Here is a 144,179-nt window from a genome sequence, read left to right on the forward strand (position 1 = left end):
GGGGGGCGATTAGCAGCGTTGTACCCCCTTCCCCTGCCCCTCGGATAGCTCGCCCTCTGTCTATATGGGCACTGTGATTTCCAATGTCCCTGTTCCCCACAATTGAAACATCCTTGGTCAGGTGGGTAGGGCTGCATGGTCATGAGGTGCGGTGGTGAGGATGAGGTTTCAGGTGTGACTAGGGTTTGTGTTTGTGTCAAGGAGGGGAAAATTCCCCCTTTTTGTTCAAAGACTCCTGAAGTCTCTCTGGACCTAGCGTCCTTCATGAATTCATCTGGTACTTGCTCCGCCCATTTGGGGTTTGTGAATTTGAGCAATTGCGTCACTTTGGGATCGCCTCCCGACATGATGGTAGTAGTAAATAATTGTGGTGTGGCCCCATCTACAGCTTTCCATAGGGAGTATACTCTGGTACAGTAATCATAGAATTTCTCTTTAGGTCCCTGCTTGGCTAGGATCAGTTCTTGGAGTGCAGATGATCCTTTGTATAATTTGGACCAATGACCTCCCATGCCTTTCCAAAAGGATATCCAATCCTTATTGGTCTGGATATGGGTTGCCCATAGGTCGTCTACAGGGGCTTCTTCTGGGCTGTCTGGGTCTACAATGCTAAGAATACCTTTTATGTCATCTTTGTCAAGCCCTGTGCCTGCACTATATTTTGCCAGAAAGGTACCTGCATCTCGTGGATACTTCTTGGGATTGGGACATAGTTCTTTTATTTTGGAGAGTGTACCCAAAGGTAATGGTATATGCACCTCGGTGTTCCCTATGGTCATCAAAGGTGCTTTGAATGAAGCCCCTACTACTTCTTCCTCAGTTTCCTCTTCTATGGATAATGTCCCTTTTTTACTAATTGGACCTGACTCCTCAGTTTTGGGAATAGGTGTCTCTTTTGTATGGCTTCTTGTAGTGGTGGGGGGCAGCGATATAATCCTATCCTGCGCTTCTTTTAACATTTCCTCCTTCTTCCCTAATTGCCTTCTTAACTTTTCTAGTTCCTTTTTTAAGTCCTCCATCCTATGTTCCTCTCTCTCTCTTCCCTCCTGGAATTCCTTCTTCCTTTCTTCCAAGTCTTTCTGATACATTTCTAACACTATTTTCCTATCCACTTCTACCTTTTCTGCCTCATTGAGGGCTATTTCTTTTTGTTTTAGGTCTTCCATAAGTGTTTCTAACTCAGTTCTCCTTTTCCCTATTCTCTCTTCTTCCTCCTTTTTCCTCTCTTCAAACTCTTTTATCTTTGCCTCTAATTCCTGCTTTTCGGGACTACCCACTTCTTCTTGTCCTGTAACTTCCTCCTGTCTCCCCTCTTCCTCTCTGCCCCTACTTACTTGTTCCCATTGGGCCACTTGTTGTGGTGTTGCTGTGGTGTGTGCTATGGCGGCTAGGACTACAGGATCCAGTGAAGGATATAGTTGAAGGTATGGACCTGGCGTCCCATCCTCGTTTTTTACCATAACATAAGGTGGGGGTGGACATTGAGGCGGGGGAGGGGGAGGTGAAGGGGGTGCAGGGGCTTCAGCCATAGTACTGGGTCCTATATTTGGAGTAAGCTTCGTAGTTTTATTAATATGCTTCTTTTTATATTTGTGTATACATTTATCCCATGCATGGTAACAATCTTTCATATATTGAATATTTTCCCACTTCCCTGGAGGGTACGAATTTTTGTGGATTTGGCATATTTTACTTACTTCCTGCCAGTCTTCCTCAGTACAAGGACCATATGGCCCTGGGTCATGTATCCCCAATTGCTGACACCTTTCTCGGACTTGTGTCCAAAATGGTTCTACCTGGGGGCCAGGGATCATATTACTGACAAATTCATAGGGTGATGGGGTGGCCATGGCTTGGGTTGCTGCAGAATTCCCCATCTAGTAGTCTGGGCAGTGTGTGTCTAGTGGCAGGACACAGGTGATAACACCCGGTTTGTTCAATAATCCGGTCTCTGGTCTGGGAGTAGGATCCCTGATCTTTTGGGGCAGATGGACTTATATAAAACTGTGAAGATTTACCCTTAATATACGATGAAGGGTACCTTTCCTGGTGGCGGGATATACCCCTCTTACACCAAGTCTGCAAGAGAAGCCTGTAGGTCTAGTGGTCAAAAGAATCTACCTTTCATCAATGCTAAGAAAAAGTAAACCTAGCGTGCAGCGTGAACAGGCGGGTGCTACCTCACTACAATCTGGTTCTTCATACTCTGTATTCATTTAACAACAGTTGGGTTTATTCAAACAGATATCCACTCTATATAATTATATCTTATACAACGTTAATACTCTATATACTTACGCTTGCACCTAAAGAGAAACAGACATATTTTTATGGTTTAAGATTTCAGCTTTAAAACTTTACATGTACATTATCAAGTAATCACATCATGATGCATTTCATTATTTATAGTGCACTTTAAAAGTTCTCAAGTGGGCGTCCATTTAGCCAATCCTTATGTCACGGGCGTATATGATACCTCCCGTGTTAGAATATAATCATGAATATCTCTCTTAGTTTATAGTCGGACCAACCTAGTCAGACTCCTCAGTACCTGCGAACCCTTTTCACCCCCCAAGGGACCAGCCTAGTCCGTTGCGAAGGCACAGTTTATATATATATATACAATTAAATTTCTTATAATGGTTGTTTGGACAGGTCAAGCATAAACGCCAATTACCATAAAAAGAGGTAAAGGTGTAAATGACTTACCTGTGCAAACCCCACTCCTGGTACCAAAACTGTAAGGTGTTCGTCTTCTAGATTCCCCTGGATAGCCTAGGCTGGAGTGGCTCAATGGAGGTCCCAATCGCCAGCGGTTAATCAATACACATACACTCGAGAGTACGTGGTGAATGATTACAGAGTTTAATGGGAGAGTGGACCGTCTTTTATGTGGTACTCCACAAAGCCCTGCCCCGTGAGGGGCCAATCGGGTGATTTACACATACATCGACAATTTCTTAACTCATGATATTAGTTCATTCCTGAAATGTAAGTCAAAGGTTAGTACAATCTCCTGACAGTTATTTTGCCCTTTCAGCATCTACTGACTGACCATATTCTTGCGTAACCAGTCCTTATCTAGCTTTGTGCCTCTCAGCAATGTATAGAGACGAAACCACAGGCAGATGTTTCCTGAGATATCAATATCTTGCATAGACCCTCTGGAGAGACATACAGATATCTGTCATCTAGTCACGCTATCTTGTACATAGTTTGTCACGTACGCCAGTATGCTTGTATGTCTTAATTCTGAAGCTATTGAAATGCAAACCTAAGCATATTAGTCTTAGATTTTGACTAGTATATCTTTGGTAATTTCAATAGCTATCCCCTTATAGTACACTTCTTTGGATTGGCCGTAAACCCAGCTTCCCGGATAGAGTCTAGGACTGCTTGTACTTTTGGCAAATGTGAGATCCAGTCTGTGCTATGGATAATCACATCATCCAGGTAAGCTGCAGCATATTTCTGATGGGGCCTCAGAATCTTATCCATTTTCCGCTGGAATGTTGCCGGTGCATTCTGTAACCCAAACTGCATTCTCTTATATTGGAATGCCCCATCTGGGGTTACAAACGCAGTTTTCTCCTTGGCCGACTTGGCCAGGGGAATTTGCCAATACCCTTTGGTGAGATCAAGAGTTGTCATATATCGGGCTGTTCCCAGCCGGTCAATCAACTCATCTATGCGCGGCATGGGGTAGGTGTAAAATTTTGTAACTTTATTCAATTGTCGAAAATCGTTACAAAACCGCCAGCTCCCATCAGGTTTGGGCACTAGTACGATAGGACTGGACCAGTCACTCTGGGACTCCTCTATCACACCCAATTCCAGCATCCTTTGAACCTCCCCACATATTGCCTCCCGTCGGGCCTCTGGTATTCTATAAGGTTTTAGTTTTACCCTTTCTCCTGGCGGGGTGATAATGTCATGCTCTACGCCAGATGTTTGACCCGGCAGCTCAGAGAAAATCTCTTTGTTACGAAGTACAAACTCTTTAACCTCCTGTTGTTGGGCTTTCGATAAGGTGTCTGCTATTCCAACCTCAGGAACTAAGCAATCAGGCTGTGCTTGTGACAAAGTCTCTGCGACTAGGGATTCCCTATCCCTCCAGGCTTTCAGCAGATTGACGTGATAGATCTGCTCCGGCTTTCGCCTTCCTGGCTGTCTAACCCTGTAGTTCACCTCACTAATTTTTTCAATTACTTCGTATGGACCTTGCCATTTGGCCAGAAATTTGCTTTCAACCGTAGGGACTAGCACCAAGACCCTATCCCCCGGGGAAAAAGTACGGGTCTTGGCCCCACGGTTGTACACTCTGCTGTGCTAACTGCGCTTGGGTTAAATGTTCCTTTACGATTGGCATTACCTGTGCAATTCTGTCTTGCATCAGGGCGACATGCTCAATCACACTCCTGTGAGGAGAACTCTCATTTTCCCAAGTTTCCTTGGCGATATCCAGCAGCCCTCTTGGGTGTCTCCCATAGAGCAACTCGAAGGGTGAGAAACCCTTAGAGGATTGGGGTACCTCCCTAATGGCAAACATCAGATAGGGTATTAGACAGTCCCAATTCTTTCCATCTCTATCCACCACCTTCTTTAACATTTGTTTTAGGGTTTTGTTGAATCTTCCAACCAACCCATCTGTTTGGGGGTGATACACAGATGTACGCAATTGTGTCACTTTGTACAACTTGCATAATTCTTTCATAACCCTGGACATAAAGGATGTACCTTGGTCCGTAAGCAGTTCCTTACAAATACCCACGCGGCTAAAAACAAGAGATAGCTCTTTGGCTATGGTTTTGGCCGAGGTATTTCGAAGAGGAATTGCTTCCGGATAACGGGTGGCATAGTCCAATATAACCAAAATGTACTGATGCCCCCTAGCAGACTTCATTATCGGACCTACCAAATCCATTGCGATCCTCTCAAAGGGGACCTCAATGATAGGAAGAGGTACCAGCGGGTTACGGAAATGTGGCATAGGTGCCGACTTCTGACACACAGGGCAGGAGGAACAATAATTTTCTGTTTCCTTCATGACCCCAGGCCAATAGAATCTCTGCAATATCCTCTCTCTGGTTTTCTCGGCCCCCAGATGACCTCCCAGAATGTGCCCATCGGCCAATTCTAACACCAACTTCCTGTAAGGTTTGGGCACTACAAGTTGCTCAATGGTTTCTTCTGCCCTTTGAGCCACTCGATACAGCAGGTCCCTTTCCATAGTGAAGTAAGGATAAGTGCAAGTCTTATCTGGGTTCACTAACTCGCCATCTATTTTCACCACATTTTCCCGTGCCTTTATTAGGGTGGGGTCTTTTAACTGTTCTATGGCAAAATTTTCCCTGTGAACCTCAAGATCCGAAAACTCCACAGACTGCATGTTTTCATCTGAGGATGTTGGCTCCTCCCCAGTTTCTCGAGTTTCCCCCGCCAATACCGACAAGGGAATTTCAGGAGAGTCTTCACCACTTCCAGAGGAATTCTGGTCATCTTCCTGGTTTATAGGGGCACCAGTGGGGGGCCTCAGGACAATCCCAGAGTTCCCAGAATTTTGGAAAATCCCTTCCCACAATAGCACTGAAGTTACAGGATACTCTCGGGTGTCCCCATGCACACAAATAACAGCCACCCTGTTCTTCCCAGAGACCCCTGTAGTAACTAATTCAGCTTTTATCAATGTTACCAGGCTACCTGAATCCAGCAACACATCAACATTTCTACCATTAATACACATTTTACATAAAAGTTTCTCAGGTCCCCGAATGGCAGTGCATGCAACTGTCGCAAACAGCGACTGACGTCTCTCCCTTACAAAGTCACATTGCATAGGCTCATCCACAACTGGGCAATTGGCTGCAATATGTCCCTCTTGGCGGCAGCAAATAATCTTTTTCGCTGCCTCTTGCAGCATGGGCTTCCTGGGCTGCTCCCGCCAGACCTTAGGTAGAACTCCCACCCTCTCTCCACCCTCACCCCTTGGAGTCATCTTACCCGCCACTGGGGATGATCTGGTCTTAGGGTGGAAAGTCCGTGAGTCCCTGGAAGAGGTGGTCAGGTTCTCTGTAGCCAAGTACCTCTCAACCAGATCCACAAGTTTATCTGCATTTTCTGGGTCTCCATGGCTTACCCATTTTTGGATGGCTGTAGGAAGAGCTCTCAGGAAACGATCCATAACCACACGTTCCACAATGTTTGGTGCGGTCAAAGTCTCTGGCTGCAGCCACTTCCTGCTCAGGTGAATGAGATCATACATTTGAGACCTGGGAGGTTTTTCAACCTGAAAAGTCCAATTATGCACACGCTGAGCCCGGGCGGCCAGGGTGACACCCAGCCGTGCCAATATTTCTGTTTTTAGCACCACATAGTCTTTTGCTTGGTCAGGCTCTAGGTCATAATAAGCCTTCTGCAATTCCCCAGTTAACAGAGGGGCCACCAGTCCAGCCCATTGCTCCTTAGGCCACTTTTCCCTTTCAGCAGTCCTTTCAAATGTGGTCAAAAATACCTCCGGATCATCCTCTCCAGTCATTTTTGTCAATAATTGGCTCACACCAAAGGATGCGGTATTATTGTAACCACTTGCTTCATTGGTCTGCGGACGTTGCTGTATTAATGTCTCTATTTTCTGTTGAAAATTCTGCTCTTGCTTCTGCAACAGGTCTATGAAGCGGGCTTCAGATTGCTGCTGGGCTTGTTGCTGAGCTTCCAAACTCTGCAGGTGAGCTTTCTGCTGGGCTGCAAGGCTCTGTTGTTGAGCTGCAAGGCTCTTTTGTAAAGCCACATTTGTTTGCTGCTGATTTGCATTTGCTAGAGCCAGCTGTCTCAGTATCTCCTCCATGCTGGCCTTTAAAAAAATTGAAAAAAAACTGCCCGCATTCTCCACCAACTGTGAGGGGGTTAGCTCGGCAGCGGGTGTGTGTGACCCCCCTGGATGGGTTCACAACACAAAGTCAGGCCACCAGTCCAGCCCATTGCTCCTTAGGCCACTTTTCCCTTTCAGCAGTCCTTTCAAATGTGGTCAAAAATACCTCCGGATCATCCTCTCCAGTCATTTTTGTCAATAATTGGCTCACACCAAAGGATGCGGTATTATTGTAACCACTTGCTTCATTGGTCTGCGGACGTTGCTGTATTAATGTCTCTATTTTCTGTTGAAAATTCTGCTCTTGCTTCTGCAACAGGTCTATGAAGCGGGCTTCAGATTGCTGCTGGGCTTGTTGCTGAGCTTCCAAACTCTGCAGGTGAGCTTTCTGCTGGGCTGCAAGGCTCTGTTGTTGAGCTGCAAGGCTCTTTTGTAAAGCCACATTTGTTTGCTGCTGATTTGCATTTGCTAGAGCCAGCTGTCTCAGTATCTCCTCCATGCTGGCCTTTAAAAAAATTGAAAAAAAACTGCCCGCATTCTCCACCAACTGTGAGGGGGTTAGCTCGGCAGCGGGTGTGTGTGACCCCCCTGGATGGGTTCACAACACAAAGTCAGGCACAGCAGGCAGCATTGTAGGTGCAAAAAACAAAAGATGCGGTTTATTTATGCTACATGCAGTGAAACATATAACAGCCAAACAAAATAAAACATGAAAATAAATCCTGGTCAGCTTGACCTCTAATTACACACTTAGATTCCCTGTCTAACAACTGAGTGCAACCTTGTGCTGCACCAGTCCCTGTCTCTGTTGTAGAGGTTTGCCACACAGGCGTTAACTCACCGCACAGAACAGGTGTCACACTCCCCAGTCTATACAAACACAGAACTGGTTCCAGGATGGAGCATCTCCCTAAGCATGCTGGGGTTTTTTGTAGAGGTCTTAATGAGCCCACTTACTTCAGCTGGGCTCATTAACTCTTCCCCTCTAATTGTACAAGTCTGCATAAAGCCTGAATCTAGGGCACACATATTTCCCATCCTGGATACAACCAGGTGATTTTACCTGCGTGTTGCCACAATACACAAAATCTCTTGGTTTGTTGTAAAAACCTTTAATAAACGCACATACGAATGTGCTTGTATTAAAAAGTTGAATTCTCAACAATGTGTGGCTTCCTTTTTCATTGGGCATAAAATGTATTTGTAGTCAAATTTGAATTTGTGCTGAGAAGGAGTGCGATTTACTAAAGGCAACTCCACTTTGCACTCCAAGTGCAGTTTCAGGTGTACTTTTGCAGTGCACTTGTAGTGCATAGTGGATGTGCCTTTAGTAAAAAGCACCCACCGTGAGGTGTAAATTTGGACAATCATGCCATTTTCCTGCCAGGGTGCTGAAAATGAGCATGATTTTGATCAGTAATGCACTACATACATTAGTTAACAAAAAGAAGGTGTGTGTGTAGCAGACCCACAACATAATAAGATTATCTGAAGAAGAGACTGTACCCTCATCTCACTCTGAACTTGGGTTTGCACTGTTGGTGAAAAAGGCTAGTGATGGACGAACTTCCGACGGGACGTTTCGCGAACGCGGACCGCGAACGCGGCCGATAGTTCGCGAAACGTAAAGTTCGCGGCAGGCCCCATTGACTTCAATGGGAGGCGAACTTCGAAAACCTTTAGGTCAAATTTGCAGCCACAAAATAATTATTAGCTGGGCAAACATAGTCCCATCACATGGCCAATGACATAATACATGTATGAGGTGAATTTGGGATCGATAACTACAAGCATTCTTTTTTTATATGGGAAATTGTTCTGAAAATTCAGGACTGTGGAGCGCATGAAGGCAATGGAGGAGACGGAAGGTCAGGGACCAGAGTAGGCAAAGAAGAGGGTGCAGGAGATGATCACCAGCAGCGTGACATACAGCAATGACACCTGCACCGTGATAGAGTCATCTGACAGCAGCACCGTGATACAGAGCACTGACATCAGCAGCATGACATACAGCAATGACACCTGCACCGTGATAGAGTCATCTGACAACAGCACCGTGATAGAGAGCACTGACATCAGCAGCGTGACATAAAGCACTGACATCAGCACTGTGATATACAGCACTGACAGCAGCACCGTGATAGAGAGCACTGACATCAGAAGCGTGACATTAAGCACTGACATCAGCACCGTGATATACAGCACTGACAGCAGCACCGTGATAGAGAGCACTGACATCAGAAGCGTGACATTAAGCACTGACATCAGCACCGTGATATACAGCGCTGACAGCAGCACCGTGATAGAGAGCACTGACATCAGAAGCGTGACATTAAGCACTGACATCAGCACCGTGATATACAGCGCTGACAGCAGCAGCGTGATAGAGAGCACTGACATCAGAAGCGTGACATTAAGCACTGACATCAGCACCGTGATATACAGCACTGACAGCAGCACCGTGATAGAGAGCACTGACATCAGAAGCGTGACATTAAGCACTGACATCAGCACCGTGATATACAGCACTGACATCAGAAGCGTGACATTAAGCACTGACATCAGCACCGTGATATACAGCACTGACAGCAGCAGCGTGACATTAAGCACTCACACCAGCACTGTGATATACAGCACTGACATCAGCCCCGTAAGCCGCCCCAGGAGTAAGTCAGCACAGCACAGGGATGGTGTGATCCCCTCATAGTAAGCCGGCCCAGGAGAAACTCAGCACAGCACAGGGATGGTGTGGTCCCCTCATAATAAGAACCCCCAGGAGGAAGTCAGCACAGCACAGGGATGGTGTGATCCCCTCATAATAAGAACCCCCAGGAGGAAGTCAGCACAGCACAGGGATGGTGTGATCCCCTCAGAAGCAGCCCCAGTAGAAATATGACACCGCTCAACCTCTTCAAAGAGGAGGGTAGGGGCATATAGTACGGTGTGCTTTTTTGGGACAAGGAAGTGAGCCAAATGAAGAAAGAAGGTCTGTGTGCTTGATTAAAAAAATAGTTTATAGACATATACATGGTCTACTGGTCACATGTGTTGAATTCCTCCGAGATCCATGCCTCATTCATTTTTAGAAATGTGAGGTAGTTAACACTGTCGTGAGCTAGGCGAGTGCGCTTATCGGTCACGATCCCCCCTGCTGCGCTGAACATCCTTTCGGACAGGACACTGGACGAGGGGCAAGCCAACAGTTCGATTGCAAATTGGGCAAGCTCTGGCCAGAGGTCAAGCCTGCCCACCCAGTAGTCCAGGGGTTCATCACTCCTCAGAGCGTCCACATCGGCCGTTAACCCAATGTAGTCGGACACCTGATGGTCTAGGCATTCCCTGATGCTGGATCCGGGTGACACCTGTCGATGGGTCAGCTGAAAGAATGACCTCATATCCGAAGTCACCAACACATCTTCAAACCGGCCTCTTCTTGCAGGCGCTGTTGGATTGGTACCCGCAACTCCTTCTCTGGGAGTGGGAATTGCTCCTCTGCCAGCGCACGCAAAAGCAGAATGCAGCATTTCTCGAAGCAAGGCCTGCATTCTGACAGCCCTCTGCGACGGCGGTAACATTTCCGCCATTTTGTGTTTGTACCGGGGGTCTAAGTACGTTGCCAGCCAGTACTGGTCCTTGACCCTTATGCTTTTTATACGGGGTCCCTATTAAAACACTGGGGAGAGGGGGGTTACTAATGAGTTTGGCACAACTCCAAAAATCAAAAAAAGGCCACTTTGCATGAATTGAAGCACACACATCACATTTGTAGACATTTTAGGGGGTGTTTAAGGGAAAGCAATACTATGGAGCTGCCAAAAGACATTGTTATGTGACTAGACTATAGTTTTATGGGCCAAGAAGAGCATGGTGGGGAAGTTAGTGAGGCAAATATGCATGAGGACAAAGGGGCAGAGCATATGAATTAGAGCATATTGCAATGATGGTAATTAGGGAATGAGGAAAGAAATGCAAGACATTATCAATCATGAAATACATAGAATGTGATGTTTAAGGATAAAAATTAGCATAATATAGTCCTTCTGCAGGAGCTGAATGATGGCAGAACAGGTCTCTGGAATAATGATCCCCAGAGCCCGGGGGGAGATGCCTGTAGAGAACTTGAGGTCCAGAAGACTTCTCCCTGTCGCCAAGTAGCGCAACGTGGCGATGAGCCTCTGCTCCGGAGTGATGGCTTGCCACATGCAGGTATCCTGCCTGGTGATATAAGGGGTCAGCAAAGCCAGCAGACAGTGAAAAACGGGGTCCGTCATCCTGAGAAAAATCCAGAAATGATCAGGATTATTCTCGCGGATCTCACGGAGCAAAGGCATGTGGGAGAACTGGTGATGCTGGCGCAACCAATTCTTGGTCCACAAACGCCTCCCCTCCCTGTTTATGGATCGGGCTTGTGTCAAAGTCAAATTAAGAACCCCAACACGAAGCCCCTGCACAGCACAAACTGTACGATGAGTATGTAGACAAAACATGCAAGGCCTGAAAGGACGACCTGAATAGCAGAAGCAAGCAGACAATAAAAAATGCCTTTCAAAGCGTACTGTACCAAGATATAGTCCACAATGAGAAGCAAATACTTAATGACTGCATGCACTGATTATCAGATACGCAAAGACAAGCACAAACTGAAGAGCGGTAGCGATCTGAATCACTAATCTGAAAAGCGCGAATCGTCTCTCACCAAACTTCTACTAAAACACGAGATCAGCAGAAGGAGCCCAAAGGGTGCCGGACATGGTGCTGAACTTCCTTTTTCTAGTCCCGCCGTACACGGCTTACATCACCGCGTTCTTGGCAACCGCTAAATCAGACAACTTGGCCCGACCGTGTGTATGCAACAGTTTCGGACACAATCCATCGGACTAAATCCGACGGACAAAATCCGACGGATTTGGTTGGCAAAATCTCCGACCGTGTGTACAGGGGCTTAGGGTGGTGGGGTCCCCTGGGCTTGAGTCACTTTTGGGCCCTACCTTCTATACATTACCATATTTACAGGCGTATAACACACGCTGGCATATAACACGCACCCCAAGTTTAGGAGGGAAGTTTAAGGAAAAAAACTTACATTTAAATGCCCATCAATGCAGCCTTATCAGTGTGCATCTGCAGCCTTGCCCATCCATCTGCAGCCTTGTCAGTGTCATTTTCAACCTTGTCAGTGTAGCCTTGTCATTTGCAGCCTTTTTATTGCAGTCTTGAAGTTTAAAAATGGCACCGCCGAGATACAGAGTACTCTGTATCTTGACGGCTCTTGGGTCCTCTCTGCAGCTCTTGGGTCCTCTCGGGTCCTCTTGGCGGCTCTCGGGTCCTTTTGCAGTCCCGAGTGGAGCCGAGAGTAGCCGGGTGTACTTGGCTTGGCTCACAGTCACGCCCAGTCCCTGTGTTATGTCCATCATAGGGCAGGACTGGGCGTGACTGTGAGTGGAGCCGAGCTGAGTACACTCGGCTATGTATCTCGGCGGGGCCCCCTATTGGGGGGGGCCCATGGGCTTGAGCCCAGTCAAGCCCAATGGTAAGTCCTGCCCTGCCTGTATCTACCTTTATTACTGTTCTATAATTGAGCCATCTGCAGGAGTTAGTGGGTGTTGTGTGCTTCCAGCGCAGTATACACCTGTATCTACCTTTATTGCTGTTCTATAATTGAGTCATCTGCAGGAGTTAGTGGGTGTTGTGTGCTTCCAGTGCAGTATACACCTGTATCTACCTTTATTGCTGTTCTCTAATAGAGCCATCTGCAGGAGTTAGTGGGTGATGTGTGCTTCCAGTGCAGTATAAACCTGTATCTACCCTTTATTGCTGGTGTTCTCTAATACAGCCATCTGCAAAAGTTAGTTGGTGTTGTGTGCCTCCAGCACAATATACACCTGTATCTACCCTTTATTGCTGGTGTTCTCTAATACAGCCATCTGCAGGAGTTAGTGGGTGTTGTGTGCCTCCAGCGCAGTATACACCTGTATTTACCCTTTATTGCTGTTCTCAAATAGAGCCATCTGCAGGAGTCAGTGGGTGTTGTGTGCCTCCAGCACAGCACAATATATACCTGTATCTACCCTTTATTGCTGGTGTTCTCTAATACAGCCATCTGCAGGAGTTAGTGGGTGTTGTGTGCCTCCAGCGCAGTATACACCTGTATCTACCCTTTATTGCTGTTCTCAAATAGAGCCATCTGCAGGAGTTAGTGGGTGTTGTGTGCCTCCAGCGCAGCACAGTATACACCTGTATCTACCCTTTAATTGCTGGTGTTCTATAATAAAGGCATCTGCTGGAGTTAGTGAGTGTTGTGTGCCTCCAGCACAGCACAATATACACCTGTATCTACCCTTTATTGCTGGTGTTCTCTAATACAGCCATCTGCAGGAGTTACTGTAGTTGGTGTTGTGTGCCTCCAGTGCAGTATACACCTGTATCTACCCTTTATTGATGTTCTCTAATAGAGCCATCTGCAGGAGTTAGTGGGTGTTGTGTGCCTCCAGCACAGCACAATATACACCTGTATCTACCCTTTATTGCTGGTGTTCTATAATAAGGCATCTGCAGGAGTTAGTGGGTGTTGTATGCCTCCAGCACAGCACAATATACACCTGTATCTACCCTTTATTGCTGGTGTTCTCTAATACAGCCATCTGCAGAAGTTAGTTGGTGTTGTGTGTCTCCAGCGCAGTATACACCTGTATCTACCCTTTATTGCTCTTCTCTAATAGAGCCATCTGCAGGAGTTAGTGGGTGTTGTGTGCCTCCAGCACAGCACAGTATACACCTGTATCTGCCCTTTATTGCTGGTGTTCTCTCATACAGGCATCTGCAGTAGTTAGTGGGTGTTGTGTGCCTCCAGCCCAGTATACACCTGTATCTACCCTTTATTGCTGGTGTTCTATCATACAGGCATCTGTAGGAGTTAGTGGGTGTTGTGTGCCTCCAGCACAATATACACTACCCAATTGCTGGTTTTCCAATCTCCCTGCAGGCCATTACCATGTCTGAAAGGCCAACAAGGAGAGGCAGACAGGCACGAGCCAATAAAAGAGGGCAAGCAGGCTCTGTGTCTAGAGACAACAGTGCTGGTCATGGACGCGGTGCATCGTCATCAGCGCGTGGCCATGGGACACGCTTGTCATTATTTTCGGCAGCTGGACATGTTGAGCCGCATCATGCCGAAGACTTGGTAGAGTGGATGACCAAGCCCTCTTCATCCTCCTCATCCTCTCTCACCCAGGCTCAGAGAACTAGTGAAGCAGCTGCCAACGCATCCTCTTCCCTCGCCTCAATGTCATCATCAGTCACTCCTTCCCTAGACCCACCATGTCCTCCTGAGGAGTCCCCCGAACTGTTTGAGCACAGTGTTGGGTACATGCTCCAGGAGGATGCCCAGTGTTTTGTAGGCTCTGATGATGATACTCAAGGAAGGAAGAGGAAGGCAGTAGCGTGAGCGCAGAGAGAGGGGATGCTCAAGAAGGACAGCAATCTGGCAGTCATGTTCCACAAGCTGCAGTATACTGCCAGGTTTGCTCCAGTGATGAAGAGGGAGGGGATGATGAGGTCACTGACTCCACGTGGGTGCCTGGTAGGAGAGAGGAGGAGGAGGAGGAGGAGGCACATCTCCAACGAGGCAGGATGCCCTCCAGGGGCCAGCTTAGGGTCAGTACACTGGCTGAATCACACCGCAGAGCTCCGCCTGATCAGGGCGCCGCCTCTGCACGTTATTCTAAAAGTTCTTTGGTTTGGGTCTTTTTTGAGACGAGTGCATCAGATCGCACCACTGCTATTTGCAACATATGTCGCAAGCGTATCTCGCATGGTCAAAACATCAGCCGCTTGGGCACCACATGCTTGACCAGACATATGTTGACCTGCCATGCCACTCATTGACAAGCGTACCTCAAAGACCCACACCAAAGAACAAAGCGGACCTCTCCTTGCTCCTCATCAGCTGGGATCTCCAACCCCACTAGACCTTCAGTCCTCTCTGAAACCTGCACTGAGAGGAATGAAGGTGAATTAGGTGTGTCACAGCCAAGTGCTTGCGGGCACTCTGCTAGCAGTACACCCATATCCGATTGTAGCAGGAAAATTTCCCTGCCCCAGCTGCTGAAAGATGTTCACTCCCAGCCATCCACATGCCCAGCGGTAGAATGCTAGCTTGGCTAAATTTCTAGCACTTCAACTTCTGCCTTTTCAGTTGGTAGACTCGGCCCCCTTCCGTGAGTTTGTGCAATGTGCGGTTCCTCAGTGGCAGGTCCCCAAAGTCCTTGCCTCGCTGGACACTACGGTCAGCGGTCAGGTGCATATTACCGCTGACTCATGGTCCAGCAGGCATGGAAAGGGACATTAGTGCTCTGTCCTCGGAACCAGTGGTGCTCCGTAGGCGTTCAAGGGACTACGCAAGTACGCAGGCAAAAAGATGCCATGCCATACTTGCGCTGGTTTGTTTGGGGGACAGGAGCCACACTGGGGCAGATATTTTGGCAGCTCTGCAGGGGCAGGCCGAGAGGTGGTTGACACCATGCCACCCTGTGTGGCTCACGTCCTTAACCTGGTGGGGCAGCGGTTCTTGGGCAGGTACCCGGGCTTACAGGATGTCCTGAAGCAGTCCAGGAAAGTCTGCGTGCATTTCCGCCGATCATTTAATGCCAGTGCTCAGCTGGCTGAGCTCCAAAAAGAGTTGAACCTGCCCAAGAACCGCCTTATATGTGACCTGCCCACCGGCAGCTGCACACGCAGCAGAGGGCCATCAATGAGTACCTGTGCGACTACGGCACCAGGACAGGGTCAGGGGAGCTCGGTTTTTTCTCACCACGCCAGTGGGGCATGATCAAGGATGCATGCACTGTCCTGTCACCATTTGAGGAGGCCACAAGGATGGTGAGCAGTGACAGTGCATGCATCAGTGACACTGTACCTCTTGTCCACCTGTTGGAGCATACGCTGCATGGAATAATGGACAGGGCACTTGAGGCAGAACAGAGGCAGGAAGAGGAGGACTTCCTCGCCTCTCAAGGCCCCCTTTATCCAGACAGTGTTCCTGCTGTTCCACCCATCACACAGGAAGAGGATGAGGAGGAGGAGGATTGTGTCAACATGGAGGTGGAGCCTGGCACTCAGCAGCAGCAGTCTTGTAGGGATGATTTACAGCCCCAAGAAACCCATAGACTTCTACGTGGCTGGGAGGAGGTGGCTGCGGATCATGTTGTCCTTAGTGACCCAGTAGACTCCAGACCGAATGCCTCAGCTAACCTATGCTGCATGGCCTCCCTGATCCTGCAAAGCCTGCTGAAGGATCCTCATATTCTTCGGATCAAGGAGAGGGACCATTACTGGCTGGCCACTCTCCTTGATCCATGGTACAAGGGTAAAGTTGCAGACCTTATCTTGTCATCGCAGAAGGAGCAGAGGATGAGACATCTCCAGGAGGCCTTGCAGAAAGGTCTGTGCAACACGTTCCCAGAGACTGGGAGGTTACAAACTCCTGGTCCTGGACAACGTGTTGCTGAGGCTTTGGTCAGAAGGAGCGGTGGAGAAGGTGGCCGTCTGACCGATGCATTCAGACACTTTTTTAGCCTGCAGCCCCAAGGTATGATCGGTTCCAGCAACCATCGCCAGCGTCTGATTTACATGGTGCAGGAATACCTAGGGGCAAGGTCAGACTTGGACACCTTTCCCACCGAAAATCCTCTGGCTTACTGGGTCTTGAGGATGGATCACCGGCTAGAGCTTGCACAGTATACAATTGACCTACTGGCCTGTCCTGCATCCAGCGTTCTTTCGAAACGCACCTTCAGTGCTGCTGGTGGCTTTGTAACCGATCACAGGGTGCGCCTGTCCACCGACTCAGTTGATCGACTGACCTTCATAAAGACGAATTAGTCTTGGATCACCACCAGCTACCAAGCACCTGAAGCTGATGTAACCGAAAAAATTTTTTTTAAATATCACATCCCTTCAAGACTGCCTATGCTGATGCTGAGTGACTGTCCTGTTATTTTGACTGTCTATCCTCTTCCTCCTCCGCTGATATCTTGGAAGAACATTTTTGGTTCTGGGTGATGCCACCAGCCCAATTTTTCAGCCCCTGTTTAACAGGGGCGTGTAATTACAATTTTTGATGCAATGCTTTGCAGCAGGGCTAATTCCTGCACTACAAATAGAGTATATGGGAGAGGTTGCAGTGTCGTGGCACCAGCACCAGTGCCCGAGGCTCAATTTTTCAGCCCCTGTTTAACAGGGGCGTGTAATTACAATTTTTGATGCAATGCTTTGCAGCAGGGCTCATTCTTGCACTCCAACTAGAGTATATGTTAGAGGTTGCAGTGTATAGGCCCAATTTTTCAGTCCCTGTTTAACAGGGGCATGTCATACAATTTTTGATGCAATGCTTTGCAGCAGGGCTCATTCCTGCACTCCAACTAGAGTATCTGGGAGAGGTTGCAGTGTTGTGGCACCAGCAAGCAGTGCCTAAGGCCCGATTTTTCAGCCCCTGTTTAACAAGGGCATGTAATTACAATTCTTGATATAATATTTCACAGCAGGGCCCGTTCCTGTGCCCACCGAGAGTAACTGTGAGGACTTATAGTGTTGTGGCACCAGCACCACCATCACAACCACCAAAGTTCCAATTTTTCTACCACTGTTCAACAATGGCATGTAATTACAATTCTTGATATAATCGTTCAGAGCAGGGCGCTCCAGCGCCCACCAAGAGTCACTTGAGGGCTTACAATGTTGTGGCAACACCAACACCTTGTTCTGCCATTTCTGCAGAGCATATAGGGCAGGCCCCTACTTTCAAACATCCAACTTACAAATGTCTCCTACTTGCAAACGGAAGGAGATAACAGGAAGCAGGGCCGGTGCTACCACTAGGCGGACTAGGCAAACGCCTAGGGCGCAATGCCGCCTAGGGCGCCCAGCCGCTGGTTATTTTACTCCTGCACAGTGCACTGTCCTTGTAATTATCCTGCCATGTCAAGCAGCGCCGCCACCAACCCCCCACCCCACCCCCCTCTGTTCCGCTGATGTAAACACACATTACATTCCACACAGACATCCCCCCTCTCTGCTCTGCAGCGAGCCAGCCAGTAAACCCCTTAGTGCTCTCTGTGTGTGTCAGTGTCACTGTGTCAGGCAGCAGTAGCGCCCTCCACCCCCCCTCCCCCTCCACTCTCCGCTCTCTGCTCTCTGACTGTCTGTCAGTCTCAGTCTGTCACGTGACGTCATGACTCATATCTCGCCGAGGCCACTCTCCAGACTCCAGCAGCACAGTTCCCCCGCCCCCCCCCCCATGCGCTCCTGGAATGGAGTATGGATCATGGATGGATGGAGGATGCATGCATCATGGGATGCATGGCTGCGTGGCGCCTGGCGGCAGCTCTCCGGGCTTTGGGACAGGTGCAGTCTGGGCTGGCTGTAACAGGAAGAGGCACCACAGAAAACAGAACAGAAGCAGCAGGTACACCGTACACAGACAACACAGCAGAGTTTGTGCCAGTGAGAAACAGGTGTCACTAGTGGAATAAGTAAAAACTGTTGCTTTCTCTCTTAATGAGATTGTATATGAAATGTCATTTTAAAATGTGTGTTAGTGTATATATATTATATATTGACTGATGTAAAATGTCCCCCCCCCCCCCCCCCCCGAGTCTGTATTTTATGGGCACTGCTGAATCTCTATTGGATCATGGGCGCTGGTGACATGGTATTTGACTGGCGCTGGTGAAGCGGCATTGATGGGCGCTGATCCGTCTGTATTTGGTGGGCGCTGGTGAGTCTGTATTTGATGGGCGCTGGTGACATGGTATTTGATGGGTGCTGGTGAAGTGGCATTGATGGGCGCTGGTGAGTCTGTATTTGATGTGTGCTGGTGAAGTGGCATTGATGGGCGCTGGTGAGTCTGTATTTGGTGGGCGCTGGTGAAGCGGCATTGGTGGGCGCTGGTGAGTCTGTATTTCATTGGCGCTGGTGATATGGTATTTGACGGGCGCTGGTGAAGCGGCATTGATGGGCGCTGGTGAGTCTGTATTTGATGGACGCTGGTAAAGTGGCATTAATGGGTGCTGGTGAGTCTGTATTTGATGGGCGCAAAAATTTGTTTTGAATTATTTGATCCAAAACCTGGTTTGGGGGCAAAACTGTAAAATTTAGCTGGTCTAGCAAAGTGTTGCATGCAAAATAGTAGCGGTCATTAAAAAGGTGGGGATTACATGGGCAGGGCAAAGGGGGTGGAGTCCGGGGTGGAGCCAAGGGGGGCGGCAAAATGAGGTTTCGCCTAGGGTGTCAAAAATCCTTGCACCAGCTCTGTGTAGGACTTCTTCCGATATGAAGCAACTGCCATTTATTTAGCTGATTGAAAATGCAACATTTAATTGGGCTTTCACACACTCTTAATTAATGAATGTACAACGTTGTGTTATAAATATAGTTGATGATCTCTTGGGATGAGACGGTTTCTCTCTAAGGCATCTACGAGGAAATAAAGCCACGTACTGGAAGCTGTTGTTTTGAAGTAGAGCAGACCCCATAGCTGACAGTACTGACAACTGCCACTGTCGTCTCAAAGTACAAAATATATTCGTCTTTAGGTCAACATTGCAGACACGTTATATATGATAACAAGGACTCTACATTTGTTCTATAAGGTAAGTCTTGTGGTACCTTGTTTTATTTCCCTAATATATCTGTTACTTTGCAATCAGTATTAATCTCTGGATCTCACCTCAAATTAGTTTAGCCATTTGCTGTCTGGTCAATTTTTAAATTTTTTCACACATATGTTAAAATCAGCATTTTTTTTGCTAGAAATGACTGTAAACCTTTAAAAAAAAGATATATACATTAGCAGAAATCAGAGACCCTGGAGAATAAAATGGCAGTAGTTTCAATTTTTTATGTCGCACGATATTTGCCTAACTGTTTCTCAGGGGTATTTCAGGATAAAATACACTAAAATTTATTTAGTGCAAACACAATATTATATCCTGCTTTTGGTAAAATGTAAAAAAACGGGGTTGCATTCAAGTAAATAAATAGCAAAAATGTCTTGTCGTAAAATTGCACTTGCCCATAGAGTGGCAAAAAAAAGCGATGGTACCCAAAATTGTCCATAGGCTTATTAGTTTAGCGTTAATTATGAAATACAACCCTAGAATTTGTGCTTTCACCCCAACATTCGCCACGATACCTCACATGTGCGACACAATTGATGTTTACATTACACATGCTTGCCCTGCTCTGTGCTTTTTATATGGGCAGTGTACAGGGGTGCTTTAAAATATTTTAAATTATTGTTATTTATTTTAAGTAATTCCTCTTTTTGTTTTTACACATAGTTACATACCCTGCTTCCCCTAAAATAAGACCTAGCATGAGTGTCGGTGATGGCTGCAATATAAGCCCTACCCCCCAAATAAACCCCATCCTCTTTCCCCAAAAATAAGCCCTACCCTGAGAATAAGACATAGAAGGACTTTAACTAGGACTTATTTGGGGGGTAGGGCTTATATTGCAGCCATCGTCGACAATCACGCTAGGTCTTATTTTAGGGGAAACAGGGTAGTAGGTGAGGTTGAAAAAAGACACAAGTCCATCAAGTCCAACCTATGTGTGTGATTATATGTCAGTATTAAGGCCCGTACACACGATCAGACTTTTTGACAACAAACATGCAAATTAGCTGTTTTAAGGCAACATCCGATCGTGTGTACGCTCCATCGGACAAACGTTTTTCGGTTTTCATCGAACAAAATGTTGGCTGCGCGAACAGGAAAACTTTTCGACAACATAAGTCCTATGGAGCAAAGTCAGATCGTGTGTACAGAAAACCATCAGACCAATGCAAAAGATCAGACAACAAAACAGAAGTTGACCAAAGGTGGCGGTAAAGAGCAGAAAAAAAAACATGTGATTTGGTGAAAGTTGGCTGAAAAAGTCAGATCGTGTGGATGCAATACAAGTTCACAGGCGACGCCCTTCGTATAAACTTTCCCGTGAATTTCTGTACAAAGTCCGATCGTGTGTTTGAGGCTTTGCATTGTATATCCCTGTATGTTGTGGTCGTTCAGGTGCTTATCTAATAGTTATAGTAATACACTTTTTTTTTTAACTTTAATGCTATTGCAAGGGGGCCAATAAGCCCCCATGTGATAGCATGGTCAGGTGACAGGTACACTTTATGCAGACATTGGAGGTCTATAAGACCAGGGGTCTCCAAAATTTCTAAAGAAAGGGCCAAGTTTACTGTCCTGCAGACTTTAGGAAGGCCGGAGTGTGGCCAGAGGAAGTAGAAAATGTCTTGACATCTTGCCCCCCCCATCAGAAGTCAAGAGTCCCCTACCCTCTCTTATATCACAAAGCACCCCTCTCACCTTATACCAGTGATGGCGAACCTTGGCACTCCAGATGTTTTGGAACTACATTTCCCATGATGCTAATGCACTCTGCAGTATAGTTGAGCATCATGGGAAATGTAGTTCCAAAACATCTGGGGTGCCAAGGTTCGCCATCACTGCCCTATACTGCTGCTGGGAAGAAGCTGGAGGCAGAGCTGGGTCCTCCTCCCTACTGCTGAGGCAAGGTAGGGGGTAGATATGGGGGTGGGGGTGAAAGCATCAGTTGCAGTAGAGGTGTGAGGGCCATATGAAATGACCTGGGCGTGCCGGATTCGGTTCATCGGCCTCATGTGGGTTAAAAGATCAATGAGCATGAAATGATATGGCATTTTCTCTAACAAAAAAGAAACTAGCCCTGTTCACAGATTTGTATGGAAATTTTTCATTATTAAATTAAACATGACATATTTAATTACTTATGTTTGTGTTTATGTCTCTGTAGTGTAAAGTGGATATTTAACATATGATGGTCATTGACTGACATCCAGGACTGAGTATGGAGAACAGTAGTAGAGTTACAGAGTTTGTCCTCCTTGGGTTTCCAGACCTTCTCTCTGTACAGATCGCTCTCTTTTATATATTTCTTGTGTTGTATGTAGTAACCCTAACAGGGAATGTACTCATTATTTCGGCCACGTCATTCAGTACCGAGCTCCACACTCCCATGTACTTTCTTCTCAGTAACCTATCTGTCCTTGAGATATTTTACACTTCGGTCACCATTCCGAAAATGCTTCTTAATTTTCTTTTGAAGACCAATTCCATTTCCTTCATGGGCTGTGCTGTTCAGGTGTATTTATTTATCGCTCTGGGCAGCATTGAATGCTCCTTGCTTGCCGTCATGGCCTATGACCGGTATGTAGCCGTCTGTGACCCCCTGCATTATGTGACCGTCATGGATCCTCCTACTTGTGTCGCTTTAGCCTTCAGCTCCTGGATCAGTGGGTTCATCAACTCAACAATCCACACAACTTGTACCTTTCAACAATCCTTCTGTTCCTCCAATGTCATAAGCCAATTTTTTTGTGATATCCGACCCTTGTTGAACTTGGCTTGTGATAACACTCTACCAACAGAGCTAATCCTCTATGTTGTTGGTGGAGCCTATGGATTTGGGTCTTTTGTTCTGACTTTGGTATCTTATATTAACATTATTTCCACCATACTAAAAATTAGGTCGAAGGGAGGACAGCACAAAGCCTTTTCCACATGTGCCTCCCACCTAATTGTTGTATCCTTGTTTTACAGCACTTCCTTCTTTGCGTATTATAGAAGTAGCTCTGAAGTAACCGAGCAAGAGAAGCTGACCCCTGTAGTCTATGCCATAATCACTCCAATGTTGAACCCGCTAATATATTCAATGAGGAACAAGGAATTCAAGATTGCACTAAGCAAGATGATTGGGAGAAGGAAACCGGAAATTAAGTTTCAAAATAAAAATTGTCAAAAATGTATCATGGCCCAAACAGACTGAAATACACTCACTCTACTAATATACGAGGGTTGTACCAAAAAGCAAACAGAGTAGCTTACACCGCTCTTTGAAATTTCACATGTTGGAAGACTAATGCCTCGTACACAAAATCGGACTTTCCGACAGGAAATGTTCGATGACAGGCTGTTGTCGGTAAATCCGACCGTGTGTACGCTCCATCGGACAATTGTTGTCGGGCTTTCCGCCAACAAATGTTGGATGGCAGGTTCTTAAATTTTCCGCGAACAAATGTCTGTTGTCGGATTGTCCGGGCGTGTGTACACAAGTCCGTCGGACAAAAGCCCAAAGTACAAACACGCATGCTCAGAAGCGGTCGGTGTTGTAAACTAGCGATCGTAATGGAAGATTAATATTCATGACGCGGCAAATTATGAAATCTCTAAATGCAGCGCACAATTCTCTTCTTCTTTAATGGGATAATAATGAAGCTGTTTTGCTGGTGATACTGATGGAGTTATTGCAAACTAAAATTTTCAAAAGATTTTTTTTTCGAGTGATATCAAAAGTAATATGATTATGTGTTTTTTTTTTTTTTTTGGTGCAAGTTACCACAACACCATTATCCCGTAGTTTTTAAGATCAAAGATACAACTATGTTGGTGTCCCTTGTCAATTTTACATTGTATTTTTATTTTTTTTATTTCAATTCGTTTTTATTGAGTTTTCAAGATCAAACAGAAAGTTACAAGGCTTCATTATAGGTATGTGCTTGTTATCAACTAGCGTAACTATACAGACAATCAAATTTACATTGTTCAGGTACAATCTCATACAAATAGGTTTGTTTCCCAGCTGGACGCCGTCACCATTCTGGAGCGGGGACGCCCTCCCCACACCCAGCACCCCAAAGGGATCTAGCTGTGCCCTGGTGCGGAGCATGACACCCCCCCTCCACTCAACCTCAAGGGGATTCTTCCCCGAGGGAAACCTCCCCTCTCCATGGACCTATAGGTGCCTTGAGCCGGTCAGTTACAGACCGTTGCCAGAACTGCAGATGTACCATAGAAAGGTTTTTTTTTCCATTCCATTATGGTGGTCCTGTATACTTCCTGGTAGGTAATATCATTGAAATATTTAGCAATAAGGGATAAATCATAAAGGGTAACATAAAAAGAACAAGTAAGAGAAACGGTAACTATTGCCGACTACCTTCTCCCCCCTCACTTTACTCCTTCCTGAAGACTCGTACCATTAAGCAAATAAGCTTGATTTACATTTCTAGTAGTGGATATTCATTTAACCAATATTTCCAGTTATCATTACATTTTTGGACAGAGTCCTGGTTAAGGGCCAGGGTTTTTTCGCATTGCACAACACTCTGTATTCTTTTAATAGTATCTGATACGTTAGGGGCTTTATTAGACTTCCACAAGTATGCAATAGTCATACGGGCTGCAGTGAGAATCTGGATTACCACAGTACGAAATTGTTTAGGTATGGTTCCTATACTCAAGTGAAGAAGGGCTAAATCCGCTCTTATAGAGGTGAAGAAGCCTGTAATTTTGGATATGAGGGAGAATATGCCGTTCCAGAAGCTACGTAGGCTTTTGCAGGACCATAATATATGGTACATGGACCCATATTCCCCACACTCTCTCCAACACTTAGAGTCCGCAGCCGGGAAAATCTTGGATAGTCTAGAGGGAACTAAATAGCTTCTTATTGGTCATTTTCAGAAAGTTGTCCCAATGGTTGACACATTTGGAGGCTCTAAATGTTGCTTGTCTGGCCTTTTCCCAATCCCCAACATCAAAGAGAGAGTTGAGATCTTTTTCCCACGTTAGCGTGTAAGATGATTTAACACTGATCACACTAGTCTGTAGATACACATAGTATCTAGAGATGCCTCCCCTTTTATACGGTCTATTGTTAAGGCCCCGCCACAACTCTTCATTCACCTTTATGCTATCCATGGGAGTGTATTTAAGCAAGTGTCTGACCTGGAGTGTTTCATAGTGGTTGTAAGTCGGAAGGGTAGTGGACAGGTCCGAGACAAATCTAAGTCCTTTCTGTATCCATGGGAGAACTTTAAGTGATGGAATTACATACTCTAAAACTGAAATTGGGGTTGTAACCTCAAGGTCATCTTGTTTTGTAGCCTGGGTCTGATGGGCTGATTCCCAAGCATGTACGGAGGCCTTAATGGCCGGTAGATTTGGCATGTGCGTTTAGAGGCCCGTCCTACTAGCTAATAATAGGGAAGGGAGATCCCTCGAAGACGTGAGAGCTTCCTCCAGACCCACCCACAGTTTAGCGGATGGCTTATCAAACCATGAGTGGAGCTGCTCCAAGAGTACTGCAGTATGGTACAGTTGTAGAACCGGTAGACCTATCCCCCCATCTTTTCACCATAACGGGTCCCATATTTACCCACAATGCCGACCTTCTTGGTGCGTTTGGCCATCTTCCTCTAGGACCCGTGTGGAAAGCTACATTGTATTTTTTTTAAATGTAACTGCCCACTTCCAAACTGTCATTTGAAGTAAAACACACAGCCAAATATTATTCTCCACAATTTTTATTGTGCATTAAAAAAAGAAAACAAATAAAATTAGATACACTATCCGCCAATAAGTGCATCCTATGCATTCAAAAATATAACAAATTAAATCATTATTCAACCAAAAAATAATGTCAAAGCAATAACTCCAAGGTCAATAATAAATAACACATTATCTTCTCCAATTCCACAACATGGCTGGTTAACGAACGGCCGTTCAGACACGAACTGAAAAGCGCTAAATGAAAAACGCGAATCAACTCTCAAACTTCTAACACAAAATTAGCAGAGGGAGCCCAAAGGGTGGCACCAGGGGCGGACTGACAACTTATGGGGCCCCCAGGCAATCAGACATTATGGGGCCACACAGTATACACAAACACGCACACACAGTATACAATCACACAGTATACACAGACATGTTTCTATTGACTGAGAAGGTACTGGAGAGACAGATGTAAAAAATAAAACCACAGATTTTTACATACTTTCCCTGGTTTTACTGAGGCTGGCAACCCCGATGGGGCCCCCTAGTGGCAGGGGGCCCTCGGGCGTTGCCTGAGTGTCTCAATGGTCAGTCCGCCCCTGGGTGGCACTAAAGAGCTGAAAAAACACGTAGTACGTCTAGAAAGTCACTACGTTGGTAATTGTTGGCCAACATTTGTGTGACCGTGTGTATGCAAGACAAGTTTGACCCAAAGCCCTTGGGACAAAACTCCACAGATTGGTTGGCCAACAATCCGATCGCGTGTACGAGGCAGTACTCTTCTTCTTTTTCATAGGCGGTACTAAATAATCAAGTCCAAGCAATGTGCCGTCATTGAGTTGTTGAAGGAGGGGTACAGGCTGTCTGACATTGATGGTCTTCCACTGCATGGTTTGTCTTCTATGCTGGCTCTCCTTCCTTAACCAGTTGACCTCCAGAAGATTAAAAAATAAATAACATCTGCTGCTGTAATTCATGCGTCCGGTGGCCTGAAAGGGGCTGTGCAATAATCTATCCATTACATATAAGGGGTGGCCTGGGGAGAGGGGGCCGCACCCAGATGTCCCTAATGGACGGGCCGTCGCTGGAATGTCCTGAAGCTTATGTTCCTTAAAACTTGTTATAAGGGTAAAGTGATGTCTATGGAAGAAATTGGTGGCAACCAAATTTACCCAAACCAATTCTTCTTCTGTGAATACTTAGACCTCCTTGTTTATAAAGCGTGGATCAGGGTATTCTGGGTAATCTCTGAGCCCAAATAAAGAATAAGCGCCATCTCTGGAGCACATGTAAGCAACTGTATGGGGCATGAACAGGGAGGATTTTAATACAGTATAAGGTTTTGGGCAGAAGAGTGATTATTATTTCATTAAATGTGCCCCCCCCCCCCCCCCCAGGACATAGCAGGAAGTTCCCATTCACGGACAAGCCATGAAGTAACGGGTAATACTTGGTGGCAAAAATGTAAGAATAGTGTGACGTGAGTCGCAATCCCAGAAAATCCAGTTGCAATCCAGGCCCAAGGAATGTTTGTGTGAATGTGAGACACCCCAATGAGAGCGGAAGGTTAATATCAAGGGCTGGAATGGTATTCGGTATAGTTAACCGAGAGCCTAGACAATTGGGCAAACTGCAAACTAACAAAAAGTAGGGATATACCAATGCTAGCGAGGGTCATGAGGGCATCCTCGGCAAAGAGGATAATTTATGACCTGCTCAAGAGACCCCCTGAGATGTCTGAATTAACAGTAACTTGCAATCCACCAAGCAGACAGAAAGCTAGACACATCACTGCAAAAACAGGTATAAAAGACGGTCAAAACATGCATGTACTGCAGAATAATGAAAAACAGATTCAGGGTGACAAAAAAACATGCACAATCATAGACAACGCCATGTCGATCGAAATATAGGAGTGACATTTTTATTATTAAATCAGCTGATGCACGCTCATTGTAGTAATGCACAAGGGGCGGGGTCTACGTCCTTTTCATAGTTTCATAGTTTGTTAGGTTGAATAAAGACACCAGTCCATCCAGTTCAACCTGAGTGAGTGTCTACAATGGTCCCTTTCCCTGTACATTGCTACACCCACATCGGTCCCTATCCTCAAGGAGCCCACAATCCAAGGTCCCCATTCATATACTAGGGCCAATTTTGGACAGAAGCCAATTAACCTACCTGCATGTCTTTGGATTGTGGGAGGAAACTGGAGTACCCGGAGGAAACCCACGCAGGCACAGGGAGAACATGCAAACTCCAGGCAGGTAGTGTCATGGTTGGGATTTGAACCAGTGACCTTCTTACTGCTAGGTGAGAGCGCTAACCACTACACCACTGTGCCGCCATTAGATGTGATTAGCCCTTTGGGAGTATTTCCATGACATTATAGTTGCAGAGGATGCCCAAAATGTGACTTGTCTCTTAAGGTAAACTTCTGGGAAGATCAGCGAGTCAATTATACAAGCAGGAAATTACATTCCTGAGGAAGATCTGTACACCAATGGAATTCAAAAGGCCTGCAGTTTGCCCTATTGCATTGGATTTTACAGAAAATTACAGGAAAGGGAAAGGCAATTTTTAATAACCTTTATTCACAATATGGCTTTTGTAGCAATTGTATACTGAACGCTATATTATCTTTTTCCCCACAAAAGTGGAGTTACCCTTTAGGTTTTTTTTGTTTTTTTTTTGCAGGCATTATCATTGAGCCTATAAAGAGAGTATTGTCCCGATGCATTGAAGCATCACTTCACCCAATAGTTTAAATTTAATTTTAGGTGGAGCCTTGCACAGTCAAATGGGGGTGTTCTTGCCCCTGAAATACATTGAATAAAAACAGCAAATGAATCTGCTAACAATTAAAGTTATCTTGGATTCATCTGGCGCGGTGGGTTATTTGATTTCCAATGGCAGGATTTCTCAACTAGGGTTCCTCCAGAGGTTGCTAGGGGTTCCTTGAGCAATAAACAAACTCTGCCTATCGGATAAGTTCCCACAGATAACACTGATCGTTTAGCTGTCTGTAAGAGGGTAATTCTTCTCAATGACCACAAAAGGGTTATGCCCCGTACACGCTGTCGGAAATTCTGTCAAGTCCGATGAGAGCTTTTGGTTGGCTGGCTTGTGATCGGCTGTATGCTCCATCGGACTTTTACTGGCCGAATTCCTACCAGCAAAAGATTGAGCATGGTCTCAATTTTTCAGTCGGAAAAAGTTCTGATCGTCTGTACCAATTCCGACGTGCAAAATTCCTACGCATCCTCAAACAATTTGACGTAAGCTCGGAAGCATTGACCTTAATTTTCTCGGCTCATCGTAGTGTTGTGGGTCACCCCGTTCTTGACGGTCGAAAGTTCAGTGAACTTTTGTGTGACCGTGTGTATGCAAGCCATGCTTGAGCGGAATTCCGTCGGAAAAACCATCCAAGATTTTCCACTCGTGGGTACGGGGCATAAGGAACATTCTTCCCACTGATCACAATAATGTATCATGAGCTGTACACAGCAATTTTTAGCAGGGGTTCCCTATGTTAAAAATTATTTCAAGGGTTCCTCCGTTTAAAAAAAAAAAAAAAAAGGGAAGGAGAAAGGCTGGGCTAAGTCACTGCCCAGCTTCCAGAGGACTCCAGTAAGAAGATCTCCCCATAATTCCCAGCTCTGTTCCTGCCATCCTCCACTTTTAGTCTAGCAGTTTCTAGACTATGAAACAAATGACAAATCCAGCAGAGATGGGGCGCTCCTTGTAATGGGGGTTGACCAGGTGTACAGACCTGGGAACTCAGCACAGAGATCTCACCAATCGAGTCCTCAAGGGATAGAAGGACTCTCCAGGATCCATCAACAACTTAAAATATCAGTCTTAAAGGAAACCATGTGGTGGCTGCCATTGCTGATCATGTTAGAATACAAATTTGCCTGGCTGTCATGTGGACCCCCTGCCTTCCAGTGCCTACTTAACCACTTGCTTACTGGGCACTTAAACCCCCCTCAGTCCCAGACCAATTTTCAGCTTTCAGCGCTGATGCACTTTGAATGACAATTACGCGGCCATACAACACTGTATCCAAATGAAATTTTTATCATTTTTTTCCCACAAATAGAGCTTTCTTTTGGTGGTATTTAGTTACAGCTCAGAGTTTTATTTTTTGCTAAACAAACAAAAAAAGATGCAAAAAAAAAAAATCATGTTTAATAGTTTGCTATAAAATTTTGCAAACGGGTCATTTTTCTCCTTCATTGAAGTGCGCTGATTAGGCGGCACTCATAGGCTGCACTGGTGGGCACTGATAGGCTGCACTGGTGGGCACTGATAGGCATAGTTAAGGCGGCACTAATAGGCACAGATAAGGCGGCACCGATGGGCAAAGATGGGCAAAGATAAGATGGCACAGATGGGTGGCACGGATGGGCACTGATAGATGGGACTGATGGGCACTGATAGGTGGCTCTTCTGGGCACTGCTGGGCACTGGTAGATGACACTGATGGGCACGGATAAGTGGCACTGGGGTGCAGCACCTTTGAGGCAGATTGTGGGCACTGCTGGTTGGCACTGCTGGGTGGCACTATGGGCACTGCTGGGTGGCACTGACGGGGGGCACTTACATTTTATCATTGTGGCACTTGGAGGGGGCAGGTGGGCACAAGCAGGCCTGGCCGTGATCGGGACTGATGTCCCGATCACGGCCGCCGGTGATCTGCTTTTTTTTTTTCTCCTTGCGCTGTCATTGGCTGACAGCTGATCACGTGATACGGGGTCGGGATCGACCCCTTGCAGGGATCGGTGATCAGGCCAGTCTCATGGACTCGCTGATCACAGAGCGCGCCGCGCGCGCCCCTCAGGGGGCGCGCAGGCCGCTCGTGCACGGGACGACGTCAATAGACGTAGTCCCAGCAAAGGAGATCCGCGCTGTAGCCGTCATTTGGCTATAGCGCGGATCTCAAGTGGTTAATCTTGTTCCGCCAGAGACATCTCTAATGCTTTGGATAGTTGCAGCCATTCCCTTTTAATTTGTTAATGATCAATGGATATCCCTTACAGTGAAGTGACCAGGTAGAACATGGTTTCTCAACCAGGATTCCACGCAACCCTAGGGTTTCTCCAGAGGTTGCAAGGGGTTCCTTCAGCAATGATCAATTTCTGTCTCTCGGATACGTTCCCACCAACACCATTGATATTTTTAGCTACCTGTAAGAGGCCGATTCTTCCCAATGACCACAAGTGCACAAAGCATTCTTCCCATCAACTATCACACTAATGTATCATGAGTTGTAGATCTAGTTATTTTTAGTAGGGTGCCCCTGAGACTGGAAAGTTATTTCAAGGGTTCCGCTGTGTTGAAAAGGTTAAGAAAGGCCAGGGTAGAGTGCCCCCTTTTCCCACTTCACCTCTACAAGCAATGTGGACACCAAGGTCTCTGGGCCTCCGAAAGTTCCCTAGCCTCATTGTCAGAGTTTTGATTGGGGTGAGTAAACCAGAAGAATTAAAGATGCTTCTTAGGGCTTGGAACCCCTGCCAAGTGTTCATAACTGTCTGTGCTCCTGTTAGCCCTTGTACACACGGTCGGAGAATCCGTCAGAATGTGTCCTATCGGACCGTGTTGTCGGATAATCCGACTGTGTGTGGTATGCATCGAACTGATTCCGTCTGACCCAATTTTCCAACATGTTGGAAATATTTCCCGACCAACTGGGCCAGTTGGACATACTGCGATCATGTGTAGAGAATTTTGATCGGACCAAGTGCCACGCATGCTCAGATCAAATTCCTACATCAAAGCTATTGGCTACTAGCCTGATTGTAGTCCCATCGTAACGAAATTACGTCATCACGTTCTGAAAGATCGGATTTTTCGACAACTTTGTCCGACCGTGTGTACGCAACAGTTTCGGACAAGATCCGACGGACAAAATCCGGCGGATTTGGTTGTCGAAATCTCCGACCGTGTGTACAGGGGCTTAGGGAGCTCCAGCCTTTTTAGTCCTGTTTACCATTATCACCGATCGTGAAAATAAATCCCAAATTTTTGGTTGTCACCAGAACAGTAATAGAGGGGAAATCCTCCAATGGGGGCACCATTTCTTGTGAGAACCAGGGATTCCCTCACTTTGAAGGGATGGCCTCTGATTTCCTATTTTACTTTACATTGTAGCGAAGTGTCATTTCTTCAGTGTTGTCACAAGAAGAGATGTGAGGGGTGTACCCACTTTTGTGAGATACTGTATACCAGATTAATGAGAACCTTCACACTCCTACAGGTAGGGGAATCATCCTAGTTAAAAAAAAAAAAAAAAAGGGGGGGGCCAGATTGACTGAGTGCAATGTCCAAAAAAAGATCAGTCACAATCTTCAACCTTATATATGCGCATAAGAATACGGTGACAATCTTCAACTTCATATGTGTGCATAAGGTAAGATAATCTGTTTGATAGTAGATCCACCACCAGAAACACCAAAAATGCTTACCGGAGGGATTAAACTCAAATTACGTGTACACCTAGTGAGTCAATCAAGGGGGTGCCATGTTCACAATCCAGGTGTGACCTCCAGATGGATATAGGATGTGAGCAGGATCAGTTGATTTGGGCAATCAGCCCCACAATTAAGAGAAGGCATATAGCGCAAATCCATATGAAAAAAGCAAAAAGGCGACAGCGGTCGTAGCATAGTTTTGACACGTTTCGACTTAGAAGTCATCATCATCCCCCACTACCACCCACCATTTCCACCATGCGTGCAGATACACCCACCACATGGCAAGATACTTAAAGTAGCTTAAGAGTTTTCAGTTCCCAGAGTTCCTCTTTACATCAGAGGGCAGGGACCACCGCTGGAGAAGCAGAGGACAGGGACCACCGCCGGAGAAGCAGAGGACAGGGACCACCGCCGGAGAACCAGAGGACAGGGACCACCGCCGGAGAACCAGAGGACAGGGACCACCGCCGGAGAACCAGAGGACAGGGACCACCGCCGGAGAACCAGAGGACAGGGACCACCGCCGGAGAACCAGAGGACAGGGACCCCTGGCAGGTCACTTGGCAGAGCTCCTTTCCCATCCCAACACTGTATACAGCTCCCCCACACTTCACAGGGCTGATATCACATTCCTTTATACAGTGTTAGATTTTACTGGGTGTATCTGACTTATGTTGCTGTTCTGATCGGTGACTTAGATCGTGGGGGGGGGGGGGGGGGGGGCAAAGCCATGTGACAAAATCTGAAGCCTGCAGCCCCTCAGAAGGTGTTAAGGGATTTCTTTTAGCAATTTCTGAAAGTTTCTCTGTCAGTGTTGGGGGAAGGCGACCTCGCGGGGGTGCGTGTCTTTTCTCCAGTTGTCAGGGAAGTGGGGTAAGCAGACATCCCCGTGTGGCGGGGGGGGGTATAAAGAATCCCAGCTGGTGACTAGGAGACAGTGAGCAGTGTCATACCTCACCAGTGACATCGGTCCCATCGTGGCTACAGACCGGCACTCTCCTCCTCTTGCCTCGCTGAGCTCGGTTACCATTCCTTGTTGCCAGCACACAGCACAGACACTTCCCAATCCTGGGCGGTTCTCACCTCCTGCTCCCCTCCATTCAGGAAATGGCTCAAAGCTTATCCCCAGCCAATGGGAACAGAGGGGTGTGGATGGCAAAGTGGAAGCCCAGTATTGGAACATGGCTGTGGGGCCCTGGAGCAGATCGGAGCTCGGCTTTGTGGAGGATATGATAGGGAGGTTGCAGGGGCCCCCTGGAGCTAGTTTGCGATTGTGACCCCTACAACCCCTTATGCTACACCCATGGCCTGCAGTCAAGTAGGAGGACTAGTGCCCTACCCTTGGCGTCAGTGGGGAGAAAAATGTTGCAGTTTGGGGACCACCTTCCTAGCTGATCAGACAATATTTCTATCCGGGTACAAGTCAGACTGGCCATCACATGACTCCCCTCCACTGCAGACATATCGGCAGATGCCCCCTTCTTAGGTTTTGTTTTTACTTCTTCTGGACCAACAGGGTACAGCCAGTTGTTAGAAGTAAATTAGGCTGAAGGTCAAATACTTGGATCCTTTATCAGACTTGCTTAAGTGGTTGTAAGCCCTTCCATATACCCAGTGAAGTGACTATCCTCAGGTAATACAAATCAGCCTACATAAGTTGCACCAGTTTATCTGCAGTCTTTTTATTCAAAGTCCAGAATTTATATAACTTGTCTGAAATTTAAGGAAAAAAAAAAAGAAAAAAGAAAGGGGGCAGAGAGCTGAAGTTACACCTTGTAGGAGGGCTCATAGTTTCATAGTAGTTTGTAAGGTTGAATAAAGACCAGTCCATCCAGTTCAACCTGAGTGAGTGTCTACAATTGTCCCTATCCCTGTACATTAAACACTCACTTTGGTCCCTACCCTCAAGGAGCCCACAATCCAAGGTCCACATTCATATACTAGGGCCAATTTGGGACAGAAGCCAATTAACCTACCTGCATGTCTTTGGAGTGTGGGAGGAAACTGGAGTAACCGGAGGAAACCCACGCAGGCACAGGGAGAACATGCAAACTCCAGGCAGGTAGAGTTGTGGTTGGGATTCGAACCACTGACCCTTCTTACTGCTAGGTGAGAGTGCTAACCACTACACCACTGTGCCGCTCAGCTGATTGGAGAGAGGAGGCACCACGCCCACACAAACCTGAGGTTGTCAAGCAGCTGGACATCCCTCCCCTGTCACCATTTATCTCTTGGTGTCAGGAAACATGTCAGAAGTGATTCCTACTGATAACAGAGGAAGGAGGCAGCAGAAAGAAAAAAAAAAAAAAAAAGGCACTTACTGCTCTTAATTGAGACAAGTACACACTGTAGAGGGATACGTTTGATTCATATTTCAGGTCTGAGGCTTACAACCACTTTAAAAAGTTTTTCATGTTGACGCCGGTTCATGAAATAAAGAAAAAAAAATTTAACAAAAAAAGAAAAAAAAAAAAAAAAAAAGCACAGACAGATGTTGCATATAAAATGCAATGTATGAACTTTTATTAGAAATTAGTAAACTGCATTAAATTAGGAACATAAGAGGACAGTACAAGGGGACGTCGAGCGAGGGGATGTCAGTGCTTGTACTTGAAAGTAACGGCCATGAGTGAAAAAAAAAAAAAAAAAAAAAAAAAAAAAAAATTCCAAAAATTACTATAATATTAAATAAAAATAACAAAAAAAAAAATGAACAATTCGGTGAGTCAATTCAGCTAAATCACCTGTACTGAAAACCACCAATCAGTGCAAAGTCCCAAACTGGGGGGGGGGGGGGGGTTGGGCGCGGACGGAACATCCTTCGACTCGCCTTGAGGATTTCTTCATCTGGTACAGACTTCATCATTACACTGAAAGAAAAGAAAAGATGTGTTAAAAGGTTTTCTGCCAAAAATGTATAGGAATGGGGCAGGAACAAGAATTATTGGGGTGGATTTGCTAAAAGGCAAACAGACTGGATGATTTGCAAGTGCAGTTTCTCCAGAGCTTTGTGGTCTTATGAGACCAAAATCAAGCTTTTTGGCCCCCCAACTCAACTCGCTGTGTTTGGAGAAGGAAGAATGCCACCTATGTCCCCAAGAACACCATCCCCCACCATCAAGCATGGAGGTGGAAACATTAGGTTTTGGGGGTGTTTTTCTGCTAAGAGGGCAGGAAAACTTCACCGCATTAAAAGGGATGATGGACGGGGCCCATGTACCATCAAATCTTGGGTGAGAACCTCCTTCCCTCAGCCAAGGCATTGAAAATAGGTCTTGGATGGTTATTCCATCATGACAATGACCCAAAACACATGGCCAAGGCAACAATGGAGTGGCTCAAGAAGCAGCACATTAAGGTCTTGGCATGGCCTAGCCAGTCTCCAGACCTTAATCCCATAAAAAACAAATGTGTGGAGGGAGCTAAAGGTTCGCGTTACCAAACGTCAGCCTCAAAACTAGACATGTGCAATTCGTTACCTTCCGAACTGGTGTAATACATTTTGACAAGTTCGTTAAACGGGTCTTCGTTTAATTCGGATATTGCCGAATTAACAAATTTTTCCCAAATATTCGGAAATCTGAAAGAACGAATAACTTAACTATTAAATTATAGGTATTGGATTTTTTTTTTTCTTTCAAATTTGGCTGCTAGTGAACGTAACGAATTTTTCGAAATAACGAATGCCGCATCTAAACAAATGGAACGGAATTAATAACAACATTTTTATTATTTTTAGTTACGTTCCATTCATTGAGAGACGGCATTCGTTATTTCATAACTTCGGATAAATTCGGATTCGTTACGTTCACTAAGGGCCAAGTTTGAAAGAAAATTCCCATACCTAGAATTTAAATAGTCATTAGTCAGCCTTTCAAATTTTCCTTTCTTATTTACAAATTGCTTTCCTAACCAATGACCAAAAAAAAAATAAAAAAAATAAAAAATATATTAAAAAACTAACAAAAACAACAAAAAAACAAAAAAAAAAAAAAAACACACAATAAAAAAAAAATATATGAAAAAGAAAACGAAAGCCAACTAATTTTTCAGCAGTGCAAATGTCTACTCAAAAACCTTAATTACTTACAGAAGATCTCTGCTGACTTCAATCATCCAATCAAGTGCAATTAAAAATGCTGTTTTTTTCCTTGCATGCGATTGGGTATTCTTTGCAAAGTGAAGCTTCATCTAAATTTTACTAAGCTCTGGAGCAACTGCGTAGTCCATTTGCCTTTAGTATATCCATCCCACTGGGGGGGGGGGAGATTTACTAAAACTGGAGCACTCAGAAGCTGATTAATTGCCCTGCAGCTCTGCATGGCAACCAATTCTAGTCTCATCAGACCCAGGGCTGGTGGAAGAATTATCAACACCCTAGGCAAAACCTCATTTTGCTGACCCCCCCCCCCCCCCTCCGGCTCCACTCCCTTTTCCCTGCCATATAAACCCCACCTTTTTAATGAAGTGCCCATATGAGGCCTCTCCGGTGCCCATCAAATGCAGCCTCACCAGCGCCCATCAATGAATGTTTGCTTGTTTCCATTCAGGAGTCAGGACACAAACACAGTCCTCCACCGCCGCTGTGCCTCTGACAGGCAGCTGCCTGCTGATGCTGCGACTTAAATGCTTGCTGTAGAGAGAAAAAGAGTAGGGACACCAGTGGCAGGGTGCCCTAGGCGGCTGCCTAGTTTGCCTAGTGGTAGCACCGACCCTGATCGGACCAGAATGGTGGCACACACAGAGCTTCCCCCTTTGAGAGAACGTGTCCAGCATAGGAACAAAAGCCCTAGCCTACCTGTAATGAGTGGGCACCACTCGTTGAGTAGATAGTGGTGCCCACATACCCACAATAATTCAGATTAGATGCTGTAGGTACACAGACTCATATTCCACTCTAAATCACCCGAAGCTCAAACAAATCACCTAAACCATGAGACAGTGTGACACCACTGTAGCAAAGTTATATATATCTATTTATGTGTTAATGAAAGGCGTATGTTTATTGTATAATGTTTCTATCTCAATAAAAATAAGATTGAATTAAAAAAGGGGTTGTAAAGCTTTGTTTTTTCACCTTAATGCATCCCCCCCCCCCCCCCGTTTTACTTACCCGAGCCCTGAATTTCCATCAGCGCATCCCCGCCGTCCCGCTCTCCATTGGCTCCCGACTCTCGATTTGATAGACTGATAGCAGTGCAGCCATTGGCTCCCGTTGCTGTCAATCAAATCCAATGACACGGGCGCCGGGGCCAAGTTCTGCATTTGGCTTCTATGGACACCAAATGCGCCTGAAAGGTTCTCCTCCCCCCCCCCCCCCCCCCCCCCCCGCCCAGGAGAGCGCTTCTCCTAGGGGCAGGGCTTTTTTCCCCCCTCAGAGAATAGGTGCAGACACTCCGACCTTTTGGAGTTAGCCCTAGTCTCTGCCCCTACTCACCTCCAAGCACTGTTACTTGGTTCCATCCTCCCAATACTGCCCCTTTTAGAGAAACCAGAACCAAGTAACATTTGTGATGCTAAACAATTTGTATGGAATTTGTTAAGAAAAGCAGTAAAAGATCCCCAGCAGCTACCAATAGACCCCATTCACCCCCCCCCCCCCCCCAACAATGGACTACCTGCACAAATAAATAAAAAATACCCCCCCTCCAGCAACAATAGATCACCCCCCCCTGCCGCAGGCAGCATCAATAGACTCTCCAGCAGCCCGCTACAATCAACTGCTCCCTCAACAGTGACCCCCCCCCACCAACAATAGATCCACTCCAGCAACAGACCCCCCCCCCTGCAAAAATAGATTGCTTCCAAAGACAATAGGTCCCCAGAAGCAACAATAGACCTTCACCCCGCAAAAATAGATAGCTTTCAGAGACAATAGGTCCCCCAGCAGCAATAGACCTCCCCAGCAACCATGAACCCCTGCAAAAAATAGCACCTCCAGTAACAATAGATCCCCCAGCAGCCAGCATCAATAGACACCGTAACACAATCCAGCACCCCTTGCCATTACATACATTCAGTGCTGAAGGTGCCGGAACTGCGTTCCCCCTGAAAAAAAAGCCCTGCCTAGGGGGTTATCTGATGTGGGGGGGGGGGGGGGGGGAAGAACCGCCGAGGGACCCCAGAAGATGAGGATCAGGTCCACTCTGTAAAACGAGCTACACAATTAAAAAACAAAAACAAAAAAAAAACAAACACACACACACACACACCATCTTTAAGTATCACTTTAAGCTTTGACAATAAAACCTGGAAGCCGATTTCTGAATTTTGTTTCTATGCAGAGCTGCACACCAGATTTTGCGCTCTCCGGTTTTAGTAAATCCCCCCCCTCATTGTGTCATTGTAATCATAATATAAGCACTACCCATATGTTGAAGCGACACCAAAAAATATCCTTATTCTCCAAATATAATCTATACACATCCATTACTTAAAGGGCAAGTTCACCTTTTCACCAGCAGCACAGCCACTCCGTGGGATCCGGAGGGGCGGCCAGGATATTGAGTCAGTTCACCTTCTCTTTTTGAAAAGGTGAACGTTCCCTTAATTTGTTTTATGGATGTTCTCTGTGAGCCTCCAAACCTCTTTCTCTCTCCCCTCTGCAGTGTACGTTAGATGCGGTCATGTACACTGCTCTATGAACACTACACATTCCAGAGCTCATAATCCATCCAGCATAACAGGGTGGCCACGTTCCTGAATACAGTGGGACCATAAAGAACAAATGTAGCCGACAGGAAGTCCATCAATAGCACAAAAAAAAAAAAAAAAAAAAACAACAAAACCAACAAGGCATTCGGGGGTGGGGGGTGGGGGGGCTGAGAGCAATAGAAGGGCCTTAATTTTGGAACACATGCTTGTATGGACTACAGTAGGATGATCGGCATGTATACGCAATTTAGCAGGTACATACATACATATATATACATATATATATATATATATATATATATATATATAGCAAGTAACACTCATATCTAACAAACAGTACATTTTATACAGTAGGTGGCGCCATCACATGGCGGCTCCTCACCTGAGGGCGCTGACCGGAGGTCACATTGGCCGTAATCCCCAGCGCTGTGACCAGGGTGTCAGAGGAACAAAGTCACCGGGAGAGTCCTGAACAAAGTGAAGGAGCGCTTTCCTCTCCACCTAGAATAATTAAGAGAGAAAAAAAAAAAAAGTCAAATATATAGTACAGACCCGGCACTGCAAGGGTTAACTCAGCAGCCTATCAAAGAATTGATCCTCAAGCCGGATTCACACCGACAACCGACAACCCAAAACTCAGATTCACACGTCATTGGAAAATATACTTTGTTTTCTATGAAGGCCGTTCACATTGATTTTGATCCGGTTAAAAACAATAAAAAAATAAATTAAAAAAATAAAAAAAGCGCAAGAGGTCCTGTGTGAGTTTAGTGCACATTTAATCTCCAGCTATACCCAGTTCTCTCAAAACTGCATTATATTCACACCGGTCACAACAGAAATCGCATCAGATTCGCACAGCATCAGTGTGAGCCTGGACTACGTTAAAAAAAAAAGCAGCAAAGCAAGGTTAAAGAGGAACTGCAGTCTGCTCACATAATTTGTAATAAAAACTTTGCCATTTAGAAGCTTCCCTCCAACCACTTTGCATATTATTTTATATATACTGCGATTCTGCACTTGGCAAATATGCTGCATAAATCTCCCTCCCACTGAGTCTGGCTGCAGCCATAGCTAAGAGGAGGAGAAGAAGGAGAAGGAGAAGGAGAAGGAGAAGGAGAAGGAGAAGGAGAAGGAGAAGGAGAAGGAGAAGGAGAAGGAGAAGGAGAAGGAGAAGGAGAAGGAGAAGGAGAAGGAGAAGGAGAAGGAGAAGGAGAAGGAGAAGGAGAAGGAGAAGGAGAAGGAGAAGGAGAAGGAGAAGGAGAAGGAGAAGGAGGAGAAGGAGGAGAAGGAGAAGGAGAAGGAGAAGGAGAAGGAGAAGGAGAAGGAGAAGGAGGAGAAGGAGAAGGAGAAGGAGAAGAAGGAGAAGGAGGAGAAGGAGAAGAAGGAGACAGACAGAGAGAGAAGGAGACAGACAGAGAGAGAAGGAGACAGACAGAGAGAGAAGGAGACAGACAGAGAGAGAAGGAGACAGACAGAGAGAGAAGGAGACAGACAGAGAGAGAAGGAGACAGACAGAGAGAGAAGGAGACAGACAGAGAGAGAAGGAGACAGACAGACAAGCCTAGATGTCATAAGCCTAGGCCAGGGGTCTCCAAACTTTCAAAGGACCAGTTTATTGTCCTTCAGACTTTAGGGGGGCTGGACTAGGACCATTGGAAGTAGAAAATGCCCAGGTGTCAGTGGGAGGAATAGCGCCCCATCACTGATGTCAGTGGGAGGAATAGCGCCCCATCACTGGTGTCAGTGGGAGGACTAGCGCCCCATCACTGGTGTCAGTGGGAGGACTAGCGCCCCATCATTGGTGTCAGTGGGAGGACTAGCGCCCCATCATTGGTGTCAGTGGGAGGACTAGCGCCCCAAGGGCTGGATAAAGGCCAGAAAAGGGCTGCAGTTTGGAGACCCCTGGCCTAGGCAAATGACCAGACAAAGAAACAGGAAGTGGGCTGTATAAAGTATTTACTGGCAGAAAAAAAAATATATATGTTTTACTATACAAAGTTAAAACAAGGACAGAAGATTTAATAGATGGAAAGTTGAAAAAAAAAAAAAAAAAAAGTCTGGAAGTCCATTTAAAAAAGCCGGATGATGCTACTTTGTCGGCACCTTGTGCCTGCTTTGGAGTAATGCAGTGTATTGCACTATAGTTTATCCACCCCTTTAAGGATCTGAAAGCAGCCCGTTGCTTTAATGTGCCCCCCCCCCCCTTTAAAAAGGCCCATAAATACCAGTAAACTAGCACTACATAAAGGGCTTATAATAAAAATAAATAATCTGCGTTGGTCAGTATTTTCTGCACGATTGCACCAAAATGTTCTGCTAGGAAGATCCGGTGTTAACACATCAGTTGTTTCCTAATGACACCTAACACCATTCATATCAGTCATGCCCCTGCTTCAGAAGAGCTTATAATATAATCTCCATACATACGCGCTACAGGAGCAGTGATTCTCCCCCCCCCCCCCCCCATTATTGTGGAAGGAAGCCAAAACAGACCAAGCAAACATGGGACAACATTCAAACTCCCAATCTACACAGAGTTCTATTGGAACTTGAAACCAGAACCCCCAGCACTGAAGGGAAAAAAAAAAAAAAACACACCACGTTCTAACCACATTGTATGAGATAGGCATATTGGAATGCACATTAGAACCCCCATCAGGATTTTTGCAGTATGTGTCTCATTTGGAAAAACTCTGTCCTGGTAACAATGTCACTGGGACAGGAAGGGTGGAAAAATCTCTAAATTATGGCAGAGAGAGCGAAAAAGAGAGCGAAAAAGAAAGAGAAAGAAAGAGACAAAGAAAGAATGAATAAGTGTTTAGGCGAGGTTTAGCGCTTTCCAAATAGGCATGCAAAAGTCGCATACATACTCCATGTAGAGAAATGCGCTTCCCCTTTAGCAGATGTGTGATGGTGTCCTAAATCATTGCCACAGATCCATCTGCTTGTGTTTTGGTGGGGCGCTTTTTTTTTTTTGGAAAAGAGCCCGGGTTTCTCATGTGTAGTGAATCACATGAAACGAATGGTCTGCCCTTTCCATGACGCATGGGAACTCGCTTGCGCTCAGTCGAACCCGGAGGTGTGATCCAAACCTTAATCCACCCTACTTTATCCAAAGCCAACAAAACGTATTAACGTGAAAATAAAAAGTGACAAGTAATGGCGCCAGAAAATGAGTGAAATAGCAATGAGTGAAGCTGCCCCTTTAAGAGTGGATAATACACTCCAAATATATGTGAAGAGAAAAAAAAAAAAATTAAGTATTGCGCTACTTCATATATGAAATAAGAAAACTTTACATTAAACATTAAAGCACCCTGTCCCGCCGTGCCCGCACGCTGAAGCCTGTGCAAGTCACACTCGTATATGTAAACGGTGTTCAAACCACATGTGGAGATAGCGCCGCGATCGTTTGGAGCGAGAGTCATAATTCTAGCAAATTACCGCCTCTAACTCAAAACCGGCAACTTGTAGAAGTTTTTAAACTTCGCCTATGGATTTTTTATTTTATTTTTTTTAAGTGTCAGCGTTTGTCGCCATTCCACAAGCGGGCACAACTTTGAACAATGACATGTTGGTTATCCATTTACTCGGCGTAACATTAATATTTCAGTGTGTCAAATGCTTTTGCAAAATCCAGATACACCACGTCCATGGGCCTTCCTTTATCTAGATAGCAACTCACCTCCTCATAGGTGGTTAGTAGATTGGTTTGGTAAGAACGATTCTTCATGAATCCATGCCGATTACCGCTAATGATACCGTTCTCATTACTAAAATCTTGTATATAGTCCCTTATCTTCCCCTCCAAGAGCTTACATACTATTGATGTTAGGCTAACTGGTCTAATTCCCAGGGATGTATTTTGGGCCCTTTTTAAATATTGCTGCTACATTGGCTTTTCTCCAATCAGCTGGTGCCATTCCAGTCAGTAAAAATAGGAACAATGGTCTGGCAATTACTTGACCAAGTTCCCTAAGTACTCTCGGGTGCAAGCCGTCTGGTCCCGGTGATTTATTCATTTTAAGTTTCCCAAGTCTAATGTTAATTCAGTCCTCTGTTAACCATGGAGGTGCTTCCTGTGATGTTAACCATGGAGATGCTTCATGAAGACCAAGAAGAATAAATTCAATACCGTCACCATCTCCCCATCCTTTGTAGCCAGATGTCCTTCATTGTTTATATACTTAAAGAATTTCTTGGGATTTGTTTTGCTCTCCTCCGCTATGTGTCTTTCATGTTGCATCTTAGCTGCCCTAATTGCACCCTTACATTTCTTGTTGCATTCTTTATGAAGTCTGAATGATGATGATGATCCCTCAGCCTCGTATTTTTGAAGGTTCTTCTCATTTGCTTTAATAATGCATTTTTACATTGGAGTTAAGCCATCCAGGACTTTTGTTCGCTCTTTTAAATTACTCAATGAGACGCATTGGTTAATGCCCTTATTTAGTATGCTCTTAAAGCAAACCCATCTCTCCTCCGTGTTCTTCGTTCCTAAGATTTTGTGATGCATTGAAAAAATAAATAAACCAAAGATTTTAACTTGGCACCAAGTGTAAAAAATAGGCACGGTCCTTAAGTGGTTAAATGTAGTCATGAGACATCTGTCTTTTCCTTACCTTTGCTGACAACGAGCATCCCACCGCTCTGTAGGAGATCACCGCTGAAATTGCCTTGGACCCCATCTGCGTTAGCCTGGAGGAAAAAAAAAAAAAAAAAAAAAAGTTGTGAGATTATTCAGACAAAACCTTTACCATAGAGTCACTGAAACCTTTGTTCTGATGAACAGGCCGTTATGGATGTGGGAGGGGGGCTTATTTTATGTGGTACAGTGCTGCAACTAGGGGTTCCAATGCTGGCTGACAGTGTGCAGGAGATTCAGAACACTGCTCAACACAGAGCACAGAGGCACAACTCCCCCCCCCCCCCCCCCCACAGTGGTCCAATCAGTAATGCCGCTCAAGAAGCAGGAGCACTGTATGGGGGGGGGGAGACCACTACAGCATACAGAAAATTGCTGGGGCTATGCGATTCCCAAAAGTCGTTTCTGTAGAAACCCGCACAACTATCTCTGAAATTGCCCTCAAAGTCAGGACTGAAATGCGGGAATTAAATTGCACGAGTTCAGCTGAATTAGCACGATTTCATTCCCGCAGTCAGTGTGAACCAGAGCTTAGTGTCCGATTTATCCGCCGCAATATCGCAGTCCCGCTGTAAACTGCTGATTGCCACCACTACAAAAAAAAAACACAACCCACACACAACCCTTTCATAAATATATCCCATAGTTGTAGAAACTAACTTTTGCGCAAACCAATATGTGCTTATTGGGATTTTTTTTTCCCCCCCAAAAATATGTAGCAGAATATATATTGGCCTAAAATTGATGAAGAAATTTGATTTACATTTTTTAATTGGATAGGTTTTATTGTGGAAAGTAAAAAATAATGTTTTTTTCAAAATTGATGATCTTTTGTTTATAGCGCAAAAAAAAAAAAAAAAAAAAAAAAGTGTTAAAATACCACCAAAAGAAATCTCCATTTGTGAGGAAAAAAATAAAAAATAAATAAATAAAAAAAAAGGACAGAAATTGTATTTCTCTGTACAGCGTTGCACGACCGCACAATTGTCAGTTAAAGTAACGCAGTGCCGTATCGCAAAAAATGCCCCGGTCATAGGGGGGGTAAATATTCCAGAGCTGAAGCGGTTTAACAAAGACAGAGCAGCTGAGAACACATTCATTAGCACATTTTATACCTGTGAAAAGCATTATAATAATGAACGTTGTGACATTTTCGCATTTCTCACCTTTGTGACGATATCTCGCACCTTCTTCCCCAGAGCGGCTGGGACTAGGGAAAGTGCATTGTATCTGAAAGAGCAGAATGCAGAGATCAACGTCAGAGAGGCTTTACATTGTATACATTTATTATGTACAGTATATATTTGCAATTATACATTGCACATCAGTGCTATATTCTATAAAAAGCATATTACGTATCCTTAGGAGTTATTACACAGCACAGGTACTGGTAGTTACAAAGACTAAATAATTTGTTCGATATTTTGGTACTTCTTCCTGCACTGTGCTCATGTACACTTGGGTTTGGAAGACAAACCTGGAAGGAAGGGGGGGGGTCATTCCCACCCAATCAACTGTGGCCATTGCATTCCCCAGCTCCACAGAGACCTATACACAAAGGGGTAGGGCTGCCATGACATCATTGACCTAATACGATTACATTGGGTCATGGATGAACATGGTTTGGTCTGAACTTAGGTTCTGACTGGGCTCAGAAAGAAGCGGTCACTCCTACCCAGTCAACTGCAGCCAGGGCCTTCTGTTGAGGTGTATACACAAGGGGGGCGCTGATGCTCCTGACATCAATTACTTAAAATGGCTGGATGGCCTCTATAGGGCAATGACATTGCAGATCATCAAGGATGAGCATTGGGTTTGGTATGAACTTGGGTTTAGACTGGACCTGGAAAGAAGCCGTCACTTCCACCCAATCAACTGGTCAGGGCATTCCCCTCCCCCACGGATGATATGTATATACAAAGGGGTGGGGATGGTTATGAAATCATTGACCCAATACATGACCACAATAGGTCAATGGCATAGCAAATTACTAAAGATGAACGTGGGTTTGGCATCAACTTGGTTCGGACCAGACTTGGAAGGAAGCTATCACTCAGTTTCGATCTACTGGGTTCTGGTCAGACCCAGAAGGAAGCTGCCACTCCCACCCAAGCAACTGTAGAGAGGGCATTCCTAACCTTGGCAGTTCAATATGCACAAAAAGGGGCAGATATGGGCATGACATAATTGACCCAATATGGCTATATGACCACATTAGGTCAATAACACTGCAGATCACCAAGGTTGAGCATTGGCTTTGTCAAACATGCCGCCCAACGGACCCGAAAAATAACTACCGAGTGACACCGCCCCCTTCTGACATCATAGGGGCGGGGTCATCCGGTTATGTCAGCGGGGTGCCCCACCCTTGGCTATACAAGAGCTGTCAAACTGAAAAAACAGCAGTCGCTAGAAGGCCTCCCATGGAGTCCTATTTTGTGGGTCTGTTGGGCAGAGTGATTGATGGTGGATGTACATCACAAGACACCTTTTTATTAAAGGAATTGTCAAAAACCTGTCTTGTGGTTTTTACTTTGACACTTTTGGTGAACGGGTAGGGGTACAATGTACCCGACACCCATTCACATGGGAGGCCAGGATCTGGTGCCCCCCCCCCTTGTTAAAGGAGGATTCCAGATTCCGATAAGCTCCCCTCCTGCCCCCAACAACTACCGACCAGGGTTACCGAGAAGAGGCCCTTGCTCCAGTCAACATGGGGACAATGTGCTTTGGGGTACACCCCAAAGCACCCTCCCCATCTTGAGGGCATGTGGCCAGGTATGGTTGAGGGGGGGGGGGGGGTCGCTCATCTTCCCTCCATCCTGACCTCCAGGCTGCATGTTGGGATAAGGGTCTGGTATGGATTGTGGGGGGACCCCATGCCTTTTTTTTTATCATGGAGTTCCCCTTAAAATCCATACCATACAAAAGGGCCTGGTATGGACTGAGGGGGACCCCACACCATTTTTTATTTTTTTCAACTATATTGCAAGGAGCCAGCAATACATTATAGCCACGAGCAAGTTAAAAGGACACACTTTCCTTTAGAAATGTCATTATTTCTGCGGCGTGTTCTACACATTGCACATATGCACCCATTTACAGGCAGACTAAGGGGGCCCCCCCAGGCCCAATATTTAAAGGAATACTTAACTTTTATTGTTTCACCTTAAGACCCCTAAAAATAGGGCCTGCAAAGCACCCTGAGAGCCGCTCCCATCTCTCCAATGTGAAAGCTCTGAGGGCTTTCACACTGGAGCAGTGTACTGGCAGGACTGCTAGCAGCATCTTTGGAGCGCTCCTTCACTGCTAATGCCCATTGAAATCCATGGGGCAGCGCAGCTATACCGCCGGCAGAACGCTGCTGTAGCAGTGATTCGCGGTGGTTTTAAACCCTTTCTCGGCCGCTAGCAGGGGTTAAAACCACGCCAGTGGCCAAATAGCGTCGCTAAAACGATGGTAAAGCGGCGCTAAAAGTAGTGCCGCTTTACCGCTGACATCGGCAGTGTGAAAGGGGGTCTAAGCATCAAAATCATTGTCCTGAAAAATAAAAAAATAAAAATTTTTTAGAAGCTTTTTTTGCATTTATACATCTCCCCTGGGCAGTACCTCAGATCCCCACTTTATGGCAACATGCATATAAGCCTTTAAAATGAGCACTTTATTTTTATTTTTCACGTTCGTGCCTGTGCGAGGTGTTTGGCCCATCCCTATTTAGGGGTGTACTCACTTTTGTTGCCAGCGGTTTTGACATTAATGGCTGTGCGGTGAGTTATTTTGAGGGGACAGCAAATTTACACTGTTATACAAGCTGTACACTCACTACTTTACATTGTAGACAAGTGTCATTTCTTCAGTGTTGTCACATGAAAAGATAGAAGAAAAGATTTACACACATGTGAGGGGTGTACTCACTTTTGCGAGATAAAAAAAAAAAAAAAAAAAAAAAAAAAAAAAAAATATACATGCATACATACATACACACACACACACACACACACACTTCCTCAGTTTAGGCAGATATGTATTCTATATATTTTTTGGTACAAAAAAAAAAAAAATAAAAATAAAACACACACACACACACACACACACACACACACACAATAAGAGTATTGATTTGCGCACATGGACTCACCTCTTAAACCCCAACTCCTTGTAGCTCTGCTTTGATTCATCGAGATATAACTCTAGAAATGAACAGAAAGTTCCAGTTGCATTTTAAAAAAAAATGGTACATTCATCTTCGTAAAATCAAAAAAAAAAAAAAAATTCTACTCCTGCCATTCACGGAGACACCACATATGTGCATATTTTCTGTCTGTACTCATAGTATTTTTTTTAACCTACCTAAAAAAAAGATTTTGATGCGACTTGAAGTCTATGGACCTCAAGTCGCATCAAAGCGGAACCAAAAAAGCGCAGGGACTACTTTGAAGTCGCGACTTGTCATGCGACTTTGCAGTCTCAAATCGCATGACAAGTCACACTAGTGGAAACTGAGCCATATATACTATGCCCGATTACCCTGACATTATCCTAGATCAAATTTATTAGGACGCTTTTAAACAACTGTTGAAAATGGGGGGGGGGTTTGGTGACTTTACCAGTGCCATCAAAATAAGGGGTGGATGGAGGTGTACACACCGCAGAGTTAGCATTGCCTCCCGTGGCAACGACCGCCGCTCACTTCTATTGAAATGCGGCACAAGCCCGTCGTAAATACGCGTATGGCATTAACAGTACATTAAAGTGGTTGTATAGTAAATATTGGTACTTTTACCTACAGGAAAGCCTATAATACAGTTTACCTGTAGGTAAAAAAAACAAAAAAAAACAAAAAATAAAATAAAATAAAAAAACCCTCCTAAACCTGTACGGGAGATATTCCCCTCGCAATGCGCCGCTAACTGCAGCGGTGCATGCACACAGGATTCTCGGCTGAAAGTCCAGCAGACGCCAGACCCTGCCCGGAAGAAATCTCCCACGCGCATGCGCAGGAGTGACGATATCGCAGCTCCGGCCACTCACAGCGCCAGAGCCACGATACCCGGAAGAACATGTCAGCTCCCTCGGCGTGGATCGGGCCAGATGTCGGGGCCTCGTTCTAAGGCAAGTATTTCATAATGAGCTAGATAGTATCCCCCAAGGTGTAGATAGGATCCACGGTCCCAGGCTGGTGGCTCCAAGGAAGGTGGACAACCAAAGTCGGCCTCACAGAAGTTGAACCAAGGGAGTTCCCTCAGATACCAAGCATGAGGGAATGCAGATCCACGCCCATCAAGGTTAAGGTCCACGGTCCCAGGCAATAGAGACGCTCCACATAGTGAAAAAAAAATAAAAAAATCAACCAATGAAGGTTTATTAAAGTTTTTTTATGGTTTTAAAAAAAAAAAAAAAACACAAACATAAAAAAAATAAAATCACGTGATAAAAAGGCAATATGGGAAGCAGAAAATGCCATATTGCCCTTTTATATGGCATTTTCTGCTTCCCATATTGCCTTTTTATCACGTGATTTTCTCATGTTGTACCATTATTTTTTTTTTTTTTTAAAACCATAAAAAAACTTTAATAAACCTTCATTGATTGATTTTCACTATGTGGAGCATCTTCATATCCTTTCCCCCCCCCCCCCCCTCATGCTTGGTATCTGAGGAACTCCCTTGGTTCAACTTCCGTAAGACCGACTTTGGTTGTCCACCTTTCTTGGAGCCACCAGCCTGGGACCGTCTACCTTGACGGACGTGGATCCTATCAAGTTTGGCATCCATAATTCTAGGCTATTATAGTCTCACAGGCTCATAAGACGCATTACTGTACGGTATTTGTGTCCACCACTCATGGTAAGAGTACCCTTGCTTCGGTTTAATTTATTTATAAATGATAAGGATGGGATAAATCGCTCGATCTGTTTGCTGATGACACAAAAATATGTAGGGGAACACCACAGCAGGATATAGAAACAATACAAGAGGACCTGAATAAGTGAATGGAGTGGGCTACTGCATGGTAAATAAAGTTTAATACTGGTCAGTGGCGGCCCATCCATTAAGGGCACCAGAGCGCCGCCCCCTCTATCCATGGCCACCACCCCCATGCTCTATTCATGGCCGCTATTTTGCATCCAGGACGTCGGGTGCTTGAATTACAGCAGTGGGGGTGCTTTTTTTTTTAAGCACCTGATTAGAGCCAGAGGCTCTAATGAGCTTCAAAATAAGGTTGTTACGTGGCGCAGAGCATTGCCGTTTACCACCGGCCGCCACTGATACTGGTAAAGTTAAGGGTCAGGGTAAAAATATAAATGCAAGTTACTCTTTAGGGGGGAGAATCTCTAGGGTCTTCCAGGATGGAGAAGGAACTGGGGGTCCTAGTAGAAGACAGACTGAGCAGAAGCATGCAGTGTCAAGCTGCGGCTTCCAAAGCCAGCAGAATATTAGCGTGCATTAAAAAGGGAATTTACTCCAGAGATGAAACGTCTATTCTACCAACTCTATAAAACTCGGACGCATCTGGAGTATTCCATCCAGTTCTGGTCACCAGCCTTCAAAAAAAGGGATGTGCTGGAGAGAGTCCAGAGAAGGGCAACTAAATTAATATGGGGGACTGGAGGACCTCAATTATGAAGAACGACTACAAGCACTAAATGTATTACGACAGGCGACACGACAGGCGACACGCAAATCTCAATGGTGATTCCAAGAAACTTCAGTCCCAGGGAGTGTTAGCCCCTGTACACACGGGCGGAGATTTCGACAACCAAATCCGTCGGATCTTGCCCGAAACTGTTGCATACACACGGTCGGACTAAGTTGTCGAAAATCCGATCATTCAGAACGTGATGACGTAATTTCGTTACGACGAGACTACATTCAGGCTAGTAGCCAATAGCTTTGATGTAGGAATTTGATCTGAGCATGCGTGGCACTTGGTCCGATCAAAATTCTCTACACATGATCCGAGTATGTCCGATCGAACCAGTTGGTTGGAAAATATTTCCAACAAGTTGGAAAATTGGGTCCGACGGAATCAGTCCGATGCATACCACACACAGTCGGATTATCCAACAACACGATCCGATAGGACACATTCCGACGGATTCTCCGACCGTGTGTACAAGGGCTAAGAGGACACGGGGGGCCACACGATGAGAATGGAAGAGAAGCAATTTAACCTTAAGCGGACTAGGGGGTTTTTCATTGTCAGGGGGGTAAGGATGTGGAACTCTTCCATAATCAGTGGTGTCGGCAGGAAGTATGGATAGTTTTAAAAGACTCTTGGACGGGGATCTTAACCAAGACAATTTAAGAGGATATAGGAAATGATACACTTAACTGGATAGACTGTTGTCTTTATCCAACCTTACCAACTATGTTAATTGGCTGTGGATCACTGTGGGACGGGGGTGACTTGAATGGGCAAAGTGGCCGGGTCTCTTTAGTCTCACCATGTAGCAAGCAGCTCCAGCATTTCCCAGTTACTGACTACCATACTGCACTACATACCTCCTGTGAAATATTTGCCATCCAGGAACTCCTGTAGACCCACGGTTTCTGGTCCGATCCCTATGAGCCGGATCTGATTGGCATCCAAGGATTCCTTTAACTGCGACAAGTCTTTTGCAATCCAGCGGCAGATCTGGCAGCCGAACCTCCGCAGGAAAAGAATGACGCTTGTGTTGTCTTTCCACAGAGTTTGTAATTCCACAGTCTTTGAAAAAAAAAAAAAAAAAAAAAGATATAGAAAATACATTTTTATATATATATATATATATATATATATATAATAAACTATTTTATTATACACATTTATTTTTATAGTAGTTTATATTCTTTCATATATAATATACTATGTATATGAACATATAGCGGAAATTGCTGGATGTGTAGCCTTTATGCAATGTTATAGCGCAGATGCAGCCTAAAAGATGGAGGTTGGAGCGAGTCAATAGATATGCAACACGTCAAGCCATAAAATCTCACATGCCTATGAAACAGCAGGGCTGGTGACCAGCTGAGGAAGGGGAGGGGTGGCGGTAGCTGGGTTGTTTGCTGCCCTCCCCCCCCCCCCCCAAAAAAAAGAAGCAAATATGAACAACAACCATCAACACAAACGGATGGATGAAATACGGACATACTGTCCGCATGTGTGAAAGGGGCCTAATAGGAATAAAAGTGACAATTTTTTATTTTTTTAAAAAAAAACAGTGTAAAAATAAAAAAAGGTAAAAAATAAGGAATTTTTTTGTTTTTTTACGCGCCCCATCCCACAGAAGCGAACGCACACTTGAGTAGCGCCAGCATATGAAAACGGTGTCCAAACCACACATGTGAGGTATCGCCGTGATCGGTAGAGTGAGAGCAATAATTCTAGCCCTAGACCTCCTCTGTACCATAAAACATCCAACCGGTAGAATTTTTTAAAATGTCGCCTATGGAGATTATTAAGGGTAAATGTTTGCCGTCATTCCACGAGTGGGCGCAATTTTGAAGTGTGACATGTTGGGTATCCATTTACTCGGCGTAACATTGTCTTTCACAAAAAAAAAAAAAAAAAAATTTAAGAAAAGTGTATTTTTTCCAAAAAATAAAAAAAGTGCGCTTGTAAGACAGCTGCGCAAATACGGTGTGACATTAAGTATTGCAACAACCGCCATTTTATTCTCCAAGATGTTAAAAAATAAAAATTATAATGTTTGGGGGGGGTTCCAAGTTATTTTCTAGCAAACACCAAAACAAAAACAAACACCAAAACAAACACCCCAAAACACCCCAAAACACCAAATCTAAAAAAGAGGCCCAGTCTTAAAGTGGTTAAGCGTGACACATTAGGTATCTATTTACTCAGTGTAACATCTTTCACATTACACTAAAAAATTGTGGTAATTATTCATCTTCGACATGACAAGTGTTCTGAAAAAAAAATAGATGTGTTTTGTGATCTGCCGAAACCCGGGATCGAACCAGGGACCTTTAGATCTTCAGTCTAACGCTCTCCCAACTGAGCTATTTCGGCTCACTGGGAGTTCAGAATTTTTTGGGAAAGGAGATGTTTTTCAAAGCTGAATTCCAGGGTAAGTAGTATATCTAATATCTAAGATCCACGGTGGTGATCTAAGGAAGGGGTGTGGGGGGAAATCTAAGGAAGGGGGGGGGGGGGAGAGCCCACAGGGGGGGAATCTAAGGAAGGGGTGGGGGGAGAGCCCACCGGGGGGGAATCCTCACAGGGGGGGGGGGAATCTAAGGAAGGGTGGGGGGGGGAGAGCCCACAGGGGGAATCTAAGGAAGGGGTGGGGGGGGGGAATCTAAGGAAGGGGTGGGGGGGAGAGCCCACAGGGGGGGAATCTAAGGAAGGGGTGGGTGGGGGAGAGCCCACAGGGGGGGGAAATCTAAGGAAGGGGTGGGGGGGGAGAGCCCACAGGGGGGGGGAATCTAAGGAAGAGTGGGGGGGGAGAGCTCACAGGGGGGGGTGGGGGGAATCTAAGGAAGGGGTGGGGGGGAGCACACAGGGGGGGGGAATCTAAGGAAGGGGTGGGGGGGGAATCTAAGGAAGGGGTGGGGGGATCTAAGGAAGGGTCTAAGGAAGGGGTGGGGGGGGGGAAGCCCACGGTGGAGATCTAAGGAAGGGGTGGGGGGGGGAAGCCCACGGTGGAGATCTAAGGAAGGGGTGGGGGGGGGAAGCCCACGGTGGAGATCTAAGGAAGGGGTGGGGGGGAAGCCCACGGTGGAGATCTAAGGAAGGGGTGGGGGGGGAAGCCCACGGTGGAGATCTAAGGAAGGGGTGGGGTGGGGAGAGCCCACAGGGGGATCTAAGGCAGTGATGGGGGGTTTATGTGAGTTGTGGGTGGAGTGCCCCTTGAAGGTTTGCAGTAGAGATCTCACCTCTCCGGTGATGGCATTCTTCACCAGGATGGCACCGAGCTTGGCCAGATCCACGTTCCCCATCTCACCTCTTCCTCTGATAATGTCTGCAGACAACTCCCTGACTTCCTAATATCACTTCATGACAGTTCCGGGGCCAGCCAATCACGGGACAAGTAAGGCAGTGGGCGTGGAGAGAGGGGAGGGCTTACCCTCCTTATATGGTCATACGGGCGGGGCTCAGTTGCATAAGCTGCTCCCTTTCATAACACTGCAGTTATCTGGGGCTGAAGTCACAATTGTGTAATAAATGCTGAATGTATCACTTTGTATCACTTTGTATCACTCCCCAATGTTGCCATTTTTGTGTTTCTGTTATTTTGTGTCTTTTTGGGCTAAATGGAGATCTGCGTCTAAATAGCTGTTCACCTGAAAAGCGATCCACATATAGATTGCTTGTAAGGGCTCATTTACATCACAATCTTCGCACTCACCATGGGTTTCTGCATGCGCGCTTGCGTCCGTTTAATGCATTTTTTAAAAATACTGTTTTCTTTTTTATTCCAATGTAATATATGCCAAGATGCCTTGATCGCAAAGTTCACCCGTATGCGTTCGCTGCGTTCGCTGTTTGTGCAGCCAAAGCAGATCAATGACTTAAATGGGCAGCTGTACCTGCGTGAAACGCGGGAAGAAAGTCCCTCAAATCACATGGTGCCCGTGCCCAGGGCCGGGACAAGGGGTGGGCAGGAGGGACGGCTGCCCCTGGCGCAATGGTTTATTGCAGGGGTAGGGGGCACCCTGACCCTAACCCTAAGGGAAAGGGGGCGCAGTTTGGCATCTTTGCCCTGGGCGCTGGATGACCTTGTCCCGGCACTGCCCGTGCCCATAATCCTCCTCTGGGTGACGGGTACACATAATTCTGCACTCCTGTGACTCATTTTCAGCCAACAACGGGCTAAAGTCCGCTGTTAGCTGATGCCACACAACCAGTCCAGGCTCTGGAGTGATCCCGACTTTAATGTCGGGATGAGGGGCTGCCCGTCCATTAAGGTGCCGCCTCCCTATCCATCACCACCTCCCCCTATCCATGTGTCTGGCCCCCTCCAGGATGCTGGATGTATAAATTGCAATGGCGGGGGGGTATGGGTTGAAGCAGTGATTAGACCAGAGGCTCTAATAGGCTTCAAAATAGGGTGGGCACAGGGCGCAGAGAATGCGAATGGAGCCCACCCAGGTGTGTTACAACAGCAAATGAATATTCTCTATTGTAACACTGATCCTCTTCCTGGTTTTGAGAACCCGAATGAAAGGGCAGGCGATCCTATTGGACGCCTAGGAGGAGGGGAAGAGCAGCACGCTGGAAGCCGCCGATGGAGGAGAGGACATGATGTCGCTGCCCACCACCTGCCCAGATGTGGTAAGTACCGCGCCAATTGGCGGTGGTGCCCCTGGCCACTCGGGGGAAGGGTGGTTGTTTTCTGCCCCCGCCCCCCCCCCAAAAAAAACAGCCGCCACAGGTTGAGATCCACCCAGATGCCTGGACCAGCAGCTGGCTCAGCCTCTCAGGCACTGCTGGGATCTTAAACCAACTGCTCTCTCCACAGCCCTGGTGCTCAGTGGGTGGAAGGGAGGAGGGGGAGGGGGGCAGAGCAGAGAGTCGGTGACTGATAGTCTCCGGCTCTCTGCAGGCTGAAGTGTTATATATATAATAATTCCTGTATTATAATAATAATAATATACATATTTGCACAAATAAAAAAAAACAAGGAGGTACCAGGCTCTAAGGGCTTTGAATTTTACTCTGATACGCCTAACTAAACTCTAATGGAACCAATTGCCTTTAGAAGTCACCTAATTAGTAAATAGAGTCCACCTGTGTGTAATTTTATCTCAGTATATAAATACAGCTGTTCTGTGAAGCTCTCAGAGGTTTGTTAGAGAACCTTAGTGAACAAACATCATCATGAAGGCCAAGGAACACACCAGACAGGTCAGGGATAAAGTTGTGGAGAAGTATAAAGCAGGGTTATGTTATAAAAAAATCTCCCAAGCTTTGAAAAGGCGCTCAGTTCAATCCATCATACATAATATACAATTACTCCCTAACTTAAACCTCTAACCCTTAAAAAAATAAAAATAAAATAAAATAATAATAATAAATAGCTAAACACGCAAAAGAAAATAAATAAATTATTATTATTATTATTATTATAGTACCTTTATTTTTTGGGGGGTTGGGTGTTTATGTATTATTATTTTTTTATTATTATTATTATTAATAATAATAATAATAATAATAATAATAATAATTAATAGGGCTGTGGAAATTAAAGATGAATTCCTCGATTAATTGATAATTTTTTTTGATCGATCAAAATTCTTTTGAACGGTACTCACCTCTCTGCCGGCTTCCAGGTCTTCAGGGAGTTCCGTTGGAGATCCGGTGACATCATGGACATCAATGTCACCGGACTCCTCCCCCCTTCCCCAAGTGCCTCCGTCTGCTAATGAAGGGAAGGGGGAGGAGTTCGGCGACGTCAAAGTTCTGATTGGACGTACCGCGTACGGGGAGGAGCTACGCATGACGTCACCCGCTGCTGCCCTACGGAACTAACACGATTGTCGGCTTTACATGCTGTGTTTTTATCATCTTTATGTGAGTAGTTTGTGTTTGAACACAAAAATGAAATCTTATACTTAAAGCGGAGGTCCACCCTAAAGTGGACCTTCCGCTCATCGGAACCCTCCCCCCCATCCGGCGCCACAATTGGCACCTTTCAGGGGGGAGGGGGCACCCACTTCCGGGATAGCTCTCTGCGGAAAGGGGCGTAGATTATGCCCCTTTCCGCAAGTGCCCGCCCCTTTCCGCAAGTGCCCCGCTGCCTGCTGGGAAACACACAGATCCCAGAGGCAGCGGGGACCGTCCTTACTGCGCAGCGCGACTCGCGCATGCGCAGTAGGGAACCGGGAAATGAAGCCGAAAGGCTCCATTTCCTGATTCCCATACCCAAGATGGCGGCGGCAGCACCCGAGAGACGATCCAGAGATCGGCTTCGGGTGCCGACATCGCGGGCGCGCTGGACAGGTAAGTGTCACTATTTTAAAAGTCAGCAGCTGCAGTATTTGTAGCTGCTGGCTTTAAAAAAAAAAACACGGAGTCCCGGCGGACTCCCGCTTTAAGCAGTGAGCACTTAGATCTTTTCTTTCTACCCATGACTTGGCATCCTTGCTGAGATCTAAGGCGTGAGATACCCGCTTGAATGACCACCTGTTTGCACAGGGGTCCATGCCATAAGGTGAGAGTGATTAGTTAGACCGGAGGTGGAGGGATTGTCACGCTACTGTGGGAAAAAATATATACTTACGCCAGTGCTACAGTTTGAATTTAAAACGTATTTGTGTGAACTGTGAAGTTAAGTCATGGATTGTGGAAACTAACTAGTGTCGGGTGATTGTATATAGTGTATACCACATTTACCACTGACTAATGCAGAGTTGCAATGCAAGGAGATCAGCTAAAAGTAGTTGGATCTGTATGTGCGTTATAAATAATCGAAATTAGTCGATTAATCCATTTAAAAAAAAAAAACGATTAATTGAACACAAAAATTTAATCAGTAACAGCCCTAATAATTAATTGTTATGTATGCATTATTACATATTATTTATTTATTTTATTTATTTATTATTTATGATGATTTTTTTATTATTTCTGTATTTTACATAGTAGGTGAGGTTGAAAAAAGACACAAGTCCATCACGTCCAACCCATATGTGTGATTATAGAATTATTATTTATTTTACATTTATTTATTCATATATTATTACTATTTTATTTTTTAAATTTGCGGTTAGGGTTATATATATATTTTTTGTTAGGGTATTAATAATACTACAACTAATAATAATAATAATAAATTAATAAATAAATGGAAAATAAATACACAAATGAATAAAAATAAAAAAGTCCATCAAGTCCAACCCATGTGTGTGATTATAGAATTATTATTTATTTTACATTTATTTATTCATATATTATTACTATTTTATTTTTTAAATTTGCGGTTAGGGTTATATATATATTTTTTGTTAGGGTATTAATAATACTACAACTAATAATAATAATAATAATAATAATAATAAATGAATAAATAAATGGAAAATAAATACACAAATGAATAAAAATAAAAAGTCCATCAAGTCCAACCCATGTGTGTGATTATAGAATTATTATTTATTTTACATTTATTTATTCATATATTATTACTATTTTATTTTTTAAATTTGCGGTTAGGGTTATATATATATTTTTTGTTAGGGTATTAATAATACTACAACTAATAATAATAATAATAATAATAATAATAATAATAAATGAATAAATAAATGGAAAATAAATACACAAATGAATAAAAATAAAAAGTCCATCAAGTCCAACCCATGTGTGTGATTATAGAATTATTATTTATTTTACATTTATTTATTCATATATTATTACTATTTTATTTTTTAAATTGGCGGTTAGGATTATATATATATATATATTTTTTGTTAGGGTATTAATAATACTACAACTAATAATAATAATAATAATAATAATAATAATAATAATAATAAATGAATAAATAAATGGAAAATAAATACACAAGTGAATAAAAATAAAAAGTCCATCAAGTCCAACCCATGTGTGTGATTATAAAATTATTATTTATTTTACATTTATTTATTCATATATTATTACTATTTTATTTTTTAAATTTGCGGTTAGGGTTATATATATATTTTTTGTTAGGGTATTAATAATACTACAACTAATAATAATAATAATAATAATAATAATAATAAATGAATAAATAAATGGAAAATAAATACACAAGTGAATAAAAATAAAAAGTCCATCAACCCATGTGTGTGATTATAAAATTATTATTTATTTTACATTTATTTATACATGTATTATTACTAATTTATTTTTTGCATTTTTTTTTTTCATTTGGGTAGAAAATTGCACAAATACACGCGACAAAATGCGCAAATGTGCACAAAAATCGTTTTCTATCCAAAAACGTGTCAAAAATGGGCAAAACTGCCTGTTTCGTGCTACAAAAAAAGCTCCAGAACTTTTTAATGCTTCAGGCGACTTGGAGTGGAGATGTGAACCGTCTCTATAGAGAACAATTGATTTTTTTTTTCCTCCTCCCAGCGTTTTGGAGCTTCAAGCTTCCAGCTACAAAATGCTGAGGTGTGAATGCGGGGGGGGGCTAAACACCCCTTTACACCAGCAGGCTGTGCTGAAGACGTGGCCACTAGAGAGCGCTGTGTCACACAATGCAGATGTGCAGATCCCAAGGGCATTGAATTTTTTTTATTTTATTTTTTTTACTGAAAAGCTCACATTTCAATACAATTCTTTGCACTGCTGCGATATGGCGGTTTGCATCAAAATTCACTGCGCGAAAAAAAATAAAAATAAAAAATGATTGCATGCAGTATAGCTGTAGATATAAAACGAATAACATTTCAGCTGAGTTTGTATTTTTTACTTCATCTAAAAAGATCTGCCGAAACCCGGGATCGAACCAGGGACCTTTAGATCTTCAGTCTAACGCTCTCCCAACTGAGCTATTTCGGCTTTGCATGTTTCCTCTTTTTTTTCAATAAGTGAGGAGGAGACTATATTTAACTCTTTCACTGTTGGACCGATTTTTCCATTTAAAAGTTAATTGTTTCCATACCGGGCCAATTCCGGCATTCCACTCTTACGTGGAAAAACCTTCTTTTTTTTTTTCTAGAAAATTACTCAAGACCCCCAATATTAGCAAAGACCCTAGAGAATAAAATGGCGGTCATTGAAATTTTTTTTATGTCACACGGTATTTGCGCAGCAATTTTTCAAACATAATTTTTTGGGGAAAAAAAACACTTTAATTAATTAAAAAAAAACAGTAAAGTTAAAGTTGTGAAAGATGATGTGACACCGATTAAAGACGGATTAGACGAAGAGGAAGTAAATACATCAGGGTTTACTTCTTCTTTAATAATGGAAGGATGGCTGTGGAGTGGTTTAACCACTTACATACCGGACCATTTTGCTGGTCAAAGGCCAGACCACTTTTTGCGATTCGGGCACTGCGTTCGCTTTAACTGACAATTGCGCGGTCGTGCGACGTGGCTCCCAAACAAAATTGACGTCCTTTTTTTCCCACAAATAGAGCTTTCTTTTGGTGGTATTTGATCACCCCTACGTTTTTTTTTTTTTTGCGCTATAAACAAAAATAGAGCGATAATTTTGAAAAAAGAAACGCATTATTTTTTACTTTGTGTTATAATAAATATCCCCCTCAGTTTAGGCCGATACGTATTCTTCTACATATTTTTGGTAAAAAAAATCGCAATAAGCGATTATTGATTGGTTTGCGCAAAAGTTATAGCATTTACAAAATAGGGGATAGTTTTATGGTATTTTTATTAATATTTTTTTTTTTACTAGTAATGGCAGCGATCAGCGATTTTTATTTTGACTGCGACATTATGGCGGACACATCGGACATTTTTGACACATTTTTGGGACCATTGTCATTTATACAGCAATCACTGCTATATAAATGCACTGATTCCTGTGTAAATGACACTGGCAGTGAAAGGGTTAACCAGTGGGTGGCAGTGTAAGGGGTTAAGTGTTCCTAGGGGCGTGTTACTAACTGTTAGGGGCTGGGCTTTCATTTAGTGAACACTGATCTCTGCTCCAATCACATGGAGCAGAGATCAGCATCACTAGTTGCTAGGCAGAATGGGGAAATGCTGTTTACAACGGCATTTCTCCATTCAGCCGCCCTGTGAGACGATCGCGGGTATGCCCTCGGCGATCGAGTCCGCGGGACCCGCGATCGGACTCACGGGGGTCCCGACCGGCGGGCGCTCACGATGGCAGGGCGGCAAATTTAAAGGGACGTTACATTTGCCTGCCCGTGCCATTCTGCCGATGTACATCGGCGTGCGCTGGTCGGGAACCGGTTAAGGTGCTGGGTTTGGGTCAGAGCTATGGGTTCAAATCCCACTTTTGACAGCAAGCTTTTTTAACACTTTACAACAGTAATACACAATTAGCGGAACCTCCAGCTATTGCAAAACTACAAGTCCCATCATGCCTCTGGGTGTCATGCTTGTTGCTGTCAGAGTCTTGCTATGCCTCATGGGACTTGTAGTTCTGCAACAGCTGGAGGTCTGCTAATTGCATATGCCTGCTTTACAAAGACATTGCATCATGATATTCCAAATATGTGTGTGCTCTTAAGCTTTCCACTTGTGCGACTTGTCATGTGATTTAGAAATCGCATGAGACCTCGTATCCAATGAGTACTGTTCATATCTGTGTGACTTCATACAGCGATGGTTACAGCGACTTTTTCAGCGACTGCGCTGAGAAAAATGATGCAATATAGCTGTAGATATGAAACAAACATCATTTCTGTTGACCTTATAATTCTCACTTCATCAAAGAGAAGCTTCTGCCGAAACCCGGGATCGAACCAGGGACCTTTAGATCTTCAGTCTAACGCTCTCCCAACTGAGCTATTTCGGCGCTGTGAGTTTTTCAATTTTTCTTTAAAAAAAAATTCAAAAAGTGAGGAGGAGACTATATTTAACTCTTTCACCGCCAGACTGATTTCACCACTTAACATTTACCTGCAATTGCCGTCAACGGCACCGTCCTAAATCGGTGCGACGTAGTTTCCGTACTACTCTTTGCGATTCTGGGCTGCGATTTACGTTTGACATCTGTGCAGAAACCTGGAGACGCAGGCAGCAGCTCTTCACATATTTTACATTTAATTTCCATTTGTACCATAAGCGTGGGAGTCAAATCTTTCAGAAACCTGGAGCTGCTACGCATCGTACGGGGCACAGGCAGAACAGAGCGGTTGCAGAACTACAAGTCCCATGAGGCATAGCAAGACTCTGACAGCCACAAGCATGACACCCAGAGGCAGAGGCATGATGGGACTTGTAGTTTTGCAACAGCTGGAGGTCCACTAATTGCATATCCCTGCCATAGAGAATCTGTGGGGTATTGTCAGGAGGACGATGAGAGAAATATCCGAATGAACGAAAAAACCCGTTTAACAAATTTTTTCAGACTATGCGTCAATTTGAATATTCCAAAATTCATAAATTAGAAATTCGAAAATCCGAAAATTCTAAATGATAACTAACTAATAATAACGTAACTATTATTAACTATTAAATTATAGGTATTGGAATTTCCTTTCAAATTTGTCTGTTAGTGAACGTAACGAATACAAATTTATCCGAAGTTATGAATCATCCGAAATAACGAATGCTGCATCTAAACAAATGGAACGCAACAAATTAATAATAATAAATAACAATTATAATAATAAAGATGTTTTACATGGCCTAGCAACAGCCATTTCTGGTAAGTAAAATTTATTTTTTTTTTTTTTATTTTTTTTTAGATTTTTACAAACATTTTTATGTAGTTTTTTTTTAGGGTGGACCTCTGCTTTAACTTCGGATAAATTCACTAACAGCCATATTTGAAAGGGAATTCCAATACCTATAATTTAATAGTTAGTTATTATTAGTTATTCTTTCAAATTTTCGGATTTCCTTTCTTATTTTAGGGTTTTTGAATTTTCGAATTTACGCATTTATGAATTTTTCTAATTTACGAATTGCGATCATAATGGAATGGCCTTAAAAAAGAAAAAAAAAAACGTAAGAAACGAAAACTAATTTTTTTTTTCGGTTGTGCACATTGGTGCGCTTTTCAAAAATGCACATATAACGCATCTCCCATTTATTTATTTTCAAAAGAAATAAATGCCTAGCAACAGCCATTTCTGGTAAGTAAAAAAATATATATATTTTTTTTTAAAGATTTTTACGAGCATTTTTTTTAGGATGGACCTCCACTTTAACTTCGGATAAATTCACTAACAGCCATATTTGAAAGGAAATTCCAATAGCTATAATTTAATAGTTAGTTATTATTAGTTAGTTATTCTTTCAAATTTTTCGGATTTCCTTTCTTATTTTTGGATTTTTGAATTTTCGAATTTACGCATTTACGAATTTTTTGAATTTACGAATTGCGATCATAATGGAATGGCCTTAAAAAAGAAAAAGAAAACGTAAGATATGAAAACAATTTTTTTTTTTTAGCGGTGCACATTGGTGCGCTTTTCAAAAACGCACATATAACGCATCTCCCATTTATTTATTTTCAAAAGAAATAAATGCCTAGCAACAGCCATTTCTGGTAAGTTAAAAAAAAAATTTTTTTTAAGATTTTTACGAGCATTTTCTTTAGGGTGGACCTCCGCTTTAACTTCAGATAAATTCACTAACAGCCATATTTGAAAGGAAATTCCAATACCTATAATGTAATAGTTAGTTATTCTTTCTAATTTTCTTTCTTATTTTTGGATTTTTGAATTTTCGAATTTATGAATTTTTCGAATTTACGAATTGCGATCATAACGAATGGCCTTGAAAAAGAAAAAAAAAACTAAAGAAACTAAAACAATTTTTTTTTTTCGCCGGTGCACATAACACCTCAGCAGGCACTTTTTGGTGCGCTTTTCAAAAACGCACATATAACGCAACTCCCATTTGTTCCTTTTCAAAAGAAATAAATGCCTAGCAACAGCCATTTCTGGTAAGTAAAAAAAATGTTTTTTAACCACTTGCTTACTGGGCACTTAAACCCCCCTCCTGCCCAGACCAATTTTCAGCTTTCAGCGCTGATGCACTTTGAATGACAATTGCGCGGGCATACAAAAAATTTCATTTGGGTACAGTACCCAAATGAAATTTTTTATCATTTTTTTCCCACAAATAGAGCTTTCTTTTGGTGGTATTTAATTACAGCTGGGAGTTTTATTTTTTGCTAAACAAACAAAAAAAGATGCAAAATAAAAAAAAATAAAAATAAAAATCATGTTTCATAGTTTGTTATAAAATTTTGCAAACAGGTAATTTTTCTCCTTCATTGAAATGCGCTGATGAGGCGGCACTGGTGGGCACTGATAGGCTGCACTGGTGGGCACTGATAGGCACAGTTAAGGTGCCACTAATAGGCACAGATAAGGTGGCACCGATAGGCACAGATAAGGCAGTACTGATGGGCACAGATAAGGCGGCACTGATGGGCAAAGATGGGCACAGATAAGATGGCACTGATGAGTGGCACGGATGGGTGGCACGGATGGGTGGCACGGATGGGTGGCACTAAGGGGCACTGATAGGTACCACTGATAGATGGGACTGATGGGCACTGATGGGCAAAGATGGGCACAGATAAGATGGCACTGATGAGTGGAACGGATGGGTGGCACGGATGGGTGGCACTAAGGGGCACTGATAGGTACCACTGATAGATGGGACTGATGGGCACTGATAGGTGGCACTGATAGGTGGCTCTGATAGGTGGCACTGCTGGGCACTGATGGGCGGCACTGATGGGCACTGGTAGATGACACTGATGGGCACGGATATGTGCCACTGGGGTGCAGCACTGTTGTTGAGGCAGATTGTGGGCACTGATAGGTGGCACTGTGGATACTGATGGGTGGCACTGTGGGCACTGATGGGTGGCACTGTGGGCACTGATGGGTGGCACTATGGGCACTGATGGGTGGCACTGATGGGGGCACTTTTTTATTATTTAGGTGGCACTGGCAGGGGACAGGTGGGCACTGATAAGCTGGCCGTGATCGGGACTGATGTCCAGCTCTGTTGTGTCACATGATCAGCTGTCATTGGCTGACAGCTGATCACGTGATAAGGGGTCGGGATCAACTCCTTGCTCCGATCCGTGATCAGGCGAGTCTCATAGACTCGCTGATCACAAAGCGCGCGGCGCGTGCCCCTCAGGGGGCGTGCAGGCCGCTTGTGCACGGGACGACGTCAATAGACGTAGTCCCGGCAAAGCAGGTCCGCACTGTAGCCGTCATTCGGCTATAGCGCGGATCTCTAGTGGTTAAAGATTTTTACGAGCATTTTTATGTAATTTTTTTTTTTTTTAGGGTGGACCTCCACTTTAACTTCGAAAAAAATTCACTAACAGCCATATTTAAAAGAAAATTCCAATACCTATAATTTAATAGTTAGTTATTATTAGTTAGTTATTCTTTTGAATTTTTCGAATGTAACATTTGTTTGAATTTACACATTTTTTAAACATAACGAATGGCCTTAAAAAAAATAAAAACCTGAAAGAAACAAAAACTATTTTTGTTTTCGGCGGTGCACATAACACTTCAGCACTTTTTGGTGCACTTTTCAAAAACGCACATATAACGCATCTTCCATTTATTTCTTTTCAAAACAGAGTATAGTGTCACTTTATGCTTTGAAAGCCAAAGATAGAAGCTGATTTGTTAGCACGAGCAGCCAATTAGGACTCTGGGTGATCCTTAAGATTTTGTAGCAATGTCAGGATGGCCGAGCGGTCTAAGGCGCTGCGTTCAGGTCGCAGTCTCCTCTGGAGGCGTGGGTTCGAATCCCACTTCTGACAGCTGATTTTTGACTCTTTACATAGACATCGCAGCGTGAAATTCCAATTCCGAGTATCATGCTGAGATACGAAGATGACAACTGAGTACTGATAATGAAAGAGGATACAAGAAGTAATAATAATTGTAACTACTGACGCATTTTAAAGAGGAAGTAAACCCTGATGGGTTTACTTCCTCTTTTTTTCCCTGCAAAGGTAAAGCATAATGGACTACTATGCATCGCATAGTAGTCCATTATGTGTCACTTACCTGACACAGGAGCCAGCGAAGTCGCCGCTGTCCCCTGTAGTCCGCCGCATCCATCTTGCTGGTGGCGTCTCGCAGCTCTGACGAATCACAGCGGCGAAGCCGCGATGACGTCACTCCCGCGCATGCGCACGGGAGTCGCGTCTCGCAGCTCCGCCGCTGCCATTCGGCGAAGCCGCGATGACGTCACTCCCGCGCATGCGCACGGGAGTCGACAAATTAGGCAAATCCATTCTTGGACTTGCCGCATTTAGTGCGCCTGCGCGCCGCTGTCTACGGCGCATGCGCCGTAGACAGCGGTGCCCATTTTCGGGCAAATATCTCCTAAACCATATAGGTTTAGGAGATATTGCTTGGACCTACAGGTAAGCCTTAATCTAGGCTTACCTGTAGGTCAAAGTGGTTTGAAAGGGTTTACTTCCTCTTTAACCAACAGGTCACATGACAGCACATGAAACTGTATTCATAGATGTGCCAGGTGTGCCTGGGCACACCCTAATCACTATGTGCGGTGCTCATTCCCCCTACTTCCCTCACTCCACCCTCCTTTGTTGGCCCCCATGCATTTCCATGCTGCTGGCTCCCCTCCCCCCAGTTGCTGCGGGGTATGTTTTAAGAAGGAGAAGAGATCTCACGGCTCAAGGAGCACACATGCAGGCTGTAAACTGTCTCTTCGGCTGGGAAGCCACAGGTGCTGGCTATTACCACTAGCAACAGACAAAAAACAAGCTCTGGACTGCCGTACTCTTCAGAAGATCACTTTCTTTTATTGGAAAATCACATCACAGCTCAACAAACACAGCGAACAAGGAAAAATTGCTGACGTTTCACACTAGCTGTGAATAAGCACTACAGCTAGTGGGAAACGTCAGCAATTTTTCCTTGTTCGCTGTGTTTGTTGAGCTGTGATGTGATTTTCTAATAAAAGAAAGTGGTCTTCTGAAGAGTGCGGCAGTCCACAGTTTTTTTTTTTCGTCTGGGGTATGCTTTAAGATGGAAAGCGGGGGGTGAAGGGGCCAGGAAATATGTAATTTGCTGACACTTTTCTAAATGAACACACTCGCTCACTGTGTCCGTTCATAACGGAAGCATAGTGTTTACTATGCTTCGGTTTGTGAATGAATAGGAAGCCACTTTGCACAGAGCACTTCCTATTCATTCACTGTCCAGTGCAGCTGAGTCTGCAAAGAAAGTGTGTTTGAGCTTTGGGGTGCACATGTAATGTAATAGGCTGCGCACACCTGTGCTAACCGGTGTGTATTAGGTGATTCTTTTCACATTAAAATGATAATCTCTCACTTCCTGTGGAGTCTCCTGGACAGGAAGTGATGAGAAATTTCCTTAAAGCGGGAGTCCGCCGGGACTCCGCGTTTTTTTTTTTTTATTAAAAGCCAGCAGCTACAAATACTGCAGCTGCTGACTTTTAAAATAGTGACACTTACCTGTCCAGCACGCCCGCGATGTCGGCACCCGAAGCCGATCTCTAGTTCGCCTGTCGGGTCCTGCCGCCGCCATCTTGGGTATGGGAATCAGGAAATGGAGCCTTTCGGCTTCATTTCCCGGTTCCCTACTGCGCATGCGCGAATCGCGCTGCGCAATAAGGACGCTCCCCGCCGCCTCTGGGATCTGTGTGTTTCCCAGCAGGCAGCGGGGCACTTGCGGGAAGAGGCGGGCACTTGCGGAAAGGGGCGTAAGTTACGCCCCTTTCCGCAGAGAGCTATCCCGGAAGTGGGTGCAGTTACCTGGATTATCCAGGTAACTGCACCTCCCTCCCCCCTGAAAGGTGCCGATCGTGGCACCGGAGGGGGGGAGGGTTCCGATGAGCGGAAGGTCCACTTTAGGGTAGACCTCCGCTTTAAGAAGAACACAGATGGCCAAAAAAAAACAGAAACCTGACCGTTATTTTAATCCTCTAGCACACTATCTAGAAAGGAAGGAAAGTTTGGCTTTAGATGCACTTTTAATTATCCTTTTACTATCTCAGTGTTCGTCTAATATGAACTGTAAATGAAACTGATAGAAAACCGAGGAGCACGGAGGGGGACCGAGGAGCATGCGGGGCCCCAGAGCATGAAGGAGGACCGAGGAGCACGGAGGGGGACCGAGGAGGAGGACCAAGGAGCACAAAGGGGGACCGGAGCATGGAGGAGGACCGAGGAGCATGGAGGGGGACTGAGGAGGACCAAGGAGCACAGAAGGGGACTGAGGAGGAGGACCAAGGAGCACAAAGGGGGACTGGAGCATGGAGGAGGACCGAGGAGCATGGAGGGGGACTGAGGAGGACCAAGGAGCACAGAAGGGGACTGAGGAGGAGGACCAAGGAGCACAAAGGGGGACTGGAGCATGGAAGAGGACCGAGGAGCGCAAAGGGGGATCAGAGCATGGAGGAGGACCGAGGAGCACGGAGGGGGACCGAGGAGCATGACCAAGGAGCACGAAGGTGGACCGGAGCATGGAGGATGACCGAGGAACACGGAAGGGGACCAAGGAGGAGGACCAAGGAGCCCGAAGGGGGACCGAAGCATGGAGGAGGACCGAGGAGCACGGAGGGGGATCAGAGCATGGAGGAGGACCGAGGAGCACGGAGGGGGATCAGAGCATGTAGAGGGACCGAGGAACACGGAAGGGGACTGGAGCACGGAGGGGGACCAAGGAGCCCTGAGGGGGTCTGGAGTATGGAGGGGGAACTGGAGCACGAACGGAGAAAGAGGGGGACCGAGGAGCACGGAGGAGGACCAAGAGGCAGGGAGGGGGACCGAGGAGCACGGAGGAGGACCAAGAGGCAGGGAGGGGGACTGAGGAGCCTGTAGGAGGCCCGGAGCACGGAGAAGGACTGGAGCATGGAGGGGGAACAGAGAGAGAGGGGGACCGAGGAGCACGGAGGACCAAGAGGCGGGGGGACCGAGGAGGCTGTCGGAGGACTGGAGCACGGAGGGGGAACAGAGAGAGAGGGGGACCGAGGAGCACAGAGGAGGCCCAGGAAGCAGGGAGGGGGACCGAAGAGCCTGGCGGAGGACCAGAGCTCGGAGGGAGACCGGAGCACAGAGGGGGACCGAGGAGCACGGAGGGGGACTGGAGGTGAACAGTTGGGGTGATCGGTGCGGTGCTGGTGAGGAGTTGCAATCATCAATCTCCCTGTATAGATTTCAATAAAGCAGCTGAAGGCCGTGGGGGGAGGGGGGGGGAGGAGAAGCTGTTGTCAGCTGCTACTAGTTTTGGTATCAGTCCAAACCTAGTATATATATTATTTTTTTAATACATTATGTTTTGAGGGGTAACATGCGATTTAAACTGATTTTTCCTAGTATAAAATAAAATTCAGGCTTCATTTACAAATGACTTCTTTTTTTTGGTATATAGACGGTATTATGACATGATTTTCTAATGACATTTCAAGCTGAGCTCTATTTTGCTCCATCAAAAAGCTTCTGCCGAAACCCGGGATCGAACCAGGGACCTTTAGATCTTCAGTCTAACGCTCTCCCAACTGAGCTATTTCGGCACTGAAAGCAAGGGAATTTTTTGAAAAAGTCGGCAGGAGACGCGTTTAACTCTTTCACGGCTGGACTGACTTTTTCATTGTATTTTAAATAAATGAATTTTTTAAGCTCAGGGTTTAGATGCAAGAAATAAATCTCTTCTCTTTTGCGTTTTGAAGAGCATTTTTCTAGCAGAAAATAACGCTAAACGTTAGTGCAAAAAAAAAAAAAAAAACACTCAAAATGTTGTGGGTTTTTTTTCCTGCCCAGAGTACTGGTGTCTTTCAAGCTAGTGTGCATGGAGCCTCAAAACGCACCGGGTGTGCGATCTGCTGTGGGTGTCATTATTTTCCTAACCGCACCCCCCCAACTCAGAGTACTTACCGGCATTGGATCGCATTGGTACTGCAATACCATGCGATTTGATGCTGTGCGTTTTTGAAAAGACGTGCACTGCTTTTTTGGGCGTTTTCTGTTTTATTTAAATTTTTTCCCTTTTTTTTGTTTTTCACTCATACAAAATGTATATAATTGTCTTTTTTTTTTTGTTTTTTGTTTTTTACCAAAAATATGTAGCAGAATACTTTGGCCTAAATTGATGAAAAAAAAAAAAGATTTTTAATTTTTTTTTTAATTGGATGTGTTTTATATCAGGAAGCAAAAAATATCGTATTTTTTTATTTTTATTTTCAATATTTTTTTTGTTTCTAGCTCAAAAAATAAAAACTGCAGAGGGGATCAAATACCACCAAAAGAAATCTTTATCTGTGGGGGGAAAAAAAAGTACATCAATTATATTTGGGTACAGGGTCGCACGATCGTGCAATTGTCAAAGTAACGCAGTGCCGTATCACAAAATATGGCCTGATCAGGACGGGGGGGGGGGGGGGGTAAAGCCTTCCGGGGCTGAAGTGGTCAATACAATTATTTATTTTTGGAGTAGTGTCACTTTAAGCTTTGAAAGCCAAACATAGAAGCTGATTGGTTGGTATAAGCAGCTGATCAGGATTCTAGCCACTATGGGAGGTCTCTATCCAATTAGGACTCTGGGTGATCCTATGCATTTTGTAGCAATGTCAGGATGGCCGAGCGGTCTAAGGCGCTGCGTTCAGGTCGCAGTCTCCTCTGGAGGCGTGGGTTCGAATCCCACTTCTGACAGCTGATTTTTGACTCTTTACATAGACATTGCAGCGTGAAATTCCAAGTATCTTGCTGAGATACTAAGATGACAGCTGAGTACTGATAATGAAAGAGGATGCAGGGAGTAATAATAATTGTACCTACTGACGCATTTTAACCAACAGGTCACATAACAGCACACGGAACAGTATTCATAGGTGTGCCAGGTGTGCCTGGGATTAGGTGTCCCTAATCACTATGTGCAATCCTCACTCCACCCTCCCCTCTTTGTTGGCCCCCACGCATTTCAATGCTGCTGGCTCCCCTCCCCCCAGTTGCTGCGGGGTATGTTTTAAGAAGGAGAAGAGATCTCACCGCTCCAGGAGCACACATGCAGGCTGTAAACTGTCTCTTCGGCTGGGAAGCCACAGGTGCTGGCTATTACCACTAGCAACAGACGAAAAACAAGCTCTGGACTGCCATACTCTTCAGAAGATCACTTTCTTTTATTGGAAAATCACATCACAGCTCAACAAACACAGCGAACAAGGAAAAATTGCTGACGTTACACACTAGCTGTGAATAAGCACTACAGCTAGTGTGAAACGTCAGCAATTTTTCCTTGTTCGCTGTGTTTGTTGAGCTGTGATGTGATTTTCCAATAAAAGAAAGTGATCTTCTGAAGAGTGCGGCAGTCCAGAGTTTGTTTTTTTCGTCTGGGGTATGCTTTAAGATGGAAAGCGGGGGTGAAGGGGCCAGGAAATATGTAATTTGCTGACACTTTTCTAAATGAACACACTCGCTCACTGTGTCCATTCATAACGGAAGCATAGTAAACCGTGTTTACTATGCTTCGGTTTGTGAATGAATAGGAAGCCACTTTGCACAGAGCACTTCCTATTCATTCACTGTCCAGTGCAGCTGAGTCTGCAAAGAAAGTGTGTTTGAGCTTTGGGGTGCACATGTAATGTAATAGGCTGCGCACACCTGTGCTAACCGGTGTGTATTAGGTGATTCTTTTCACATTAAAATGATAATCTCTCACTTCCTGTGGAGTCTCCTGGACAGGAAGTGATGAGAAATCTCCTTAAGAAGAACACAGATGGCAAAAAAAAAAACCCAGAGACCTGACCGTTATTTTAATCCTCTAGCACACTATCTAGAAAGGAAGGAAAGTTTGGCTTTAGATGCACTTTTAATTATCCTTTTACTATCTCAGTGTTCGTCTAATATGAACTGTAAATGAAACTGATAGAAAACCGAGGAGCACGGAGGGGGACCGAGGAGCACACGGGGCCCCAGAGCATGAAGGAGAACCGAGGAGCACGGAGGGGGACCGAGGAGGAGGACCAAGGAGCACAAAGGGGGACCGGAGGATGGAGGAGGACCGAGGAGCATGGAGGGGGACTGAGGAGGAGGACCAAGGAGCACAAAGTGGGACCGGAGCATGGAGGAGGACCAAGGAGCACGAAGGGGGATCAGAGCATGGAGGAGGACCGAGGAGCACGGAGGGGGACTGAGGAGGAGGACCAAGGAGCACAAAGGGGGACTGGAGCATGGAGGAGGACCGAGGAGCATGGAGGGGGACTGAGGAGGAGGACCAAGGAGCACAAAGTGGGACCGGAGCATGGAGGAGGACCAAGGAGCACGAAGGGGGATCAGAGCATGGAGGAGGACCGAGGAGCACGGAGGGGGACCAAGGAGGAGGACCAAGGAGCACGAAGGTGGACCGGAGTATGGAGGATGACCGAGGAACATGGAGGGGGACCAAGGAGGAGGACCAAGGAGCCCGAAGGGGGATCAGAGCATGGAGGAGGACCGAGGAGCACGAAGGGGGATCAGAGCATGGAGGAGGACCGAGGAGCACGGAGGGGGACTGAGGAGGAGGACCAAGGAGCCCGAAGGGGGATCAGAGCATGGAGGAGGACCGAGGAGCACAGAGGGGGATCAGAGCATGGAGGAGGACCGAGGAGCACGGAGGGGGTTCAGAGCATGGAGGGGGACCGAGGAACACGGAAGGGGACTGGAGCACGTAGGGGGACCAAGGAGCACTAAGGGGGTCTGGAGTATGGAGGGGGGACTGGAGCACAGAGGGGGAACGGAGAAAGAGGGGGACCGAGGAGCACGGAGGAGGACCAAGAGGCAGGGAGGGGGACCGAGGAGCCTGTCAGAGGACCGGAGCATGGAGGAGGACTGGAGCACGGAGGGGGAACAGAAAGAGAGGGGGACCAAGGAGCACGGAGGAGGACCAAGAGGCAGGGAGGGGGACAGAGGAGCCTGTCGGAGGACCGGAGCATGAAGGGGGACCGAGGAGCACAGAGGAGGCCCAGGAAGCAGGGAGGGGGACCGAAGAGCCTGGCGGAGGACCAGAGCTCGGAGGGGGACCGGAGCACAGGGGGGGACTGAGGAGCACGGAGGGGGACTGGAGGTGGACAGTTGGGGTGATCGGTGCGGTGCTGGTGAGGAGTTGCAATCACCAATCTCCCTGTATAGATTTCAATAAAGCAGCTGAAGGCCGTGGGGGGAGGGGGGGAGGAGAAGCCGTTGTCAGCTGCTACTAGTTTTGGTATCAGTCCAACCCTAGTATATATATATTATTTTTAAAATATATTATGTTTTGAGGGGTAACATGCAATTTAAACTGATTTGTCCTAGTATAAAATAAAATTCAGGCTTCATTTACAAAATTACAAACGACTTCTTTTTTTTGGTATATAGACGGTATTATGACATGATTTTCTAATGACATTTCAAGCTGAGCTCTATCAAAAGCTTCTGCCGAAACCCGGGATCGAACCAGGGACCTTTAGATCTTCAGTCTAACGCTCTCCCAACTGAGCTATTTCGGCACTGAAATCAAGGAAATTTTTTGAAAAACTCAGGAGGAGACACGTTTAACTCTTTCATGGCTGGACTGACTTTTTCATTGTATTTTAAGTGAATGAATTTTTTAAGCTCAGGGTTCAGATGCAAGAAATAAATCTCTTCTCTTTTGCGTTTTGAAGAGCATTTTTCTGTAAAAAAACACTCAAAATTTTGTGGGTTTTTTTTTCCTGCCCAGAGTACTGTTGTTTTTCAAGCTAGTGTGCATGGAGTGGAGTGGAGTGTGCATGGAGCCTCAAAACGCACTGGGTGTGCAGATTGTCGACAGAATGGCACGGGCAGGCAAATGGGCGTACATGTACGTCCCTTTAAATTTGCCGCCCTGCCATCGGGAGCGCGCCGCCAGCGGCGCGCTCCCGCACTGGTCGGGACCCCCGTGAGTCCGGTCGCGGGACCCGCGGACTCGATCGCCGCGGGCATCCCCGCGATCGTCTCACGGAGCGGCCAAATGAAGAAATGCCGTTGTAAACAGCATTTCTTCATTCTGCCTAGCAACTAGTGACGCTGATCTCTGCTCCATGTGATTGGAGCAGAGATCAGCATTCAGTAAATGAAAGCCCAACCCCCCCACAGTTAGTAACACACCCCTAGGAACACTTAACCCCTACACTGCCACCCACTGGTTAACCCCTTCACTGCCAGTGTCATTTACACAGGAATCACTGCATTTGTATAGCAGTGATTACTGTATAAATGACAATGGTCCCAAAAATGTGTCAAAAATGTCCGATGGGTCCCCCACAATGTCGCAGTCACAATAAAAATCGCTGATCGCCGCCATTACTAGTAAAAAAAGAATAATAAAAAATTATTAATAAAAATGCTATAAAACTATCCCTATTTTGTAAACGCTATAACTTTTGCACAAACCAATCAATAATCGCTTATTGCGATTTTTTTTTACCAAAAATATGTAGAAGAATACGTATCGGCCTAAACTGAGGGAAAAAAATGTTTTTTTATATATTTTTGGGGGATATTTATTATAACAAAAAGTAAAAAAGAATGCGTTTTTTTCAAAATTGTCACTCTATTTTGGTTTATAGCGCAAAAAATAAAAACCGCAGGGGTGATCAAATGCCACCAAAAGAAAGCTCTATTTGTGGGGAAAAAAAGGACGTCAAATTTGTTTGGGAGCCACGTCGCACGACCGCGCAATTGTCAGTTAAAGCGACGCAGTGCCGAATCGCAAAAAGTGGTCTGGTCTTTGACCAGCAAATTGGTCCGGTCTGAAAGTGGTTAAGCTTTGAAAGCCAAACATAGAAGCTGATTGGTTGGCGTGAGCAGCTGATCAGGATTCTAGCCACTATGGGAGGTCTCTATCTAATGTCAGGATGGCCGAGCGAGCAAGGATTTTTGACTCTTTACAAACACATTGCGGTGTGATATTCCAAGCATGTGTGTGCTCAGATACTAAGATAACAGCTTAATGCTGATAATGACAGAAGCTACAAGGAGGAATAATAATTAGACATGTACAATTCCTTTCTTTACGAATTCGTTTTTTAACAAATTTCGACAAAATTCGTTCATTTGGAAATGTCTGAAAAGAACAAAAACCTGTTTAACGAATTGTTCAGAATATTCGGAAATTTGGAATTCAAAACCCAAAATTTTGAAAATCTGAAATAATAACTAACTAATAATAACTTAAAGGGGTTGTAAAGGTAATTTTTTTATTTTCTACATAGGTTCCTTTAAGCTAGTGCATTGTTGGTTCACTTATCTTTTCCTTCGATTTCCCTTCTAAATGTTTTTTTTCTTTGTTTTCTTTGTGTAAATTTCTCACTTCCTGTTTCACCCCAGTAAGCTGTTCAGTAAGCTGTTTTGGCTGACTAACCACCGCTCGGATGAGGGTGAGAAGTTTACTGAGGAGAAACAGGAAGTGAGATATTCAGACAAAGCAAAAAAATATTTAGAAGGGAAATCAAAGGAAAAGGTAAGTGAACCAACAATGCCCTAGCTTAAAGGAACCTATGTAGAAAATAAAAAATTTACCTTTACAACCCCTTTAACTACTAAAATACTCACTGTATACTCCATGTATCTTTTCAAAAATTGCCTGTTAAAACTTTATATTGAAAATCAATAAATTGGTCCGAAGGGGGGTGCCCTGAACTGCCAGTGTTGGACACCCTGAGGAGACTGAACCCACGAACCGTAGGAATCCCTGATGGTTCAGGGCAATGGGGATATGTAGGTAAGCATCGTTTAGATATAACGAGATCATGAAGACGTCCTCTTGGAGATGTTTTCTGACTGTGTAGATGCTCTCCATGCAAAATATCTTGTACAACAAGAACTGATTCAGTTTCCTTAGGTTTACAAAATTTCCCTGAGGGTTTTGGCACCACAAAAATGTGGGAATAAAACCCTCGGCCAATCTGACTTGTTGGAACAGGGGTGATGACTTCCTGTTCCACCAGACTCCTGATACTGTCCAGTAGACCCCTTGCCCTTAGTGGATCTCTGGGGAGACGGGCCAGTGTAAAACTAGTCTGTAACCCTCCTTTATCAGACTGACAATGTAGGGACTTTGAGTTGAAGTTGAGGAAGGAACCACAAGAGCCTCCCACCAACCTTCAGGCTGGCGTCATTTGGTCTCCTTGTTAGAGGACACTGATTTGGGAAACAGAATTCCCCCTTTTCCCTTGTTCCTCCCAAGTCCCCACTTCTTCTTGGGCTCCTATTTGCCATTGGGGCAGTCTTTCACCTGGGGGCCTCGAAAAAATTTCCTTCCCCCATCCCATTTGGGTTTCATTGGAAATTTCTTCCCCTTGTCTGAGGATCGGGATAGGACTTGCTCTAGGTCCGCACCCGAAGAACAAGGAGCCTTCGACGGGTAAGCCACAGAGATGCGATTTAGACATGAAGTCACCATCCCAAGTTTTTACCCACAAAGATCGTCTGGCAGAATTTAGAAGGGCCGCTGACTTGGCGGTTGTTCTGACCGTCTCAATCGTGGCGTCTGCCAGGTAGGCTACGGCTTTGCCAATAACTTCCAGGGAATCTGCAACTTCCTTGGATTTATTATCGAGTGCCACATGATCTAGTAGCCTACCAATCCGCATTCCTGGCGACGCATGGCGGAAGCCACAGCTGGATCCATAGCTGCAGCATTGGCTTCCCATACCCTACATAACAGGACTTCTGATTTTTTTGTCCATCTGATCCTGAATGCTCCAGAAATCTTCAAGGATGGATGCGAAGGTTTGGACACTTGTGCCAAAGATGCGTCCAAACGAGGGACTTTCCCTCCTCCTCTGGTTTAAAAGGACACCTACGCTTCCAGGCTTTTAACTTTAAAACCTTGCGTTCTTGGTCCTTTCACTCTCTAAGGATGATATCTTTGAGAGACTGATGTACTGGGAAGGGCTTTGCCTGCGGCTTTCCTAGTCCCCTGTACACTTTATCTTGTGCCGACGCCTGAGGGAACTGAATACCCTCAGAGGTATAGATTAGGCTTGTGCAATTAGTTTCGTAACGAATCGAAATTCGGCCGAATTTTGCATCTTTCGGACATTCGGATGCATCCGAATGTCCGAATAAAAAAAATAACAAATTACAACGAATACGAAAGAAATATAACGAATGAATTCGACCTGATTCGAAATTATTTCACCCGCATTCGAAATTATTTCAACATGATTCGACATTATTTCAACCGCATTCGAAAATATTTTGTGACCCGACTTTAGGGCCATGTATCTCGGGGTCACTTGATGCTAGACACTTCAAATTTGGATATGTTGTAGTGCTAGTATTATTGTGTTTGCATACCAAATTTAGGGTTTCTAGCTATAAGTGACCCCGAGATATGTTGCCCCAAAATCGGGTCGCAAAATGTTATTAGTTATTAGAGCAGAGAATGACATTTTGCGTCCCGAATTTGGGGCCACATATCTCGGGGTCACTTATAGCTAGAAACCCCAAATTTGGTATGCAAACACAATAATACTAGCACTACAACATATCCAAATTTGAAGTGTCTAGCATCAAGTGACCCCGAGATACATAGCCCTAAATTCGGGTCACAAAATATTTTCGAATGCGGTTGAAATAATGTTGAATCATGTTGAAATCATTTCGAATGCATTCGAAATGATTTCAACATGATTCGACATTATTTCACCCGCATTCGAAATGATTTCAACATGATTCAACATTATTTCAACCGCATTCGAAAATATTTTGTGACCCGACTTTAGGGCCATGTATCTCGGGGTCACTTGGTGCTAGACACTCCAAATTTGGATATGTTGTATAGCTAGTATTATTGTGTTTGCATACCAAATTTGGGGTTTCTAGCTATAAGTGACCCCGAGATATGTGGCCCCAAAATCGGGTCGCAAAATGTTATTAGTTATTAGAGCAGAGAATGACATTTTGCGACCCGAATTTGGGGCCACATATCTCGGGGTCACTTATAGCTAGAAACCCCAAATTTGGAGTGTCTAGCACCAAGTGACCCCGAGATACATGGCCCTAAAGTCGGGTCACAAAATATTTTCGAATGCGGTTGAAATAATGTTGAATCATGTTGAAATCATTTCGAATGCAGTTGAAATTTGGGGTTTCTAGCTATAAGTGACCCCGAGATATTAGTTATTAGAGCAGAGAATGACATTTTGCGACCCGAATTTGGGGCCACATATCTCGGGGTCACTTATAGCTAGAAACCCCAAATTTGGAGTTTCTAGCACCAAGTGACCCCGAGATACATGGTCCTAAAGTCGGGTCACAAAATATTTTCGAATGTGGTTGAAATAATGTCGAATCATGTTGAAATCATTCCGAATCCGGTAGAAATATTTTCGAATTTCGTTGAAATATTTTCGAATTTCGTTGAAATATTTTCGAATGTGGCCGATTTTTCGAATTCGGTAGAAAACTAAACGAAATCCGAAAACGAATTTAAGGAAGTTAACGAATATAACTAAACGAAATTAATGAATTAACAAATTAAAACTAAACGAAACTAAACAAATTTTTTCCTTTTGCACATGTCTAGTATAGATAGCTTTGAGAACACAGTCCTCCATAGCAAATCGGTCTAGCGTCAGATTGACTATCCAAGTCTGAGTCCTGTCCCTCTTCACCAGAGGACTGACCTGAGACCACCACCTCTTCCTCATCCGAATAGGAGCTCGGACCCTGAGACCGTTCTATACATCCCGTGGAGGCCCCATCCTGATAACGGGGAACTTTCACTAGCAGAGAAGACCCTGTCCCTCATGCCTCAACAGAGGCTTTGAATGACTGAAGGGTCGCTAACGTCTCCGCCTGCAGCGCCCGACATTCCTTCATAGTCTGAGCTATTAAAAAAACTATTGACTGCAAAAAAAAAGCATTTGCCGAAACCCGGGATCGAACCAGGGACCTTTAGATCTTCAGTCTAACGCTCTCCCAACTGAGCTATTTCGGCTCTGTGTGGGCTAGAAAATTTTTGAAAAAGTGCACAAAAGACTGTTTAACCCTGTTACTGCTGGACTGAATTTTCCATTTAATAGATATTTTTTTTCATTTCTTATAAGTTTATAAAAAAATTAAATATTTTCTTAAATGCTTGCCAACCATATACCAAAGATATAGGGTGGCAAGGCGGCTCAGTTGCACCAGATCACGTACTAGATACATGATCTTAGCCCTTGTACACACGGTCGGAGAATCTGTCGGAATGTTAACCGATCTGTCCACCGCAATGTCGCAGTCCCGCTAAAACTCGTTGATTGCCGTCAATACTAGTAAAAAAAAAAAAAAAAAAATGCCATAAAAACATCCCATAGTGTGTAGATGCGATAACTTTTGCACAAACCAACCAATATACGCTTATTTGGCTTTTTTTGTTGTTTTTTTTTTTTTTTTTTTTTTTTTTTACCAAAAATATGTAGCAGAATACATATTGGCCTAAATTGATGAAAAAAAAATAGAGTTTTTTTTTTTATTGGATGTGTTTTATATCAGGAAGTAAAAAATATATATTTTTTTTTATTTTCAAAATTGTTGGTTGTTTTTTTTTGTTTCTAGGACCAAAAAAATTAAAACCCACAGAGGGGATCAAATACCACCAAAAGAAAGCTTTATCTGTGGGGGGAAAAAAAGTACATCAATTATATTTGGGTACAGGGTCGCACGATCGTGCAATTGTCAAAGTAACGCAGTGCCGTATCACAAAAGATGGCCTGATCAGGAAGGGGGGGGGGGTAAAGCCTTCCGGGGCTGAAGTGGTCAATACAATTTTTTTTTTTTTTGGAGTAGTGTCACTTTAAGCTTTGAAAGTCAAACATAGAAGCTGATTGGTGGGCATGAGCAGCTGATCAGGATTCCACCCACTCCAGCAGAATTCTACACAATGTCAGGATGGCCGAGCGGTCTAAGGCGCTGCGTTCAGGTCGCAGTCTCCTCTGGAGGCGTGGGTTCGAATCCCACTTCTGACAGCTGATTTTTTGACTCTTTACAAACACATTGCGGTGTGATATTCCAAGTATGTGTGTTCTCAGATAACAGCTTAATGCTGATAATGACAGACGGTACAAGGAGGAATAATAATTAGACATGTACAATTCCTTTCTTTCCGAATAATTTTTTTTTTAACGAATTTCGATAAATTCGTTAATTAAATGTCCCAAAATAACAAAAACCTGTTTAACGAATTGTTCAGAATATTCGGAAATTTGGAATTCGAAAACCCAAAATTTTGAAAATCTGAAAAAAAAACTAACTAATAATAACTTAACTACTAAAATACTCACTGTATACACGATGTATCTTTTCAAAAATTGCCTGTTGAAACTTTATATTGAAAATCACAAATACACACATAATAATAATAATAATTATAATAATAATAATACACAATACAATACACAAATACTTTTAAAAAAGAAAAAAAAGTAACTATTACCAACTATTAACCACTTGCCGATCGGCTCCTGTAGTTATATGTCGGCAGATTGGCACGGCTGGTACCGTACCTGTATGTTACTTTGAATTTCCCGCCGTGCGTGCCCACGCTTGCCGCGAGCTCCTTGCCCCCGAGGATACCCGCAATCGTGTCACAGCTGAAGAACGGGGAGATGTCGGTGTAAACACAGCATCTCCTTGTTCTGCCTAGTGACAGGACACCAATCGTCTCTGCACCCTGTCATCGGGAGCAGCGATCAGTGTCGTGTCCCTGCTAGCCCATCCCCCAGACAGTTAGAATCACTCCCCAGGACACACTTAACCCCTCCCCCGCCCCCTAGTGGTTAACGCTTTCAATGCCAGTGACATGTATTAATGCCAATGGTCCCAAAAATGTGTCAAAAGTGTCTGATGTGTCCGCCATAATGTCGCAGTCCCGATAAAAATTGCAGATCACCGCCATTATTAGTAGAATTTATTTATTTATTTTTTTATAAAAATGCCATACAACTATCCCCTATTTTGTAGACGCTATAATTTTTTTTCAATAACCGCTTATTGCATTTTTTTTTTTTTTAGCAAAAATATGTTGAAGAATACATATCGGCCTAAACTGAGGGGAAAATTTTTTTTTATATATTTTTTGGGGGATATTTATTACAGCAAAAACTAGAAAAATAATCTTTTTTTTTTCAAAATTGTTGCTCTGTTTTTTTTTTATCGCGCAAAAAATAAAAACCGCAGAGGTGATCAAATACCCCAAAAAGAAAGCTCTATTTGTGGGTAAAAAAGGACGTCAAATTTTGTTTCAGAGCCATGCTGCACGATCGCGCAATTGTCAGTTAAAGTGACGCATTCCCGAATCGCAAAAAGTGCTCTGATCTTTGCCCAGCGAAATGGTCCGGGGCTTAAGTGGTTAAATAGGTATTGGAATTTCCTTTTAAATTTGGCTGTTAGTGAACGTAACGAATACAAATTTATCCGAAGTCACAAATTATCCGAAATAACGGATGCTGCATCTAAACGAATGGAACGGAACAAATTAATAATAATAAAAACTTTTTATTATTATTATTTATTATTAATTTGTTCTGTTCCATTCGTTTAAATGCAGAATCTGTTATTTTCGGATAATTCGTAGCTTCGGATAAATTTGTATTTGTTAATTTGACTAACAGCCAAATTTGAAAGGGAATTTCAATACCTATAATTTAAAAAATGTTTTATTATTTAATATTAATTTGTTCCGTAAATGCGGCTTCTGTTATTTCGGATAATTCGTAACTTCAGATAAATTCGTATTTGTTACGTTCACTAACAGCCAAATTTGAAAGGAAATTCCAGTACCTATAATTTTTATTTTTTTTTTCAATAACAGTTTTATTCAAAATGTTGTCAGATACAGCTTAGGTGCATTGCATAGTCATTGTAATATAACTTTAGCTTTCCTTCCAGTTTAACATGGCTAAATCACTTCCAACTCGGATAAATCCAGTTCAGTTAAACAACGTGTACTCTCCTGATCTTAACATGTTAGTTTGACTAGTACACACAAGCCGCAATCAGACAAACCAGTGGCGTAACTAGAACCTTCAGGGCCCCGATGCAAGGAATCATGAAGGGCCCCCCTGAACCCCAGCCAGGGCCCTTCCCTCCGAGTCCGGCGGTGGAACTCCAGGGCGTGGTCACAGGTATGACCTTTGTGAGCCCTGTAGTTCCACCACTGGTATCAATAGTTTTTTTTATTATTATTTTTTTTTTATTTTTAGGTGCCCCATTGGGGGACTGTCCCTAGGCAGGATGGGGTCCCTGTCCCCAGAAGAGATGAGTTCCTTTTCTCCAGGGCAGATGAAGTTACTGCCCCCAGGTGAGAAGGGGCCCCTGTCCCCATGGGAGGTGGGGGTCCCTGTCCCCACGTGAGAAGGGGTCCCTGTCCCCAGGGGTAGATGGAGGGGGTATGTAATGGTGTGTGGGGGATGGGGTCCTCTCACTCACCATGACCAAGCTGTAGGCCGCGCACTCATCCATGTTGGCCTGGGCTCCATCTAGTGTGCTGGACGGGCAATCAGCATATCTCCCAGAAAGACCTTCATCATCTGTGTATGACGGGGGAGGAGGGGGGGCTAGCAGACAAGGCTGCAGTGTCCTCTGGGGGGCTCTCATAGGGCTGCACTGCATCTGTGTGCTTAAAGTTTGTTTACCCGGGAGAAGTTTGCAGTGCAGTGTGGGCCGGACTCGGGGGGGGGGGCGGGACTCTGGCTGGGGAGAACAGACATCGGACTGAGCGGCAATGCATGGAGCAGGAGAGGGGTACTCTGATGAGCCGGCCGATGACACAGGTCATGCGAGGAATGCACAACTAAAGAGCAGTCAGTGCGATAGTCGAGCATGGAGCTCTGCTAGTCACCCTCCACCTCCAGCCACCCGTGTGCATGGTGTACTGGTACCGCTAGCTGCCTATGCTGCTGCCGGCCATATGTAGAGGGGGCTGCATGGGCCCCCTGCATCACAGGGCCCAGTTGCGGTCGCAACTGCTGCACCCCCTATAGTTACGCCCCTGAGACAAACTTTATAACTTACTTAGTGATTTAGAAACATGGGTCTGAAGAAGACTCTTAGTAAAAGAGGGGGAAAGGGAAAGGAAAGAGGGGAGGAAGTAAGGGAGAGAGAAGGAGAGGGGGAGGGGGGATAGGGTGGAGGTTAGGTTGTCGTCAAGTTAAGTCAGGGTCCGGATTATGTTGTTCCTCCCGGCGGTGCCACAGCTCCCAGACCATATTATGTGCATCCAGTTGGTCCCGAACTCTGGCCGTCATTCTCTCCATCAGTTCGACATCTTTAATCCTAGCAAATAGAGCCTCCTCCGAAGGGGGAGAACGGCGTTTCCAGTTCAGTGCTACCAGGCAGCATGTTGCCGTGAGGACATGCCTCACCAGTTTTTTGTATGGGGCTGGGACTTTCATTGGCATAAGGCCTAGTAGAAAGAATTTAGGGGCCAACAGGTGGGGCCAACAGCTGCTGCACTGTGTTCCAGAAGGGAACTATCTGCAGACAGGCCCAGTAGATGTGTAATAGTGTACCCCTAGCTCCCAGGCAACGCCAGCAGTGATCCGAACTGGCCAGGTAGATGGAATGCAGTACGTCTGGTGTCATGTACCAGAAGTATAGGATTTTGTAGGTATTTTCCCTATATAGCGTACACATCGAGCTCTTGGACGCCAGGGTCCATATGGCTCGCCAGTGATCCAGGGGTATCTCCTCCTCCAGTGCCTTCTCCCATTTAAGCATATAGGCATGTTTGCCCATCGTTTCCATGGGCCGTGCATTTAGTATTTTATATATGTCAGAGATCAATCTTCTCTGGGCATTGCCCGCCAGGATAAGGGTCTCAAAGGGAGTTGGGGGTGAGAATTGTAGATTGGGGGCAAATGTCAAGGCATAATGGTGGATTTGGAGGTACCCATAGAACACCTGTCTTGGGAGATCGTGTTTGGTCTGTAGCTCTGTGAACGATAGCAATGTGCGAGTGCGTGGGTCCACCAGACTTCCATAATGGAAGAGGTCTCTCGTGGCCCAGGGGAAGGACATCTGATGAGTTAGGCTATTTGGCATTTTGAGATTGCAGGCGAAGGACGTCAGGAGTGAGCTTTCCGAGGACAGTTTATGCTGATGCTTCACTTTACGCCACAACCTCCTGAGCTGCAACACAGGGCCCAGTAGGTGTGAGGGGTCTACCTCCGCATCTGCTTTCCATAACAAGTTGTTTGGATGTATTGGAGCTAACCAGAGATTTTCTATTTCAGTCCACTTATTAAAAGAGTGGAACGTAAACCAGTAAGCAATCGCCTTCAGTTGTAAAAACCGGGGTAAATACCCTACGCAGGAATCCAATTTGCCCCGCGTTTGGAACATATACTACACAGAGTGTGATCTCCTGGGTTTGCGATAGTCCCCGAAGGATAAGAAAGTGACCTTGAGGGTCACTGTAATGAGACAGGTGAGTGAAAGGGGATCCCAGCTTAATGAGGATAGCCACTCCCGCTCGCTTGTGGGGTCCCGACGAGAGGTAAATTTGGGGATAATACCTGGAGGCAAACGTGAAGGAGCCCTCTTTGTCTAAATGGGTTTCCTGGACCTGTATGATATCTGCGCCTGATTGCCTAAACTCCCTCAATGTCAGATGCCTTTTGCGATTAGAGTTCAACCCGTGGACATATAAAGAAAAAATCTTAGCCATGGGAGCTAGGGTGGGGGATGTATATACTCATCTGTGGTGGTCGGAAGACTGCCAGACAGCCAGGGGCCGATGAGGGCACCGCACGGGAGGAACTCCGGTTATGGTGTATTACGTTTTGGGAAGACCAGTCAACGACATAGGAGGGTAGAAGGGAGAGAGGTGTTAGAAAAGAGAAAAGAGTTATTAACATTGCATAACCATATGTATACAGTAGCTTCAACAATTCAAGACCAATGTGGGCCAACGGACCCTGGTCAGGATAGCGTTCCGTGTGTCCCCCTGGCTCAAGCCCAGCAGGGCCGTCCGGGGGCGCCCAGGAGAACCCTAAAATAAGGATGTAGGACTGTTAGAGTCGCTTGCTAGAATAAACTAAATTGAGGGGGGGGGGGTTGGTGGGGATTGAATGGGAAGTCTCTCTCTAAAGTCTCATCCAAGACTCGCCCTGAGTGTAGAACAAGGCTGGTGGTAAGGCGTCAGAGGCAGTTGAACGCAAAATCATTAGCCAGGGTTTCTCCTTTAGCTCAGGAAATACATTTAAAGAAGACATCTTAAAGTAAATTGTGTCACCGTGGGCTAGAGCATGCTCAAGACCTGCATTGTTGTAAGCGTCGGTCCTCGTATGCGCTTAGATGGGGGGACCTTCTGCCACATCGTAGGTGGTGGAGGTGGGGTGGCTATAAGGTCCTAGTCTGGGAGTTGTGGCGCTCTGAGGTCCAAGGTGTCTCAGAAGGCTTCCAAGTCCTCCTGGTATCTCAGAACAGCTGTTTTGTCTTGATGCTTAGCCGTGAGGCTAAAAGGAAACCCCCAGCGATAAGGTATGTTCTCATCCTGTAATACACGCAGTAGTGGTTGTAGTAGCCTGCGCTTTTGCAAGGTGATCCATGACAGGTCCGGGTAGAGCTGGACTTGGATGTCTCCAAGGGTCACTTTTCTGGCGAGGCGGGCTTGCCTCATGATATCCTCCTTCAAAGGGTAGGAGTTTACTCTGCAAATAATGTCCCGGGGCCTAGAGGTGGTGCCTTTAGGACGTAGCGCCCGATGAGCTCTGTCCATTTCGATGGTGTGATTGGGGGGCTCACCAAGCAGATTGTTAAAAAGGGATTGCAGTGTAGCTTGAACGTCCTCCGGGCCCTCAGTTTCTGGGACTTCCCGCACACGGATATTGTTTCTGCTCCCCCTGTTGTCGAGATCTTTGACGTGGCGTTGCATGTCTCTGAGGAGGGAGCGATGTTCAGTACCCTGTAGTTGGGTCCTGTGGACCGCTAGTTTGGTTTCTTGGATTTCTTCCTCCCCCATTTCCACTCTGTCTGCTAGGTGTTTAAGGCCTGACTGGAGGGTCTGAATTTCTGATCTGCAGGTGGACTTCACATCCTCAATAAGTTGTCTGAAGTCATCCTTAGTCGGCATGGCTTGTAAGTAGGCCTCCCATTGCGGTGGCATGGGGGAGTGATGGTCCCGTTCCAGGGCCAGGTAATTGTTTTGGGGAGAGAGATGAGGCTGTCGGTTGGACCTCCGGGCTGGGTGGCAAGCAGGTGCCTCATCCCAGGGTTCATTCCAGTCTGGACTCCTCCTTGTTTGGGGCAACCCTCCCAGGGACCCTAAAAGCTGGTCAGGGGCTGGGGCACAGGCAGCCTGAGCATATGAGAGAGCTGGGGATGTCTGGGAGTTTAGTGAGCAGGGGTCTTTAGCTCTCGAGCGGCCTTTTGATGCAAATAGTGGAGAGGCCAAGATGAAGGCATTGGTGGGAGAGAGAGCTCTAGGGGGCCAGAGGGGGAGGTGGAGGGCTGATGTGGCTGGCTCGGTAGGGCTGGGAAATCCTCCCCCTCGTCTGAGCCATAGGGCATTCCAGCAAGGCCAGGGTCTGAGGCCATGCGTAGGAGCTGCAGATAGGCCTCGGAGCACTGGGTGTATGGCTGGGGCTTCAGAGGGAGACCCAAGATGGCCACTGGGTCCTCTATGTGGAAGGCCTCTGGCTGGGGAGCAGGCCCGAGTGGGGAACTCACCGCTCCTGTGTCCCGAGTGGTCTCCCCTTCAGCTGGGCAGCAAGATCAGGGGCTTGAGGGGCCCCGATGGCGCGGCAGGGCCGGGATGGAGAGCAGAAAAGTGTGTTGCGGCCTGCGCTGACGGTCCGGCCGGCGCCATCTTAGCCAATGCCGTCCGGCGGCATGTCGGACATGACAAAAGGTTAGTACTGGAGCCCGGCGGGGGTTGCGAGGTGCCCCGGGGCTTGGTGGAGCGGGTCCTCCTGGATCCACCCATCCTTATGCAGTTTTAGAGCCTCTGGTGTTAGCTTGAGCTGCGTGCTGAGAGAGAGCTCAGCTATCAGGCAGCCATTCAAGTTGGGATCTGGCCACACCCCCAGTACCTATAATTTAATAGTTCGTTATTATTAACCACTTCCCGACCAGCGCACGACGATGTACGTCGACAGAATGGCACGGGCAGGCATATTGGCGTACAGGTACGTCCAATATTCAATGCCGCCCTGCCATCGGGAGCGCGGCGGCGGCGGCGCGCTCCCGCGCTGGTCGGGACCCCCGTGAGTCCGGCCGCGGGCATCCCCGCGATCGTCTCACGGAGCGGCCGAATGGAGGAAATGCTGTGTAAACAACATTTCTCCATTCTGCCTAGCAACTAGTGACGCTGATCTCTGCTCCATGTGATTGGAGCAGAGATCAGTGTTCACTAAATGAAAGCCCAACCCCCCCACAGTTAGTAACACACCCCTAGGAACACTTAACCCCTACACTGCCACCCACTGGTTAACCCCTTCACTGCCAGTGTCATTTACACAGGAATCACTGCATTTATATAGCAGTGATTACTGTATAAATGACAATGGTCCCAAAAATGTGTCAAAAATGTCCGATGGGTCCCCCACAATGTCGCAGTCACAATAAAAATCGCTGATCGCCGCCATTACTAGTAAAAAAAAAATAATAAAAAATTATTAATAAAAATGCTATAAAACTATCCCTATTTTGTAAACGCTATAACTTTTGCGCAAACCAATCAATAATCGCTTATTGCGATTTTTTTTACCAAAAATATGTAGAAGAATACGTATCGGCCTAAACTGAGGGAAAAAAATGTTTTTTATATATTTTTGGGGGATATTTATTATAACAAAAAGTAAAAAATAATGCGTTTTTTTCAAAATTGTCGCTCTATTTTTGGTTATAGCGCAAAACATAAAAACTGCAGGGGTGATCAAATACCACCAAAAGAAAGCTCTATTTGTGGGAAAAAAAGGACGTCAATTTTGTTTTGGAGCCACGTCGCACGACCGCGCAATTGTCAGTTAAAGCGACGCAGTGCCGAATCGCAAAAAGGGGTCTGGTCTTTGACCAGCAAATTGGTCCGGTCTGCAAGTGGTTAATTAGTTAGTCATTCTTTCGAATTCCTGGATTTTCTTACTTATTTTCGGATTCATGAATCTACGAATTTATGAATTTACAAATCTACGAATTTCCAAAAATTAACAAATTTACGAATTTACAAAAATTAGCAAATTTACGAATTATGAATTTCCAAAATTTACGAATCTACGAATTTCCGAAAATTTACGAATTTATAAATTTTCAAAATTTACGAATTTATGAATTTACTAAATTTACAAATTTATGAGTTTACTAAATTTACAAATTGATGAATTTACGAAATTTACAATTTTAAGAATTTTCTAACTTATGAATTTACGAATTGCGATCATAACGAATGACCCAAAAAACTTAAAAATAAATTAAAAAATGAATGAAACGAAAACGAATGAATTTTTTGGCAGTGCACATGTCTAATAAAAATATACATACTGTAGCTGCTGACTTTTAATATGAGGACACTTACCTGTCCAGGGAGCCCATGATGTCGGGTTCACAGACAGTTCCCTACCGGGCATGCTCGAAGGGCTTTCTGGTTGGCATGCTGGCGGAGGAAGAAGGAGGGGGTGGAGAGCTTTGCTGCGGCGCCGTCTCCAGAAAGTGCGGACAGGGACCTGTCAAAAACAGATAATACCAATAAAACTATTGAATGCAAAAAAAACACATTTGCCGAAACCCGGGATCGAACCAGGGACCTTTAGATCTTCAGTCTAACGCTCTCCCAACTGAGCTATTTCGGCTCTGCATGTACTAGAAAATTTTTGAAAAAGTGCAGAAAAGACTGTTTTAACCCTATTATTGCTGGACTGAATTTTCCATTCAATATTTTTTTTTTTTTCATTTCTTATAAGTTTATAAAAATAAAATATTTTCTTAACCGCTTGCCAACCATATACCAAAGATATACGGTGGCAAGGCGGCTCAGCTTCACCAGATCATGTACTAGATACGTGATGCTACACTTCCGGGGAGGGGACGCACGCGCATGCGCACTGCCCGCCGGCAGCCCGGCCATGCTCTGGTTAAACACAGGAGATGTCAATCGTTGGGTACTGGCCAATGGATTACCGCGGGCACCCAGCGATCGTCATGAATTTACACAGGACAAGGGTTTAAACAAGGCAGAGCCATGCCCTATAAGTTGGGAAGTAATAGATTTTCTTTCTCTGCAGAAAAGGGAATAAAACCCTTTACTTCCCCTAGTAAAAGCACCTCACACGGTACACAAACACTCCCTAGGTGCACAGTTAACCCTTTGAGCGCCCCTGAAGTTAAACCCTTCCCTGCCAGTGTCATTAGTACAGTGACAGTGCATAGTTGTAGGGCAGGGCCTTCCTGTACCTTTTGTATTGAACTGTAATTGTGTTGTCCTCCCCTATACATTGTAAAGCGCTGCATAAACTGTTGGCGCTATATAAATTGTGTATAATAATAATATTTGTAGGCATGACACCGTCATGTGCCAACGCGTTTCGTCATAGGTGACAATCATCAGGGGCATGAAGTGCATATTTTTAGCACTGATCACTGTATTAATGTCACTGGCCCAAAAAGTGTCAGTTAGCGTCTGAATGTCCACCACAATCTCTCAGTCCTGCTATAAATCGCTGACCGCTGCCACTAGTAAAAAAAAAAGTAAATAAATAAATCTATCCCATATTGTATATGTAAAAGCGCTGTGTAAATTGATGGCGCTATATAAGTAACTGAAATAAATAAATAAATAAATAATATTTTGTAGACGGTATAACTTTTGCGCAAAACAATCAATATACCCTTATTGGGATTTTTTTTTTTACCAAAAATATGTAGCAGAATTCATATTGGCTTAAATTGATGAAGAAAGTTGATTTTTTAAAAAAAAATATTGGATGTGTTTTATATCAGAATGTAAAAAATATTGTTTTTTACTCAAAATTGTCAGTTTTTTGTTTATAGTGCAAAAAAAAAAACCCCAAAAAAAACCACAGAGGTGATCAAATACCACCAAAAGAAAGCTCTATTTGTGGGAGAAAAAAAAGAACATTCATTTTTTTTTTTTTTACCAAAAATATGTAGCAGAATACATATCGGCCTAAATTGATGAAGAAATTCGATTTTAAAAAATTAAAATGATTGGATGTGTTTTATATCAGAAAGTAAAAAATATTGTTTTTTACTCAAAACTGTCTGTCTTTTTTTTTGTTTATAGTGCAAAAAAATAAAAAATAAAAAAAAACACAGAGGTGATCAAATACGACCAAAAGAAAGATCTATTTGTGGGAAAAAAAAGGACATTCATTTTTTTTTTTTTTTCGAGGACAACGTCACACGACCGGGCAATTGTCAGTTAAAGTAACGCAATGCCGTATCGCAAAAAAAAATAAAATGGCCTGGTCATGAAGGGGGGGGGGGGTAAATCTTCCAGAGGTCAAGTGGTTAAATAATCAGATGTCAGCTTTCCACTTCTGCCACTAGTTTTCTAGTGAGCGCAGGGTCACCTTAAAGCAGAGCTCCACCCAACAGGGGAAGTTCCACTTATTTGCACTCTTGGATGTGTTTTATAGCAGAAAGTAAAAAATATTGTTTTTTTTTTCAAAATTGTCTTTTTTGTTTCCAGCACAAAAAATAAAAACCGCAGAGGGGATCAAATACTACCAAAAGAAAGCTTTTTTTGGGGGAAAAAAAAGGACATCCATTATATATGGGTATAGGGTCGCATGATCGCGCAATTACCAAAGTAACGCAGTGCCGTATCGCAAAAAATGGCCTGATCAGGAAGGGGGGGTAAAACCTTCCGGGGCTGAAGTGGTTAATATGATTATTTATTTTTGGAGTAGTGTCACTTTAAACTTGGCATGAGCAGCTGATCAGGATTCCACCCACTCCAGCAATGTCCTGTGCAATGTCAGGATGGCCGAGCGGTCTAAGGCGCTGCGTTCAGGTCGCAGTCTCCTCTGGAGGCGTGGGTTCGAATCCCACTTCTGACAGCTGATTTTTTGACTCTTTACAAATACATTGCGGTGTGATATTCCAAGTATGTTTGTGCTCAGATACTAAGATAACGGCTGAATGCTGATAATGACAGAAGCTACAAGGAGGAATAATAATTAGACATGTACAATTACTTTCTTTCCGAATAATTTTTTTAACAAATTTCGGCAAAATTCATTAATTTGGAAATGTCCGAAAAGAACAAAAACCTGTTTTATGAATTGTTCCGAATATCCGTTAATTTGAATATTTGGAAATTTGGAATTCGAAAACCCCAAATTTTGAAAATCTGAAATAATAACTAACTAATAATAACTTAACTACTAAAATACTCACTGTATACATGATGTATCTTTTAGAAAAAGTGTCTGTTAATACTTTATATTATATATATATATATATATATATAATATAAAGTATTAACAGGCACTTTTTACGATATATATATATATATATATATATATATATATATATATATATTTATTAAAATTTATCAATAAACAAATACTTAAAAAAAAAAAAAAAAACTTAAATTACATTTAAATTAAATTAAATTAAATTATTAAAATACTAAACTATAGGTATCTAAATTATAGGTATTGGAATTTCCTTTCAAATTTGGCTGTTGTAACGTAATGAATACAAATTTATCCGAAGTTACGAATTATCCAAAATGACGGATGCTGCATCTAAATGACTGGAACATAACAAATTAATGATAATAAATAATGATAAAAACTTTTAATTATTATTATTTAATATTAAATTGTTCGGTTCCATTTGTTTAAATGCGGCATCTGTTATTTCAGATAATTCGTAACTTCGGATGCATTCGTATTTGTTACATTCACTAACAGCCAAAATTGAAAGGAAATTCCAATACCTATAATTTAATAGTTATTATTAATTAGTTATTCTTTCAAATTTATGGATTTTCTTTCTTATTTTTGGATTTTCAGATTTTTTAATTTACGAAGCTACGAATTGATGAATTTATGAAATTTAAGAATCTATGAAATTTACGAATTTACGAACTTATGAATTTACGAAATTTACAAATTTATGAATTTACGAAATTTACAAATTTATAAATTTATGAAATTTACGAATCTACGAACTTATGAATTTACGAAATTTACAAATTTATGAAATTTCAAATGTTTAATAAAATTCAGACTTCCTTTACAAAATTACAAATGCTTTCTTCTTTGTTTTTGTGTAGAGATGAAATTATGACATGATTATCTAATGTCATTTCAGCCGAATTGTAATAATTTTCCATCAAAGGCTTCTGCCGATTTTTTTTTTTTATTATTCCTTTTTCCTGAGGGGGGCAGAGATAAAGATTTTAGGACTGTAGACTGTATTTTTCATACAAGTTTGATAATGTCTGTAATGATGTAATTTTTTATTTTAATTCAATAAAACTATTGACTACAAAAGAAATAAAAAAAAAACATTTGCCGAAACCCGGGATCGAACCAGGGACCTTTAGATCTTTGTGGATCTGGAAATTTTTGAAAAAGTGCACAAAATACTTTTTAACCCGATTACTGCTGGACTGAATTTTCCATTCAATATTTTTTTTATTTTTATTTCTTATAAGTTTCTAAAAAATATTTTAATATTTTCGGCTTGTCAACCATATACCAAAGATATACCTATGGCAAGGCGGCTCAGCTGCACCAGATTACGTACTATATACGTGATCTTACACTTCCGGGTAGGGGAGGGGATGCACGTGCATGCGCACTGCCCGCCGGTAGCCCAGCCATGCTCTAGTTAAACACAGCAGATGTCAATCACTGGGTGCCGGCCAATGGATTACCGTGGGCACTCAGCGATTGTTATGAATTTACACAGGACAAGGGTTTTGACCTATCTAAACAAGGCAAAGCCATACCCTATAAGTTGGGAAGTAATAGATTTTCTTTCTCTGCAGAGAAGGGAATAAAACCCATTACTTCCCCTAGTAAAAGCACCTCACACAGTAGCGGCACAGTTAACCCTTTGAGCGCCCCTGAAGTTAAACCCTTCCCTGCCAGTGTCATTAGTACAGTGACAGTGCATATTTGTAGGGCAGGGCCTTCCTGTACCTTTTGTATTGAACAGTAATTGTGTTGTCCTCCCCTATACATTGTAAATCTCTGAGTAAACTGTTGGCGATATATAAACAGTGTATAATAATGATATTTGTAGGCGTGAAAAACGTCATGTGCCAACATGTTTCGTCATATGTGACAATCATCAGGGGAATAAAGTTCATATTTTTAGCACTGATCATTGTATTGGTGTCACTGGTCCAAAAAGTGTCAGTTAGCCTCTGAATATCCACCACAATCTCGCACTCCTGCTATAAATCGATGATTGCCGCCATTACTAGTAAAAAAAAAAAAAAATTAAATAAATAAATCTATCCCATATTTTGTGGACGGTATAACCATTGCGCAAACCAATCAACATACCGTTATTGGGATTTTTTTTTTTTTTTTACCAAAAATACGTAGCAGAATTCATATTGGCCTAAATTGATGAAGAAAGTAGATTTTTTTAAAAAAAATGTATTGTATGTGTTTTATATCAAGAAATTTATGAAATTTACGAATTTATGAATTTACGAATTTATGAATTTACAAATTTGTGAATTTATGAAATTAACGAATTTATGAATTTACAAATTTATGAACTTATGAATTTATGAAATTTACGAATTTACAAAATTTACGAATTTATGAATTTACGAAACTTCAAATGCTTAATAAAATTCAGGCTTCCTTTACAAAATTACAAATCCTTTCTTCTTCTTTTTTTTGTGTAGACATGAAATTATGACATGATTATCTCATGTCATTTCAGCTGAACTGTAATCATTTTCCATCTAAAGCTTCTGCCGATTTTTTTTTTTCCCCTTTATCCTGAGGGGGAGCAGAGATAAAGATTTTAAGACTGTAGACTGTATTTTTCATATAAGTTTGATAATGTCTGCAATGATGTTATTTTTTTATTTTAATACAATAAAACTATTGACTACAAAATAAAAGAAAAAAAAAAAGTTCTGCCGAAACCCGGGATCGAACCAGGGACCTTTAGATCTTCAGTCTAACGCTCTCCCAACTGAGCTATTTCGGCTCTGCAAGCTGGACAAAAATTTTAAAAAAGTGCAGAAGAGACTGTGTTTAACTCTTTTACTGCTGGACTGAATTTTCCATTCAATATATATATATTTTTTTATTATTTCTTATAAATTAGTAAAAAAATAAAAAATAAATGAAATATTTTCTTAACTGCTTGCCAACCATATACCAAAGATATACAGTGGCAAGGCGGCTCAGCTGCACCAAATCATGTACTAGATACGTGAACTTACACTTCTGGGTAAGGGGCGCACGCATGCGCACTGCCTACCGGCAGCGCGGCCATGCTCTGATTGAACACAGCAGATGTCAATCACTGGGTGTCGACCAATGGATTACCGTGGGCACCCAGCGATCGTCATGAATTTACACAGGACATGCCCTGTAAGTTGGGAAGTAATAGATTTTCTTTCTCCGTAAAGAAGGGAATAAAATCCATTACTTCCCCTAGTAAAAGCACCTCACACAGTACACAAACACTCCCTAGGAGCACAGTTAACACTTTGATCACCCCTGATGTTTACCCCTTCCCTGCCAGTGTCATTAGTACAGTGACAGTGCATATTTGTAGGCGTGGCAACGTCACGTTCCAACGCGTTTCGTCATATGCGACATCATCGGGGCATAAAGTGAATATTTTTAGCACTGATCATTCTATTAGTGTCACTGGTCCAAAAAGTGTCAAAAGTGTCAGTTAGCGTCTGAATGTCCCCCACAATCTCGCTGTCTGAAGTTTCCATGAGCTGTCGGGTGCTGCCGCCGCCATTGCGGGTAAGGGAACTCGGCAGTGTAGCATTACAGCTTGACGCCGGGTCCCTACTGTGCAAGGCACCGCTGCGCTCTTCTACTGACCCAACGGCGGGGAAGGAGGAGGAGGGAGCCGAGCCACTGACGTAATGTGCCGCGGCCCGGACTCCCCGAAGTGGGGATCCGCTCCCCCCCCCAGAAAGGTGCCAAATGGGGGGAGGAGACAAATGAACGGAAGTTCCACTTTTGGGTGGAAATCCGCTTTAAGCTTTGAAAAGATTCAGAAGAAGAAGCAAATTGGTTGGCATGTGCAGATGATTAGGACTCTGGGTCCTATCAAGGCACACAGTTAACCCATTGATTGCCCCTAAATGTTAACCCCTTCCCAGCCAGTGTCATTAGTACAGTGACAGTGTATATAGGGTGACCCGGACAGTCCGGGTTTTGAATCATGTGTCCGGGTTTCAGTCTACCTGAAACCCGGACACATTGTTCAGACAGGAATATGGCTTGGAACAGGGCTTGACAGGAGCGTGAGGGGGCACTATATGCGCCACATTACTATTCTCCCGGACTCCGGGATAGGGGGATCCGCGGCCGGGCCGCGGCACATTACATCAGTGGCTCGGCTCCCTCCTCCTCCTACCCCCGCCTTCGGACAAGTATGAGAGCGCAGCGGTGCCTTGCGCATGCGCAATAAGGACCCGGCGTCAAATGAGCAGAAGTTACACTTTTGGGTGGAACTCCGCTTTAAGCTTTGAATGCAAAAAAATTCAGAAGAAGGAAATTGGTTGGCATGAGCAGATGATTAGGGGACTGGGTGATCCTTGCCCCTTTTCAGTAATGTCAGGATGGCCGAGCGGTCTCCTCTGGAGGCGTGGGTTCGAATCCCACTTCTGACAGCAAGTTTTTGACTCATTGCAACATGGAATTCCAAATATGTGTGTACGAAGATAACAGCTAAACACTGATAATGACAGTACAAGGAGTAATAATATTGTACCTACCTGATAAATTTTATCCAACGGGTCACATGACAGCGCACTTAACTGTGTTGGTGTTGTCACACTACAATGAAAAAATAAAATATATGGATACTGTGTATGTATATATATATATATATATATATATTAGGGCTGTGAAAATTAAAGATTAATTCCTTGATTAATCGTTAATTTTTTTGGTCGATCAAAATTCTTTTGACCGGTACTTACCGGTACTTACCTCTCTGCCGAAACCCGAAACATTTGCGCAAACCAATTAATATACGCTTATTGGGATTTTTTTTTTTTTTTTTACCAAAAATACGTAGCAGAATTCATATTGGCCTAAATTGATGAAGAAAGTAGATTTTTGTAAAAAAAAATGTTATTGGATGTGTTTTATATCAACAAATTTATGAAATTTAAGAATTTACGAATTTATGAATTTATGAATTTACAAATTTATGAACTTATGAATTTATGAAATTTACGAAATTTACGAATTTATGGATTTATGAAATTTACGAATTTACAAAATTTACGAATTTATGAATTTACGAAATTTCAAATGCTTAATATGAATTTTATTAAGCATTTGAAATTTCGTAAATTCGTAAATTCAGGCTTCCTTTACAAAATTACAAATCCTTTCTTCTTTTTTTTGTGTAGACATGAAATTATGACATGATTATCTAATGTCATTTCAGTTGAACTGTAATCATTTTCCATCTAAAGCTTCTGCCGATTTAATATACGCTTATTGGGATTTTTTTTTTTTTTTACCAAAAATACGTAGCAGAATTCATATTGGCCTAAATTGATGAAGAAAGTAGATTTTTGTAAAAAAAAATGTTATTGGATGTGTTTTATATCAACAAATTTATGAAATTTAAGAAATTACGAATTTATGAATTTACAAATTTATGAACTTATGAATTTATGAAATTTACGAATTTATGAATTTACGAAATTTACGAATTTATGAATTTATGGATTTACGAAATTTACGAATTTACAAAATTTACGAATTTATGAATTTACGAAATTTCAAATGCTTAATAAGAATTTTATTAAGCATTTGAAATTTCGTAAATTCGTAAATTCAGGCTTCCTTTACAAAATTACAAATCCTTTCTTCTTTTTTTTGTGTAGACATGAAATTATGACATGATTATCTAATGTCATTTCAGCCGAATTGTAATAATTTTCCATCTAAAGCTTCTGCCGATTTTTTTTTTACCTTTTTCCTGAGGGGGGGCAGAGATAAATATTTTACGACTGTAGACTGTATTTTTCATATAAGTTTGATAATGTCTGTAATGATGTCATTTTTTTATTTTAATACAATAAAACTATTGACTACAAAATAATAGAAAAAAAAAAAACTTCTGCCGAAACCCGGGATCGAACCAGGGACCTTTAGATCTTCAGTCTAACGCTCTCCCAACTGAGCTATTTCGGCTCTGCATGCTGCTCACAATTTTGAAAAAGTGGGGTGGGGAGGAGACCGTGTTTAACTCTTTGCCTGCTAGTTGATTTGTTTACATCTGACTGCCCATAGAGGAGAGCAGGCTGTGTCTCTGTCCAGTCTGCATAAGCAGAGCAAACCTGGTACCAAGATGCCAGCTCGTCGCTAAAAACCATATGTGCAGTATTCATCCTCCAAACTGACAAATGTTTTAAAGCGGAGGGCCACCCTGAAATTAAAAAATAGCATTAATATTCTTGAAAAAAAAAAAAAAAACATTTGAAAAAAAAAAATTTAACTTACCAGAAACCGCTGTTGCTAGGCAGTCTTCCTAATCTGCCTCTGCCTATTCCGCGGCACTTCCTCCTCTTCGGCGAGCGGCCCCCGTGGCCTTCTGGGACATGTGTGTGTCCCAGAAAACAACGGGGGCCATTCACAAAGCGTCGCGCGACTCGCGCATGCGCAGTAGGAAACGGGCAGTGAAGCCGCAAGGCTCCTCTGCCTGTTTCCCTCCGTTAAGATGGCGGCGCCGGCACTCGATCCGATGGACGGATCGGCCTCGGAGGGGGGGGGGGGGCACATCGTGGGCTCGCTGGACAGGTAAGTGTCCTTATTAAAAGTCAGCAGCTACAGTGTTTGTAGCTGCTGACTTTAAAAAAAAAAACGCAGCCGGAACGCCCCTTTAACAAGCAAGTGGCATGCTTGTTATGTTACTAATCGCAGGACATTGCGTTCACTATATCTGCTCTCCCACAGAACATGGAAATGCAATTATTATAGCAAATATAAACTGTGTATACTGTAGTCAGCATCAGCAGTATATAACAGTATTGTGACTTCTATCAGTGTCCGGCTAAAGCTTGTAGGAGGAGTTTCCATTCTCCTCTGACTGTCCTATGAGGCTGCAGGGCCCCTGACCCTCTGTCTGCACAGTGCTGATTGGCCCTGTGATGATCAACCCCCCCCCCCCCCTACAGAAAGAAAAAAATGGAAAACCCTTTCCAATACACACCAAACTGAGCATGTGCAGAGTGTCCCCAAGGCTCTGTGCTATCAGGAGATGGACTGGGGACAGTAGAAGAAGAAGAGAATCAGAGAAGACAGGATCAATCAGTCTTTTAATACATGAATGTGGATGATTAACCCCTTAGGTTCCACAGTGAGTATAACTAGCATGCTATGCTGCATATACAGACCGGTTTTACTGAAATCATGCTGAAGTCCGCTCTCTGCTGACGTCCTAGTCGGTCTAGGCCCCGCGTCATCACAATCATGGAGTCGGGATCCATCAGATCCACTGGACCGACACCCGGCTCAGCCTATCAGCAAGCCGCAGGGAGCCTGAGCCGGCCACTCCCACCACTCTCCACAGCCCAGCGCCCCGGGCCCAGAGCAAAGAGCCAGTGATGACAGTCAGCAAGCCTGGGGAGCTGTGAGAACCGAGCGATTGGCCGTGTTCGATCGCTCGGTTCTCAGTGTATCGGCTCCGAGGGGGATAGATGCAGCACCCACCTAGGTAAGACGAATGTAAAAAAATGAAACACCCCATACTTCTCTTTAATTTATTTATTTTTTTAACTCTTTATTTTTTCAAGCAAAAGCGTAATTCCATTACATCCCACATATTCCATAGTACTCAGTTTACAGAGAGAAATGCCTACATTCCTATCACTTTACCCGCTGTTTCTGTCAAACCATATTTATTACAATACAATAATCCTAAATTCTAGTTCTCCTATTCTTTTAATCCCAGAAAACCCCACAAAAACCAAACAAAAACAGCAAAAAAAAAAATAATTCAAAGGAAATTCTTTATCCCCTTCCCGCCGAGCGTACGCAGATCTGCGTACTCGGCTTCCGGGGGGTATACCGGGATGATACCCGCACCTGCAGGCATCATCCCGGTACCGTTTTCTTCAGCAGGCGATTGGCTTTCCAGCCATAACAACCGATGCGGCTAAAAGCCGCTCAGCTGTTATGCCGGAGGAGCGGGAAGGGACGTCCCCCCCTCCCGCCGCCTCCCGCCGCTGTTACCGGTGCTCCCGTTCGATCGGGAGCACCGATTCCGTGTGCGATGCCTCCGGCCGCTGGGGAGGAACTGGAACGAAGCCGTAATCGGCTTCGTTCCAGTCTCCTCATAGTAAACACGGAAGCGACGTCATGACGTCACTTCCCGTTTACTCGGCTGCCAATGGCGCCGGTTTTAAAAAAATATACGGTATTCAGAATCGCCGTTTTTGGCGATCTGAATACATTGAAGTGTAAAGGAGGGGTGGGGGGTCTTTTAGACCCCCGATCCCTCCATAAAGAGTACCTGTCACCACCTATTACTGTCACAAGGGATGTTTACATTCCTTGTGACAGCAATAAAAGTGATCAAATTTTTTATTTATTTTTTTAAAACAATTTAGTCATTTTAAAATAAATAAAATAAATAAAAAAATAAATTTTTTTTTTAAAGCGCCCGCCGTCCCCGCGAGCTCGCGAAGCAAAGAAAACGCATATGGAAGTCGCGCCCGCGTATGTAAACGGTGTTCAAATCACACATGTGAGGTATCGCCGCGATCGTCAGAGCGAGAGCAATAATTCTAGCACTAGACCTCCTCTGTAACGCTAACCTGGTAACCGTAATTTTTTTTTAAAGCGTCGCCTATTGAGATTTTTAGGTACCGTACTTTGTCGTCAATCCACAAGTGCGTGCGATTATAAAGTGTGACATGTTTGGTATCTATTTACTCGGCGTAACATTATCTTTGACATTATGGAAAAAAATTGGGTTAATTTTACGGTTTTTTTTTTTTTAATTCATGAAAGTGTCCCTTTTCCCAAAAAGTTGCGTTTAAAACACCGCTGCGCAAATACCGTGTGACATAAAATATTGCAACAATCGCCATTTTATTCTCTAGAGTCTCTGCTAAAAAAATATATATAATGTTTGGGGGTTCCAAGTAATTTTCTAGCAAAAAAAAATGGATTTTAACTTGTAAACACCAAATGCCAAAAATAGGCTTAGTCATGAAAGGGTATAGAATACTATACCCATACTGCTCTTTTAAGTAAATAGTTCTGATAAAGTTTGTTAATGCAAAATGAACAGAGGCGTACCAAAACTGAGATGCTGGCAAGTCGCGATTGGAAGTGGAAAATGAATGGGAATATTTTATCTACCATTGACACTGAATGCAGTCATTTAGGGATTTAAAAGAGTTTTATCAAAAGGAAATAGAACACCCCAGATGGGACTCGAACCCACAATCCCTGGCTTAGGAGGCCAGTGCCTTATCCATTAGGCCACTGGGGCTACATAGTATGCTTCCTCTATGTATTGAGCTCAGTACTACAGAATATTTTTCTGTAGTTTGTATTAGATTACATTAAAGGAATGTATATTAGTTTGCACATATTTTCCTTAATTTATTAAAGTCAGGACTAAAAAAAGAAATGAAAGAAATTAAAAAAATTTTTTTTTTTAGCCAGGTAAATATGAAATATTCTTTTTCTTTTTTTTATTGTTTTCGTTTTTTTTTTAGTTAGTCTACAGTACCAGTGCTAATATCATCAACGAAAGTAACACATGTATATATATAATTTATTTGAATTCATTTATAAAATTAAATTATAAAATTTATAAATATTAAAAACCAAATATATATATTTATATATACATCTACATGCTTATACACACATAAATACACATATACCTGCATACAAACATGTAAAAGAAAAAGATAAAAAAAAAAGTACAATATGAGGCTAATGTTTAATTTCCATATTGGCAGTAAATAAAGAAATTTACGATGAAGAGAAAAGTTGGCTTTCACATTTTAAAACAAGGTTTTGACTGCTAATCGTTAAAGCAGTGGCAGCAATAAGATTAACATATATTTACAGCCAATACTTTTTTATAGGGTCAAAGTCCCTGTCAAGTTTATTTTTTATTTTTTTGTTGGCAAGTATAAAGCATCTTTTTTTTTTTTATAGTATGGCTTTTCCATGTATTTTTTATGTCATAAATTTATGAAAGAAATGCTCAATATTTTTATTAAAACTTTATTTATTTAATTCCTAACTGTGGTTCATATGTCTATGTATGAAAAGATGACTGAATTCTGATTGGCCATTTCAAACTATATGCATGTTTCCTATTTCAAAAGGCTTGCCGAAACCCGGGATCGAACCAGGGACCTTTAGATCTTCAGTCTAACGCTCTCCCAACTGAGCTATTTCGGCTTGGAAAGTTTATTTGAAAAAAAAATAAACTGGAAGTAAAAAGTCTAACCATTTCATTGGACTAATTTGGTATAGCAGTAGGCAGTATGTATAGAAGAGAAGGGTGAAGGGTCTGATGGAAGTAATATTTGCAGCAGAGGTCTGATGTATAAGGCAGCAGTGTGATCCAGGAGGGGGGCAGAGTGCTGGAGCATTGTGTGTATAAGGCAGCAGTGTGATCCAGGAGGGGGGCAGAGAGCCTGATCATTGTGTGTGTAATGCAGCAGTGCGATCCAGGAGGGGGCAGAGAGCCAGAGGATTGTGTGTATAAGGTAGCAGTGCGATCCAGGAGGATGGGGGCAGAGTGCTGGAGCATTGTGTGTATAAGGCAGCAGTGCAATCCAGGAGGATGGGGGCAGAGTGCTGGAGCATTGTGTGTATAAGGCAGCAGTGCAATCCAGGGGGAGGGGGCAAAGAGCCAGAGCATTGTGTTTATAAGGCAGCAGTGTGATCCAGGAAGGGGCAGCGAGCCCGAGCATTGTGTGTATAAGGCAGCAGTTTGATCCAAGGGGAGGGGAGGCTGAGAGCTGAAGCATTGTGTGCATAAGGCAGCAGTGCAATCCAGAGGGAGGGGGCAGAGAGCCGGAGCATTGTGTGTATAAGGCAACAGTGTGATCCAGAGGGAGGGGGGCAGAGAGTCGTAGCATTGTGTATATAAGGCAGCAGTGTGATCCAGAGGGAGGGAGGCAGAGAGTCGTAACATTGTGTGTATAAGGCAGCAGTGTGATCCAGGAGGAGGGAGCAAAGAGGCGGAGAATTGTGTGTATCAGGCAGCAGTGCAATCCAGGGGGATGGGGGCAAAGAGCCAGAACATTGTGTGTATTTATGCAGCAGTGTGATCCAGGGGGAGGGGAACAGAGAGCCGGAGCATTGTGTGTATAAGGCAGCAGTGCGATCCAGGAGAAGGGGAAGAGAGCCAGAGCATTGTGTGTATAAGGCAGCAGTGTGATCCAGGAGGAGGGAGCAAAGTGGCGGAGAATTGTGTGTATAAGGCAGCAGTGTGATCCAGGGGGATGGGAGCAAAGAGTCAGAGCATTGTGTGTATAAGGCAGTAGTGCAATCCAGGGGGAGGGGAACAGAGAGCCGGAGCATTGTGTGTATAAGGCAACAGTGCGATCCAGGGGGATGGGGCAGAGATCCAGAGCATTGTGTGCATAAGGTAGCAGTGCTATCCAGGGGAGGGGGAAGAGAGCCAGAGCATTGTGTGTATAAGGCAGCAGTGTGATCCAGGAGGGGGGCAGAGAGCTGGAGCATTGTGTGTATAAGGCAGCAGTTCGATCCAGGGGGAGGGGGAAGAGAGCCGGAGCATTGTGTGTATAAGGTGTTGCCGCTAAGGGACGATCCACCTTATTACCAGGGACCACAGTGAGTAGCTGAAGCAAGTATGGGAGCAGCATTTTCACCAACTGAGCGTGGTGAAGAATTGGGAAACTTCAGCAGGTGTCAAGCCAGGGATCCAGCCAGTTGCACATACCCTAGGGTGTCCTAAATCTCTTCAAGAAGTCTCTGGCGCCTATGAATCTACCTTGCATTACACCCACCATGCCTTGTAACCTTGTAACCTTGTAAATGTTGGCTATCCCTAACTCTGGAGGTCATCATTAGGCCTGGGGGGACCCAGGACCTCGCTACACAATAATGGTAATCGTGCTCCAGCTCATAGCAATCCCGTTTATCTCCCCACTCTTTGTGAAGTTATCCAACTCCCAGGACAACACAGTTATCCTTATGGTGGTTGACCAGTTCTCGAAAATGTCCCATTGTGTTCCGATTAAGAAGCTGCCCACTTCTAAGGAACTGGCTTCTATTTTTGCTCGGGAGATCTTTCACTTACATGGGCTACCCAAGGTGATTGTCTTGGATAGGGATAGTCAGTTTGTGTCCCAGTTCTGGCGAGCCTTTTGTGCACAGTTGGGAATTCAGCTTGCTTTCTCCTCTGCGTATCACCCACAGTCTAATGGGGCTGCAGAACGAGCCAAGCAGTCCTTGGAGCAATTCATGATTCATGAATTGTTGGGAAATGGCCCAAAAGAGACTATCACGAAACCTACTTTGCTTCTGTCCGTAGGAAATACCTGGGGCAGCATCTCAAAGTATATCTCAACCTGTTTGGGAAACCCCTTGCATTGGACTGAATCGCCCCCAAATCGCTGGGAAAGCGGAGCGGAACCAGACATACCTCTTATAGAGGTAATACTCGAGGCGGGTGCCTGCACAGAGACTGGAGCAGCAGCAGGGAAGGCCTGCAACACAGGATGTACCAGAGCAGCCACAGTGGGAGATTTCAGGTGAGCCTTTGCGACTCAGGAGTGGTTGTGGCGCCATGGCAAAGTGACCCATGCGGTGATCTTGCTCATCCAATCTGGAAAAAATATTACCAACAAGTGGATTGACTGCAGCTTCTGAATTCATGGCCTTCGCCTACTGTCAGAAACCATGAACCAGACCAAAACAGAAGTACAGTTAAATCTCACTTGTTTAATAATAATAAAAAAAGGTAAACAGAGTAAATGTAGTCAAAACATAACTGAGTTCAGGAACGGATAGTCAGACAAGCCAAAACGTCAGGGAGCCAGAGAACAGTGTAGTAGAACAGCAAGCAGGATCTGGAGCCAGAAGGAATGTCGGCCAAGCAAGTCTTTAACAGGGACACAGGAGAGCGTCTCTAGAGATGTGACCAAGGCGAAGGCAGAAACCATCAGGGCTGGACGGCTTAAGTAGGCAGGACTGACGAGCAGGATATCATCAACAGGTAAGCCACTGTGGAGAGATAGGAGCTGGCAATTAGCCGACAGCTGAGCCCAACCCTGACATCGGGTGACCGGTGTCAAAACCAGCTTCCTGATTGGCCGGGTGGAGGACCAGTGTTACAACAGCGAATCTTGATTCGCTGTTGTAACACACCTAGGTGGGCTCAGAGTGCACTCTCTGCGACCCAAGCCCACCCTATATTGAAGCCTAGTAGAGCCTCTGACTCTAATCGGTGCTTCAAAAAAACACCCCTTCCGTATTGGAATCCATGTGCCGGTGTCCTGAAAGGGGGCTGAACGCATTGGATAGGGGAGGCGGCGATGGGCAGGGGGGCAGCGACGCCCATGCTCCTTTGCGCCCTTAATGGACTGGCCGTACTTGTTACACACCATTAAAAATTACTCTCCACATAAGGGTTGACAACATGCAAAGATTTTGATTACAGTTCACATGTGGCCCCCAATGGGCTTCAGGAATCCTTCTTCAGGAGCACACGTGAGCCTTCTTGGGAATATATATGCCTTGACTACTTTAACTATCATGCTGTCTTTATGGTGACTTACTCATATTGGGTCTGTATGGTTCCACATTGGGAAGTTGGGCCTTTTATTTTAAGATGATGTGTACAAGACCATTGGCTGTTTATTGAACGTACCTGAATTTTCTACTCGAGAGGCAGTGGCTTCACCTTGGCTTACTCATTTGCACCTCTCTAGGCTACATACACATGCTATGAATTGCAGTCTACCCAGCTGATATTACTTTATTAAAGAGTAAGAGTGGGTTCCAGTCCTCCTGAAGAAGGATATTACTTTATTAAAGAGTAAAAGTGGGTTCCGGTCCTCCTGAAGAAGGATATTACTTTATTAAAGAGTAAAAGTGGGTTCCGGTCCTCCTGAAGAAGGATATTACTTTATTAAATATTAAGAGTGGGTTCCGGTCCTCCTGAAGAAGGATATTACTTTATTAAAGAGTAAGAGTGGGATCCGGTCCTCCTGAAGAAGGATATTACTTTATTAAAGATTAAGAGTGGGTTCCAGTCCTCCTGTAGAAGGATATTACTTTATTAAAGAGTAAGAGTGGGTTCCAGTCCTCCTGAAGAAGGATATTACTTTATTAAAGATTAAGAGTGGGTTCCAGTCCTCCTGAAGAAGGATATTACTTTATTAAAGAGTAAGAGTGGGTTCGAGTCCTCCTGAAGAAGGATATTACTTTATTAAAGAGTACGAGTGGTTTCCAGTCCTCCTGAAGAAGGATATTACTTTATTAAAGAGTAAGAGTGGGATCCAGTCCTCCTGAAGAAGGATATTACTTTATTAAAGAGTACGAGTGGTTTCCAGTCCTCCCGAAGAAGGATATTACTTTATTAAAGAGTAAGAGTGGGTTCCAGTCCTCTCGAAGAAGGATATTACTTTATTAAAGATTAAGAGTGGGTTCCAGTCCTCCCGAAGAAGGATATTACTTTATTAAAGATTAAGAGTGGGTTCCAGTCCTCTCGAAGAAGAATATTACTTTATTAAAGAGTAAGAGTGGGTTCCAGTCCTCCCGAAGAAGGATATTACTTTATTAAAGATTAAGAGTGGGTTCCAGTCCTCCCGAAGAAGGATATTTCTTTATTAAAGAGTAAGAGTGGGATCCGGTCCTCCTGAAGAAGGATATTACTTTATTAAAGATTAAGAGTGGGTTCCGGTCCTCCTGAAGAAGGATATTACTTTATTAAAGAGTAAGAGTGGGTTTCCGGTCCTCCTGAAGAAGGATATTACTTTATTAAAGAGTAAGAGTGGGTTCCGGTCCTCCTGAAGAAGGATATTACTTTATTAAAGATTAAGAGTAGGTTCCAGTCCTCCTGTAGAAGGATATTACTTTATTAAAGAGTAAGAGTGGGTTCCAGTCCTCCTGAAGAAGGATATTACTTTATTAAAGAGTAAGAGTGGGTTCCAGTCCTCCTGAAGAAGGATATTACTTTATTAAAGAGTAAGAGTGGTTTCCAGTCCTCCCGAAGAAGGATATTACTTTATTAAAGAGTAAGAGTGGGATCCGGTCCTCCTGAAGAAGGATATTACTTTATTAAAGAGTAAGAGTGGGTTCCGGTCCTCCTGAAGAAGGATATTACTTTATTAAAGAGTAAGAGTGGGTTCCGGTCCTCCTGAAGAAGGATATTACTTTATTAAAGATTAAGAGTAGGTTCCAGTCCTCCTGTAGAAGGATATTACTTTATTAAAGAGTAAGAGTGGGTTCCAGTCCTCCTGAAGAAGGATATTACTTTATTAAAGAGTAAGAGTGGGTTCCAGTCCTCCTGAAGAAGGATATTACTTTATTAAAGAGTAAGAGTGGTTTCCAGTCCTCCCGAAGAAGGATATTACTTTATTAAAGAGTAAGAGTGGGATCCAGTCCTCCCGAAGAAGGATATTACTTTATTAAAGCGGGAGTCCACCGGGACGCCGCGTTTTTTTTTTTTTTTTTAAAAGCCAGCAGCTACAAATACTGCAGCTGCTGACTTTTAAATAGTGACACTTACCTGTCCAGCGCGCCCGCGATGTCAGCACCCGAAGCCGATCGCTCGCTCGGCTGCCGGGTCCCGCCGCCATCTTGGGTATGGGAATCAGGAAATGGAGCCTTTCGGCTTCATTTCCCGGTTCCCTACTGCGCATGCGCGAGCCACGCGGCGCAATCCGGACGGTCCCCGCTGCCTCTGGGAGCTGTGTGTTTCCCAGCAGGCAGCGGGGCACTTGCTGAAGGGGGCGGGTGCTTGCGGAACGGGGGCGTAACGTACGCCCCGTTCCGCAGAGAGCTAGCCCGGAAGTGGGTGCAGTTACCTGGATTATCCAGGTAACTGCACCCCCTCCCCCCTGAAAGGTGCCGATTGTGGCGCCGGAGGGGGGGGGGATTCCGATGAGCGGAGGTCCATTTTAGGGTGGACCTCCGCTTTAAAGAGTAAGAGTGGGTTCCAGTCCTCCCGAAGAAGGATATTACTTTATTAAAGATTAAGAGTGGTTTCCAGTCCTCCTGAAGAAGGATATTTCTTTATTAAAGATTAAGAGTGGGTTCCAGTCCTCCTGAAGAAGGATATTACTTTATTAAAGAGCAAGAGTGGGATCCAGTCCTCCTGAAGAAGGATATTACTTTATTAACCACTTAATAACCGCCCTATAGCCGAATGACGGCTTTAGGGCGGTTTCTTAACTGTGGGAGGCCGTCATATGACGTCCTCCCAGAATTCCGCTCTCGCGCGCCCCCTGGGGCGCGCACTCGAGAGCATCCGTGACCGCCGGGTCCACAGGACCCGGCGCATCACGGATCACGGTAAACGGCCGCTCGTCGCGGCCGTTTACCACGTGATCGCTCCGTCAAATGACGGAGTGATCACTTGTAAACAAACCGGCGTCATGTTATGACGCCGGTTCCTCCCTCCCCCTCTCTGTACCGATCGGAACAGCGGAGGGGGAGGAGATCGGTGTCAGCAGCGATGTGGGCTGCATCTGCAGTGCCCACATCGCTGCTCACCGAAAATTAACCCCTCAATTCCCTGCAAAAACTCTGCAATACCCTGCAATAATACCCTGCAATAATACCCTGCAATAATACCCTGCAATAATACCCTGCAATAATACTCTGCAATAATACTCTGCAATAATACTCTGCAATAATACTCTGCAATACTCTGCAATACTCTGCAACACCCTGCAATGCTCTGCAACACTCTGCAACGCTCTGCAACACTCTGCAATGCTCTGCAACACTCTGCAATGCTCTGCAACACCCACCAATACCCTGCAACACCCGCCAATACCGTGCAACACTCTGCAATGCTCTGCAACACCCTCCAATATCCTGCAATGCTCTGCAACACCCGCCAATACCCTGCAACACTCTGCAATGCTCTGCAACACCCACCAATACCCTGCAACACTCTGCAATGCTCTGCAACACCCGCCATTACCGTGCAACACTCTGCAATGCTCTGCAACACCCTCCAATATCCTGCAATGCTCTGCAACGCCATACTCTGAGATACCCAGCCATACTCTGATATACCCAGCCATACCCAGCCATAGTCGGTGATACCCTGCAATACCCAGCCATAGACACCCCCCCCCCTCCCGCCGCCCTCCGGTGCTTCTACCGACTCGCCAATACTATCAAATCCAGAATCTTTTTTTTTTTTCAGGCTTCCCAGCTTAGAGGTGAGATGTGGGTCTTATTGACCCCACATCTCACTGTAAAGAGGACCTGTCATGCCATATTCCTATTACAAGGGATGTTTACATTCCTTGTAATAGGAATAAAAGTGATCAAAAAATTTATTTTTGGGGAAAAAAATGTCAAACTAAAATAAATAAAGTAAAATGAACAATAAATTTTTATTTTTTTTTTTAAAGCGCCCCTGTCCCCATGTGCTCGCATGCAGAAGCGAACGCATACGTAAGTCCCGCCCACATATGAAAACGGTGTTCAAACCACACATGTGAGGTATCGCTGCGTACGTTGGAGCGAGAGCAATAATTCTAGCCCTAGACCTCCTCTGTAACTCAAAACATATAACCAGTAAAAAAAAAAATTTAATCGTCGCCTATGGGGATTTTTAAGTAGCGACGTTTGGCGCCATTCCACGAGCCTGTGCAATTTTGAAGAGTGACATGTTAGGTATCGATTTACTCGGTGTAACTTCATCTTTCACATTATGCAAAAATTGGGCTAACTTTACTGTGGTTTTTTTTGTTTTTTTAAGCACAAAACAGTTTTTTTTCCAAAAAAAAAGCATTCGAAAAATTGCTGCGCAAATACCGTGCGAGATAAAAAGTTGCAACGACCACCATTGTATTCTCCAGGGTGTTTGCTAAAAAAACATATATAATGTTTTGGGATTCTATGTAATTTTCTAGCAAATAAATGATGATTTTTACATGTAGGAGAGAAATGTCAGAATTGTCCTGGGTGCTCCAGAACGCCTGATGGCGCTCCCTGCATGTTGGGCCTCTGTATGTGGCCACGCTGTGTAAAAGTCTCACACATGTGGTATCGCCGTACACGGGAGTAATAGCAGAATGTGTTTTGGGGTGTAATTTGTGGTATGCATATGCTGTGTGAGAAATAAACTGATAATATGACAATTTTGTGAAAAAAAAAAAAAAAAGTAAAAAAAATCTTGATTTTGCAAAGAATTGTGGGAAAAAATGACAACTTCAAAAAACTCATCATGCCTCTTACTAAATACCTTGGAATGTCTTCTTTCCAAAAAGGGGTCATTTGGGGGGTATTTGTACTTTTCTGGCATGTTAGGGTCTCAAGAATTGAAATAGGCCGTCAGTACTTCAGGTGTGATCAATTTTCAGATATTGGCACCATAGCTTGTGGACTCTATAACTTTCACAAAGACCAAATAATATCCACCAATTTGTACTTATTTTTACCAAAGATATGTAGTGGTATAAATTTTGGCCAAAATTTATGAAGAAAAAATTACCAATCTGCTAAATTTTATAACAGAAATGAAGAAAAATTCTTTTTTTTACAGAATTTTCTGTATTTTTTCTTTTATAGCACAAAAAATAAAAAACCCAGCGGTGATTAAATACCACCAAAAGAAAGCTCCATTTGTGTGAAAAAAAGGACAAAAATTTCATATAGGTCCAGCGTTGCATGACTGAGTAATTGTCATTCAAAATGTGAGAGCACCGAAAGCTGAAAATTGGTCTGGTTATTAAGGGTGTTTAAGTGCCCAGTGGTCAAGTGGTTAAAGAGCAAGAGTGGGTTCCGGTCCTCCTGAAGAAGGATATTACTTTATTAAAGATTAAGAGTGCGTTCCAGTCCTCCCGAAGAAGGATTCCCAAAACACGTCAAGTCCAAATGTGAACTGTAATCAGAATCTTTGTATTGAACCCCCTATGTGGAGAGTCATTTTTAATGTTGTGTAAAATATTTTTAATGGTACATAATAAAGTTGTTTTTATGGTACTCAGTTTCTCTTCTATATGTCCACACAAAGTCCATGGCTACATAGTCTGGAAATAGTTGTAGATGTACTTTTTCTGTCTGTTTTTGTTTTGTTTGTTTTTTTGCAATGAAAAATGTTAGAAACTGCAATAAAATATCTGCATCTCCAAGGTGTTTCTGCCGAAACCCAGGATCGAACCAGGGACCTTTAGATCTTCAGTCTAACGCTCTCCCAACTGAGCTATTTCGGCACTCATGAAGTCAATTAACTACAAAAATGTGAGAGTGGAAATTGAGTTCAACCCTTTTGCTGTGGAACAGATTTTTTTAATGTTTGTTGGGGTTTTTTTGTGTTTTTTTTCCCTAATGATAAACATTAATAATTGACTTGAGCATTTATTAACAGCTTGCCGACCGCCACACACACACATATATATGTCGGCAGAATAGCACAGGCAGGCAAATGGGCGTACAGGTACGTCCCTTAAATTTTCCGCCTTTTGGGCACGCACCCGCCGTACGCCGCGAGAGCGTGCCCACGGGTCCCGAAAACTCGATGTTTGCCAGCTGCCCGCAATTGCAGTGTGGAGAGGTAGAATGGGGAGAGGCCTATGTAAACAAGGCATTTCCCCGTTCTGCCTTGTGACATGACAGAGATCACTTCTCCTTGTAATCGGGAGCGGTGATCACTGTCATGTGAGTGGAAGCACATCCCCCCACAGTTAGAATCACTCACTAGGACACACTTAACCCCTTGATCGCCCCCTACTGTTTAACCCCTTTCCTTGCCAGTGTCATTTGCACAGTAATCAGTGCATTTTTTATAGCACTGATCGCTGTATAAATGACAATGGTCCCAAAATAGACAAAAGTGTCCGATGTGTCCGCCATAATGCTGCAGTCATGATAAAAATCGCAGATCGCCACCATTACTATTAAAAAAAAAGAAAATTATAATAAAAATGCAGTAAAACTATCCCCTATTTTGTAGACGCTATAACTTTTGCGCAAAGCAATCAATTTACGCTTATTGTGATTTTTATTTAATATGTAGAAGAATACATATCGGCCTAAACTAAGGAAAAAAAAAAATTTTATATATATTTTTGGGGGATATTTATTATAGCAAAAAAGTTAAAAATAATGCGTTTTTTCTTCAAAATTGTCGCTCTTTTTTTGTTTATAGCGCAAAAAATAAAAACCGCAGAGGTGATCAAATACCACCAAAAGAAAGCTCTATTTGTGGGGAAAAAGGACGTCCATTTTGTTTGGGTGCAACGTCGCACGACCGCGCAATTGTCAGTTAAAGCAACGCGTTGCCGAATCGCAAAAAAGTGCTCTGGTCAGGAAGGGGGTAAAATCTTCCGGAGCCGACGTGGCAAAAGACCGCGAAAACAACATATTTCCTGAAAGCAGAGGAGGCTTGGGAGGGCAATTTTGTTTAACTGCTAGATCGATTTTATAATTTTTATTTGTTTTTTTTTGTTAAATGCACATGGCTTGAACATTTACTGAACCACTTCAGCCCCGGAAAAGATTTGGCTGCTCAATGACCAGGCCACTTTTTGCGATTCGGCACTGCGTCGCTTTAACTGACAATTGCGCGGTCGTACGACGCTGCATCCAAACAAAAAAAGAGCGTCAGTTTTGAAAGAAACACAATATTTTTTACGTTTTGCTATAATAAATATCCCACATTTTTTATTTAAAAAAAAAAATGTTTCCTCAGTTTAGGCCAATATGTATTCTTCTACATATTTTTGGTAAAACAAAAATCGCAATAAGCGTATATTGATTGGTTTGTGCAAAAGTTATAGCGTCTACAAAATAGGGAATAGATTTATGCCATTTTATCATTATTATTTTTTTTTTTACTAGAAATGGCGGCGATTTGCGGTTTTTATCAGGACTGCAATATTGCGGCGGACAGATCGGACACTTTTGACACATTTTTGGGACCACTGACAATTATACAGCGATCAGTGCTTTAAAAATGCACTGATTACTGTATAAATATCACTGGCAGAGAAGGGGTTAAAACTAGGGGGCGATCAAGAGGTTAAATGTGCAACTGTGGGGGGGATGGGACTGTCTAGGAGGAGAGAGAGATCGGTGTTCCTACTTAGTATGAACACACGATCTGTCTCCTCTCCCCTGAAAGAACCGGGATTTGTGTGTTTTCACACAGAGATCCCGGTTCTCGCTCAGTCACGAGCGATCGTGGGTGCCCGGCGGTTATTGCGCCCGCCGGGCACACGCATCGGCTCCGGGCACACGCTCTGCCCCTAGTGGCCAAAACACGAAGCAACATAAGGTAACGTCGTTTTGCCCAGCCGTGCCATTCTGTCGCAGTAAAACTGCGGCGGCTGGTCAGCAAGCAGTTAAATTAACCCCTTCGTACCTAAGTGTGAGGCTGGGTTTCCCTACATCCAGTTCCCATGACAGAAGACTGTCACTGGCTCTTAATGGAGCCGGTTCGCACATCTGCTCGCGGAGCGGATTGCACAAGGGTCCCCTGTACTGATGGCTCTGCTTTAGGTCCAAATTCTAGCAAAAATTCGGGCCTGATTTGTCCCTGAAATGGAGAATAGGGATGCACCAGGGATGTAAGCCACATCTGAAGACAGGGTGAACCCAGCCTAAAACAAATCTAGATGCCAAGCAGTGGTGGCTAGTGTTCCATCGGTTGGGAGGTGTGGCAGACGGGCCTGACCACGGACCCCCCAGTCGCTCCAGTCCGCACTGCGTACCATACTCACACCCTCCTGGTACGTCTCCTCCCTCCTCATAGGCCAATAGGATGGTGTCACCTTTTGGCCAATCGGGAAACGGGTCTCACGACCCGATTCCTGATTGGCTAGGAGGACAATCAGTGTGAAAATAGTGAATATTCATTCGTTTTGGTCACACAACTGGGTGGGCTCGGGGAGCAGTGCTCTGCGCCCCGAGCCCACCCTTTTTTTAAGCCTATTAGAGCCTCGTGTTCTAATCAGGTGCTTTGAAAAAAACATCCCCCCATTGGAATGCATGCGTCCGGCGCCCTGCATGTAGATTAGGGGGCCGGACGCATGTTTGGGGGGTGGGCGGGGCGACGCCACACCTTGACACGTGTTAGTAAAACCGTACAGATAATCACAACTACTTTGTGCATCCAGGTGGATTATACCGCATCTTTTTCAGGTCAAATTGCGCTTTCATTTGGTGGTAAATGGTTATGGATATCTCCTGATTTTTTTTTGTATTATTATCAAATAAAAACTGGCCCAAACTGGTCCCATCATTGGTATCAGTGGGAGGAATTGTGCCCCATCATTGGTATCAGTGGGAGGAATAGTGCCCCATCATTGGTATCAGTGGGAGGAATAGTGCCCCATCATTGGTATCAGTTGGAGAAATTGCACCCCATCATTGGTGTCAGTGGGAGGAATTGTGCCCCATGATTGGTATCAGTTGGAGGAATTGTGCCCCATGATTGGTATCAGTTGGAGGAATTGTGCCCCATGATTGGTATCAGTTGGAGGAATTGTGCCCCATGATTGGTATCAGTTGGAGGAATTGTGCCCCATCATTGATATCATTGGCCCTTTTGCTATAATTTGGAAGATTTGTGCCCCATCATTAGTGTCAATGGGGGGGGGGGGGGGGGAATCACGCTCCATTGTTGGTATCAGTGGATGAAATAGTGCCCCAAAGGCTGGATAAGAGGAATAAAAGGGCTGCAGTTTGAAGACCCCTGCACTATAGGATTGCAACAGACCTGAGACACCTTTGGGCACTTCAAAGAGAATAGTAATACGGCACACATAGTGCCCCCCCCCCACACACACACACACACACACACTCACCCTCCTGCCAAGCCCTATTCCGAGCCACATTCCTGTCTGAATAATGTGTCTGGGTTTCAGGTGGATTGAAACCCTGACACATGGTTCCAAACCCAGACTGTCCGGGTGAATCCTGGACAGGTGGCAACCCTAGGCCCCACGGGAAAAAAAAGCCCAGTGCAGTGGGGCTGCATATTTGCAGACAGGCGGAGGGAAGGGGTTAAGTAAATAGTTTTGGCAAAGTTTGAGAAGATTGTTATTGCAGAATGAAGAAGGGCGTAACAAGCATGAGAATCTGAAAATGTTGACTTATAAGTGACCATACTTGGAATATAGAAAATGTATAATATTTGTTCCACCAACATTGACGCTGAATGTAGTCGTTTAGGTATAGAACTAGTTTTATGCTATTTTTGTTAAAAAAATACACCACCCCAGATGGGACTCGAACCCACAATCCCTGGCTTAGGAGGCCAGTGCCTTATCCATTAGGCCACTGGGGCTTTGAATACTTGCCTGGGGTTTTTTCTTACTATAACATTTTTATTCACAATGTTAGAAATACACTCAAAATGAGAAAAGTGTAAATGAAGAGGTCATAAAGTCCAGAATTTTTTTTTTTTTTTTATAATATACAGTACAATAGCATATTTTTTTTTCTGTAGTTTGTATTAGATTATATTAAGGCCAGTGCCTTATCCATTAGGCCACTGGGGCTTCTGTTGTCCTATGTGTGTGTTTTTTTTTTCTATAATATTTTTATAAAAATGTTTTAGAAATACACTCAAAATGAGAAAACCATAAATGCAGAGGTCATAAAGTCCAGAATTTTTTATTTTTTTTGCGATAATATACAGTACTATAGCATATTTTTTCTGTAGTTCATATTAAAGGAATGGCTTAGGAGGCTAGTGGCTTATCAATTAGGCCACTGGGTCTTCTGTTCTGTATGTTTTTTTTCCCTCTATAATATTTTTATTAAAAATGTTAGAAATACACATAAAATGAGAAAAGTATAAATGAAGAGGCCATAAAATCCAGATTTTTTTTTTTTTGTGATAATATACAGTACTATAGCATATTTTTTCTGTAGTTTGTATTATATTATATTAAAGGAATGGCTTAGGAGGCCAGTGTCTTCTCCATTAGGCCACTAGGGCTTCTGTTGTTCTGTATGTTTTTTTTTTTTTCTCTATAATATTTTTATTAAAAATTTTAGAAATACACATAAAATGAGAAAAGCATAAATGCAGAGACCATAAAGTCCAGATTTTTTTTTTTTTTTGGTGATAATATACAGTACTATAGCATATTTTTTCTGTAGTTTGTTACAGATTATATCAAAGGGATGTATATTAGTTTGCACATATTTTCTTAATTTCTTAAAGTCGGGACTAAAATAAATAAATTAATTAAACATAAAAAATATTGATCTGAGGAGATTATTGTAAACACAATTGTTTATGTTGAATTGTTGTAAGCACAATGAATCTATTATGTATCATGCCAGTTTAATGTACCCTGTATAAGACAAACTTAATTAAAAAAAAGAAGTTAAAAAAATAAAAAACATAAAAAATATTTTTTGCCAGGTAAATATGAAATATTGTTTTAAAAAATATTATGAATTCCCTTTTTAGACAGCTGGTGTATTATTACACTCTTTTTCACATCTCCGTCTCAAACTATTTGCAACATTCAAAGTATTTTGTAAGTATTTTGTTTCTAACGCTCGAATTTATACACACAAGTGAATGACTCATAATAGCGAGTCAAAGGAATCTATATTAGTTTGCACATATTTACTATATGTGCAAACTAATATACAAAATTAATATTTTTAGCCTGACAGTTTGTATTAGATTACATGAAATAAATGTATATTAGTTTGCACATATTTTATTTCTTTATTACAGTCAGGACTAAAAAATATTTATATACATACATTTTTAGCCAAGTAAATATAAAATGATGTTTTACTATGAATTCCCCTTTTATTCAGCTGGTGGATTATTACACTCTTTTTCACGTCTCAGTCTCTAACTATTTGCAACATTGTTGAAAAATGTATTTTGTTTATAAAGCTCATTAATTCAAGCTTGAAATTATACACACAAATGAATGACTTGTCATAGTGACTTCCACCATATTGGACGGGTCATGGCTTAGGCAGCCGCTACCTTTTTCTTTTTCAGTATGTGGCTTTTTGTGATAATATTCGGCACTACAGCATATTTTTCTGTAGTTTGTATTAGATTACATTACAGGAATGTATATTAGTTTTCACATATTTTTGTTTATTTATTGACGTCAGGACTAAAAAAAAATAAAAAAAAGTTAAATATTTGTAGACAGGCAGTTTGTATTAGATTACATTAAAGGAGTGCATATTGGTTTGCACATATTTTCTTTATTTATTAAAGGTCAGGACTAACGAAAAAAAAAAAAAAAAAAAAATATATATATATATATATATATATATATATACACATATACACATACACATTTTTTTTATTTTTTTTTTTAGCCAGGTCAATATAAAATTGGATGGATAATGGTTTCAAAGGCTGGTGCCCTATACCTTAAGACACTGGCATTTTACCAGTCATCTTTCAGTATGCTGCTTTTTTTGCAATATTATACTGTACTACAGCATATTTTTCTAATATATATTAGTTTGCACATATTTTTGTTTATTGACGTCAGGACTAAAAAAAAAAAAAAAAAAAAAAAAAGTTAAATATTTGTAGACAGGCAGTTTGTATTAGATTACATTAAAGGAGTGCATATTGGTTTGCACATATTTTCTTTATTTATTAAAGGTCAGGAATAATGAAAAAAAAGAATATATATATATATATATATATATATATATATATATATATATATATATATATATATATATATATACACACAGTGCCTTGCGAAAGTATTCGGGCCCCCTTGAACTTTTCAACCTTTTGCCACATTTCAGGCTTCAAACATAAAGATATAAAATTTAAATTTTTTGTGAAGAATCACCAACAAGTGGGACACAATTGTGAAGTGGAAGGAAATCTATTGGATAATTTAAACTTTTTTAGCAAATAAAAAACTGAAAAGTGGTGCGTGCAAAATTATTCGGCCCCTTTACTTTCAGTGCAGCAAACTCACTCCAGAAGTTCAGCGAGGATCTCTGAATGATCCAATGTTGTCCTAAATGACTGATGGTGATAAATAGAATCCACCTCTGTGTAATCAAGTCTCTGTATAAATGCACCTGCTCTGTGATAGTCTCAGGGTTCTGTTGAAAGCGCAGAGAGCATCATGAAGACCAAGGAACACACCAGGCAGGTCCATAATACCGTTGTGGAGAAGTTTAAAGCCGGATTTAGATACAAAAAGATTTCCCAAGCTTTAAACATCCCAAGGAGCACTGTGCAAGCGATCATTTTGAAATGGAAGGAGTATCAGACCACTGCAAATCTACCAAGACCTGGCCGTCCCTCTAAACTTTCAGTTCAGACAAGAAGACTGATCAGAGATGCAGCCAAGAGGCCCATGATCACTCTGGATGAACTGCAGAGAACTACAGCTGAGGTGGGAGAGTCTGTCCATAGGACAATCAGTCGTACACTGCACAAATCTGGCCTTTATGGAAGAGTGGCAAGAAGAAAGCCATTTCTCAAAGATATCCATAAAAAGTTTTGTCTAAAGTTTGCCACAAGCCACCTGGGAGACACACCAAACATGTGGAAGAAGGTGCTCTGGTCAGATGAAACCAAAATCCAACTTTTTGCCCACAATGCAAAACGATATGTTTGGCGTAAAAGCAACACAGCTCATCACCCTCAACACACCATCCCCACTGTCACACATGGTGGTAGCAGCATCATGGTTTGGGCCTGCTTTTCTTCAGCAGGGACAGGGAAGATGGTTAAAATTGAGGGGAAGATGGATGCAGCCAAATACAGGACCATTCTGGATGAAAACCTGTTGGAGTCTGCAAAAGACCTGAAACTGGGACGGAGATTTATCTTCCAACAAGACAATGATCCCAAACATACAGCAAAATCTACAAAGGAATGGTTCACAAATAAACATATCCAGGTGTTAGAATGGCCAAGTCAAAGACCAGACCTGAATCCAATCGAGAATCTGTGGACTGCTGTTCACAAACGCTCTCCATTCAACCTCACTGAGCTCCAGCTGTTTTGCAAGGAAGAATGGGCAAGAATTTCAGTCTCTCGATGTGCAAAACTGATAGAGACATACCCCAAGCGACTTGCAGCTGTAATCACAGCAAAAGGTGGCTCTACAAAGTATTAACGCAAGGGGGCCGAATAATTTTGCACACCCCACTTTTCATTTTTTTATTAGTTAAAAAAGTTTCAAAAATCCAATAGATTTCGTTCCACTTCACAATTGTGTCCCACTTGTTGGTGATTCTTCACAAAAAATAAAATTTTTATATCTTTATGTTTGAAGCCTGAAATGTGGCAAAAGATTGAAAAGTTCAAGGGGGCCGAATACTTTCGCAAGGCACTGTATATATGTTTATATATGTATATATATATATATATATATATATATATATATATATATATATATATATATATATATATATATATATATATACACACACACACATATATATATATATACACACATATATATATATATATATATATATATACACACATATATATATATATATATACAGTGGTGTGAAAAAGTGTTTGCCCCCTTCCTCATTTCCTGTTCCTTTGCATGTTTGTCACACTTAAGTGTTTCGGAACATCAAACCAATTTAAACAATAGTCAAGGACAACACAAGTAAACACAAAATGCAATTTGTAAATGAAGGTGTTTATTATTAAAGGTGAAAAAAAAATCCAAACCATCATGGCCCTGTGTGAAAAAGTGATTGCCCCCTAAACCTAATAACTGGTTGGGCCACCCTTAGCAGCAACAACTGCAACCAAGCGTTTGCGATAACGTGCAATGAGGCTTTTACAGCGTCCTGGAGGAATTTTGGCCCACTCATCTTTGCAGAATTGTCCTAATTCAGTTACATTAGAGGGTTTTCGAGCATGAACGGCCTTTTTAAGGTCATACCACAACATCTCAATAGGATTCAGGTCAGGACTTTGGCTAGGCCACTCCAAAGTCTTCATTTTGTTTTTCTTCAGCCATTCGGTGGTGGACTTGCTGGTGTGTTTAGGATCATTGTCCTGCTGCAGAACCCAAGTTCGTTTCAGCTTGAGTACACGAACAGATGGTCGGACATTCTCCTTCAGGATCTCTTGGTAGACAGCAGAATTCATAGTTCCTTTTATCACGGCAAGTCTTCCAGGTCCTGAAGCAGCAAAACAGCCCCAGACCATCACACTACCACCACCATATTTTACTGTTGGTATAATGTTCTTTTTATGAAATGCAGTGTTCCTTCTACGCCAGATATACTTGGACACACACCTTCCAAAGAGTTCCACTTTTGTCTCATCGGTCCACAGAATGTTGTCCCAAAAGTCTTGGGGATCATCAAGATGTGTTGTGGAGAAATTGAGACGAGCTTTGATGTTCTTTTTGCTCAGCAGTGGTTTTCTCCTTGGAACTCTGCCATGCAGGCCATTTTTGCCCAGTCTTTTCCTGATGGTGGAGGCATGAACGCTGACCTTAACTGAGGCAAGTGAGGCCTGCAGTTCCTTGGACGTTGTTGTGGGGTCTTTTGTGACCTCTTGGATGAGTCGTCGCTGCGCTCTTGGGGTAATTTTGGGCGGCCGGCCACTCCTGGGAAGGTTCACCACTGTTCCATGTCTTCGCCATTTGTGGATAATGGCTCTCACTGTGGTTCGCTGGATTCCCAAAGCTTTGGAAATGGCTTTATAACCCTTTCCAGACTGATAGATCTCAATTACTTTCTTTCTCAATTGTTCCTGAATTTCTTTGGGTCTCGGCATGATGTGTAGCTTTTAAGGATCTTCTGGTGGACCTTACTGTGTCAAGCAGCTCCTATTTAAGTGATGCCTTGATTGTGAACAGGTGTGGCAATAATCAGGCCTGGGTGTGGCTAGAGAAATTGAACTCAGGTGTGGACAACCACAGTTAGTGCCCGTTCACACTACCACGACTTGTCAGGCGACTTAGCCGCCTGACAAGTCGCGCTCCGTTCTGTACTATGGAACCGTTCTAATAGGAGCGACTCAAGTCGCTCCGACTTAGAAAAAGGTTCCTGTAGTATTTTCGGGGCGACTTCAGGCGACTTGCATTGACTTCTATACAGAAGTCATTTTGCAAGTCGCCGCTGAAGTCGTGTGCAGGTCGCGTCTGTGAGTCGCGCTGCAAGTCGCGTCGCCCCTGTGTGAACGGGCACTTATAGTATGTTTTAACAAGGGGGGCAATCACTTTTTCACACAGGGCCATGATGGTTTGGATTTTTTTTTCACCTTTAATAATAAACACCTTCATTTACAAATTGCATTTTGTGTTTACTTGTGTTGTCCTTGACTATTGTTTAAATTGGTTTGATGTTCCGAAACACTTAAGTGTGACAAACATGCAAAGGAACAGGAAATGAGGAAGGGGGCAAACACTTTTTCACACCACTGTATATATATATATATATATATATATATATATATATATATATATATATATATATTTTTTATTTTTTTTCTTTAGCCAGGCAGTTTGCATTAAAATGAATGTATATTAGTTTGCACATATTTTCTTTATTTATTAAAGTCAGGACTAAAAAAATAAATAAAATAATTAGAAATGAAAAATGTTTTTAGCCAGGTAAATATGAAATATTGTTTTTTTTTTTTTTTTTAAGTAATCCGAATTGTTTTAGTTTTAGTTGTATTTTATTTGACTAAAAACTACAGTACCAGTGTTAATATCATCAACAAAATTAACACTGATCATCATGTTACCAGTTTTATGTTTTTAACCACTTCAGCCCCGGCCTATAGTCATATGACGTCCACAGATGGGATCTCCCATCCTGGGATGGCGTCATATGACGTCCTCTGATTCCCGGCCGCCTAGGCATCGCTCGGGACCTGGTGCGTGTGCGTTGTTTATAGCGCAAAAAATAAAAACCGCAGAGGTGATCAAATACCACCAAAATAAATCTCTATTTGTGGGAACAAACGGACGTCAATTTTGTTTGGGTGCCACGTCGCATGACCACACAATTGTCAGTTAAAGCGACGCCGTGCCAAATTGCAAAAAGTGCTCTGGTAAGGAAGGGGGTAAAATCCTCCGGGGCTCAAGTGGTTAATACAGTTTACTAGACATACAAAATGAAAAAAAAAAAACGAAAAAATTACTTTTGTTTAGATTCGTTATTTACATAAATTTGTTTAGTTAAATTAGTTTCATTTGTTTAATTCGTTTTTGGGATTAGTTTTGTTTATTCATTTTCAAATCGATTCGAAAAATTTTCAAATAAATTTCGAAGAGTTTTCAAATTCGAAAAGTTTCCCAATTTCCAAAAAGAATAAAATAGAATAGAAAATAAAGGAATAGAAATATATATTTTTTTCTATTATATTGCTTTATTTTCTATTCTATTTATTTCTCTTTGGAATACATCCGAATTTCCAAATTTAAATTCAGAACGCAATGAACCGCACATGTCTACAGTTTACTACTAAAAGTTTAGGAAGTATTTTATGCAGTACCAGATATTGGGTTTAAGGTGTATGTCAAGCCAAAAGCCTTGTTTTATATTAGGTGGGGTAGTTATGTGGAAATGTTAGCACCATGTTGTGTTTTTACTTCTGTCTTGTCCTCTGTTAGAGGAATTTTCCCTTTACTTACCGTCAACAGTTTTGCCAGATGGGATAAAAGGTACTTTTTTTTAGCTCTTTTTTAAATGTCGAATAGTGATGGACGAACGTTTCGCCCGGCGGTCGTTTCGCGGCGAATTTCCGACATTCGCGGTCCGCACGTTCGAACGCCTTTTTCCGTCGTTCGCCGCGGCGGACTTACGTGTTTAATGTATACAAGAACTTTAACCTTTGGTGACACGTTTATCATGTGATACAGGACAGCCAATTGAGACATGACAGCACATGGACACTTGGACATTCCCCCTAACCTATAAATACACCCGATCCGGTGGCCATTTTACATTCTTTCTTCTGTTACGATAGGGACAGGTTCCTGTGTGGAGTAGGGAGAGATAAACCACTAGCTATTTGGTACACAAAAGTTCTTTTCAGGACTGGTATAGGTGTTAGGTGTTGATAGGTTTGCTGTGCTGCTGATTCTTGCAGCAGCCTGAGTGTCTTTTGTTAGTTTAGAGAAAGGGAAAGGACGGTGTATGCTACAGGGACAGCCAGATTAGTCTTTCATCATCATCATCATCATCATCATCATTAGCTGTTACTATCAAGGTCCACAAAAGAGCTGTTCCAGTAACCACTAATCGTTCTCTTTTTTTGCCAATTTGTATAGGGACAGGAAGGAAGCAGTGTTGTCAGGCAGTGAGGGTAATTTTAAAGACTTGCTGTTATTATTAGTTCCACAAAGGTTCTTTTCAGGACTGGTATCAGTGGTACAGTAATAGGCTTGTACATGTATAATATTCTTTCTTCCAAATATAGAAAGGATATTATACTTGACTGCTGCCCTTCTGCTGCAGTCTGCTAAACATTCACAACTCACTTGTTCCACAAAAGTTCTTATAAGGACTGGTAACTTGGTATAGGGTGCTACGGTACATAGGCTTGAGTGCGGTACAGTCTGCTGTTCTGTAAGGACCGCTATCGGTCCACAATAGATAGGGTTGACGTGCACCACTGCTGACCGCTGCCCTATACTGCAGCAGTCCTTCAGCGGTATAGGGACTGACGTACAGTCTGCTAATCACTAACACACAACCTGCTTGTTCCACAAAAGTTCTTATAAGGACTGGTAACTTGGTATAGGGTGCTACGGTACATAGGCTTGAGTGCGGTACAGTCTGCTGTTCTGTAAGGACCGCTATCGGTCCACAATAGATAGGGTTGACGTGCACCACTGCTGACCGCTGCCCTATACTGCAGCAGTCCTTCAGCGGTATAGGGACTGACGTACAGTCTGCTAATCACTAACACACAACCTGCTTGTTCCACAAAAGTTCTTATAAGGACTGGTAACTTGGTATAGGGTGCTACGGTACATAGGCTTGAGTGCGGTACAGTCTGCTGTTCTGTAAGGACCGCTATCGGTCCACAATAGATAGGGTTGACGTGCACCACTGCTGACCGCTGCCCTATACTGCAGCAGTCCTTCAGCGGTATAGGGACTGACGTACAGTCTGCTAAACACTAATACACAACCTGCTTGGTCCACAAAAGTTCTTATAAGGACTGGTAACTTGGTATAGGGTGCTACGGTACATAGGCTTGAGTGCGGTACAGTCTGCTGTTCTGTAAGGACCGCTATAGGTCCACAATAGATAGGGTTGACGTGCACCACTGCTGACCGCTCACCTATACTGCAGCAGTCCTTCAGCGGTATAGGGACTGACGTACAGTCTGCTAATCACTAACACACAACCTGCTTGTTCCACAAAAGTTCTTATAAGGACTGGTAACTTGGTATAGGGTGCTACGGTACATAGGCTTGAGTGCGGTACAGTCTGCTGTTCTGTAAGGACCGCTATCGGTCCACAATAGATAGGGTTGACGTGCACCACTGCTGACCGCTGCCCTATACTGCAGCAGTCCTTCAGCGGTATAGGGACTGACGTACAGTCTGCTAAACACTAATACACAACCTGCTTGGTCCACAAAAGTTCTTATAAGGACTGGTAACTTGGTATAGGGTGCTACGGTACATAGGCTTGAGTGCGGTACAGTCTGCTGTTCTGTAAGGACCGCTATCGGTCCACAATAGATAGGGTTGACGTGCACCACTGCTGACTGCTGCCCTATACTGCAGCAGTCCTTCAGCGGTATAGGGACTGACGTACAGTCTGCTAAACACTAATACACAACCTGCTTGGTCCACAAAAGTTCTTATAAGGACTGGTAACTTGGTATAGGGTGCTACGGTACATAGGCTTGAGTGCGGTACAGTCTGCTGTTCTGTAAGGACCGCTATCGGTCCACAATAGATAGGGTTGACGTGCACCACTGCTGACTGCTGCCCTATACTGCAGCAGTCCTTCATCGGTATAGGGACTAAGAGTTTTGTCACAGGGTCATTTAAAAAATGACAGGCAGAGGAAGAGGCAGGCCCTTCCGCAGGGGTGGTAGGGGTAGGGCAGGAGCAACAGGCTTGAGCCAAAGTGGGAAGTTGCAGAAGGTGCGTTCAATTACTTTAAAGGATGCACCAGACTTGGTTGAGTGGCTCGCTCAGCCTTACTCTTCTGCACCCTCCTCATCCTCTCGATCTGCACCCTCTTCTTCACTCTCTGCTATGTGCACCCCCAAAGACACTACCACCAACAACACGACCACCACCACCACCACCACATACCTTCCGCTTGAGTCACTGGAATTATTTTCCGATCCATATCAAGAGGACATTTCTGATGCGCAGCCACTCTTGGTATTGGATCAGGAAGAGGAGGTAGCAACAAGCGCTACTCAGCAGTCTGACGACAGTACCCAGATCAGCCCAAGGAGGAGGTTGGTCCCCGGTGTTGCTGCCTACTCCGAGATCTCTACTTATAGCGGTGGGGAAGGTGACGTTGATGATGACGTGTCTAGTGATGTCACGTGGGTGCCCACAAGAGAGGAAGAGGAGGGGAGTTCAGAGGGAGATATGGACCAGCAGATAGGGAGGAGAAGCAGGAATAACTTACATTGCACAGGAGGGACAAAGCAGACTGCAAATGTATCAGGAGCGAGTCATCGACCATGTACGGTCACATCTGGCGCTCCCAGGACACCGGCACATGGCTCCGCAGTGTGGGCTTTTTTTAACGTGTCCGCTGCTGACAATAGCGTTGCCATCTGCAATCTTTGCAGTCAACGCGTTAGTCGCGGTAAGCCCAATACTCACCTAGGGACGACCGCCTTAAGAAGGCACATGAGCAGCCATCACCGAGCCCAGTGGGAGCAACGGAACACACAAAGCCACACTGCAGGCTCTCACCGTCCAGCCTCGTCTTCTACTTCTCCTTCTCCTCTCTCCTCACAATTGTCCTCCACTCCACCTTCCATCACGCCAAGCTCACATTTTTCTGCAAAAAGGCAGGCTTCCGTGGGCCTAATGTTTGAGCGTAAAAAAATGATGACGCCGGATAACCCTCTTGCCCAACGGTTGGCGGCTGGCTTGTCAGAACTCATAGCCCGCCAACTACTGCCATATAAACTGGTGGACTCGGAGGCCTTTCGCAAATTTGTGGCCATTGGAACACCACAATGGAAGGTCCCAGGAAGGAAGTATTTCTCAGAGAAGGGCATCCCAGAGCTATATGGCCATGTTCAGCGGCAAGTGAATGTATCTCTGGCACACAGTGTCGGTGCCAAGATACATCTGACCACAGACACGTGGTCTAGCAAACACGGGCAGGGAAGGTATATCAGTTTTACTGCCCACTGGGTGAACCTTCTGACGGCCGTCAAGCATGTAACCCGTGGCACCCGTGTAGATTTGGTTTTACCGCCACGGATTGCATGCAGGCCTGACTCTTCTTCTCCTCCTCCTACTCCATCCTCCTCCCTCTCCTCCTCAGCTGCCTCCTCCTTTTCCGCTGCTAGCGTCTCTTCCGCTGCACCGCCCAAGCTCCCCAGAACCTATTCCACATGCCAGGTGAGACGTTGCCATGCCGTGCTGCGTCTGTTGTGCCTGGAAGCAAAGAGCCACACTGGCCCGGCACTCCTTTCAGCTTTGCGTTCACAGGCAGATGAGTGGCTAACACCGCTCAATTTGACAGTTGGTAAAGTGGTGTGTGACAACGGTGCCAATCTGCTTAGCGCATTGAAACAGGGCAAAATCACGCACGTGCCGTGCATGGCACACGTCTTAAACTTGGTCGTGCAGCGATTCCTTGTCAAATACCCTGGGGTCCAGGACATCTTGCGGCAGGCAAGGAAAATCTCGGCCCATTTCAGAAGATCTTACACGGCCATGGCTCGCCTTGCTGACATTCAGCGGCGACACCATCTGCCGGTCAGACGTCTTATTTGCGATTGCCCGACGCGATGGAACTCAACCTTCTATATGCTTGATAGGCTGCTCCAGCAGAAACGTGCAGTTAACGTCTACCTGTATGAACTCTGCGAAAGAAACGGTTCTGGGGAGCTGGGTTTTTTTTCACAGCGCCAGTGGCTGCTCATGCGCGACACATGCAGACTTCTGCGGCCATTTGAGGAGATCACCAAACTGGTCAGTCGCAGCCATGGCGCCATCAGTGACATGGTACCTTATGCCTTCTTTCTGGAGCGTGCATTGCGTCGTGTCATTGATCAGGCTGTGGAGGAGCAGGAGCGGGAAGATGAGGAAGTCGCAATGCTGGATGAATTCCCAGGGGGGGCTACTCTATCTGAGACAAGTCAACAACAGGAGTCTGATGAGGAGTCAGAGGAGGATGGTGCCGGGGCGGATGAGCAGGAGCAAGAAGAGCATGCTTTAAACCTTTCTGGGATCCCTGTTGTGCGAGGATGGGGAGAGGAGAATGAAGAGGACGACATTATCCTGGATGATGAGCAGGAGCCAGGCCACCACACCGCTTCCACTTTAGTGCAAATGGGGGCCTTCATGCTCCAGTGTTTTAATAGGGACCCCCGTATAAAAAGCATGAGGGTCAAGGACCAGTACTGGGTGGCAACGTACTTAGACCCCCGGTACAAACACAAAATGGCGGAAATGTTACCGCCGTCGCAGAGGGCTGTCAGAATGCAGCACTTCCAGGCCTTGCTTCGAGAAATGCTGCATTCTGCTTTTGCGTGCGCTGGCAGAGGAGCAATTCCCACTCCCAGAGAAGGATTTGCGGGTACCAATCCAACAGCGCCTGCAAGAAGAGGCCGGTTTGAAGATGTGTTGGTGACTTCGGATATGAGGTCATTCTTTCAGCCGACCCATCGACAGGTGTCATCCGGATCCAGCATCAGGGAACGCCTAGACCGTCAGGTGTCCGACTACATTGGGTTAACGGCCGATGTGGACGCTCTGAGGAGTGATGAACCCCTAGACTACTGGGTGGGCAGGCTTGACCTCTGGCCAGAGCTTGCCCAATTTGCAATCGAACTGTTGGCTTGCCCCTCATCCAGTGTCCTGTCCGAAAGGACGTTCAGCGCAGCAGGGGGGATTGTGACCGATAAGCGTACTCGCCTAGCTCACCACAGTGTTAACTACCTCACATTTCTAAAAATGAATGAGGCATGGATCTCGGAGGAATTCAACACATGTGACCAGTAGACCATGTATATGTCTATAAACTATTTTTTTAATCAAGCACACAGACCTTCTTAATTCATTTGGCTCACTTCCTTGACCCAAAAAAGCACACCGTACTATATGCCCCTACCCTCCTCTTTGAAAAGGTTGAGCGGTGTCATATTTCTACTGGGGCTGCTTATGATATCCCTGTGCTGTGCTGACTTCCTCCTGGGGGTTCTTATTATGAAGGGATCACACTATCCCTGTGCTGTGCTGACTTCCTCCTGGGGGTTCTTATTATGAGGGGATCACACCATCCCTGTGCTGTGCTGACTTCCTCCTGGGGCTGCTTACGGTGCTGCTGTCAGTGCTGTATGTCACGGTGCTGCTGTCAGCGCTGTATGTCACGGTGCTGCTGTCAGTGCTGTATGTCACGGTGCTGCTGTCAGCGCTGTATGTCACGGTGCTGCTGTCAGCGCTGTATGTCACGGTGCTGCTGTCAGCGCTGTATGTCACGGTGCTGCTGTCAGCGCTGTATGTCACGGTGCTGCTGTCAGCGCTGTATGTCACGGTGCTGCTGTCAGCGCTGTATGTCACGGTGCTGCTGTCAGCGCTGTATGTCACGGTGCTGCTGTCAGCGCTGTATGTCACGGTGCTGCTGTCAGCGCTGTATGTCACGGTGCTGCTGTCAGCGCTGTATGTCACGGTGCTGCTGTCAGTGCTCTGTATTACGGTGCTGCTGTCAGATGCCTCTATCACGGTGCATGTGTCATTCCGGTATGTCACGCTGCTGGTGATCATCTCCTGCACCCTCTTCTTTGCCTACCCTGGTCCCTGACCTTCCCTCTCCTCCATTGCCTTCATTAGCTCCATAGTCCTGAATTGTTAGAACAATTTCCCAAATAAAATAAAAATGCTTGTAGTTATCGATCCCAAATTCACCTCATACATGTATTATGTCATTGTCCAGATGGTGGGACTACGTTTTACCCCCTAATAATTACCACGTGGCCGCAAATTCGACATGAAGGTTTGCAAAGTTCGCCTCCCATTGAAGTCAATGGGGCCCGCGGCGAACGTTCGGTTTCGCAAACGTTTGGGTCCGTTCGCATTTCGCTTTCGCGAAACGTCCCGTCGGAAGTTCGTCCATCACTAATGTCGAACTCCAACCACAACTAACTACTAAGATAAACTGAACAACCCATTGCAGTGTATTTTTCCTGCCACTGGATGCCCTCAGTCAGATGCCAGCATAATTCAACCCACTTTCTCTGAGCCCAGGTCACCCTGTTTTGCCCCAGGCCATGACTGGACAGTGAAATGAGAAACAGGACAGTGATGGGCCCATCCATTTCTCACTCTGCTCTCTCCTCCTGCCAGAATGCTTCTTGTAGCATAAGAACTGACTGGCTTCTTGTGCTGTTTCCTTCTCTCACACTCCAACACTGGTCTACAAGAGGCAGACACCAGGTCACATTTAGGGGCTTTACACTGCTTAGATTAAAAAAAGATTAAAAAAAAAAAATACACAGAGGCTGGGTTCACATACACAAATATTACCAAAAGTATTGGGACGCCTGCCTTTACATGCACATGAACTTTAATGGCATCCCAGTCCTTAGGGTTCAATATTGAGTTGGCCCACCCTTTGCAGCTCTAACAGCTTCAACTCTTCTGGGAAGGGGCCATCCCCAAACTGTTCCCACAAAGTTGGGAACATGAAATTGCCCAAAATGTCTTGGTATACTGATGCCTTAAGAGTTCCCTTCACTGGAACTAAGGGGCCCAACCTCTGAAAAACAACCCCACACCATAATCCCCCCTCCACCAAATGATTTGGGCCAGTGCACTAAGCAAGATCTATAAAGACATGGATGAGCGAGTTTTGGGGTGGAGGAACTTTACTTTCCCGCACAAAGTCCTGATCTCAACCCAATAGAATGATAGGGGTGAATTTGAGTGCGAGCCAGGCCTTCTCGTCCAACCTCACAAATGCGCTTCTTGTCAAACATCCCCATAGACACACTCCTAAACCTTGTGGACGGCCTCCCCAGAAGATTTGAAGCTGTTATAGCTGCAAAGGGTGGGCCAACTCAATATTGAACCCTACGGACTAAGCCCTTCTACACACGGTCGGACATTTTGACAACCGAATCCGTCGGATTTTGTTCGAAACTGTTGCATACACACGGTCGGACAAAGTTGTCAAAAAATCCGATCTTCCAGAACGTGATGACGTAATTTCGTTACGACGGGACTACGTTCAGGCTAGTAGCCAATAGCTTTGATGTAGGAATTTGATCTGAGCATGCGTGGCACCTTGTCCGATCGGAATTCTCTACACATGATCGGAGTATGTCCTATCGGACCAGTTTGTCGGAAAATATTTCCAGCAAGTTGGAAAATTTGGTCCGACGGATATTCCGACGGAAACAGTCCGATGCATACCACACACAGTCGGAATATCCGACAACACGGTCCGATAGGACACATTCCGACGGATTCTCTGACCGTGTGTACAAGGGCTTAGACTGGGATGCCATTGAAGTTCATGTGCCTGCAAAGGCAGACAACCCAATACTTTTGACAATATAGTGTATGCTGGGGGCATGGATTTGGGTGGGATTGAGCAAAGGGTTGTCATTGCAATAAACCTTGGTTGGAGTTGAACTTCTTCGGTTTGCAGCGCATTATTTGGATGGTGGACTGCAGTGGAGCAAAAGCAGACTGGAGGGCCTCGGCACCCAGCTGACTGCAGGGAACCAAAGAGGATACAAGCTGGCCTGTGAGCGATGAAAAAGTTTGGGTTTATGTTAAAAATCTGGAATTACTTTCGACATTATTTGTCAAGTCCTTGATAATTTGTTATGTTTTGAGAATTATTATACAAATGTTCACTCAAAAATCTACTAGTGTATGACCAACTTAAGACTTCTCTGTATATAGAAAATTACACACCTTTCCTTCTTTATATAAATCTACCATTTTCACATATTTTTTCCATGGATGAACAACCTTTTAATGGCCCCTTTCACCTCCTTATTTCTCAGGGAGTAGATGAAGGGGTTGAGCATTGGGGCCACCACAGTGTAGACCACACTCAGAGCTTTATCATAATTTATGGAATCGATGGAAGACGGACGCAGGTACATGCAGGCGATGGTCCCATAAAACAAGACGACCACTATGAGGTGGGAAGAACAGGTGGAGAAGGCCTTGTGCCGACCATCCGCCGAGCGAATTTTAAGAATGGAGGAGATGATGCAGCAATAGGAGTACAACACTATGATGAGCGGGATTAAAACTGGTAGGCCACCTTCCGTATAGATTAAAAGCTTGTTGAGAGAAATGTCGGAGCAGGCCAGCTTCAACAAGGGGCCCATGTCGCAGAAGAAGTGGTGGACCTCTTTAACACCACAAAAACGCAAGGTGGAAGCCATCAAGCTGTGTAGAAGTGAATGCAAAGCTGAAGCCAACCAGGAACTAATGACCAGAACAACGCACACTTTTTGGTTGATGATCGTGGTGTAATGCAGTGGGGTGCAAACAGCCACAAATCGGTCGTACGCCATTACCGCCAGTAAGAAGCACTCGGTGCAAGCAAAACACAAGAAGAAGAACAATTGTGAAATACAATCCAACAATGTAATAGCCTTGTTCTTTGATAGAATGTTAACCAGCATCTTTGGGACAATGGATGAGGTGTAGCACATATCGACGAAGGACAAGTTGCCCAAGAAGAAGTACATGGGAGTCTGGAGGTGAAAGTCGGTCTGTATCAAGAGAATGATGGTTAAATTCCCAAGAACACCGAGGAGATACATAATCAGAAACACCACAAAAAGTACATTTTGTTGCTCAGGAAGCTCAGATAACCCAAGGATGATAAATTCTGGATTCTTGCTGAAATTCATGTCTTCTGCAACAAAAAGAAAAACAAAAAAATAGAAGACCTACGATCAAGTCAAATTAGATGACTTAACCTCTTGATAAGGCCAGGCTATAAAGATATTATACAGGGCTTAAAAGCAATGCGTTCCAACCTCATTCTTTAAATACCCCAACAGGCCATGTTTTGGGGATTTCCCTTATGCCGCGTACACACGATCGGAATTCCGGCCAGAAAAAGACAGATGAGAGCTTTTCATCGGAAAATGCGACCGTGTGTATGCTCCATCGGAATTTAGCTGTCCGAACTTCCGCCAGCCAAAAATTGATAGCATGTTCTCAATTTTCCCGACGGAAAAACTTTCTATCGGCAATTCTGGTCGTGTGTATGCAATTCCGATACGCCAAAAATCACGCATGCTCAGATTCAACTACGAGACAGAAGCTATTGGCTATTGGCTATTGAACTTCCTTTTTCTAGTCACGTTGTACGTGTTGTACGTCACCGCGTTATAAATGATCGGAAATTTGATGTGACCGTGTGTAGGCAAGACAGCTTGAGCCGAATTCCGTCGGAATTCCATTGGGAAAACCATCAGAGCTTTTTCCGATGAGAATTCCGATCGTGTGTACGCGGCATTAGATAAAATAGCTGTCAACTCAGCCATTGATATTGATTTAACCACCTAAGTCCCCAGAAGGTTTTACCTCCCTTTATGACCAGGCCATTTATTGCTATTTAGCACTTCGTACTTTAACTGGTAATTGCGCAGTCGTGCAACATTGTGCCCAAACAAAATATACAGTGGAGAAAACAAGTATTTGATACACTGCCAATTTTACAGGTTTTCCTACTTACAAAGCATGTAGAGGTCTGTAATTTGTATGATAGGTACTCTTCAACTGTGAGAGACGGAATCTAAAACAAAAATCCAGAAAATCCCATTGTATGATTTTTAAATAATGAATTTGCATTTTATTGCATGACATACATATTTGATACATCAGACAAGCAGAACTTAATATTTGGTACAGGAACCTTTGTTTGCAATTACAGAGATCATACGTTTCCTGTAGTTCTTGACCCGGTTTGCACACACTGCAGCAGGGATTTTGGCCCACTCCTCCATACAGACCTTCTCCAGATCCTTCAGGTTTGGGGGCTGTCGCTGGACAATATGGACTTTCAGCTCCCTCCAAAGATTTTCTATTGGTTTCAGGTCTGAAGACTGGCTAGGACACTCCAGGACCTTGAGATGCTTTTTTACGGAGCCACTCCTTAGTTGCCCTGGCTGTGTGTTTTGGGTCGTTGTCATGCTGGAAGACCCAGTCGCGACCCATCTTCAATGCTCTTACCGAGGGAAGGAGGTTGTTGGCCAAGATCTCACGATACATGGCCCCATCCAATCTCCCCTCAACACGGGGCAGTCGTCCTGTCCTCTTTGCAGAAAAACAGCTCCAAAGAATGATGTTTCCACCTCCATGCTTCACAGTTGGGATGGTGTTCTTGGGGTTGTACTCATCCTTATTCTTCCTCCAAACACAAGGTGTGGAGTTTAGACCAAAAAGCTCTATTTTTGTCTCATCAGACCACACGACCTTCTCCCATTCCTCTTTTGGATCATCCAGATGGTCGTTGGCAAACTTCAGAAGGGCCTGGACATGCGCTTGTTTGAGCAGGGAGACCTTGCGTCCGCTGCAGGATTTTAATACACGACGGCATAGTGTGTTACTAATGGTTTTCTTTGAGACTGTGGTCCCAATTCTCTTCAGGTCATTGACCAGGTCCTACTGTGTAGCTCTTGGCTGACCCCACGAGGTGAGATCTTGCATGGAGCCCCAGACCCAGGGAGACTGACCATCATCTTAAACTTCTTCTATTTTCTAATAATTGCACCAACAGTTGTTGCCTTCTCACCAAGCTGCTTGCCTATTGTCCCGTAGCCCATCCCAGCCTTATGCAGGTCTACAAATTTATCGCTGATGTCCTTACACGGCTCTCTGGTCTTGGCCATTGTGGAGAGGTTGTGTCATGGTTATGCATTAGAGTTGTTCTCCTTACCTGTCTGCATGTGTTCATTTCTAGAGACCAGCCGAGCTTCACCTGACTGCTTTTATTTCCTTCCTCTGGAATGGCTCCACCCTAGCCCCTATCAGACTACACTATATTAACCTTTGCACTGCTAGCCTATCCTGCTGATCAACCTTTGTGTATTAGCTTCCTGTTTCCTGTCGTGTGCTCTGCTTCTGATTTCCGTTACTGACCTTGGCGTGTTCTGACCATCCCTGCTTGCCTGTGACCCTGACCTATTGGCGTGTACCCGACTATTCTGTTCTGCTTGTGGCCCCGACCTTGGCTTTGTCCCTCACCATCCCTATCCTCCTGTTACCTACTGTGGGTGTGAGCTGGGGGACCCTGGGGGTCGCGACCTGGAGCCAGTTGCAGCCAAGACCATCTTCACCACTCGAAGCTCTGGTGAACACCAGCTGGCTCTTAGACTCCGCGCCCCGGGGAATCTTACGCTCTTACCCCAGTGGGATCTGTCCCCCGTCTGCAGCCGTCAGCCGTAGGGTCCACAGCCTTGCGGTGCATCCCCAACCCTACGGTGTGCACCTGTCACCTGGGCTCTAGGTGACCTGACAGGTTGGAGTCTGTTTGAGTGTGTGGACTGGTGTCTTTTATACAGGTAATGAGTTCAAACAGGTGCCGTTAATACAGGTGATGAGTGGAGAACAGGGGGGCTTCTTAAAGAAAAAAATAACAGGTCTGTCAGAGCCGGCATTCTTACCGGTTGGAAGGTGATCAAATACTTATGTCATGCAATAAAATGCCAATCCATTATTTAAAAATCATACCATGTGATTTTCTGGATTTTTGTTTTACCTACGATTAAAAAAATGTCAGTGTATCAAATACTTGTTCTCCCCACTGTAAATATCATTTTTATTTTACACAAATAGAGATTTCTTTTGGTGGTATTTTATCACCACTGGGTTTTACAGTTGTTTTTTTTTTTTTTATATAACCGCAAAAAAGGCCCCAAGTTAAAAACAAAAATGTAAAAAAACAAAACAATATTTTCTAATTTCTGATACAAAGCATAGCCACTAAAAAAAATGTAAAGAAAATCTAATTTCTTCATAAATTTAGGCAAAAATTTATTCTGCTACATATGTTTGGTAATTTTTTTTTCCAATAAGTGTATATTAATTGGAATGCATGAAAGTTATAGTGTCTTCAAACTATAGGATGTATTCTGGATTTTTTTTAATATACAAATAATGGTGGTGATCAGTGACTTATAGTGGGACTGTGATAGTGTCAGGCAATCTGACACTAACTGGGGCTGGGTGGGAATTGACTAACTGCCACTGACCTCACCAGTGACACTAATACAGTGACCAGTGCTATATACTATACACCGTCACTGTACTAATGATACTGGCTGGGAAGGGGTTAACATCTAGGGCATGCAATGGGTTAACTGTGTTCCTAACAAGTGCTAATGTGTGTAGTATGTGCTGCTTTTTAACTAAATATCTCTTTGTTTCTTATCCCTGCTTTGCAGGGATAAGAAACAGAGAGATCGTTCCCTCTGTTTGTCAACACAGGGCTCTGTTCTGATATTACACACAGCAGATCAAAGGGCCCTGGCCATTAATCATTAGCTGGGACCTGCTGACGAAATTCCGCTGAGTCTAATCACATCAGGTGACGGGAAAGGGGGCGCACATGCGCGTGCCAAAAACCCCAGAAGAGGCCAGTGATGTTTCGGTACACAGTAGATTGCCGGCGTGTGGTCCAGAAGAGGTTAACGCACCTGTGCAATATGAAGGAACTCCTAAAAAAAAGACCTGTTGGGGTACTTGAGGACTGAGGTTGGTGACCATTGCTTTAAAGCCTATCTCTAGGAATTACTGTGGGCCAGCATGGCTAAATTGTAGTAGCATTTGCTTCGTACAGTAAGCTGTGTTCTTCCACCTTGCTAGGACCAACTTACTCCTGTCGCCAGAAACATAAGAGGGTCAATTGTACAGCACCATGGGTCATTCAGGAAGCTCCTTGTATTTTTATCAGTGGATACAAGGCATTCTCTGATTTGCCATTGTGGAGATCATGACTTCACAAGCAAAAGTTCCTTTTTTTAAATTTGGTAAGTATTGTGACACTAATGGCCATTATCCATAATATATATATATATATAGATCTATCTATCTATCTATCTATATATATACTGTATATATATATATATATATATATATATATATATATATATATATATATATATATATATATATATATGTATATATATATATATATATATATATGGAAAAAGAGAACAATTGGATATCAGACTTTACAGGCCAGACAAAGGTGTTTGATATTATAATAAAAATATGAATTTTATTCAATAGAAAAAGTTTAAAATTCATATAATAATAATGAAATAAAGGACATGTGTGTACATATCCATTTATAGGCCCTGACAAAGCAATTTTGGCGAAACACGTCGGCACATCAAGATTTTCTCTATCAGCACTTAATTTTTTCGATTGTCTAATCTGACAGCGCTATCTGGTTTTATTTATTCATTTCATTATTGTTATATGACTTTTAAAACCTTTTTCTATTGAATAAAGTTTATATTTTTATTACAATATCAAACTCCTTTGTCTGTCCTGTAAAGTCGGATAGCCATATAACTAATTATTACAAAAAATATAGCATCAAGCTAAACCACATTTAAAAAAAAAATAAAATGATTTTAATTGCCAATGCCTGTTCAATAAACAAAGTGAAGTGTCAAGAAAATATTTGAACATGACACAAAGAAAAAAGAAAGATTCATGTTTTATTCTTACATTGGAACATTGATGGTTATTTACCATTTGTGTTGTTCAGCAGATAAAGAAGAAGTAATTCTAGTAATGACTAAGCAATTTTGGAGAAACACATCAGCACATGAGGCGTTGCTCTATCAGCACTCACAATTTTTTAGTGCTGTCAGATTATTCAATTGAAAAAATTGAGTGCTGATAGAGCAAATCCTCATGTGCTGGCGTGTTTCACCAAAATTGCTTCGTCAGGGCCTAGAAAAGGATATGTACACATGTATCCTTTATTTCATTATTGTTATATGACTTTTAAACTTTTTCTATTGAATAAAGTTTATATTTTTATTAAAAGATCAAACTCCTTTGTCTGGCATGTAAAGTCGGATATCCACATAACTTATTATTACAAAAATATAGCATCAAGCTAAGCCTCTTTTTTATTTTTTTATTTTTTATTTTTATTGCCAATGCCTGTTTAATAAACAAAAGTGTCAAGAAAATAGTTGAGCATGACTCAAAGGAAAAAGAAGAATTCATGTTTTATTCTTAAATTGGAACATAGATGGTTATTTACCATTTGTGTTGTTCAGAGGATAAAGAAGTAATTCTGGCAATGACTAAGCAGTTTCGGCACATCAGGATTTTGCTCTATCAGCTACTAAATTGTAGTAGCATTTGCTACGTACAGTAAGCTGTGTTCTTCCACCTTGCTAGGACCAACTTACTCCTGTCGCCAGAAACATAAGAGGGTCAATTGTACAGCACCTTGGGTCATTCAGGAAGCTCCTTGTATTTTTATCAGTGGATACAAGGCATTCTCTGATTTGCCATTGTGGAGATCATGACTTAACAAGCAAAAATTCCTTTTTTTTAATCACTTATACACACATAATTTATTTTTTGGTAAGTATTGTGACACTAATGGCCATTATCTATAATATACTGTATATATTATATTATATAAATATAAATATATATATATATATATATATATATATATATATATGTAAAAAGAGAACAATTGGATATCAGACTTTACAGGCCAGACAAAGGTGTTTAATATTATAATAAAAATATGAATTTTATTCAATAGAAAAAGTTTAAAATTCATATAATAATAATGAAATAAAGGATATGTGTGTACATATCCTTTTATAGGCCCTGACAAAGCAATTTTGGCGAAATACGTCGGCACATCAGGATTTGCTCTATCAGCACTTAATTTTTTCGATTGTCTAATCTGACAGCACTATCTGGTTTTAATTATTAATTTCATTATTGTTATATGACTTTTAAACTTTTTCTATTGAATAAAGTTTACATTTTTATTAAATATCAAATCAAACTCCTTTGCCTGGCTTGTAAAGTCCGATATCCATATTATTATAAAAATATAGCATCAAGCTAAGCCACATTTTTTTTTATTTTTTTTTATTTTTGATTTTAACTGCCAAGGCCTGTTTAATAAACAAAGTGAAGTGTCAATAAAATATTTGAAAAAAAAAAAAAAAAAAGAAGAATTCATGTTTTATTCTTACATTGGAACATAGATGGTTATTTACCATTTGTGTTGTTCAGAAGATAAAGAAGTAGTTCTGGCAAGAAGTATTTAAAAAAAAAAAAAAAAGAATTCATGTTTTATTCTTATATTGGAACATAGATGGCTATTTACCATTTCTGTTGTTCAGCAGAAAAAAGTGAAGTCTTACCTGCTACTGAAGTGTGCTTTGTATGGTAGACATACACTTCAATATTCACCTCTTTGTATCTTTATACCCTTACCTTCACCTCGGTGGTAGTGAGCTCCCTAATGTAAATGATGTAAGCTCTATGCAAATATCCCCAAACAATAATAATTTTAATTGTATTTATTCAGGTGATTGGTCCCACAGTTCAAACATATCCTGCTGTACTAATCCACAAATGTAAAACACAATTTTCAAACTATACAAATAAACTTTAGAAAGAGCTACAGATCCAGCCAAAAAAAAAAAGAAAAATAAAGAAAAAAGATTATATATTTGCATCACCATACTTTAACCGCTTAAGCCCCGGACCATTTGGCTGGCCAAAGACCAGACCACTTTTTGCGATTCGGCACTGCGTCACTTTAACTGACAACTGCGCGATCGTGCGACGTGGCTCCCAAACAAAATTGACGTCCGTTTTTTCCCACAAATAGAGCTTTCTTTTGGTGCTATTTGATCACCTCTGCGGTTTTCATTTTTTGCGCTATAAACAAAAAAGAGCAACAATTTTGAAATAATAAATATCCCCCCAAAATATATATAAAAAACATTTTTTTTTTCCTCAGTTAAGGCCGTTACGTATTCTTCTACATATTTTTGGTAAAAAAAAAAAATTAATAGCAATAAGCGTTTATTGATTGGTTTGCGCAAAAGTTATAGCGTCTACAAAATAGGGGATAGTTTTATAGCATTTTTATTAATCTTTTTTTTTTTTTTTACTGGTAATGGCTGCGATCTGTGATTTTTATTGTGACTGCGACATTATGGCGGGCACGTCGGACAGTTTTTACACATTTTTGGGACCATTAGCATTAATACAGCGATCAGTGTGATTAAAATTGCATTGATTACTGTAAAGATGTCACTGGCAGTGAAGGGATTAACACTAGGGGGCAGTGAAGGGGTTAATATGTATCCTAGGGAGTGTTCTAACTGAAGGGGGGATGGGACTGTGCAGGCAAACTTTGTATGAACAGACGATCTGTCAGTTCACTGCTCAGAGAACCAGAAACTGGTTTTCCATGTGCCCTGAGCGACCGTCTCAGGGAGCGAGCGGGGGGGGGGGCGCAAGCACCCCCTAGTGGCTGTTTATGCTACTGACGTAGCATAATGGCGATTCGCGCAGCCGAGCCATGCTGCCGCAGTAAAACTGCGGCGGCTAGCGGTTGATTACACTATATCAGCAAAGGTTTTGTGGACATTCAACACCTGACCATCACACCTACATGAGCATAGCAAAGACATTGTAGACCAGCCTTTCTCAACCTTTCTAACACAGAGGAACCCTTGAAATTACTTTCAGGGAACCCCATGCTAAAAATGACTATATCTACAACTCGTGATACATCAGTGCAGCATTTCTCAACCAGGATTCACTGAAACCGCAGGGTTCCTCCAGAGTTTGCTTAGGGGTTCCTTGAGCTGTGACTGATTGACTTCCCATTTGATGGTGCTTGCGTAATTCTGCAGCCTATGCCAATTGGTGGGGCCAACTGCATAACGCTAATGGTCTTTTTAGCTGTCTATAAGGGAGGCATTATGGCCACGATGGCAAAAAGGTCAATTTTTCCCACTGATCTCCAACAAAGTGGTTTTAGAAGGGGTTCCGCAAGTCTGGGAATTTACTTCAAGGGTTCCTCTTGGTTGAAAAAGGTTGAGAAAGGCTGCATTAGTGTGATGGCCGGTGGGAAGAATGTTCCTTACACTTGTGGTCATTGGGAATAATTACCCCATTACAGATAGCTAAAAAGATGAATGGTGGCAGTGGGAACTTATCTGGAGGGACAAAAAATTGCTCATTGCTCAAGGAACCCCTAGCAACCTCTGCAGGAGCTATTGATGGAACCTTGGTTGAGAACCCCTGTTGTAGACAATGGTTTTGGGAAGGCCATTTCTGTTCCAGTTTGACTGTGCCTGTGTACACAAACTCAGCTACACAATAACATGGTTTGACCAGTAGACATGTGCACTGCTGAAAAATTTGTTCATTTTTTTGTTTTGTTTTTAGTTTTTAGTTTTTCGGGTCATTTGTTATGATCGCAATTTGTAAATTCATAAATTTAACAGTTTGCAAGTTCGTAAATTCTAAAATTTGCAAATTCGTAAATGAAAAAAAAAAACTGAAAATAAGAAAGGAAAACCAAAATTAGAAAGACTAACTAATAATAATTAACTATTAAATTATAGGTATTGGAAATTCTTTTCAAATTTGGCTGTTAGTGAGCGTAACGAATACAAATTTATCCAAAGTTACAAGTTATCTGAAATAACAATTGCTGCATCTAAACAAATAGAATGGAAGGAATTAATAATCAATAATGGTAATAATAAAATGTTTTTATTATTATTGCTGTTTATTATTATTACTTTGTTACGTTCCACTTGTTTAGATACAGCATTCATTATTTTGGATTATTCGTAACTTCGGATAAATTCATATTCGTTAAGTTCACTAACAGCTGAATTTGAAAGGAAATTCATAGTTACTATGTAACTGTGTAACTATTAAATTATAGGTATTGGAAATTCTTTTCAAATTTGGCTGTTAGTGAGCGTAATGAGTACAAATTTATCCAAAGTTACAAGTTATCTGAAATAACAAATGCCGCATCTAAACAAATAGAACGGAAGGAATTAATAATAAATAATAGTAATAATAAAATGTTTTTATTATTACTGTTGTTTATTATTATTACTTTGTTATGTTCCATTCGTTTAGATACGGCATTAATTATTTCGGATTATTCGTAATTCCGGATAAATTCGTATTCGTTACGTTCACTAACAGCCGAATTTGAAAGGAAATTCCAATACCTATAATTTAATAGTTATTATTAATTATTCTTTCGAATTTTCGGATTTTCTTATTTTCGAACTTTACGAATTGCGATCATAGCGAATGGAACAAAATCTATTTCGAATTTGGATAAATTCAGTATTCGTTACGTTCACCAACAGTCAAATTTGAAAAGAAATTTCAATACTTATAATTTAATAGTTATTATTTGTTATTCTTTTGAATTTTTGGATTTTCTTTCTTATTTTTTCGAATTTATGAATTGCAATCATAATGAATGATCCGAAAACTGAAAAAAAAAAGGAATGAAACGAAAATGAACACATTTTCGGCAGTAATTCCAATACCTATAATTTAATAGCTATTATTAGTTATTCTTTGAAATTTTTGGATTTTCTTTCTCATTTTCGAATTTATGAATTGTGATCATAACGAATAATCCCCAAAAAAATAAAAAAATAAAAATAAAAAAAAGGAATGAAACGAAAATGAACACATTTTTTGGCAGTGCACATGTCTATAAAATAACGAATGGAACAAAATTGATTTCAACTTTGGATAAATTTGTATTCATTATGTTCACTAAGAGCCAAATTTGAAAGGCAATTCCAATACCTATAATTTAATAGATAGTAATAATTAAGTTAGTATTTCAGATTTTCGGATTTTCGAATTTCAAATTTCCGAATTTCTGAATTTTTTAATTTTTTAATTTCCGAATTCTCGAATATTCGAATTTACAAATATTCGGAAAAATTAGTTAAACGGGTTTTCGTTAATTCAGATATTTCCGAATGAATAAATTTGTAGAAGATCAGTAAAAAACTAATTCGGGACGAAACAAATTGCACATGTCTATTGACCAGTTTGGTGGTGGTATCCTGCATGGAGCTCTGACATCAATCCTACTGAACTCCTGCTGATGGGTACAAATTCTCATTCCAAAAACCCGTTGGAAAGCCTTCCCAGAAAAGTGGAGGCTGTTTTAGCCCCAAAGGAGGGGGAGCTTCATATGAATGTCTATGGTGTTGGAATGGCATGTGCAACAAGATCATAAGTGTTATAGGCAGGTGTCCACAAAAAGCACTTGCTAAGATCTACCCAATTCCTAAATATGAATGTGTCCACTCAGCAAATCGGACAGCCAAAATATTTGGTTGTTAGCATATGAATGATAGGAATACAGAAAGGAGCACCAGACCAAAACCAGATTGTCAGAAACTATGAATCAGTCCGAGACAGAAGTACAGTTAAATCTCGCTTGTTTAATAATAATAAAAAAAGGTAAACAGAGTAAACGTAGTCAAAACATAGCCAGAGTTCAGGAACCGGAACAGATAGTCAGTCAGGACAAAACGTCAGGGAGCCAAATAACAGCGTAGTAGAACAGCAAACGGGATCTGGAGCCAGAAGGAATGTCAGCCAAGCAAGTCTTTAACAGGAACACAAGAGAGCGTCTCTAGAGATGTGACCAAGGTGAAGGCAGAGATCATCTGGACTGAACGGCTTAAGTAGGCAGGACTGACGAGCAGGATTATCAACAGGTGAGTCACTGTGGAGAGATGGGAGCTGGCAATTAGCCGACAGCCGAGCGGCCAGCTCAGAGAAGGAAGGGCTGAGCCCAGCCCTGACACAGATGAAAGAAGCAAGAATAATTTTAATTGTTGGTAAAAAAAAAAAAGTCATAAGAAAACAGCCAACGTGTTTCGGGGGCAACACCACTCCCTTTTATCAGGACTCAAAACAGGATAATACTTGGATGGTCTCAATTGCAGCTCAACAACTGCTGTTAACATGTTACTTCATGAGGAGAGTTCTATACTGGTTTCAAAACAGACCTGGGAAGTCATATAAAAACACCCAACACATTTCGGGGGCAACTTCGCCCCCCCCCCCCTTCATCAAGACTCAACACAAGATAAAACGTAGATGGATTCAGAAAAAACTGACTTCCCAGATCTATATTGGAACCAATATTGAACCACTCTCTCGAAGTGGCAGCTTAAAGTGATTGTAAAGCTTATTTTTCATTTATTTTAAATGTTTGTAAAATAATAAACATTTTATATTTACCTGCTTTGTTACATAGCTACATAGTTAGTCAGGTTGAAAAAAGACACAAGTTCATCTAGTTCAACCACAATGGTGTTGTACAGAGTAGCCCAAATCCTCCTCTTTTTTTGGGGTCCCCGCCAGCATTCTGGGCTCTTCCTCTTCTCAGTGTGCCCCCATAGGAAGCTCGCTTGCAGGCTGTCTCCTGAGCCAGGCTGTGTGCATCTATTGGCGCACACAGCGCGGCTCAGCCCTGTCCCTGTTCTCAGCTCACAGGATTGATTGACAGCAGCAGCAGGAGCCATTCCTCCAGCTGCTGCCTCCGTGAGCAGAGAGAGAGGAGAGAGCAAACTGCAGATGGGCGCAACTCTGGATTAAGATAGGATTCAGGTGAGTACATTCTTTATTTGGAAAATGGGGAACTTCGGATAAATTCGTATTCGTTACGTTCACTAAGAGTCAAATTTGAGAGGAAATTCCAATATCTATAATTTAATAGTTATTATTAGTTAGTTAGTTATTAATTTGATTTTTTTGATTTTCGGATTTTCAAATTTTTGGATTTTGGAATTCTGAATAAAAAAAAAAAAAAAAAACGAATAAAAAAAATAAACGGAAACAAATTTTTCGGCAGTGCAGTAGAATTTATACCTAAATGAATGAAACGTAACAAATTAAAAATAATAACCGAAAAGAGTAAAAACTTTTTTTATTATTGTTATTATGATTTATTATTATTTTGTTCAGTTCCATTTGTTTAGATACGGCGTTTGTTATAAATTCGTAGTCGTTACATTCACTAACAGCCAAATTTGAAAGGAAATTCCTAAATTTATCATTTAAATTTAGTTATTATTAGTTAGTTAGTTATTATTAAAATTTTTTTGATTTTCAGATTTTCGAATTTTTGGATTTTTGAATTCCGAATTTTTGAATTTACGAAATCTCAAAAACAAAACAAAAAACAAATGAAATAAAAAAACAAAAACAAACTGATTTTTTGGCAGCGCATATGTCTACAATTTATACCTAAATGAATAGAAAGTAACAAATTAAAAATAATAAATAACAAAAACTTTTTATTATTATTGTTATTATTATTTATTATTATTTTGTTCAGTTCCATTTTTTTAGATACGGCATTCGTTATTTTGAATAATTTGTAACTTCGGATAAATTAATATTTGTTACGTTCACCAATAGCCGAATTTGAAAGGAAATTTCAATACCTATAATATAATAGTTCATTTTTATTAGTTAGTTATTCTTGTGAATTTTGGGATTTTATGTCTTATTTTCTGATTTTTCGAATTTTAAAATTTACGAATTGTGATCATAATGAATGACCCAAAAAAACAAAAACAAAAATGAAACAAAAACAAACAGATTTTTCGGCAGTGCACATGTCTATAACATAACAAATGGAACAAAACTGATTTTGGATTCATTCATTATGTTATGATTCTGAGAGTCTGATAAATCCACCTCCATCCAAACACAATAAGTAGGAATCGTCTTATTTCACTTTTATATCTTAGTGTATTTATTAGTGGGACTGCTTTAGCAGTCCCACTAATGTTATTTGTTTTTATTTATTAATCATCTTTTTATTATTATACCGTAAGTTTTTTGGCTCTGCGTAACTTCTGCATACTTTCAGCTATTAAAGCCATTCAACTTTTAATATGGTCAGCTCTTTCAGCTGATGATGGGACTTCTTCTACTTTTTTCCTACTATTTCTACTTTTCAAAATATTAAACTTTTTAACACTTTTTTTAACATTGAAGTCATTGAGAGCATTCTTAAAATCCTTAAAATCTTCGTCCGCTACCAAAAGTTTCAGTTCCTTTATACTTCACCTACAGACGCCAAACAAACTTTAAATTGTTCACAAAATATTCAGCTATCTGGCTTTATTTTTTCAGTTTGATATCTTTTACAGTTTTTGTGAAAAAGCTGTTTAAGTTTAGTGATCATTTCAGGACATTTCCATTATTAAGAGCATCCAGGCTTTTGTTGTCTGTTTTGTTTCAATGGTTACCAAAGCTTCTTACACACAGTGATGGGCAGTGGGGGGAGGCGGCTAGAGCATCTCAGATTACAGAGCCCAAAGGAGAGCACAGACACACTACTGATTTATAATTATAATTATTTATAATAATATGATGGGGCAGTTTTGATGGGGCAATTCTGATGGGGCAGGTTTGATGCTATTCAGCATTCCCACCCATTTTCTCCAGGAAATGCATTTTCTAGTTGCAATATGTTTCCATTTCATAGTAGTGCATTTTTTTATAATAAAGAAAATGTTAATGCAACATAAAAACAAAATGGATCCAAATCAATTTGGATAATTTGCTATGTCGTTAAGTTATTTCGGATGCTTCAACATTAACAAAAAGGTCCGAATGAATGCAAATGAGCTCGTTGTTTCGTTAGTTTCAGATACATCCAAACCTCAGAATAAAGAAAATTTTGTCCAAATTTCTTTTCATAACAAAACGAATCGCATGTCTACTCTGTGACAAATTACTGTAGTTAGCTTAACCCCTTCGCTCCCACGCTATAGCCAAAAGGCACTTTAAAATGCCGGGAGGGCGTCCATGTACATCCTCCTGTACATCCCGTACATCCTCCGAGTCCTTGGGAATCAGCTGATCACAGAGCAGGGTAAAGGGCCAATCACAGTGGACCCTTTGCCACGTGATCATCTGTCAGCCAATGACAGCCGATCATAGAAGAAAACAGAAGCTGGCTTCTGGATTTTTTTTTTCTTCACTGTCCGTGTGAAGG

At 43.3% G+C, this 144,179-nt stretch overlaps 3 protein-coding genes, 1 long non-coding RNA gene and 16 other non-coding genes across 21 annotated transcripts; 5 read left to right on the plus strand and 15 right to left on the minus strand.

Moving 5' to 3' along the window:
- Positions 1-21,741: 21,741 nt before the first annotated feature.
- Positions 21,742-23,064, plus strand: LOC143933303 (olfactory receptor 5B12-like). Its single transcript, XM_077456179.1, has one exon. It carries the CDS (start codon positions 21,761-21,763, stop codon positions 22,736-22,738), a length of 978 nt encoding a protein of 325 aa, XP_077312305.1. The 5' UTR covers positions 21,742-21,760; the 3' UTR covers positions 22,739-23,064.
- An 11,158-nt stretch (positions 23,065-34,222) lies between these two features.
- Positions 34,223-40,812, minus strand: LOC143934522 (uncharacterized). The gene is made up of 2 exons (XR_013263283.1): positions 38,758-40,812; positions 34,223-34,591 (listed from the first exon to the last, which is right to left on the minus strand). It is a non-coding gene; the product is annotated as an uncharacterized LOC143934522 (long non-coding RNA).
- Positions 40,813-42,929: 2,117 nt separating this feature from the next.
- Positions 42,930-53,057, minus strand: PRXL2B (peroxiredoxin like 2B). Its single transcript, XM_077458209.1, has 5 exons — positions 52,905-53,057; positions 50,529-50,733; positions 47,162-47,213; positions 44,190-44,253; positions 42,930-43,076 (listed from the first exon to the last, which is right to left on the minus strand). The coding sequence occupies exons 1-5, from the start codon at positions 52,965-52,967 to the stop codon at positions 42,975-42,977; spliced, it is 486 nt and encodes a 161-aa protein (XP_077314335.1). The 5' UTR covers positions 52,968-53,057; the 3' UTR covers positions 42,930-42,974.
- Positions 51,966-52,038, minus strand: TRNAF-GAA (transfer RNA phenylalanine (anticodon GAA)). The gene has a single exon. It is a non-coding gene; the product is annotated as a tRNA-Phe (tRNA).
- A 5,388-nt stretch (positions 53,058-58,445) lies between the features above and the next one.
- TRNAF-GAA (transfer RNA phenylalanine (anticodon GAA)) lies at positions 58,446-58,518 on the minus strand. Its single transcript has one exon. It is a non-coding gene; the product is annotated as a tRNA-Phe (tRNA).
- A 1,877-nt stretch (positions 58,519-60,395) lies between these two features.
- TRNAF-GAA (transfer RNA phenylalanine (anticodon GAA)) lies at positions 60,396-60,468 on the minus strand. The gene has a single exon. It is a non-coding gene; the product is annotated as a tRNA-Phe (tRNA).
- A 3,877-nt stretch (positions 60,469-64,345) lies between these two features.
- Positions 64,346-64,428, plus strand: TRNAL-CAG (transfer RNA leucine (anticodon CAG)). The gene has a single exon. It is a non-coding gene; the product is annotated as a tRNA-Leu (tRNA).
- A 3,676-nt stretch (positions 64,429-68,104) lies between these two features.
- TRNAF-GAA (transfer RNA phenylalanine (anticodon GAA)) lies at positions 68,105-68,177 on the minus strand. Its single transcript has one exon. It is a non-coding gene; the product is annotated as a tRNA-Phe (tRNA).
- Positions 68,178-69,229: 1,052 nt separating this feature from the next.
- Positions 69,230-69,312, plus strand: TRNAL-CAG (transfer RNA leucine (anticodon CAG)). The gene has a single exon. It is a non-coding gene; the product is annotated as a tRNA-Leu (tRNA).
- A 2,737-nt stretch (positions 69,313-72,049) lies between these two features.
- TRNAF-GAA (transfer RNA phenylalanine (anticodon GAA)) lies at positions 72,050-72,122 on the minus strand. Its single transcript has one exon. It is a non-coding gene; the product is annotated as a tRNA-Phe (tRNA).
- Positions 72,123-77,508: 5,386 nt separating this feature from the next.
- On the minus strand, positions 77,509-77,581 carry TRNAF-GAA (transfer RNA phenylalanine (anticodon GAA)). Its single transcript has one exon. It is a non-coding gene; the product is annotated as a tRNA-Phe (tRNA).
- A 929-nt stretch (positions 77,582-78,510) lies between these two features.
- Positions 78,511-78,593, plus strand: TRNAL-CAG (transfer RNA leucine (anticodon CAG)). The gene has a single exon. It is a non-coding gene; the product is annotated as a tRNA-Leu (tRNA).
- Positions 78,594-87,340: 8,747 nt separating this feature from the next.
- TRNAF-GAA (transfer RNA phenylalanine (anticodon GAA)) lies at positions 87,341-87,413 on the minus strand. The gene has a single exon. It is a non-coding gene; the product is annotated as a tRNA-Phe (tRNA).
- Positions 87,414-89,559: 2,146 nt separating this feature from the next.
- On the plus strand, positions 89,560-89,642 carry TRNAL-CAG (transfer RNA leucine (anticodon CAG)). The gene has a single exon. It is a non-coding gene; the product is annotated as a tRNA-Leu (tRNA).
- Positions 89,643-92,702: 3,060 nt separating this feature from the next.
- TRNAF-GAA (transfer RNA phenylalanine (anticodon GAA)) lies at positions 92,703-92,775 on the minus strand. Its single transcript has one exon. It is a non-coding gene; the product is annotated as a tRNA-Phe (tRNA).
- Positions 92,776-95,899: 3,124 nt separating this feature from the next.
- TRNAF-GAA (transfer RNA phenylalanine (anticodon GAA)) lies at positions 95,900-95,972 on the minus strand. The gene has a single exon. It is a non-coding gene; the product is annotated as a tRNA-Phe (tRNA).
- A 3,234-nt stretch (positions 95,973-99,206) lies between these two features.
- TRNAR-CCU (transfer RNA arginine (anticodon CCU)) lies at positions 99,207-99,279 on the minus strand. The gene has a single exon. It is a non-coding gene; the product is annotated as a tRNA-Arg (tRNA).
- Positions 99,280-100,135: 856 nt separating this feature from the next.
- On the minus strand, positions 100,136-100,208 carry TRNAF-GAA (transfer RNA phenylalanine (anticodon GAA)). Its single transcript has one exon. It is a non-coding gene; the product is annotated as a tRNA-Phe (tRNA).
- Positions 100,209-113,186: 12,978 nt separating this feature from the next.
- TRNAR-CCU (transfer RNA arginine (anticodon CCU)) lies at positions 113,187-113,259 on the minus strand. Its single transcript has one exon. It is a non-coding gene; the product is annotated as a tRNA-Arg (tRNA).
- Positions 113,260-128,190: 14,931 nt separating this feature from the next.
- On the minus strand, positions 128,191-136,589 carry LOC143934523 (olfactory receptor 1G1-like). Of its 2 annotated transcripts, XM_077458210.1 has the most exons (3): positions 136,498-136,589; positions 130,812-130,871; positions 128,191-129,983 (listed from the first exon to the last, which is right to left on the minus strand). In XM_077458210.1, the coding sequence occupies exon 3, from the start codon at positions 129,976-129,978 to the stop codon at positions 129,052-129,054; it is 927 nt and encodes a 308-aa protein (XP_077314336.1). In that variant the 5' UTR covers positions 129,979-129,983; positions 130,812-130,871; positions 136,498-136,589; the 3' UTR covers positions 128,191-129,051. The 2 variants fall into 2 exon arrangements, with proteins under 2 accessions (XP_077314336.1, XP_077314337.1); XM_077458211.1 differs by lacking the exon at positions 130,812-130,871 and having other exon boundaries at positions 136,498-136,520.
- Positions 136,590-144,179: the final 7,590 nt, after the last annotated feature.

Source organism: Lithobates pipiens, unplaced genomic scaffold (assembly GCF_037356315.1).
Source record: "Lithobates pipiens isolate NorthernLeopardFrog02 unplaced genomic scaffold, aLitPip1_a1.2 Scaffold_27, whole genome shotgun sequence".
In the NCBI taxonomy this organism is placed as follows: domain Eukaryota; kingdom Metazoa; phylum Chordata; class Amphibia; order Anura; family Ranidae; genus Lithobates; species Lithobates pipiens.

Bases quoted from the DNA above. Each gene is read 5' to 3' on its own strand.
- LOC143933303 (XM_077456179.1), top strand. From the start codon at position 21,761: ATGGAGAACAGTAGTAGAGTTACAGAGTTTGTCCTCCTTGGGTTTCCA.
- PRXL2B (XM_077458209.1), bottom strand. From the start codon at position 52,967: ATGGGGAACGTGGATCTGGCCAAGCTCGGTGCCATCCTGGTGAAGAAT. The intron at 50,734-52,904 runs GTGAGATCTCTA...TTTTTTTCAAAG, and splicing joins AGAATGCCATCACCGGAGAG to ACTGTGGAATTACAAACTCT. The intron at 44,254-47,161 runs GTGAGTCCATGT...CTGCTCTTTCAG, and splicing joins AAGGAGTTGGGGTTTAAGAG to ATACAATGCACTTTCCCTAG.
- LOC143934523 (XM_077458210.1), bottom strand. From the start codon at position 129,978: ATGAATTTCAGCAAGAATCCAGAATTTATCATCCTTGGGTTATCTGAG.